Below are 144179 nucleotides of genomic sequence, written 5' to 3'. Positions count from 1 at the left end.
ATCGCAATCATACCATCACAATCATACAATCACAATCATACAATCTCAATCATACAATCGCAATCATACAATTACAATCTCCCAAATACAATCTCCCAAATACAATCATACAATCACAATCATACAATCACAATCATACAATCACAATCATACAATCACAATCATACTATCAGAATCATACAATCACAATCATACAATCACAATCATACAATCACAATCATACAATTACAATCATACAATCACAGACATACAATCACAATCATACATTCCCAATCATACTATCACAATCATAATATCACAATCATACAATCACAATCATACAATCACAATCATACAATCGCAATCATACAATCACAATCACGCAATCACAATCATACAATCACAATCATACTATCACAATCATACAATCACAATCATACAATCACAATCATACCATCACAATCATACAATCACAACCATACAATCATAATCATACAATCACAATCATACAATCACAATCATACAATCACAATCATACAATCGCAATCATACAATCACAATCATACAATCACAATCATACAATCATAATCATACAATCACAATCATACGATCGCAATTATACAATCGCAATCATACAATCACAATCATACAATCGCAATCATACAATTACAATCTCCAAAATACAATCTCCCAAATGCAATCATACAATCACAATCATACAATCACAATCATACAATCGCAATCATACAATCACAATCATACAATCACAATCATACTATCACAATCATACAATCCTAATCATACAATTACAATCATACAATCACAATCATACAATCACAGTCATACAACCACAATCTTACAATCACAATCATACTATCACAATCATACAATCACAATCATACAATCACAATCATACAATCACAATCATACAATCACAATCATACTTTCACAATCATACAATCACAATCATACATTCAAAGTCATGCAATCACAATCATACAATCGCAATCATACAATTACAATATCCCAAATACAATCTCCCAAATACAATCATACAATCACAATCACACATTCACAATCATACAATCATAATCATACAATTACAATCATACATCACAATCATACAATCACAATCGTACAATCACAATCGCACAATCACAATCATACAATCACAGTCATACAATCACGATCATGAAATCACAATCATACAATCATAATCATACAATTACAATCATACAATCACAATCATACAATCACAATCATAGAATCACAATCATACAATCACAATCATACAATCACAATCATACAATCGCAATCATACAATCACAATCATACAATCGCAATGATACAATTACAATCTCCAAAATACAATCTCCCAAACACAATCATACAATCACAATCATACAATCATAATCATACAATCACAATCATACAATCACAATCATACAATCACAGTCATACAATCACAATCTTACAATCACAATCATACAATCACAATCATACTATCACAATCATACAATCCTAATCATACAATCACAATCATACAATCACAGTCATACAACCACAATCTTACAATCACAATCATACTATCACAATCATACAATCATAATCATACAATCACAATCATACAATCACAATCGTACAATCACAATCGTACAATCACAATCGTACAATCACAATCGCACAATCACAATCACACAATCACAGTCATACAATCACAATCATACAATCACAATCATACAATCACAATCATACTATCACAATCATACAATCACGATCATACAATCACAATCATACAATCACAATCATACAATCACAATCACACAATCGCAATCATACAATTACAATCTCCAAATTACAATCTCCCAAATGCAATCATACAATCACAATCATACAATCACAATCATACAATCACAATCATACAATCACAATCATACAATCACAATCATACAATCACAATCATACAATCATACAATCACAATCATACGATCGCAATCATACAATCACAATCATACAATCACAATGATACAATCATAATCATACAATCACAATCATACAATCGCAATCATACAATCACAATCATACAATCGCAATCATACCATCACAATCATACAATCACAATCATACAATCTCAATCATACAATCGCAATCATACAATTACAATCTCCCAAATACAATCTCCCAAATACAATCATACAATCACAATCATACAATCACAATCATACAATCACAATCATACTATCAGAATCATACAATCACAATCATACAATCACAATCATACAATCACAATCATACAATTACAATCATACAATCACAGACATACAATCACAATCATACATTCGCAATCATACTATCACAATCATAATATCACAATCATACAATCACAATCATACAATCACAATCATACAATCGCAATCATACAATCACAATCACGCAATCACAATCATACAATCACAATCATACTATCACAATCATACAATCACAATCATACAATCACAATCATACCATCACAATCATACAATCACAATCATACAATCATAATCATACAATTACAATCATACAATCACAATCATACAATCACAATCATACAATCACAATCATACAATCACAATCATACAATCACAGTCATACAATCACAATCATACAATCACAATCACACAATCGCAATCATACAATTACAATCTCCAAAATACAATCTCCCAAATGCACTCATACAATCACAACCATAGAATCACAATCATACAATCACAATCATACAATCACAGACAGACAATCACAATCATACAATCACAATCATACAATTACAATCATACAATCACAGACATACAATCACAATCATACATTCGCAATCATACTATCACAATCATAATATCACAATCATACAATCACAATCATACAATCACAATCATACAATCGCAATCATACAATCACAATCATACAATCACAATCATACAATCACAATCATACTATCACAATCATACAATCACAATCATGCAATCACAATCATACAATCATAATCAGACAATGACAATCATAAAATCACAATCATACAATCACAATCATACTATCGCAATCATACAATCGCAATCATCCAATCACAATCATTCAATCACAACCATACAATCATAATCATACAAACACAATCATACAATCATAATCATACAATCACAATCATACAATCGCTATCATACAATCACAATCATACAATCACAATCATAATATCGCAATCATACAATCACAATCAAACCATCACAATCATACAATCACAATCATACAATCATAATCATACAATTACAATCATACAATCACAATCATACAATCACAATCATACAATCACAATCATACAATCACAATCATACAATCACAGTCATACAATCACAATCATACAATCACAATCACACAATCGCAATCATACAATTACAATCTCCAAAATACAATCTCCCAAATGCAATAATACAATCACAACCATAGAATCACAATCATACAATCACAATCATACAATCACAGACATACAATCACAATCTTACAATCACAATCATACTATCACAATCATACAATCACAATCATACAATCACAGACATACAATCACAATCATACAATCACAATCATACATACAAAATCATGCAATCTCAATCATACAATCACAATCGTGCAATCACAATCATACAATCATAATCATACAATGACAATCATACAATCACAATCATACAATCACAATCATACAATCACAGTCATACAATCACAGTCATACTATCACAATCATAATATCACAATCATACAATCACAATCATACAATCACAATCATACAATCACAGTCATACAATCACAATCATACAATCACAATCACACAATCGCAATCATACAATTACAATCTCCAAAATACAATCTCCCAAATGCAATCATACAATCACAATCATACAATCACAATCATACAATCACAATCATACAATCACAATCATACAATCACAATCATACAATCACAATCATACAATCACAATCATACAATCACAATCATACAATCACAATCATACATTCAAAATCATGCAATCACAATCATACAATCACAATCATGCAATCACAATCATTCCATCATAATCGTACAATCACAGTCATACAATCACAATCGTACAATCACAATCGTACAATCACAATCGCACAATCACAATCATACAATTACAGTCATACAATCACAATCATAGAATCACAATCATACATACAAAATCAAGCAATCTCAATCATACAATCACAATGATGCAATTACAATCATACAATCACAATCATACGATCACAATCATACAATCACAATCATACAATCACAATCATACAATCGCAATCATACAATTACAATCTCCAAAATACAATCTCCCAAATACAATCATACAATCACAATCATACAATCACAATCATACAATCACAATCATACTATCACAATCATACAATCCTAATCATACAATCACAATCATACAATCACAGTCATGCAATCACAATCTTACAATCACAATCATACTATCACAATCATACAATCATAATCATACAATCACAATCATACAATCACAGACATACAAACACAATCTTACAATCACAATCATACTATCACAATCATACAATCACAATCATACAATCAGAGACATACAATCACAATCATACATTCGCAATCATATTATCACAATCATACAATCACAATCATACAATCACAATCATACAATCACAATCATACATACAAAATCATGCAATCTCAATCATACAATCACAATCATGCAATCACAATCATACAATCATAATCATACAATGACAATCATACAATCACAATCATACAATCACAATCATACAATCACAGTCATACAATCACAGTCATACTATCACAATCATAATATCACAATCATACAATCACAATCATACAATCACAATCATACAATCGCAATCATACAATCACAATCACGCAATCACAATCATACAATCACAATCATACTATCACAATCATACAATCACAATCATACAATCACAATCATACTATCACAATCATACAATCACAATCATGCAATCACAATCATACAATCATAATCAGACAATGACAATCATAAAATCACAATCATACAATCACAATCATACTATCGCAATCATACAATCGCTATCATCCAATCACAATCATTCAATCACAACCATACAATCATAATCATACAAACACAATCATGCAATCATAATCATACAATCACAATCATACAATCGCTATCATACAATCACAATCATACAATCACAATCATAATATCGCAATCATACAATCACAATCAAACCATCACAATCATACAATCACAATCATACAATCATAATCATACAATTACAATCATACAATCACAATCATACAATCACAATCATACAATTACAGTCATACAATCACAATCATACATACAAAATCATGCAATCTCAATCATACAATCACAATGATGCAATTACAATCATACAATCATAATCATACAATGACAATCATACAATCACAATCATACAATCACAATCATACAACCACAATTAGACAATCACAATCATACAATCACAATCATACAATCACAGTCATACAATCACAGTCATACTATCACAATCATGCTATCACAATCATACAATCACAATCATACAATCACAATCATACAATCGCAATCATACAATCACAATCACGCAATCACAATCATACAATCACAATCATACAGTCACAATCATACAATCACAATCATAAAATCACAATCATACTATCGCAATCATACAATCACAATCTCCCAAATACAATCATACAATCACAATCATACAACCACAATCATACAATCACAATCACGCAATCACAATCATAATATCGGAATCATACAATCACAATCAAACCATCACAATCATACAATCACAATCATACTATCACAATCATACAATCCTAATCATACAATCACAATCATACAATCACAATCATACAATCACAGTCATGCAATCACAATCTTACAATCACAATCATACTATCACAATCATACAATCATAATCATACAATCACAATCATACAATCACAATCGTACAATCACAATCGTACAATCACAATCGCACAATCACAATCATACAATCACAGTCATACAATCACAATCATACAATCACAATCATACAATCATAATCATACAATTACAATCATACTATCACAATCATACAATCACAATCATACAATCACAATCATACAATCACAATCATACAATCACAATCATACAATCACAATCATACAATCGCAATCATACAATTACAATCTCCAAAATACAATCTCCCAAATACAATCATACAATCACAATCATACAATCACAATCATACAATCACAATCATACAATCACAATCATACAATCACAATCATACAATCACAATCATACAATCACAATCATACTATCACAATCACACAATCCTAATCATACAATCACAATCATACAATCACAATCATACAATCACAGTCATACAATCACAATCATACAATCACAATCATACAATCACAATCATACAATCGCAATCATACAATCGCAATCACACAATCACAATCATACAATCACAATCATACAGTCACAATCATACAATCACAATCATACAATCACAATCATACAATCACAATCATACAATCGCAATCATACAATCACAATCATACAATCACAATCATACAATCACAATCATACAATCACAATCATACAATCACAATCATACAATCACAATCATACTATCACAATCACACAATCCTAATCATACAATCACAATCATACAATCACAATCATACAATCACAATCATACAATCACAATCATACAATCGCAATCATACAATTACAATCTCCAAAATACAATCTCCCAAATACAATCATACAATCACAATCATACAATCACAATCATACAATCACAATCATACAATCACAATCATACAATCACAATCATACAATCACAATCATACTATCACAATCACACAATCCTAATCATACAATCACAATCATACAATCACAATCATACAATCACAGTCATACAATCACAATCATACAATGACAATCATACAGTCACAATCATACAATCGCAATCATACAATCGCAATCATACAATCACAATCATACAATCGCAATCATACAATCACAATCATACAATCACAATCATACAGTCATAATCATACAATCACAATCATACGATCGCAATCATACAATCGCAATCATACCATCACAATCATACAGTCACAACCATACAATCATAATCATACAATCACAATCATACAATCACAATGATACAATCATAATCATACAATCACAATCATACAATCGCAATCATACAATCACAATCATACAATCGCAATCATACCATCACAATCATACAATCACAATCATACAATCTCAATCATACAATCGCAATCATACAATTACAATCTCCCAAATACAATCTCCCAAATACAATCATACAATCACAATCATACAATCACAATCATACAATCACAATCATACAATCACAATCATACTATCAGAATCATACAATCACAATCATACAATCACAATCATACAATCACAATCATACAATTACAATCATACAATCACAGACATACAATCACAATCATACATTCCCAATCATACTATCACAATCATAATATCACAATCATACAATCACAATCATACAATCACAATCATACAATCGCAATCATACAATCACAATCACGCAATCACAATCATACAATCACAATCATACTATCACAATCATACAATCACAATCATACAATCACAATCATACCATCACAATCATACAATCACAACCATACAATCATAATCATACAATCACAATCATACAATCACAATCATACAATCACAATCATACAATCGCAATCATACAATCACAATCATACAATCACAATCATACAATCATAATCATACAATCACAATCATACGATCGCAATTATACAATCGCAATCATACAATCACAATCATACAATCGCAATCATACAATTACAATCTCCAAAATACAATCTCCCAAATGCAATCATACAATCACAATCATACAATCACAATCATACAATCGCAATCATACAATCACAATCATACAATCACAATCATACTATCACAATCATACAATCCTAATCATACAATTACAATCATACAATCACAATCATACAATCACAGTCATACAACCACAATCTTACAATCACAATCATACTATCACAATCATACAATCACAATCATACAATCACAATCATACAATCACAATCATACAATCACAATCATACTTTCACAATCATACAATCACAATCATACATTCAAAGTCATGCAATCACAATCATACAATCACAATCATACAATCGCAATCATACAATCGCAATCATACAATTGCAATCATACAATCACAATCATACAATCTCAATCATACAATCACAATCATACAACCACAATCAGACAATCACAATCATACAATCGCAGTCATACAATCGCAATCATACAATTACAATATCCCAAATACAGTCTCCCAAATACAATCATACAATCACAATCATACAATCACAATCATACAATCACAATCATACAATCGCAATCATACAATTACAATATCCCAAATACAATCTCCCAAATACAATCATACAATCACAATCACACAATCACAATCATACAATCATAACCATACAATTACAATCATACATCACAATCATACAATCACAATCATACAATCACAATCATACAATCACAATCATACAAGCACAATCATACTTTCACAATCATACAATCACAATCATACAATCACAATCATACAATCACAATCATACAATCACAATCATACAATCACAGTCATACAATCACGATCATGAAATCACAATCATACAATCATAATCATACAATTACAATCATACAATCACAATCATACAATCACAATCATAGAATCACAATCATACTATCACAATCATACAATCCTAATCATACAATTACAATCATACAATCACAATCATACAATCACAATCATACAATCACAATCATACTTTCACAATCATACAATCACAATCATGCATTCAAAGTCATGCAATCACAATCATACAATCACAATCATCCAATCATAATCATACAATTACAATCATACAATCGCAATCATACAATTACAATATCCCAAATACAGTCTCCGAAATGCAATCATACAATCACAATCATACAATCACAATCATACAATCACAATCATACAATCACAATCATACAATCGCAATCATACAATTACAATATCCCAAATACAATCTCCCAAATACAATCATACAATCACAATCACACAATCACAATCATACAATCATAATCATACAATTACAATCATACATCACAATCATACAATCACAATCGTACAATCACAATCGCACAATCACAATCATACAATCACAGTCATACAATCACGATCATGAAATCACAATCATACAATCATAATCATACAATTACAATCATACAATCACAATCATACAATCACAATCATAGAATCACAATCATACAATCACAATCATACAATCACAATCATACAATCGCAATCATACAATCACAATCATACAATCGCAATGATACAATTACAATCTCCAAAATACAATCTCCCAAACACAATCATACAATCACAATCATACAATCATAATCATACAATCACAATCATACAATCACAATCATACAATCACAGTCATACAATCACAATCTTACAATCACAATCATACAATCACAATCATACTATCACAATCATACAATCCTAATCATACAATCACAATCATACAATCACAGTCATACAACCACAATCTTACAATCACAATCATACTATCACAATCATACAATCATAATCATACAATCACAATCATACAATCACAATCGTACAATCACAATCGTACAATCACAATCATACAATCACAATCATACTATCACAATCATACAATCCTAATCAAACAATCACAATCATACAATCACCATCATACAATCACAGTCATGCAATCACAATCTTACAATCACAATCATACTATCACAATCATACAATCATAATCATACAATCACAATCATACAATCACAGACATACAATCACAATCTTACAATCACAATCATACTATCACAATCATACAATCACAATCATACAATCACAGACATACAATCACAATCATAATATCGCAATCATACAATCACAATCAAACCATCACAATCATACAATCACAATCATACTATCACAATCATACAATCCTAATCATACAATCACAATCATACAATCACAATCATACAATCACAATCATACAATCACAGTCATGCAATCACAATCTTACAATCACAATCATACTATCACAATCATACAATCATAATCATACAATCACAATCATACAATCACAATCGTACAATCACAATCGTACAATCACAATCGCACAATCACAATCATACAATCACAGTCATACAATCACAATCATACAATCACAATCATACAATCATAATCATACAATTACAATCATACTATCACAATCATACAATCACAATCATACAATCACAATCATACAATCACAATCATACAATCACAATCATACAATCGCAATCATACAATCGCAATCATACAATCGCAATCATACAATTACAATCTCCAAAATACAATCTCCCAAATACAATCATACAATCACAATCATACAATCACAATCATACAATCACAATCATACAATCACAATCATACAATCACAATCATACTATCACAATCACACAATCCTAATCATACAATCACAATCATACAATCACAATCATACAATCACAGTCATACAATCACAATCATACAATCACAATCATACAATCACAATCATACAATCCTAATCATACAATCACAATCATACAATCACAATCATACAATCACAGTCATGCAATCACAATCTTACCATCACAATCATACTATCGCAATCATACAATCATAATCATACAATCACAATCATACAATCACAATCGTACAATCACAATCGTACAATCACAATCGCACAATCACAATCATACAATCACAGTCATACAATCACAATCATACAATCACAATCATACAATCAGAATCATACAATTACAATCATACAATCACAATCATACAATCACAATCATACAATCACAATCATACAAGCACAATCATACAATCACAATCATACAATCACAATCATACAATCACAATCATACAATCACAATCATACAATCAGAATCATACAATTACAATCATACAATCACAATCATACAATCACAATCATACAATCACAATCATACAATCACAATCATACAATCACAATCATACAATCACAATCATACAATCACAATCATACAACCGCAATCATACAATTACAATCTCCAAAATACAATCTCCCAAATACAATCATACAATCACAATCATACAATCACAATCATACAATCACAATCATACAATCACAATCATACAATCACAATCATACTATCACAATCACACAATCCTAATCATACAATCACAATCATACAATCACAATCATACAATCACAGTCATACAATCACAATCATACAATCACAATCATACAATCACAATCATACAATCGCAATCATACAATCGCAATCACACAATCACAATCATACAATCACAATCATACAGTCACAATCATACAATCACAATCATACAATCACAATCATACTATCAGAATCATACAATCACAATCATACAATCACAATCATACAATCACAATCATACAATTACAATCATACAATCACAGACATACAATCACAATCATACATTCCCAATCATACTATCACAATCATAATATCACAATCATACAATCACAATCATACAATCACAATCATACAATCGCAATCATACAATCACAATCACGCAATCACAATCATACAATCACAATCATACTATCACAATCATACAATCACAATCATACAATCACAATCATACCATCACAATCATACAATCACAACCATACAATCATAATCATACAATCACAATCATACAATCACAATCATACAATCACAATCATACAATCGCAATCATACAATCACAATCATCCAATCACAATCATACAATCATAATCATACAATCACAATCATACGATCGCAATTATACAATCGCAATCATACAATCACAATCATACAATCGCAATCATACAATTACAATCTCCAAAATACAATCTTCCAAATGCAATCATACAATCACAATCATACAATCACAATCATACAATCGCAATCATACAATCACAATCATACAATCACAATCATACTATCACAATCATACAATCCTAATCATACAATTACAATCATACAATCACAATCATACAATCACAGTCATACAACCACAATCTTACAATCACAATCATACTATCACAATCATACAATCATAATCATATAATCACAATCATACAATCACAATCGTACAATCACAATCGTACAATCACAATCGCACAATCACAATCATACAATCACAGTCATACAATCACGATCATACAATCACAATCATACAATCATAATCATACAATTACAATCATACAATCACAATCATACAATCACAATCATAGAATCACAATCATACAATCACAATCATACAATCACAATCATACAATCGCAATCATACAATCACAATCATACAATCGCAATGATACAATTACAATCTCCAAAATACAATCTCCCAAACACAATCATACAATCACAATCATACAATCATAATCATACAATCACAATCATACAATCACAATCATACAATCACAGTCATACAATCACAATCTTACAATCACAATCATACAATCACAATCATACTATCACAATCATACAATCCTAATCATACAATCACAATCATACAATCACAGTCATACAACCACAATCTTACAATCACAATCATACTATCACAATCATACAATCATAATCATACAATCACAATCATACAATCACAATCGTACAATCACAATCGTACAATCACAATCGTACAATCACAATCGCACAATCACAATCACACAATCACAGTCATACAATCACAATCATACAATCACAATCATACAATCACAATCATACTATCACAATCATACAATCACGATCATACAATCACAATCATACAATCACAATCATACAATCACAATCACACAATCGCAATCATACAATTACAATCTCCAAAATACAATCTCCCAAATGCAATCATACAATCACAATCATACAATCACAATCATACAATCACAATCATACAATCACAATCATACAATCACAATCATACATTCAAAATCATACAATCACAATCATACAATCACAGACATACAATCACAATCTTACAATCACAATCATACTATCACAATCATACAATCACAATCATACAATCACAGACATACAATCACAGTCATACATTCGCAATCATATTATCACAATTATACAATCACAATCATACAATCACAATCATACATACAAACTCATGCTATCCCAATCATAAAATCACTATCATGCAATCACAATCATACAATCATAATCATACAATGACAATCATACAATCACAATCATACAATCACAATCATACAACCACAATCAGACAATCACAATCATACAATCACAATCATACAATCACAGTCATACAATCACAGTCATACTATCACAATCATAATATCACAATCATACAATCACAATCATACAATCACAATCATACAATCACAATCATACGATCAGAATCATACGATCACAATCATTCAATCACAATCATACAACCACAATCATACAATCGCAATCATACAATTACAATCTCCAAAATACAATCTCCCAAATACAATCATACAATCACAATCATACAATCACAATCATACAATCACAATCATACAATCACAATCATACTATCACAATCATACAATCCTAATCAAACAATCACAATCATACAATCACCATCATACAATCACAGTCATGCAATCACAATCTTACAATCACAATCATACTATCACAATCATACAATCATAATCATACAATCACAATCATACAATCACAGACATACAATCACAATCTTACAATCACAATCATACTATCACAATCATACAATCACAATCATACAATCACAGACATACAATCACAATCATACATTCGCAATCATATTATCACAATCATACAATCACAATCATACAATCACAATCATACATACAAAATCATGCAATCTCAATCATTAAATCACAATCATACAATCACAATCATACTATCGCAATCATACAATCGCAATCATCCAATCACAATCATACAATCAGAATCATACAATTACAATCATACAATCACAATCATACTATCACAATCACACAATCCTAATCATACAATCACAATCATACAATCACAATCATACAATCACAGACATACAATCACAATCATACATTCGCAATCATACAATCACAATCATACAATCACAATCATACAATCACAATCATACAATCACAGACATACAATCACAATCATACATTCGCAATCATATTATCACAATCATACAATCACAATCATACAATCACAATCATACAATCACAATCATACATACAAAATCATGCAATCTCAATCATACAATCACAATCATACAATCACAATCATACAATCACAGTCATACAATCACAATCTTACAATCACAATCATACAATCACAATCATACTATCACAATCATACAATCCTAATCATACAATCACAATCATACAATCACAGTCATACAACCACAATCTTACAATCACAATCATACTATCACAATCATACAATCATAATCATACAATCACAATCATACAATCACAATCGTACAATCACAATCGTACAATCACAATCGTACAATCACAATCGCACAATCACAATCACACAATCACAGTCATACAATCACAATCATACAATCACAATCATACAATCACAATCATACTATCACAATCATACAATCACGATCATACAATCACAATCATACAATCACAATCATACAATCACAATCACACAATCGCAATCATACAATTACAATCTCCAAAATACAATCTCCCAAATGCAATCATACAATCACAATCATACAATCACAATCATACAATCACAATCATACAATCACAATCATACAATCACAATCATACATTCAAAATCATACAATCACAATCATACAATCACAGACATACAATCACAATCTTACAATCACAATCATACTATCACAATCATACAATCACAATCATACAATCACAGACATACAATCACAGTCATACATTCGCAATCATATTATCACAATTATACAATCACAATCATACAATCACAATCATACATACAAACTCATGCTATCCCAATCATAAAATCACTATCATGCAATCACAATCATACAATCATAATCATACAATGACAATCATACAATCACAATCATACAATCACAATCATACAACCACAATCAGACAATCACAATCATACAATCACAATCATACAATCACAGTCATACAATCACAGTCATACTATCACAATCATAATATCACAATCATACAATCACAATCATACAATCACAATCATACAATCACAATCATACGATCAGAATCATACGATCACAATCATTCAATCACAATCATACAACCACAATCATACAATCGCAATCATACAATTACAATCTCCAAAATACAATCTCCCAAATACAATCATACAATCACAATCATACAATCACAATCATACAATCACAATCATACAATCACAATCATACTATCACAATCATACAATCCTAATCAAACAATCACAATCATACAATCACCATCATACAATCACAGTCATGCAATCACAATCTTACAATCACAATCATACTATCACAATCATACAATCATAATCATACAATCACAATCATACAATCACAGACATACAATCACAATCTTACAATCACAATCATACTATCACAATCATACAATCACAATCATACAATCACAGACATACAATCACAATCATACATTCGCAATCATATTATCACAATCATACAATCACAATCATACAATCACAATCATACATACAAAATCATGCAATCTCAATCATTAAATCACAATCATACAATCACAATCATACTATCGCAATCATACAATCGCAATCATCCAATCACAATCATACAATCAGAATCATACAATTACAATCATACAATCACAATCATACTATCACAATCACACAATCCTAATCATACAATCACAATCATACAATCACAATCATACAATCACAGACATACAATCACAATCATACATTCGCAATCATACAATCACAATCATACAATCACAATCATACAATCACAATCATACAATCACAGACATACAATCACAATCATACATTCGCAATCATATTATCACAATCATACAATCACAATCATACAATCACAATCATACAATCACAATCATACATACAAAATCATGCAATCTCAATCATACAATCACAATCATACAATCGCAATCATACAATCGCAATCATACAATTACAATCTCCAAAATACAATCTCCCAAATACAATCATACAATCACAATCATACAATCACAATCATACAATCGCAATCATACCATCACAATCATACAATCACAATCATACAATCTCAATCATACAATCGCAATCATAAAATTACAATCTCCCAAATACAATCTCCCAAATACAATCATACAATCACAATCATACAATCACAATCATACAATCACAATCATACTATCAGAATCATACAATCACAATCATACAATCACAATCATACAATCACAATCATACAATTACAATCATACAATCACAGACATACAATCACAATCATACATTCGCAATCATACTATCACAATCATAATATCACAATCATACAATCACAAACATACAATCACAATCATACAATCGCAATCATACAATCACAATCACGCAATCACAATCATACAATCACAATCATACTATCACAATCATACAATCACAATCATACAATCACAATCATACAATCACAATCATACCATCACAATCATACAATCATAATCATACAATCACAATCATACAATCACAATCATACAATCACAATCATACAATCGCAATCATACAATCACAATCATACAATCACAATCATACAATCATAATCATACAATCACAATCATACGATCGCAATTATACAATCGCAATCATACAATCACAATCATACAATCGCAATCATACAATTACAATCTCCAAAATACAATCTCCCAAATGCAATCATACAATCACAATCATACAATCACAATCATGCAATCGCAATCATACAATCACAATCATACAATCACAATCATACTATCACAATCATACAATCCTAATCATACAATCACAATCATACAATCACAATCATACAATCACAATCATACAATCACAGTCATACAACCACAATCTTACAATCACAATCATACTATCACAATCATACAATCATAATCATACAATCACAATCATACAATCACAATCGTACAATCACAATCGTACAATCACAATCGCACAATCACAATCATACAATCACAGTCATACAATCACGATCATACAATCACAATCATACAATCATAATCATACAATTACAATTATACAATCACAATCATACAATCACAATCATAGAATCACAATCATACAATCACAATCATACAATCACAATCATACAATCGCAATCATACAATCACAATCATACAATCGCAATGATACAATTACAATCTCCAAAATACAATCCCCCAACACAATCATACAATCACAATCACGCAATCACAATCATACAATCACAATCATACTATCACAATCATACAATCACAATCATACAATCACAATCATACTATCACAATCATACAATCACAATCATGCAATCACAATCATACAATCATAATCAGACAATGACAATCATTAAATCACAATCATACAATCACAATCATACTATCGCAATCATACAATCGCAATCATCCAATCACAATCATACAATCAGAATCATACAATTACAATCATACAATCACAATCATACTATCACAATCACACAATCCTAATCATACAATCACAATCATACAATCACAATCATACAATCACAGACATACAATCACAATCATACATTCGCAATCATACAATCACAATCATACAATCACAATCATACAATCACAATCATACAATCACAGACATACAATCACAATCATACATTCGCAATCATATTATCACAATCATACAATCACAATCATACAATCACAATCATACAATCACAATCATACATACAAAATCATGCAATCTCAATCATACAATCACAATCATACGATCGCAATCATACAATCGCAATCATACCATCACAATCATACAGTCACAACCATACAATCATAATCATACAATCACAATCATACAATCACAATGATACAATCATAATCATACAATCACAATCATACAATCGCAATCATACAATCACAATCATACAATCGCAATCATACAATCACAATCATACAATTACAATCATACAATCACAGACATACAATCACAATCATACATTCGCAATCATACTATCACAATCATAATATCACAATCATACAATCACAAACATACAATCACAATCATACAATCGCAATCATACAATCACAATCACGCAATCACAATCATACAATCACAATCATACTATCACAATCATACAATCACAATCATACAATCACAATCATACAATCACAATCATACCATCACAATCATACAATCATAATCATACAATCACAATCATACAATCACAATCATACAATCACAATCATACAATCGCAATCATACAATCACAATCATACAATCACAATCATACAATCATAATCATACAATCACAATCATACGATCGCAATTATACAATCGCAATCATACAATCACAATCATACAATCGCAATCATACAATTACAATCTCCAAAATACAATCTCCCAAATGCAATCATACAATCACAATCATACAATCACAATCATGCAATCGCAATCATACAATCACAATCATACAATCACAATCATACTATCACAATCATACAATCCTAATCATACAATCACAATCATACAATCACAATCATACAATCACAATCATACAATCACAGTCATACAACCACAATCTTACAATCACAATCATACTATCACAATCATACAATCATAATCATACAATCACAATCATACAATCACAATCGTACAATCACAATCGTACAATCACAATCGCACAATCACAATCATACAATCACAGTCATACAATCACGATCATACAATCACAATCATACAATCATAATCATACAATTACAATCATACAATCACAATCATACAATCACAATCATAGAATCACAATCATACAATCACAATCATACAATCACAATCATACAATCGCAATCATACAATCACAATCATACAATCGCAATGATACAATTACAATCTCCAAAATACAATCCCCCAACACAATCATACAATCACAATCACGCAATCACAATCATACAATCACAATCATACTATCACAATCATACAATCACAATCATACAATCACAATCATACTATCACAATCATACAATCACAATCATGCAATCACAATCATACAATCATAATCAGACAATGACAATCATTAAATCACAATCATACAATCACAATCATACTATCGCAATCATACAATCGCAATCATCCAATCACAATCATACAATCAGAATCATACAATTACAATCATACAATCACAATCATACTATCACAATCACACAATCCTAATCATACAATCACAATCATACAATCACAATCATACAATCACAGACATACAATCACAATCATACATTCGCAATCATACAATCACAATCATACAATCACAATCATACAATCACAATCATACAATCACAGACATACAATCACAATCATACATTCGCAATCATATTATCACAATCATACAATCACAATCATACAATCACAATCATACAATCACAATCATACAATCACAATCATACATACAAAATCATGCAATCTCAATCATACAATCACAATCATACGATCGCAATCATACAATCGCAATCATACCATCACAATCATACAGTCACAACCATACAATCATAATCATAAAATCACAATCATACAATCACAATGATACAATCATAATCATACAATCACAATCATACAATCGCAATCATACAATCACAATCATACAATCGCAATCATACCATCACAATCATACAATCACAATCATACAATCTCAATCATACAATCGCAATCATACAATTACAATCTCCCAAATACAATCTCCCAAATACAATCATACAATCACAATCATACAATCACAATCATACAATCACAATCATACAATTACAATCATACAATCACAGACATACAATCGCAATCATACATTCGCAATCATACTATCACAATCATAATATCACAATCATACAATCACAATCATACAATCACAATCATACAATCGCAATCATACAATCACAATCACGCAATCACAATCATACAATCACAATCATACTATCACAATCATACAATCACAATCATACAATCACAATCATACCATCACAATCATACAATCACAACCATACAATCATAATCATACAATCACAATCATACAATCACAATCATACAATCACAATCATACAATCGCAATCATACAATCACAATCATACAATCACAATCATACAATCATAATCATACAATCACAATCATACGATCGCAATTATACAATCGCAATCATACAATCACAATCATACAATCGCAATCATACAATTACAATCTCCAAAATACAATCTCCCAAATGCAATCATACAATCACAATCATACAATCACAATCATGCAATCGCAATCATACAATCACAATCATACAATCACAATCATACTATCACAATCATACAATCCTAATCATACAATCACAATCATATAATCACAATCATACAATCACAATCATACAATCACAGTCATACAACCACAATCTTACAATCACAATCATACTATCACAATCATACAATCATAATCATACAATCACAATCATACAATCACAATCGTACAATCACAATCGTACAATCACAATCGCACAATCACAATCATACAATCACAGTCATACAATCACGATCATACAATCACAATCATACAATCATAATCATACAATTACAATCATACAATCACAATCATACAATCACAATCATAGAATCACAATCATACAATCACAATCATACAATCACAATCATACAATCGCAATCATACAATCACAATCATACAATCGCAATGATACAATTACAATCTCCAAAATACAATCTCCCAAACACAATCATACAATCACAATCATACAATCATAATCATACAATCACAATCATACAATCACAATCATACAATCACAGTCATACAATCACAATCTTACAATCACAATCATACAATCACAATCATACTATCACAATCATACAATCCTAATCATACAATCACAATCATACAATCACAATCATACAATCACAGTCATACAACCACAATCTTACAATCACAATCATACTATCACAATCATACAATCACAATCATACAATCATAATCATACAATTACAATCATACAATCACAATCATACAATCACAATCATAGAATCACAATCATACAATCACAATCATACAATCACAATCATACAATCGCAATCATACAATCACAATCATACAATCGCAATGATACAATTACAATCTCCAAAATACAATCCCCCAACACAATCATACAATCACAATCACGCAATCACAATCATACAATCACAATCATACTATCACAATCATACAATCACAATCATACAATCACAATCATACTATCACAATCATACAATCACAATCATGCAATCACAATCATACAATCATAATCAGACAATGACAATCATTAAATCACAATCATACAATCACAATCATACTATCGCAATCATACAATCGCAATCATCCAATCACAATCATACAATCAGAATCATACAATTACAATCATACAATCACAATCATACTATCACAATCACACAATCCTAATCATACAATCACAATCATACAATCACAATCATACAATCACAGACATACAATCACAATCATACATTCGCAATCATACAATCACAATCATACAATCACAATCATACAATCACAATCATACAATCACAGACATACAATCACAATCATACATTCGCAATCATATTATCACAATCATACAATCACAATCATACAATCACAATCATACAATCACAATCATACAATCACAATCATACATACAAAATCATGCAATCTCAATCATACAATCACAATCATACGATCGCAATCATACAATCGCAATCATACCATCACAATCATACAGTCACAACCATACAATCATAATCATACAATCACAATCATACAATCACAATGATACAATCATAATCATACAATCACAATCATACAATCGCAATCATACAATCACAATCATACAATCGCAATCATACCATCACAATCATACAATCACAATCATACAATCTCAATCATACAATCGCAATCATACAATTACAATCTCCCAAATACAATCTCCCAAATACAATCATACAATCACAATCATACAATCACAATCATACAATCACAATCATACAATTACAATCATACAATCACAGACATACAATCGCAATCATACATTCGCAATCATACTATCACAATCATAATATCACAATCATACAATCACAATCATACAATCACAATCATACAATCGCAATCATACAATCACAATCACGCAATCACAATCATACAATCACAATCATACTATCACAATCATACAATCACAATCATACAATCACAATCATACCATCACAATCATACAATCACAACCATACAATCATAATCATACAATCACAATCATACAATCACAATCATACAATCACAATCATACAATCGCAATCATACAATCACAATCATACAATCACAATCATACAATCATAATCATACAATCACAATCATACGATCGCAATTATACAATCGCAATCATACAATCACAATCATACAATCGCAATCATACAATTACAATCTCCAAAATACAATCTCCCAAATGCAATCATACAATCACAATCATACAATCACAATCATGCAATCGCAATCATACAATCACAATCATACAATCACAATCATACTATCACAATCATACAATCCTAATCATACAATCACAATCATATAATCACAATCATACAATCACAATCATACAATCACAGTCATACAACCACAATCTTACAATCACAATCATACTATCACAATCATACAATCATAATCATACAATCACAATCATACAATCACAATCGTACAATCACAATCGTACAATCACAATCGCACAATCACAATCATACAATCACAGTCATACAATCACGATCATACAATCACAATCATACAATCATAATCATACAATTACAATCATACAATCACAATCATACAATCACAATCATAGAATCACAATCATACAATCACAATCATACAATCACAATCATACAATCGCAATCATACAATCACAATCATACAATCGCAATGATACAATTACAATCTCCAAAATACAATCTCCCAAACACAATCATACAATCACAATCATACAATCATAATCATACAATCACAATCATACAATCACAATCATACAATCACAGTCATACAATCACAATCTTACAATCACAATCATACAATCACAATCATACTATCACAATCATACAATCCTAATCATACAATCACAATCATACAATCACAATCATACAATCACAGTCATACAACCACAATCTTACAATCACAATCATACTATCACAATCATACAATCATAATCATACAATCACAATCATACAATCACAATCGTACAATCACAATCGTACAATCACAATCGTACAATCACAATCGCACAATCACAATCATACAATCACAGTCATACAATCACAATCATACAATCACAATCATACTATCACAATCATACAATCACGATCATACAATCACAATCATACAATCACAATCATACAATCACAATCACACAATCGCAATCATACAATTACAATCTCCAAAATACATTCTCCCAAATGCAATCATACAATCACAATCATACAATCACAATCATACAATCACAATCATACAATCACAATCATACAATCACAATCATACAATCACAATCATACATTCAAAATCATACAATCACAATCATACAATCACAGACATACAATCACAATCTTACAATCACAATCATACTATCACAATCATACAATCACAATCATACAATCACAGACATACAATCACAGTCATACATTCGCAATCATATTATCACAATTTTACAATCACAATCATACAATCACAATCATACATACAAACTCATGCTATCTCAATCATAAAATCACTATCATGCAATCACAATCACACAATCATAATCATACAATGACAATCATACAATCACAATCATACAATCACAATCATACAACCACAATCAGACAATCACAATCATACAATCACAATCATACAATCACAGTCATACAATCACAGTCATACTATCACAATCATAATATCACAATCATACAATCACAATCATACAATCACAATCATACAATCACAATCATACGATCAGAATCATACGATCACAATCATTCAATCACAATCATACAACCACAATCATACAATCGCAATCATACAATTACAATCTCCAAAATACAATCTCCCAAATACAATCATACAATCACAATCATACAATCACAATCATACAATCACAATCATACTATCACAATCATACAATCCTAATCATACAATCACAATCATACAATCACCATCATACAATCACAGTCATGCAATCACAATCTTACAATCACAATCGTACAATCACAATCGTACAATCACAATCGCACAATCACAATCATACAATCACAGTCATACAATCACAATCATACAATCACAATCATACTATCACAATCATACAATCACGATCATACAATCACAATCATACAATCACAATCATACAATCACAATCACACAATCGCAATCATACAATTACAATCTCCAAAATACAATCTCCCAAATGCAATCATACAATCACAATCATACAATCACAATCATACAATCACAATCATACAATCACAATCATACAATCACAATCATACAATCACAATCATACATTCAAAATCATACAATCACAATCATACAATCACAGACATACAATCACAATCTTACAATCACAATCATACTATCACAATCATACAATCACAATCATACAATCACAGACATACAATCACAGTCATACATTCGCAATCATATTATCACAATTATACAATCACAATCATACAATCACAATCATACATACAAACTCATGCTATCTCAATCATAAAATCACTATCATGCAATCACAATCACACAATCATAATCATACAATGACAATCATACAATCACAATCATACAATCACAATCATACAACCACAATCAGACAATCACAATCATACAATCACAATCATACAATCACAGTCATACAATCACAGTCATACTATCACAATCATAATATCACAATCATACAATCACAATCATACAATCACAATCATACAATCACAATCATACGATCAGAATCATACGATCACAATCATTCAATCACAATCATACAACCACAATCATACAATCGCAATCATACAATTACAATCTCCAAAATACAATCTCCCAAATACAATCATACAATCACAATCATACAATCACAATCATACAATCACTATCATACTATCACAATCATACAATCCTAATCATACAATCACAATCTTACAATCACCATCATACAATCACAGTCATGCAATCACAATCTTACAATCACAATCATACTATCACAATCATACAATCATAATCATACAATCACAATCGTACAATCACAGACATACAATCACAATCTTACAATCACAATCATACTATCACAATCATACAATCACAATCATACAAACACAGACATACAATCACAATCATACATTCGCAATCATATTATCACAATCATACAATCACAATCATACAATCACAATCATACAATCACAATCATACAATCACAGACATACAATCACAATCATACATTCGCAATCATATTATCACAATCATACAATCACAATCATACAATCACAATCATACAATCACAATCATACATACAAAATCATGCAATCTCAATCATACAATCACAATCATGCAATCACAATCATACAATCATAATCATACAATGACAATCATACAATCACAATCATACAATCACAATCATACAATCACAGTCATACAATCACAGTCATACTATCACAATCATAATATCACAATCATACAATCACAATCATACAATCACAATCATACAATCGCAATCATACAATCACAATCACGCAATCACAATCATACAATCACAATCATACTATCACAATCATACAATCACAATCATACAATCACAATCATACTATCACAATCATACAATCACAATCATGCAATCACAATCATACAATCATAATCAGACAATGACAATCATAAAATCACAATCATACAATCACAATCATACTATCGCAATCATACAATCGCAATCATCCAATCACAATCATTCAATCACAACCATACAATCATAATCATACAATCACAATCATACAATCATAATCATACAATCACAATCATACAATCGCTATCATACAATCACAATCATACAATCACAATCATAATATCGCAATCATACAATCACAATCAAACCATCACAATCATACAATCACAATCATACAATCATAATCATACAATGACAATCATACAATCACAATCATACAATCACAATCATACAATCACAATCATACCATCACAATCATACAATCACAATCATACAATCACAATCATACAATCGCAATCATACAATCGCAATCATACAATTACAATCTCCAAAATACAATCTCCCAAATACAATCATACAATCACAATCATACAATCATAATCATACAATCACAATCATACAATCACAATCATACAATCACAATCATACTATCACAATCATACAATCACGATCATACAATCACAATCATACAATCACAATCATACAATCACAATCACACAATCGCAATCATACAATTACAATCTCCAAAATACTATCTCCCAAATGCAATCATACAATCACAATCATACAATCACAATCATACAATCACAATCATACAATCACAATCATACAATCACAATCATACAATCACAATCATACATTCAAAATCATACAATCACAATCATACAATCACAGACATACAATCACAATCTTACAATCACAATCATACTATCACAATCATACAATCACAATCATACAATCACAGACATACAATCACAGTCATACATTCGCAATCATATTATCACAATTATACAATCACAATCATACAATCACAATCATACATACAAACTCATGCTATCTCAATCATAAAATCACTATCATGCAATCACAATCATACAATCATAATCATACAATGACAATCATACAATCACAATCATACAATCACAATCATACAACCACAATCAGACAATAACAATCATACAATCACAATCATACAATCACAGTCATACAATCACAGTCATACTATCACAATCATAATATCACAATCATACAATCACAATCATACAATCACAATCATACAATCACAATCATACGATCAGAATCATACGATCACAATCATTCAATCACAATCATACAACCACAATCATACAATCGCAATCATACAATTACAATCTCCAAAATACAATCTCCCAAATACAATCATACAATCACAATCATACAATCACAATCATACAATCACAATCATACAATCACAATCATACTATCACAATCATACAATCCTAATCAAACAATCACAATCATACAATCACCATCATACAATCACAGTCATGCAATCACAATCTTACAATCACAATCATACTATCACAATCATACAATCATAATCATACAATCACAATCATACAATCACAGACATACAATCACAATCTTACAATCACAATCATACTATCACAATCATACAATCACAATCATACAATCACAGACATACAATCACAATCATACATTCGCAATCATATTATCACAATCATACAATCACAATCATACAATCACAATCATACAATCACAGACATACAATTACAATCATACAATCACAATCATACTATCACAATCACACAATCCTAATCATACAATCACAATCATACAATCACAATCATACAATCACAGACATACAATCACAATCATACATTCGCAATCATACAATCACAATCATACAATCACAATCATACAATCACAATCATACAATCACAGACATACAATCACAATCATACATTCGCAATCATATTATCACAATCATACAATCACAATCATACAATCACAATCATACAATCACAATCATACATACAAAATCATGCAATCTCAATCATACAATCACAATCATACAATCGCAATCATACAATCGCAATCATACAATTACAATCTCCAAAATACAATCTCCCAAATACAATCATACAATCACAATCATACAATCACAATCATACAATCACAATCATACAATCACAATCATACAATCACAATCATACTATCACAATCACACAATCCTAATCATACAATCACAATCATACAATCACAATCATACAATCACAGTCATACAATCACAATCATACAATCATAATCATACAATCACAATCATACGATCGCAATCATACAATCGCAATCATACCATCACAATCATACAGTCACAACCATACAATCATAATCATACAATCACAATCATACAATCACAATCATACAATCAGAATCATACAATTACAATCATACAATCACAATCATACAATCACAATCATACAATCACAATCATACAATCGCAATCATACAATCACAATCATACAATCACAATCATACAATCATACAATCACAATCATACGATCGCAATCATACAATCGCAATCATACCATCACAATCATACAGTCACAACCATACAATCATAATCATACAATCACAATCATACAATCACAATGATACAATCATAATCATACAATCACAATCATACAATCGCAATCATACAATCACAATCATACAATCGCAATCATACCATCACAATCATACAATCACAATCATACAATCTCAATCATACAATCGCAATCATACAATTACAATCTCCCAAATACAATCTCCCAAATACAATCATACAATCACAATCATACAATCACAATCATACAATCACAATCATACTATCAGAATCATACAATCACAATCATACAATCACAATCATACAATCACAATCATACAATTACAATCATACAATCACAGACATACAATCACAATCATACATTCGCAATCATACTATCACAATCATAATATCACAATCATACAATCACAATCATACAATCAGAATCATACAATCGCAATCATACAATCACAATCACGCAATCACAATCATACAATCACAATCATACTATCACAATCATACAATCACAATCATACAATCACAATCATACCATCACAATCATACAATCACAACCATACAATCATAATCATACAATCACAATCATACAATCACAATCATACAATCACAATCATACAATCGCAATCATACAGTCACAATCATACAATCACAATCATACAATCATAATCATACAATCACAATCATACGATCGCAATTATACAATCGCAATCATACAATCACAATCATACAATCGCAATCATACAATTACAATCTCCAAAATACAATCTCCCAAATGCAATCATACAATCACAATCATACAATCACAATCATGCAATCGCAATCATACAATCACAATCATACAATCACAATCATACTATCACAATCATACAATCCTAATCATACAATCACAATCATACAATCACAATCATACAATCACAATCATACAATCACAGTCATACAACCACAATCTTACAATCACAATCATACTATCACAATCATACAATCATAATCATACAATCACAATCATACAATCACAATCGTACAATCACAATCGTACAATCACAATCGCACAATCACAATCATACAATCACAGTCATACAATCACGATCATACAATCACAATCATACAATCATAATCATACAATTACAATCATACAATCACAATCATACAATCACAATCATAGAATCACAATCATACAATCACAATCATACAATCACAATCATACAATCGCAATCATACAATCACAATCATACAATCGCAATGATACAATTACAATCTCCAAAATACAATCTCCCAAACACAATCATACAATCACAATCACGCAATCACAATCATACAATCACAATCATACTATCACAATCATACAATCACAATCATACAATCACAATCATACTATCACAATCATACAATCACAATCATGCAATCACAATCATACAATCATAATCAGACAATGACAATCATTAAATCACAATCATACAATCACAATCATACTATCGCAATCATACAATCGCAATCATCCAATCACAATCATACAATCGCAATCATACAATCGCAATCATACAATCGCAATCATACAATTACAATCTCCAAAATACAATCTCCCAAATACAATCATACAATCACAATCATACAATCACAATCATACAATCACAATCATACAATCACAATCATACAATCACAATCATACTATCACAATCACACAATCCTAATCATACAATCACAATCATACAATCACAATCATACAATCACAGTCATACAATCACAATCATACAATCATAATCATACAATCACAATCATACGATCGCAATCATACAATCGCAATCATACCATCACAATCATACAGTCACAACCATACAATCATAATCATACAATCACAATCATACAATCACAATCATACAATCAGAATCATACAATTACAATCATACAATCACAATCATACAATCACAATCATACAATCACAATCATACAATCGCAATCATACAATCACAATCATACAATCACAATCATACAATCATACAATCACAATCATACGATCGCAATCATACAATCGCAATCATACCATCACAATCATACAGTCACAACCATACAATCATAATCATACAATCACAATCATACAATCACAATGATACAATCATAATCATACAATCACAATCATACAATCGCAATCATACAATCACAATCATACAATCGCAATCATACCATCACAATCATACAATCACAATCATACAATCTCAATCATACAATCGCAATCATACAATTACAATCTCCCAAATACAATCTCCCAAATACAATCATACAATCACAATCATACAATCACAATCATACAATCACAATCATACTATCAGAATCATACAATCACAATCATACAATCACAATCATACAATCACAATCATACAATCACAATCATACAATTACAATCATACAATCACAGACATACAATCACAATCATACATTCGCAATCATACTATCACAATCATAATATCACAATCATACAATCACAATCATACAATCACAATCATACAATCGCAATCATACAATCACAATCACGCAATCACAATCATACAATCACAATCATACTATCACAATCATACAATCACAATCATACAATCACAATCATACCATCACAATCATACAATCACAACCATACAATCATAATCATACAATCACAATCATACAATCACAATCATACAATCACAATCATACAATCGCAATCATACAATCACAATCATACAATCACAATCATACAATCATAATCATACAATCACAATCATACGATCGCAATTATACAATCGCAATCATACAATCACAATCATACAATCGCAATCATACAATTACAATCTCCAAAATACAATCTCCCAAATGCAATCATACAATCACAATCATACAATCACAATCATGCAATCGCAATCATACAATCACAATCATACAATCACAATCATACTATCACAATCATACAATCCTAATCATACAATCACAATCATACAATCACAATCATACAATCACAATCATACAATCACAGTCATACAACCACAATCTTACAATCACAATCATACTATCACAATCATACAATCATAATCATACAATCACAATCATACAATCACAATCGTACAATCACAATCGTACAATCACAATCGCACAATCACAATCATACAATCACAGTCATACAATCACGATCATACAATCACAATCATACAATCATAATCATACAATTACAATCATACAATCACAATCATACAATCACAATCATAGAATCACAATCATACAATCACAATCATACAATCACAATCATACAATCGCAATCATACAATCACAAACATACAATCGCAATGATACAATTACAATCTCCAAAATACAATCTCCCAAACACAATCATACAATCACAATCATACAATCATAATCATACAATCACAATCATACAATCACAATCATACAATCACAGTCATACAATCACAATCTTACAATCACAATCATACAATCACAATCATACTATCACAATCATACAATCCTAATCATACAATCACAATCATACAATCACAATCATACAATCACAGTCATACAACCACAATCTTACAATCACAATCATACTATCACAATCATACAATCATAATCATACAATCACAATCATACAATCACAATCGTACAATCACAATCGTACAATCACAATCGTACAATCACAATCGCACAATCACAATCATACAATCACAGTCATACAATCACAATCATACAATCACAATCATACTATCACAATCATACAATCACGATCATACAATCACAATCATACAATCACAATCATACAATCACAATCACACAATCGCAATCATACAATTACAATCTCCAAAATACAATCTCCCAAATGCAATCATACAATCACAATCATACAATCACAATCATACAATCACAATCATACAATCACAATCATACAATCACAATCATACATTCAAAATCATACAATCACAATCATACAATCACAGACATACAATCACAATCTTACAATCACAATCATACCATCACAATCATACAATCACAATCATACAATCACAGACATACAATCACAGTCATACATTCGCAATCATATTATCACAATTATACAATCACAATCATACAATCACAATCATACATACAAACTCATGCTATCTCAATCATAAAATCACTATCATGCAATCACAATCACACAATCATAATCATACAATGACAATCATACAATCACAATCATACAATCACAATCATACAACCACAATCAGACAATCACAATCATACAATCACAATCATACAATCACAGTCATACAATCACAGTCATACTATCACAATCATAATATCACAATCATACAATCACAATCATACAATCACAATCATACAATCACAATCATACGATCAGAATCATACGATCACAATCATTCAATCACAATCATACAACCACAATCATACAATCGCAATCATACAATTACAATCTCCAAAATACAATCTCCCAAATACAATCATACAATCACAATCATACAATCACAATCATACAATCACAATCATACTATCACAATCATACAATCCTAATCATACAATCACAATCATACAATCACCATCATACAATCACAGTCATGCAATCACAATCTTACAATCACAATCGTACAATCACAATCGTACAATCACAATCGCACAATCACAATCATACAATCACAGTCATACAATCACAATCATACAATCACAATCATACTATCACAATCATACAATCACGATCATACAATCACAATCATACAATCACAATCATACAATCACAATCACACAATCGCAATCATACAATTACAATCTCCAAAATACAATCTCCCAAATGCAATCATACAATCACAATCATACAATCACAATCATACAATCACAATCATACAATCACAATCATACAATCACAATCATACATTCAAAATCATACAATCACAATCATACAATCACAGACATACAATCACAATCTTACAATCACAATCATACTATCACAATCATACAATCACAATCATACAATCACAGACATACAATCACAGTCATACATTCGCAATCATATTATCACAATTATACAATCACAATCATACAATCACAATCATACATACAAACTCATGCTATCTCAATCATAAAATCACTATCATGCAATCACAATCACACAATCATAATCATACAATGACAATCATACAATCACAATCATACAATCACAATCATACAACCACAATCAGACAATCACAATCATACAATCACAATCATACAATCACAGTCATACAATCACAGTCATACTATCACAATCATAATATCACAATCATACAATCACAATCATACAATCACAATCATACAATCACAATCATACGATCAGAATCATACGATCACAATCATTCAATCACAATCATACAACCACAATCATACAATCGCAATCATACAATTACAATCTCCAAAATACAATCTCCCAAATACAATCATACAATCACAATCATACAATCACAATCATACAATCACTATCATACTATCACAATCATACAATCCTAATCATACAATCACAATCTTACAATCACCATCATACAATCACAGTCATGCAATCACAATCTTACAATCACAATCATACTATCACAATCATACAATCATAATCATACAATCACAATCGTACAATCACAGACATACAATCACAATCTTACAATCACAATCATACTATCACAATCATACAATCACAATCATACAAACACAGACATACAATCACAATCATACATTCGCAATCATATTATCACAATCATACAATCACAATCATACAATCACAATCATACAATCACAATCATACAATCACAGACATACAATCACAATCATACATTCGCAATCATATTATCACAATCATACAATCACAATCATACAATCACAATCATACAATCACAATCATACATACAAAATCATGCAATCTCAATCATACAATCACAATCATGCAATCACAATCATACAATCATAATCATACAATGACAATCATACAATCACAATCATACAATCACAATCATACAATCACAGTCATACAATCACAGTCATACTATCACAATCATAATATCACAATCATACAATCACAATCATACAATCACAATCATACAATCGCAATCATACAATCACAATCACGCAATCACAATCATACAATCACAATCATACTATCACAATCATACAATCACAATCATACAATCACAATCATACTATCACAATCATACAATCACAATCATGCAATCACAATCATACAATCATAATCAGACAATGACAATCATAAAATCACAATCATACAATCACAATCATACTATCGCAATCATACAATCGCAATCATCCAATCACAATCATTCAATCACAACCATACAATCATAATCATACAATCACAATCATACAATCATAATCATACAATCACAATCATACAATCGCTATCATACAATCACAATCATACAATCACAATCATAATATCGCAATCATACAATCACAATCAAACCATCACAATCATACAATCACAATCATACAATCATAATCATACAATGACAATCATACAATGACAATCATACAATCACAATCATACAATCACAATCATACAATCACAATCATACCATCACAATCATACAATCGCAATCATACAATCACAATCATACAATCACAATCATACAATCACAATCACACAATCGCAATCATACAATTACAATCTCCAAAATACAATCTCCCAAATGCAATCATACAATCACAATCATACAATCACAATCATACAATCACAATCATACAATCACAATCATACAATCACAATCATACAATCACAATCATACAATCACAATCATACAATCACAATCATACTATCACAATCATACAATCATAATCATACAATCACAATCATACAATCACAGTCATACAATCACAATCATACAACCACAATCATACAATCATAATCATACAATTACAATCATACAATCACAATCATACAATCACAATCATACAATCACAATCATACAATCACAATCATACAATCACAATCATACAATCACAATCATACAATCGCAATCATACAATCGCAATCATACAATTACAATCTCCAAAATACAATCTCCCAAATACAATCATACAATCACAATCATACAATCATAATCATACAATCACAATCATACAATCACAATCATACAATCACAATCATACTATCACAATCATACAATCACGATCATACAATCACAATCATACAATCACAATCATACAATCACAATCACACAATCGCAATCATACAATTACAATCTCCAAAATACTATCTCCCAAATGCAATCATACAATCACAATCATACAATCACAATCATACAATCACAATCATACAATCACAATCATACATTCAAAATCATACAATCACAATCATACAATCACAGACATACAATCACAATCTTACAATCACAATCATACTATCACAATCATACAATCACAATCATACAATCACAGACATACAATCACAGTCATACATTCGCAATCATATTATCACAATTATACAATCACAATCATACAATCACAATCATACATACAAACTCATGCTATCTCAATCATAAAATCACTATCATGCAATCACAATCATACAATCATAATCATACAATGACAATCATACAATCACAATCATACAATCACAATCATACAACCACAATCAGACAATCACAATCATACAATCACAATCATACAATCACAGTCATACAATCACAGTCATACTATCACAATCATAATATCACAATCATACAATCACAATCATACAATCACAATCATACAATCACAATCATACGATCAGAATCATACGATCACAATCATTCAATCACAATCATACAACCACAATCATACAATCGCAATCATACAATTACAATCTCCAAAATACAATCTCCCAAATACAATCATACAATCACAATCACACAATCACAATCATACAATCACAATCATACAATCACAATCATACTATCACAATCATACAATCCTAATCAAACAATCACAATCATACAATCACCATCATACAATCACAGTCATGCAATCACAATCTTACAATCACAATCATACTATCACAATCATACAATCATAATCATACAATCACAATCATACAATCACAGACATACAATCACAATCTTACAATCACAATCATACTATCACAATCATACAATCACAATCATACAATCACAGACATACAATCACAATCATACATTCGCAATCATATTATCACAATCATACAATCACAATCATACAATCACAATCATACAATCACAATCATACAATCACAGTCATACAATCACAGTCATACTATCACAATCATACTATCACAATCATACAATCACAATCATGCAATCACAATCATACAATCATAATCAGACAATGACAATCATAAAATCACAATCATACAATCACAACCATACTATCGCAATCATACAATCGCAATCATCCAATCACAATCATACAATCAGAATCATACAATTACAATCATACAATCACAATCATACTATCACAATCACACAATCCTAATCATACAATCACAATCATACAATCACAATCATACAATCACAGACATACAATCACAATCATACATTCGCAATCCTACAATCACAATCATACAATCACAATCATACAATCACAATCATACAATCACAGACATACAATCACAATCATACATTCGCAATCATATTATCACAATCATACAATCACAATCATACAATCACAATCATACATACAAAATCATGCAATCTCAATCATACAATCACAATCATACAATCATAATCATACAATCACAATCATACGATCGCAATCATACAATCGCAATCATACCATCACAATCATACAGTCACAACCATACAATCATAATCATACAATCACAATCATACAATCACAATCATACAATCAGAATCATACAATTACAATCATACAATCACAATCATACAATCACAATCATACAATCACAATCATAAAATCGCAATCATACAATCACAATCATACAATCACAATCATACAATCATAATCATACAATCACAATCATACATTCGCAATCATATTATCACAATCATACAATCACAATCATACAATCACAATCATACAATCACAATCATACAATCACAATCATACAATCACAGACATACAATCACAATCATACATTCGCAATCATATTATCACAATCATACAATCGCAATCATAAAATCACAATCATACAATCGCAATCATACCATCACAATCATACAATCACAATCATACAATCTCGATCATACAATCGCAATCATACAATTACAATCTCCCAAATACAATCTCCCAAATACAATCATACAATCACAATCATACAATCACAATCATACAATCACAATCATACTATCAGAATCATACAATCACAATCATACAATCACAATCATACAATCACAATCATACAATTACAATCATACAATCACAGACATACAATCACAATCATACATTCGCAATCATACTATCACAATCATAATATCACAATCATACAATCACAATCATACAATCACAATCATACAATCGCAATCATACAATCACAATCACGCAATCACAATCATACAATCACAATCATACTATCACAATCATACAATCACAATCATACAATCACAATCATACCATCACAATCATACAATCACAACCATACAATCATAATCATACAATCACAATCATACAATCACAATCATACAATCACAATCATACAATCGCAATCATACAATCACAATCATACAATCACAATCATACAATCATAATCATACAATCACAATCATACGATCGCAATTATACAATCGCAATCATACAATCACAATCATACAATCGCAATCATACAATTACAATCTCCAAAATACAATCTCCCAAATGCAATCATACAATCACAATCATACAATCACAATCATACATTCGCAATCATACTATCACAATCATAATATCACAATCGTACAATCACAATCGTACAATCACAATCGTACAATCACAATCGCACAATCACAATCATACAATCACAGTCATACAATCACAATCATACAATCACAATCATACATTCAAAATCATACAATCACAATCATACAATCACAGACATACAATCACAATCTTACAATCACAATCATACTATCACAATCATACAATCACAATCATACAATCACAGACATACAATCACAGTCATACATTCGCAATCATATTATCACAATTATACAATCACAGTCATACAATCACAATCATACATACAAACTCATGCTATCTCAATCATAAAATCACTATCATGCAATCACAATCACACAATCATAATCATACAATGACAATCATACAATCACAATCATACAATCACAATCATACAACCACAATCAGACAATCACAATCATACAATCACAATCATTCAATCACAGTCATACAATCACAGTCATACTATCACAATCATAATATCACAATCATACAATCACAATCATACAATCACAATCATACAATCACAATCATACGATCAGAATCATACGATCACAATCATTCAATCACAATCATACAACCACAATCATACAATCGCAATCATACAATTACAATCTCCAAAATACAATCTCCCAAATACAATCATACAATCACAATCATACAATCACAATCATACAATCACAATCATACTATCAAAATCATACAATCCTAATCATACAATCACCATCATACAATCACAGTCATGCAATCACAATCTTACAATCACAATCATACTATCACAATCATACAATCATAATCATACAATCACAATCGTACAATCACAGACATACAATCACAATCTTACAATCACAATCATACTATCACGATCATACAATCACAATCATACAATCACAGACATACAATCGCAATCATACAATCACAATCACGCAATCACAATCATACAATCACAATCATACAATCACAATCATACAATCACAGACATACAATCACAATCATACATTCGCAATCATATTATCACAATCATACAATCACAATCATACAATCACAATCATACAATCACAATCATACAATCACAATCATACATACAAAATCATGCAATCTCAATCATACAATCACAATCATACCATCACAATCATACAATCGCAATCATACAATCACAATCATACAATCACAATCATACAATCACAATCACACAATCGCAATCATACAATTACAATCTCCAAAATACAATCCCCCAAATGCAATCATACAATCACAATCATACAATCACAATCATACAATCACAATCATACAATCACAATCATACAATCACAATCATACAATCACAATCATACAATCACAATCATACAATCACAATCATACAATCACAATCATACTATCACAATCATACAATCATAATCATACAATCACAATCATACAATCACAGTCATACAATCACAATCATACAACCACAATCATACAATCATAATCATACAATTACAATCATACAATCACAATCATACAATCACAATCATACAATCACAATCATACAACCACAATCAGACAATCACAATCATACAATCACAATCATACAATCACAGTCATACAATCACAGTCATACTATCACAATCATAATATCACAATCATACAATCACAATCATACAATCACAATCATACAATCACAATCATACGATCAGAATCATACGATCACAATCATTCAATCACAATCATACAACCACAATCATACAATCGCAATCATACAATTACAATCTCCAAAATACAATCTCCCAAATACAATCATACAATCACAATCATACAATCACAATCATACAATCACAATCATAGAATCACTATCATACTATCACAATCATACAATCCTAATCATACAATCACAATCTTACAATCACCATCATACAATCACAGTCATGCAATCACAATCTTACAATCACAATCATACTATCACAATCATACAATCATAATCATACAATCACAATCGTACAATCACAGACATACAATCACAATCTTACAATCACAGTCATACAATCACAGTCATACTATCACAATCATAATATCACAATCATACAATCACAATCATACAATCACAATCATACAATCGCAATCATACAATCACAATCACGCAATCACAATCATACAATCACAATCATACTATCACAATCATACAATCACAATCATACAATCACAATCATACTATCACAATCATACAATCACAATCATGCAATCACAATCATACAATCATAATCAGACAATGACAATCATAAAATCACAATCATACAATCACAATCATACTATCGCAATCATACAATCGCAATCATCCAATCACAATCATTCAATCACAACCATACAATCATAATCATACAATCACAATCATACAATCATAATCATACAATCACAATCATACAATCGCTATCATACAATCACAATCATACAATCACAATCATAATATCGCAATCATACAATCACAATCAAACCATCACAATCATACAATCACAATCATACAATCATAATCATACAATGACAATCATACAATCACAATCATACAATCACAATCATACAATCACAATCATACCATCACAATCATACAATCGCAATCATACAATCACAATCATACAATCACAATCATACAATCACAATCACACAATCGCAATCATACAATTACAATCTCCAAAATACAATCTCCCAAATGCAATCATACAATCACAATCATACAATCACAATCATACAATCACAATCATACAATCACAATCATACAATCACAATCATACAATCACAATCATACAATCACAATCATACAATCACAATCATACTATCACAATCATACAATCATAATCATACAATCACAATCATACAATCACAGTCATACAATCACAATCATACAACCACAATCATACAATCATAATCATACAATTACAATCATACAATCACAATCATACAATCACAATCATACAATCACAATCATACAATCACAATCATACAATCACAATCATACAATCACAATCATACAATCGCAATCATACAATCGCAATCATACAATTACAATCTCCAAAATACAATCTCCCAAATACAATCATACAATCACAATCATACAATCATAATCATACAATCACAATCATACAATCACAATCATACAATCACAATCATACTATCACAATCATACAATCACGATCATACAATCACAATCATACAATCACAATCATACAATCACAATCACACAATCGCAATCATACAATTACAATCTCCAAAATACTATCTCCCAAATGCAATCATACAATCACAATCATACAATCACAATCATACAATCACAATCATACAATCACAATCATACATTCAAAATCATACAATCACAATCATACAATCACAGACATACAATCACAATCTTACAATCACAATCATACTATCACAATCATACAATCACAATCATACAATCACAGACATACAATCACAGTCATACATTCGCAATCATATTATCACAATTATACAATCACAATCATACAATCACAATCATACATACAAACTCATGCTATCTCAATCATAAAATCACTATCATGCAATCACAATCATACAATCATAATCATACAATGACAATCATACAATCACAATCATACAATCACAATCATACAACCACAATCAGACAATCACAATCATACAATCACAATCATACAATCACAGTCATACAATCACAGTCATACTATCACAATCATAATATCACAATCATACAATCACAATCATACAATCACAATCATACAATCACAATCATACGATCAGAATCATACGATCACAATCATTCAATCACAATCATACAACCACAATCATACAATCGCAATCATACAATTACAATCTCCAAAATACAATCTCCCAAATACAATCATACAATCACAATCATACAATCACAATCATACAATCACAATCATACAATCACAATCATACTATCACAATCATACAATCCTAATCAAACAATCACAATCATACAATCACCATCATACAATCACAGTCATGCAATCACAATCTTACAATCACAATCATACTATCACAATCATACAATCATAATCATACAATCACAATCATACAATCACAGACATACAATCACAATCTTACAATCACAATCATACTATCACAATCATACAATCACAATCATACAATCACAGACATACAATCACAATCATACATTCGCAATCATATTATCACAATCATACAATCACAATCATACAATCACAATCATACAATCACAGACATACAATCACAATCATACATTCGCAATCATATTATCACAATCATACAATCACAATCATACAATCACAATCATACATACAAAATCATGCAATCTCAATCATACAATCACAATCATGCAATCACAATCATACAATCATAATCATACAATGCCAATCATACAATCACAATCATACAATCACAATCATACAATCACAGTCATACAATCACAGTCATACTATCACAATCATAATATCACAATCATACAATCACAATCATACAATCACAATCATACAATCGCAATCATACAATCACAATCACGCAATCACAATCATACAATCACAATCATACTATCACAATCATACAATCACAATCATACAATCACAATCATACTATCACAATCATACAATCACAATCATGCAATCACAATCATACAATCATAATCAGACAATGACAATCATAAAATCACAATCATACAATCACAACCATACTATCGCAATCATACAATCGCAATCATCCAATCACAATCATACAATCAGAATCATACAATTACAATCATACAATCACAATCATACTATCACAATCACACAATCCTAATCATACAATCACAATCATACAATCACAATCATACAATCACAGACATACAATCACAATCATACATTCGCAATCCTACAATCACAATCATACAATCACAATCATACAATCACAATCATACAATCACAGACATACAATCACAATCATACATTCGCAATCATATTATCACAATCATACAATCACAATCATACAATCACAATCATACATACAAAATCATGCAATCTCAATCATACAATCACAATCATACAATCGCAATCATACAATCGCAATCATACAATTACAATCTCCAAAATACAATCTCCCAAATACAATCATACAATCACAATCATACAATCACAATCATACAATCACAATCATACAATCACAATCATACAATCACAATCATACTATCACAATCACACAATCCTAATCATACAATCACAATCATACAATCACAATCATACAATCACAGTCATACAATCACAATCATACAATCATAATCATACAATCACAATCATACGATCGCAATCATACAATCGCAATCATACCATCACAATCATACAGTCACAACCATACAATCATAATCATACAATCACAATCATACAATCACAATCATACAATCAGAATCATACAATTACAATCATACAATCACAATCATACAATCACAATCATACAATCACAATCATACAATCGCAATCATACAATCACAATCATACAATCACAATCATACAATCATAATCATACAATCACAATCATACGATCGCAATCATACAATCGCAATCATACCATCACAATCATACAGTCACAACCATACAATCATAATCATACAATCACAATCATACAATCACAATGATACAATCATAATCATACAATCACAATCATACAATCGCAAACATACAATCACAATCATACAATCGCAATCATACCATCACAATCATACAATCACAATCATACAATCTCAATCATACAATCGCAATCATACAATTACAATCTCCCAAATACAATCTCCCAAATACAATCATACAATCACAATCATACAATCACAATCATACAATCACAATCATACTATCAGAATCATACAATCACAATCATACAATCACAATCATACAATCACAATCATACAATTACAATCATACAATCACAGACATACAATCACAATCATACATTCGCAATCATACTATCACAATCATAATATCACAATCATACAATCACAATCATACAATCACAATCATACAATCGCAATCATACAATCACAATCACGCAATCACAATCATACAATCACAATCATACTATCACAATCATACAATCACAATCATACAATCACAATCATACCATCACAATCATACAATCACAACCATACAATCATAATCATACAATCACAATCATACAATCACAATCATACAATCACAATCATACAATCGCAATCATACAATCACAATCATACAATCACAATCATACAATCATAATCATACAATCACAATCATACGATCGCAATTATACAATCGCAATCATACAATCACAATCATACAATCGCAATCATACAATTACAATCTCCAAAATACAATCTCCCAAATGCAATCATACAATCACAATCATACAATCACAATCATGCAATCGCAATCATACAATCACAATCATACAATCACAATCATACTATCACAATCATACAATCCTAATCATACAATCACAATCATACAATCACAATCATACAATCACAATCATACAATCACAGTCATACAACCACAATCTTACAATCACAATCATACTATCACAATCATACAATCATAATCATACAATCACAATCATACAATCACAATCGTACAATCACAATCGTACAATCACAATCGCACAATCACAATCATACAATCACAGTCATACAATCACGATCATACAATCACAATCATACAATCATAATCATACAATTACAATCATACAATCACAATCATACAATCACAATCATAGAATCACAATCATACAATCACAATCATACAATCACAATCATACAATCGCAATCATACAATCACAATCATACAATCGCAATGATACAATTACAATCTCCAAAATACAATCTCCCAAACACAATCATACAATCACAATCATACAATCATAATCATACAATCACAATCAAAGAATCACAATCATACAATCACAGTCATACAATCACAATCTTACAATCACAATCATACAATCACAATCATGCTATCACAATCATACAATCCTAATCATACAATCACAATCATACAATCACAATCATACAATCACAGTCATACAACCACAATCTTACAATCACAATCATACTATCACAATCATACGATCATAATCATACAATCACAATCATACAATCACAATCGTACAATCACAATCGTACAATCACAATCGTACAATCACAATCGCACAATCACAATCATACAATCACAGTCATACAATCACAATCATACAATCACAATCATACTATCACAATCATACAATCACGATCATACAATCACAATCATACAATCACAATCATACAATCACAATCACACAATCGCAATCATACAATTACAATCTCCAAAATACAATCTCCCAAATGCAATCATACAATCACAATCATACAATCACAATCATACAATCACAATCATACAATCACAATCATACAATCACAATCATACAATCACAATCATACAATCACAATCATACATTCAGAATCATACAATCACAATCATACAATCACAGACATACAATCACAATCTTACAATCACAATCATACTATCACAATCATACAATCACAATCATACAATCACAGACATACAATCACAGTCATACATTCGCAATCATATTATCACAATTATACAATCACAGTCATACAATCACAATCATACATACAAACTCATGCTATCTCAATCATAAAATCACTATCATGCAATCACAATCACACAATCATAATCATACAATGACAATCATACAATCACAATCATACAATCACAATCATACAACCACAATCAGACAATCACAATCATACAATCACAATCATACAATCACAGTCATACAATCACAGTCATACTATCACAATCATAATATGACAATCATACAATCACAATCATACAATCGCAATCATACAATCACAATCATACAATCGCAATGATACAATTACAATCTCCAAAATACAATCTCCCAAACACAATCATACAATCACAATCATACAATCATAATCATACAATCACAATCAAAGAATCACAATCATACAATCACAGTCATACAATCACAATCTTACAATCACAATCATACAATCACAATCATGCTATCACAATCATACAATCCTAATCATACAATCACAATCATACAGTCACAATCATACAATCACAGTCATACAACCACAATCTTACAATCACAATCATACTATCACAATCATACAATCATAATCATACAATCACAATCATACAATCACAATCGTACAATCACAATCGTACAATCACAATCGTACAATCACAATCGCACAATCACAATCATACAATCACAGTCATACAATCACAATCATACAATCACAATCATACTATCACAATCATACAATCACGATCATACAATCACAATCATACAATCACAATCATACAATCACAATCACACAATCGCAATCATACAATTACAATCTCCAAAATACAATCTCCCAAATGCAATCATACAATCACAATCATACAATCACAATCATACAATCACAATCATACAATCACAATCATACAATCACAATCATACATTCAAAATCATACAATCACAATCATACAATCACAGACATACAATCACAATCTTACAATCACAATCATACTATCACAATCATACAATCACAATCATACAATCACAGACATACAATCACAGTCATACATTCGCAATCATATTATCACAATTATACAATCACAGTCATACAATCACAATCATACATACAAACTCATGCTATCTCAATCATAAAATCACTATCATGCAATCACAATCACACAATCATAATCATACAATGACAATCATACAATCACAATCATACAATCACAATCATACAACCACAATCAGACAATCACAATCATACAATCACAATCATACAATCACAGTCATACAATCACAGTCATACTATCACAATCATAATATCACAATCATACAATCACAATCATACAATCACAATCATACAATCACAATCATACGATCAGAATCATACGATCACAATCATTCAATCACAATCATACAACCACAATCATACAATCGCAATCATACAATTACAATCTCCAAAATACAATCTCCCAAATACAATCATACAATCACAATCATACAATCACAATCATACAATCACAATCATACTATCACAATCATACAATCCTAATCATACAATCACCATCATACAAGCACAGTCATGCAATCACAATCTTACAATCACAATCATACTATCACAATCATACAATCATAATCATACAATCACAATCGTACAATCACAGACATACAATCACAATCTTACAATCACAATCATACTATCACGATCATACAATCACAATCATACAATCACAGACATACAATCGCAATCATACAATCACAATCACGCAATCACAATCATACAATCACAATCATACAATCACAATCATACAATCACAGACATACAATCACAATCATACATTCGCAATCATATTATCACAATCATACAATCACAATCATACAATCACAATCATACAATCACAATCATACATACAAAATCATGCAATCTCAATCATACAATCACAATCATACCATCACAATCATACAATCGCAATCATACAATCACAATCATACAATCACAATCATACAATCACAATCACACAATCGCAATCATACAATTACAATCTCCAAAATACAATCTCCCAAATGCAATCATACAATCACAATCATACAATCACAATCATACAATCACAATCATACAATCACAATCATACAATCACAATCATACAATCACAATCATACAATCACAATCATACAATCACAATCATACAATCACAATCATACTATCACAATCATACAATCATAATCATACAATCACAATCATACAATCACAGTCATACAATCACAATCATACAACCACAATCATACAATCATAATCATACAATTACAATCATACAATCACAATCATACAATCACAATCATACAATCACAATCATACAATCACAATCATACAATCACAATCATACAATCGCAATCATACAATCGCAATCATACAATCGCAATCATACAATTACAATCTCCAAAATACAATCTCCCAAATACAATCATACAATCACAATCATACAATCATAATCATACAATCACAATCATACAATCACAATCATACAATCACAATCATACTATCACAATCATACAATCCTAATCATACAATCACAATCATACAATCACCATCATACAATCACAGTCATGCAATCACAATCATACAATCACAATCATACAATCACAATCATACAATCACAATCATACAATCACAATCATACAATCACAATCATACAATCACAATCATACTATCACAATCATACAATCATAATCATACAATCACAATCATACAATCACAGTCATACAATCACAATCATACAACCACAATCATACAATCATAATCATACAATTACAATCATACAATCACAATCATACAATCACAATCATACAATCACAATCATACAATCACAATCATACAATCACAATCATACAATCGCAATCATACAATCGCAATCATACAATCGCAATCATACAATCGCAATCATACAATTACAATCTCCAAAATACAATCTCCCAAATACAATCATACAATCACAATCATACAATCATAATCATACAATCACAATCATACAATCACAATCATACAATCACAATCATACTATCACAATCATACAATCCTAATCATACAATCACAATCATACAATCACCATCATACAATCACAGTCATGCAATCACAATCTTACAATCACAATCATACTATCACAATCATACAATCATAATCATACAATCACAATCATACAATCACAGACATACAATCACAATCTTACAATCACAATCATACTATCACAATCATACAATCACAATCATAAAATCACAGACATACAATCACAATCATACAATCACAATCATACAATCAGAATCATACAATTACAATCATACAATCACAATCATACAATCACAATCATACAATCACAATCATACAATCACAATCATACAATCACAATCATACAATCACAATCATACAATCGCAATCATACAATTACAATCTCCAAAATACAATCTCCCAAATACAATCATACAATCACAATCATACAATCACAATCATACAATCACAATCATACAATCACAATCATACAATCACAATCATACAATCACAATCATACAATCACAATCATACAATCACAATCATACTATCACAATCACACAATCCTAATCATACAATCACAATCATACAATCACAATCATACAATCACAGTCATACAATCACAATCATACAATCACAATCATACAATCACAATCATACAATCGCAATCATACAATCGCAATCACACAATCACAATCATACAATCACAATCATACAGTCACAATCATACAATCACAATCATACAATCACAATCATACAATCACAATCATACAATCGCAATCATACAATCACAATCATACAATCACAATCATACAATCATAATCATACAATCACAATCATACAATTACAATCTCCCAAATACAATCTCCCAAATACAATCATACAATCACATTCATACAATCACAATCATACAATCACAATCATACTATCAGAATCATACAATCACAATCATACAATCACAATCATACAATCACAATCATACAATTACAATCATACAATCACAGACATACAATCACAATCATACATTCGCAATCATACTATCACAATCATAATATCACAATCATACAATCACAATCATACAATAACAATCATACAATCGCAATCATACAATCACAATCACGCAATCACAATCATACAATCACAATCATACTATCACAATCATACAATCACAATCATACAATCACAATCATACCATCACAATCATACAATCACAACCATACAATCATAATCATACAATCACAATCATACAATCACAATCATACAGTCACAATCATACAATCGCAATCATACAATCACAATCATACAATCACAATCATACAATCATAATCATAGAATCACAATCATACGATCGCAATTATACAATCGCAATCATACAATCACAATCATACAATCGCAATCATACAATCACAATCGCACAATCACAATCATACAATCACAGTCATACAATCACGATCATACAATCACAATCATACAATCATAATCATACAATTACAATCATACAATCACAATCATACAATCACAATCATAGAATCACAATCATACAATCACAATCATACAATCACAATCATACAATCGCAATCATACAATCACAATCATACAATCGCAATGATACAATTACAATCTCCAAAATACAATCTCCCAAACACAATCATACAATCACAATCATACAATCATAATCATACAATCACAATCATACAATCACAATCATACAATCACAGTCATACAATCACAATCTTACAATCACAATCATACAATCACAATCATACTATCACAATCATACAATCCTAATCATACAATCACAATCATACAATCACAATCATACAATCACAGTCATACAACCACAATCTTACAATCACAATCATACTATCACAATCATACAATCATAATCATACAATCACAATCATACAATCACAATCGTACAATCACAATCGTACAATCACAATCGTACAATCACAATCGCACAATCACAATCATACAATCACAGTCATACAATCACAATCATACAATCACAATCATACAATCACAATCATACTATCACAATCATACAATCACGATCATACAATCACAATCATACAATCACAGACATACAATCACAATCTTACAATCACAATCATACTATCACAATCATACAATCACAATCATACAATCACAGACATACAATCACAGTCATACATTCGCAATCATATTATCACAATTATACAATCACAATCATACAATCACAATCATACATACAAACTCATGCTATCTCAATCATAAAATCACTATCATGCAATCACAATCATACAATCATAATCATACAATGACAATCATACAATCACAATCATACAATCACAATCATACAACCACAATCAGACAATCACAATCATACAATCACAATCATACAATCACAGTCATACAATCACAGTCATACTATCACAATCATAATATCACAATCATACAATCACAATCATACAATCACAATCATACAATCACAATCATACGATCAGAATCATACGATCACAATCATTCAATCACAATCATACAACCACAATCATACAATCGCAATCATACAATTACAATCTCCAAAATACAATCTCCCAAATACAATCATACAATCACAATCATACAATCACCATCATACAATCACAGTCATGCAATCACAATCTTACAATCACAATCATACTATCACAATCATACAATCATAATCATACAATCACAACCATACAATCACAGACATACAATCACAATCTTACAATCACAATCATACTATCATAATCATACAATCCCAATCATACAATCACAGACATACAATCACAATCATACATTCGCAATCATATTATCACAATCATACAATCACAATCATACAATCACAATCATACAATCACAGACATACAATCACAATCATACATTCGCAATCATATTATCACAATCATACAATCACAATCATACAATCACAATCATACAATCACAATCATACATACAAAATCATGCAATCTCAATCATACAATCACAATCATGCAATCACAATCATACAATCATAATCATACAATGACAATCATACAATCACAATCATACAATCACAATCATACAATCACAGTCATACAATCACAGTCATACTATCACAATCATAATATCACAATCATACAATCACAATCATACAATCACAATCATACAATCGCAATCATACAATCACAATCACGCAATCACAATCATACAATCACAATCATACTATCACAATCATACAATCGCAATCATACAATCACAATCATACTATCACAATCATACAATCACAATCATGCAATCACAATCATACAATCATAATCAGACAATGACAATCATAAAATCACAATCATACAATCACAATCATACTATCGCAATCATACAATCGCAATCATCCAATCACAATCATTCAATCACAACCATACAATCATAATCATACAATCACAATCGTACAATCATAATCATACAATCACAATCATACAATCGCTATCATACAATCACAATCATACAATCACAATCATAATATCGCAATCATACAATCACAATCAAACCATCACAATCATACAATCACAATCTTACAATCATAATCATACAATGACAATCATACAATCACAATCATTCAATCACAATCATACAATCACAATCATACCAGCACAATCATACAATCGCAATCATACAATCACAATCATACAATCACAATCATACAATCACAATCACACAATCGCAATCATACAATTACAATCTCCAAAATACAATCTCCCAAATGCAATCATACAATCACAATCATACAATCACAATCATACAATCACAATCATACAATCACAATCATACAATCACAATCATACAATCACAATCATACAATCACAATCATACTATCACAATCATACAATCATAATCATACAATCACAATCATACAATCACAGTCATACGATCACAATCATACAACCACAATCATACAATCATAATCATACAATTACAATCATACAATCACAATCATACAATCACAATCATACAATCACAATCATACAATCACAATCATACAATCGCAATCATACAATCGCAATCATACAATTACAATCTCCAAAATACAATCTCCCAAATACAATCATACAATCACAATCATACAATCATAATCATACAATCACAATCATACAATCACAATCATACAATCACAATCATACAATCACAATCATACAATCACAATCATACATTCAAAATCATACAATCACAATCATACAATCACAGACATACAATCACAATCTTACAATCACAATCATACTATCACAATCATACAATCACAATCATACAATCACAGACATACAATCACAATCATACATTCGCAATCATATTATCACAATTATACAATCACAATCATACAATCACAATCATACATACAAACTCATGCAATCTCACTCATGCAATCACTATCATGCAATCACAATCATACAATCATAATCATACAATGACAATCATACAATCACAATCATACAATCACAATCATACAACCACAATCAGACAATTACAATCATACAATCACAATCATACAATCACAATCATACAATTACAGTCATACAATCACAATCATACAATCACAATCATACATACAAAATCATGCAATCTCAATCATACAATCACAATGATGCAATTACAATCATACAATCATAATCATACAATGACAATCATACAATCACAATCATACAATCACAATCATTCAACCACAATTAGACAATCACAATCATACAATCACAATCATACAATCACAGTCATACAATCACAGTCATACTATCACAATCATACTATCACAATCATACAATCACAATCATACAATCGCAATCATACAATCGCAATCATACAATCACAATCACGCAATCACAATCATACAATCACAATCATACAGTCACAATCATACAATCACAATCATACAATCACAATCATACTATCGCAATCATACAATCACAATCTCCCAAATACAATCATACAATCACAATCATACAACCACAATCATACAATCACAATCACGCAATCGCAATCATAATATCGGAATCATACAATCACAATCAAACCATCACAATCATATAATCACAATCATACAATCATAATCATACAATTACAATCATACAATCACAATCATACAATCACAATCATACTATCACAATCATACAATCCGAATCATACAATCACAATCATACAATCACAGTCATGCCATCACAATCTTACAATCACAATCATACTATCACAATCATACAATCATAATCATACAATCACAATCATACAATCACAATCGTACAATCACAATCGTACAATCACAATCGCACAATCACAATCATACAATCACAGTCATACAATCACAATCATACATTCACAATCATACAATCACAATCATACAATCATAATCATACAATTACAATCATACAATCACAATCATACAATCACAATCATACAATCACAATCATACAATCACAATCATACAATCGCAATCATACAATCGCAAACATACAATCGCAATCATACAATTACAATCTCCAAAATACAATCTCCCAAATGCAATCATACAATCACAATCATACAATCACAATCATACAATCACAATCATACAATCACAATCATACAATCACAATCATACAATCACAATCATACAATCGCAATCATTCAATCGCAATCATACAATTACAATCTCCAAAATACAATCTCCCAAATGCAATCATACAATCACAATCATACAACCACAATCAGACAATCACAATCATACAATCACAATCATACAATCACAGTCATACAATCACAGTCATACTATCACAATCATAATATCACAATCATACAATCACAATCATACAATCACAATCATACAATCACAATCATACATACAAAATCATGCAATCTCAATCATACAATCACAATCATGCAATCACAATCATACAATCATAATCATACAATGACAATCATACAATCACAATCATACAAACACAATCATACAATCACAGTCATACAATCACAGTCATACTATCACAATCATAATATCACAATCATACAATCACAATCATACAATCACAATCATACAATCGCAATCATACAATCACAATCACGCAATCACAATCATACAATCACAATCATACTATCACAATCATACAATCGCAATCATACAATCACAATCATACTATCACAATCATACAATCACAATCATGCAATCACAATCATACAATCATAATCAGACAATGACAATCATAAAATCACAATCATACAATCACAATCATACTATCGCAATCATACAATCGCAATCATCCAATCACAATCATTCAATCACAACCATACAATCATAATCATACAATCACAATCGTACAATCATAATCATACAATCACAATCATACAATCGCTATCATACAATCACAATCATACAATCACAATCATAATATCGCAATCATACAATCACAATCAAACCATCACAATCATACAATCACAATCTTACAATCATAATCATACAATGACAATCATACAATCACAATCATTCAATCACAATCATACAATCACAATCATACCAGCACAATCATACAATCGCAATCATACAATCACAATCATACAATCACAATCATACAATCACAATCACACAATCGCAATCATACAATTACAATCTCCAAAATACAATCTCCCAAATGCAATCATACAATCACAATCATACAATCACAATCATACAATCACAATCATACAATCACAATCATACAATCGCAATCATACAATCACAATCATACAATCACAATCATACTATCACAATCATACAATCATAATCATACAATCACAATCATACAATCACAGTCATACGATCACAATCATACAACCACAATCATACAATCATAATCATACAATTACAATCATACAATCACAATCATACAATCACAATCATACAATCACAATCATACAATCACAATCATACAATCACAATCATACAATCGCAATCATACAATCGCAATCATACAATTACAATCTCCAAAATACAATCTCCCAAATACAATCATACAATCACAATCATACAATCATAATCATACAATCACAATCATACAATCACAATCATACAATCACAATCATACAATCACAGTCATACAATCACAATCTTACAATCACAATCATACATTCAAAATCATGCAATCACAATCATACAATCACAATCATGCAATCACAATCATTCCATCATAATCATACAATCACAATCATACAATCACAATCGTACAATCACAATCGTACAATCACAATCGCACAATCACAATCATACAATCACAATCATACAATCACAATCATACAATCACAATCATACAATCACAATCATACAATCACAATCATACATTCAAAATCATACAATCACAATCATACAATCACAGACATACAATCACAATCTTACAATCACAATCATACTATCACAATCATACAATCACAATCATACAATCACAGACATACAATCACAATCATACATTCGCAATCATATTATCACAATTATACAATCACAATCATACAATCACAATCATACATACAAACTCATGCAATCTCACTCATGCAATCACTATCATGCAATCACAATCATACTATCATAATCATACAATGACAATCATACAATCACAATCATACAATCACAATCATACAACCACAATCAGACAATCACAATCATACAATCACAATCATACAATCACAATCATACAATTACAGTCATACAATCACAATCATACAATCACAATCATACATACAAAATCATGCAATCTCAATCATACAATCACAATGATGCAATTACAATCATACAATCATAATCATACAATGACAATCATACAATCACAATCATACAATCACAATCATTCAACCACAATTAGACAATCACAATCATACAATCACAATCATACAATCACAGTCATACAATCACAGTCATACTATCACAATCATACTATCACAATCATACAATCACAATCATACAATCGCAATCATACAATCGCAATCATACAATCACAATCACGCAATCACAATCATACAATCACAATCATACAGTCACAATCATACAATCACAATCATACAATCACAATCATACTATCGGAATCATACAATCACAATCAAACCATCACAATCATATAATCACAATCATACAATCATAATCATACAATTACAATCATACAATCACAATCATACAATCACAATCATACTATCACAATCATACAATCCTAATCATACAATCACAATCATACAATCACAATCATACAATCACAGTCATGCCATCACAATCTTACAATCACAATCATACTATCACAATCATACAATCATAATCATACAATCACAATCATACAATCACAATCGTACAATCACAATCGTACAATCACAATCGCACAATCACAATCATACAATCACAGTCATACAATCACAATCATACAATCACAATCATACAATCACAATCATACAATCATAATCATACAATTACAATCATACAATCACAATCATACAATCACAATCATACAATCACAATCATACAATCACAATCATACAATCGCAATCATACAATCGCAAACATACAATCGCAATCATACAATTACAATCTCCAAAATACAATCTCCCAAATGCAATCATACAATCACAATCATACAATCACAATCATACAATCACAATCATACAATCACAATCATACAATCACAATCATACAATCACAATCATACAATCACAATCATACAATCGCAATCATTCAATCGCAATCATACAATTACAATCTCCAAAATACAATCTCCCAAATGCAATCATACAATCACAATCATACAACCACAATCAGACAATCACAATCATACAATCACAATCATACAATCACAGTCATACAATCACAGTCATACTATCACAATCATAATATCACAATCATACAATCACAATCATACAATCACAACCATACAATCACAATCATACGATCACAATCATACGATCACAATCATTCAATCACAATCATACAACCACAATCATTCAATCGCAATCATACAATTACAATCTCCAAAATACAATCTCCCAAATACAATCATACAATCACAATCATACAATCACAATCATACAATCACAATCATACTATCACAATCATACAATCCTAATCATACAATCACAATCATACAATCACCATCATACAATCACAGTCATGCAATCACAATCTTACAATCACAATCATACTATCACAATCATACAATCATAATCATACAATCACAATCATACAATCACAGACATACAATCACAATCTTACAATCACAATCATACTATCACAATCATACAATCACAATCATACAATCACAGTCATACAATCACAGTCATACTATCACAATCATAATATCACAATCATACAATCACAATCATACGATCACAATCATACAATCACAATCATACAATCACAATCATGCAATCACAATCATACAATCATAATCATACCATGACAATCATACAATCACAATCATACAATCACAATCATACAATCACAGTCATACAATCACAGTCATACTATCACAATCATAATATCACAATCATACAATCACAATCATACAATCACAATCATACAATCGCAATCATACAATCACAATCACGCAATCACAATCATACAATCACAATCATACTATCACAATCATACAATCACAATCATACAATCACAATCATACTATCACAGTCATACAATCACAATCATGCAATCACAATCATACAATCATAATCAGACAATGACAATCATAAAATCACAATCATACAATCACAATCATACTATCGCAATCATACAATCGCAATCATCCAATCACAATCATTCAATCACAACCATACAATCATAATCATACAATCACAATCATACAATCACAATCATACAACCACAATCACACAATCGCGATCATACAATTACAATCTCCAAAATACAATCTCCCAAATGCAATCATACAATCACAATCATACAATCACAATCATACAATCACAATCATACAATCACAATCATACATTCAAAATCATGCAATCACAATCATACAATCACAATCATGCAATCACAATCATTCCATCATAATCATACAATCACAATCATACAATCACAATCGTACAATCACAATCGTACAATCACAATCGCACAATCACAATCATACAATTACAGTCATACAATCACAATCATACATACAAAATCATGCAATCTCAATCATACAATCACAATGATGCAATTACAATCATACAATCATAATCATACAATGACAATCATACAATCACAATCATACAATCACAATCATACAATCACAATCATACAACCACAATTAGACAATCACAATCATACAATCACAGTCATACAATCACAGTCATACTATCACAATCATACTATCACAATCATACAATCACAATCATACAATCGCAATCATACAATCGCAATCATACAATCACAATCACGCAATCACAATCATACCATCACAATCATACAATCACAATCATACAATCACAGACATACAAACACAATCTTACAATCACAATCATACTATCACAATCATACAATCACAATCATACAATCACAGACATACAATCACAATCATACATTCGCAATCATATTATCACAATCATACAATCACAATCATACATACAAAATCATGCAATCTCAATCATACAATCACAATCATGCAATCACAATCATACAATCATAATCATACAATGACAATCATACAATCACAATCATACAATCACAATCATACAATCACAGTCATACAATCACAGTCATACTATCACAATCATAATATCACAATCATACAATCACAATCATACAATCACAATCATACAATCGCAATCATACAATCACAATCACGCAATCACAATCATACAATCACAATCATACTATCACAATCATACAATCACAATCATACAATCACAATCATACTATCACAATCATACAATCACAACCATGCAATCACAATCATACAATCATAATCAGACAATGACAATTATAAAATCACAATCATACAATCACAATCATACTATCGCAATCATACAATCGCAATCATCCAATCACAATCATTCAATCACAACCATACAATCATAATCATACAAACACAATCATACAATCGTAATCATACAATCACAATCATACAATCGCTATCATACAATCACAATCATACAATCACAATCATAATATCGCAATCATACAATCACAATCAAACCATCACAATCATACAATCACAATCATACAATCATAATCATACAATTACAATCATACAATCACAATCGTACAATCACAATCATACAATTACAGTCATACAATCACAATCATACAATCACAATCATACATACAAAATCATGCAATCTCAATCATACAATCACAATGATGCAATTACAATCATACAATCATAATCATACAATGACAATCATACAATCACAATCATACAATCACAATCATACAACCACAATTAGACAATCACAATCATACAATCACAATCATACAATCACAGTCATACAATCACAGTCATACTATCACAATCATACTATCACAATCATACAATCACAATCATACAATCACAATCATACAATCGCAATCATGCAATCACAATCACGCAATCACAATCATACAATCACAATCATACAGTCACAATCATACAATCACAATCATAAAATCACAATCATACTATCGCAATCATACAATCACAATCTCCCAAATACAATCATACAATCACAATCATACAACCACAATCATACAATCACAATCACGCAATCACAATCATAATATCGGAATCATACAATCACAATCAAACCATCACAATCATACAATCACAATCATACTATCACAATCATACAATCCTAATCATACAATCACAATCATACAATCACAATCATACAATCACAGTCATGCAATCACAATCTTACAATCACAATCATACTATCACAATCATACAATCATAATCATACAATCACAATCATACAATCACAATCGTACAATCACAATCGTACAATCACAATCGCACAATCACAATCATACAATCACAGTCATACAATCACAATCATACAATCACAATCATACAATCATAATCATACAATTACAATCATACTATCACAATCATACAATCACAATCATACAATCACAATCATACAATCACAATCATACAATCACAATCATACAATCGCAATCATACAATCGCAATCATACAATCGCAATCATACAATTACAATCTCCAAAATACAATCTCCCAAATACAATCATACAATCACAATCATACAATCACAATCATACAATCACAATCATACAATCACAATCATACAATCACAATCATACAATCACAATCATACAATCCTAATCATACAATCACAATCATACAATCACAATCATACAATCACAGTCATGCAATCACAATCTTACCATCACAATCATACTATCGCAATCATACAATCATAATCATACAATCACAATCATACAATCACAATCGTACAATCACAATCGTACAATCACAATCGCACAATCACAATCATACAATCACAGCCATACAATCACAATCATACAATCACAATCATACAATCATAATCATACAATTACAATCATACTATCACAATCATACAATCACAATCATACAATCACAATCATACAATCACAATCATACAATCACAATCATACAATCACAATCATACAATCGCAATCATACAATCGGAATCATACAATTACAATCTCCAAAATACAATCTCCCAAATACAATCATACAATCACAATCATACAATCACAATCATACAATCACAATCACACAATCACAATCATACAATCACAATCATACAATCACAATCATACAATCGCAATCATACAATCACAATCATACAATCACAATCATAAAATCACAATCATACGATCACAATCATACAATCACAATCATACAATCACAATCATACAATCGCAATCATACAATTACAATCTCCAAAATACAATCTCCCAAATACAATCATACAATCACAATCATACAATCACAATCATACAATCACAATCATACAATCACAATCATACAATCACAATCATACAATCACAATCATACAATCACAATCATACAATCACAATCATACAATCACAATCATACAATCACAATCATACTATCACAATCACACAATCCTAATCATACAATCACAATCATACAATCACAATCATACAATCACAGTCATACAATCACAATCATACAATCACAATCATACAATCGCAATCATACAATCGCAATCACACAATCACAATCATACAATCACAATCATACAGTCACAATCATACAATCACAATCATACAATCACAATCATACAATCACAATCATACAATCGCAATCATACAATCACAATCATACAATCACAATCATACAATCACAATCATACAATCATAATCATACAATCACAATCATACGATCGCAATCATACAATCGCAATCATACCATCACAATCATACAGTCACAACCATACAATCATAATCATACAATCACAATCATACAATCACAATGATACAATCATAATCATACAATCACAATCATACAATCGCAATCATACAATCACAATCATACAATCGCAATCATACCATCACAATCATACAATCACAATCATACTATCACAATCATACAATCACAATCATACAATCACAATCATACCATCACAATCATACAATCACAACCATACAATCATAATCATACAATCACAATCATACAATCACAATCATACAATCACAATCATACAATCGCAATCATACAATCACAATCATACAATCACAATCATACAATCATAATCATACAATCACAATCATACGATCGCAATTATACAATCGCAATCATACAATCACAATCATACAATCGCAATCATACAATTACAATCTCCAAAATACAATCTCCCAAATGCAATCATACAATCACAATCATACAATCACAATCATACAATCGCAATCATACAATCACAATCATACAATCACAATCATACTATCACAATCATACAATCCTAATCATACAATCACAATCATACAATCACAATCATACAATCACAGTCATACAACCACAATCTTACAATCACAATCATACTATCACAATCATACAATCATAATCATACAATCACAATCATACAATCACAATCGTACAATCACAATCGTACAATCACAATCGCACAATCACAATCATACAATCACAGTCATACAATCACGATCATACAATCACAATCATACAATCATAATCATACAATTACAATCATACAATCACAATCATACAATCACAATCATAGAATCACAATCATACAATCACAATCATACAATCACAATCATACAATCGCAATCATACAATCACAATCATACAATCGCAATGATACAATTACAATCTCCAAAATACAATCTCCCAAACACAATCATACAATCACAATCATACAATCATAATCATACAATCACAATCATACAATCACAATCATACAATCACAGTCATACAATCACAATCTTACAATCACAATCATACAATCACAATCATACTATCACAATCACACAATCCTAATTATACAATCACAATCATACAATCACAATCATACAATCACAGTCATACAACCACAATCTTACAATCACAATCATACTATCACAATCGCACAATCACAATCATACAATCACAGTCATACAATCACAATCATACAATCACAATCATACAATCACAATCATACTATCACAATCATACAATCACGATCATACAATCACAATCATACAATCACAATCATACAATCACAATCACACAATCGCAATCATACAATTACAATCTCCAAAATACAATCTCCCAAATGCAATCATACAATCACAATCATACAATCATAATCATACAATCACAATCATACAATCACAATCATACAATCACAATCATACATTCAAAATCATACAATCACAATCATACAATCACAGACATACAATCACAATCTTACAATCACAATCATACTATCACAATCATACAATCACAATCATACAATCACAGACATACAATCACAGTCATACATTCGCAATCATATTACCACAATTATACAATCACAATCATACAATCACAATCATACATACAAACTCATGCTATCTCAATCATAAAATCACTATCATGCAATCACAATCATACAATCATAATCATACAATCACAATCATACAATCACGGACATACAATCACAATCTTACAATCACAATCATACTATCACAATCATACAATCACAATCATACAACCACAATCAGACAATCACAATCATACAATCACAATCATACAATCACAGTCATACAATCACAGTCATACTATCACAATCATACAATCATAATCATACAATCACAATCATACAATCACAATCGTACAATCACAATCGTACAATCACAATCGTACAATCACAATCGCACAATCACAATCATACAATCACAGTCATACAATCACAATCATACAATCACAATCATACAATCACAATCATACAATCACAATCATACAACCACAGTCATACAATCATAATCATACAATCACAATCATACAATCATAATCATACAATCACAATCATACAATCACAATCATACAATCACAGTCATACAATCACAATCTTACAATCACAATCATACAATCACAATCATACTATCACAATCATACAATCCTAATCATACAATCACAATCATACAATCACAATCATACAATCACAGTCATACAACCACAATCTTACAATCACAATCATACTATCACAATCATACAATCATAATCATACAATCACAATCATACAATCACAATCGTACAATCACAATCGTACAATCACAATCGTACAATCACAATCGCACAATCACAATCATACAATCACAGTCATACAATCACAATCATACAATCACAATCATACTATCACAATCATACAATCACGATCATACAATCACAATCATACAATCACAATCATACAATCACAATCACACAATCGCAATCATACAATTACAATCTCCAAAATACAATCTCCCAAATGCAATCATACAATCACAATCATACAATCACAATCATACAATCACAATCATACAATCACAATCATACAATCACAATCATACATTCAAAATCATACAATCACAATCATACAATCACAGACATACAATCACAATCTTACAATCACAATCATACTATCACAATCATACAATCACAATCATACAATCACAAACATACAATCACAGTCATACATTCGCAATCATATTATCACAATTATACAATCACAATCATACAATCACAATCATACATACAAACTCATGCTATCTCAATCATAAAATCACTATCATGCAATCACAATCACACAATCATAATCATACAATGACAATCATACAATCACAATCATACAATCACAATCATACAACCACAATCAGACAATCACAATCATACAATCACAATCATACAATCACAGTCATACAATCACAGTCATACTATCACAATCATAATATCACAATCATACAATCACAATCATACAATCACAATCATACAATCACAATCATACGATCAGAATCATACGATCACAATCATTCAATCACAATCATACAACCACAATCATACAATCGCAATCATACAATTACAATCTCCAAAATACAATCTCCCAAATACAATCATACAATCACAATCATACAATCACAATCATACAATCACAATCATACTATCACAATCATACAATCCTAATCGTACAATCACAATCATACAATCACCATCATACAATCACAGTCATGCAATCACAATCTTACAATCACAATCATACTATCACAATCATACTATCACAATCATACAATCATAATCATACAATCACAATCATACAATCACAGACATACAATCACAATCTTACAATCACAATCATACTATCACAATCATACAATCACAATCATACAATCACAGACATACAATCACAATCATACATTCGCAATCATATTATCACAATCATATAATCACAATCATACAATCACAATCATACAATCACAATCATACAATCACAATCATACAATCACAATCATACAATCGCAATCATACAATCACAATCACGCAATCACAATCATACAATCACAATCATACTATCACAATCATACAATCACAATCATACAATCACAATCATACTATCACAATCATACAATCACAATCATGCAATCACAATCATACAATCATAATCAGACAATGACAATCATAAAATCACTATCATACAATCACAATCATACTATCGCAATCATACAATCGCCATCATCCAATCACAATCATTCAATCACAACCATACAATCATAATCATACAATCACAATCATACAATCATAATCATACAATCACAATCATACAATCGCTATCATACAATCACAATCACACAATCACAATCATAATATCGCAATCATACAATCACAATCAAACCATCACAATCATACAATCACAATCATACAATCATAATCATACAATGACAATCATACAATCACAATCATACAATCATAATCATACAATCACAATCGCACAATCACAATCATACAATCACAGTCATACAATCACAATCATACAATCACAATCATACAATCACAATCATACTATCACAATCATACAATCACGATCATACAATCACAATCATACAATCACAATCATACAATCACAATCACACAATCGCAATCATACAATTACAATCTCCAAAATACAATCTCCCAAATGCAATCATACAATTACAATCATACAATCACAATCATACAATCACAATCATACAATCCCAATCATACAATCACAATCATACAATCACAATCATACATTCAAAATCATACAATCACAATCATACAATCACAGACATACAATCACAATCTTACAATCACAATCATACTATCACAATCATACAATCACAATCATACAATCACAGACATACAATCACAATCATACATTCGCAATCATATTATCACAATTATACAATCACAATCATACAATCACAATCATACATACAAACTCATGCAATCTCAATCATGCAATCACTATCATGCAATCACAATCATACAATCATAATCATACAATGACAATCATACAATCACAATCATACAATCGCTATCATATAATCACAATCATACAATCACAATCATAATATCGCAATCATACAGTCACAATCAAACCATCACAATCATACAATCACAATCATACAATCATAATCATACAATTACAATCATACAATCACAATCATACAATCACAATCATACAATCACAATCATACAATCACAATCATACAATCACAATCATACAATCACAATCATACAATCACAATCATACAATCACAATCACACAATCGCAATCATACAATTACATTCTCCAAAATACAATCTCCCAATTGCAATCATACAATCACAATCATACAATCACAATCATACAATCACAATCATACAATCACAGTCATACAATCACAATCATACAATCACAATCATACAATCACAATCATACATTCAAAATCATGCCATCACAATCATACAATCACAATCATGCAATCACAATCATTCCATCATAACCATACAATCACAATCATACAATCACAATCGTACAATCACAATCGTACAATCACAATCGCACAATCACAATCATACAATTACAGTCATACAATCACAATCATACAATCACAATCATACATACAAAATCATGCAATCTCAATCATACAATCACAATGATGCAATTACAATCATACAATCATAATCATACAATGACAATCATACAATCACAATCATACAATCACAATCATACAACCACAATTAGACAATCACAATCATACAATCACAATCATACAATCACAGTCATACAATCACAGTCATACTATCACAATCATACTATCACAATCATACAATCACAATCATACAATCGCAATCATACAATCGCAATCATACAATCACAATCACGCAATCACAATCATACAATCACAATCATACAGTCACAATCATACAATCACAATCATACAATCACAATCATACTATCGCAATCATACAATCACAATCTCCCAAATACAATCATACAATCACAATCATACAACCACAATCATACAATCACAATCACGCAATCACAATCATAATATCGGAATCATACAATCACAATCAAACCATCACAATCATATAATCACAATCATACAATCATAATCATACAATTACAATCATACAATCACAATCATACAATCACAATCATACTATCACAATCATACAATCCTAATCATACAATCACAATCATACAATCACAATCATACAATCACAATCATACAATCACAATCATACAATCACAATCATACAATCACAATCATACTATCACAATCACACAATCCTAATCATACAATCACAATCATACAATCACAATCATACAATCACAGTCATACAATCACAATCATACAATCACAATCATACAATCACAATCATACAATCCTAATCATACAATCACAATCATACAATCACAATCATACAATCACAGTCATGCAATCACAATCTTACCATCACAATCATACTATCGCAATCATACAATCATAATCATACAATCACAATCATACAATCACAATCGTACAATCACAATCGTACAATCACAATCGCACAATCACAATCATACAATCACAGTCATACAATCACAATCATACAATCACAATCATACAATCAGAATCATACAATTACAATCATACAATCACAATCATACAATCACAATCATACAATCACAATCATACAATCACAATCATACAATCACAATCATACAATCACAATCATACAATCACAATCATACAATCACAATCATACAATCACAATCATACTATCACAATCACACAATCCTAATCATACAATCACAATCATACAATCACAATCATACAATCACAGTCATACAATCACAATCATACAATCACAATCATACAATCACAATCATACAATCGCAATCATACAATCGCAATCACACAATCACAATCATACAATCACAATCATACAGTCACAATCATACAATCACAATCATACAATCACAATCATACAATCACAATCATACAATCGCAATCATACAATCACAATCATACAATCACAATCATACAATCATAATCATACAATCACAATCATACGATCGCAATCATACAATCGCAATCATACCATCACAATCATACAGTCACAACCATACAATCATAATCATACAATCACAATCATACAATCACAATGATACAATCATAATCATACAATCACAATCTTACAATCGCAATCATACAATCACAATCATACAATCGCAATCATACCATCACAATCATACAATCACAATCATACAATCTCAATCATACAATCGCAATCATACAATTACAATCTCCCGAATACAATCTCCCAAATACAATCATACAATCACAATCATACAATCACAATCATACAATCACAATCATACTATCAGAATCATACAATCACAATCATACAATCACAATCATACAACCACAATCATACAATCACAATCATACAATTACAATCATACAATCACAGACATACAATCACAATCATACATTCGCAATCATACTATCACAATCATAATATCACAATCATACAATCACAATCATACAATCACAATCATACAATCGCAATCATACAATCACAATCACGCAATCACAATCGTACAATCACAATCGCACAATCACAATCATACAATCACAGTCATACAATCACAATCATACAATCACAATCATACTATCACAATCATACAATCACAATCATACTATCACAATCATACAATCACAATCATACAATCACAATCATACTATCACAATCATACAATCACAATCATGCAATCACAATCATACAATCACAATCATACAATCACAATCATACAATCGCAATCATACAATCACAATCACGCAATCACAATCATACAATCACAATCATACTATCACAATCATACAATCACAATCATACAATCACAATCATACTATCACAATCATACAATCACAATCATGCAATCACAATCATACAATCATAATCAGACAATGACAATCATAAAATCACAATCATACAATCACAATCATACTATCGCAATCATACAATCGCAATCATCCAATCACAATCATTCAATCACAACCATACAATCATAATCATACAATCACAATCGTACAATCATAATCATACAATCACAATCATACAATCGCTATCATACAATCACAGTCATACAATCACAATCATAATATCGCAATCATACAATCACAATCAAACCATCACAATCATACAATCACAATCATACAATCATAATCATACAATGACAATCATACAATCACAATCATACAATCACAATCATACAATCACAATCATACCATCACAATCATACAATCGCAATCATACAATCACAATCATACAATCACAATCATACAATCACAATCACACAATCGCAATCATACAATTACAATCTCCAAAATACAATCTCCCAAATGCAATCATACAATCACAATCATACAATCACAATCATACAATCACAATCATACAATCACAATCATACAATCACAATCATACAATCACAATCATACTATCACAATCATACAATCATAATCATACAATCACAATCATACAATCACAGTCATACGATCACAATCATACAATCACAATCATACAATCACAATCATACAATCACAATCATACATTCAAAATCATACAATCACAATCATACAATCACAGACATACAATCACAATCTTACAATCACAATCATACTATCACAATCATACAATCACAATCATACAATCACAGACATACAATCACAATCATACATTCGCAATCATATTATCACAATTATACAATCACAATCATACATACAAACTCATGCAATCTCACTCATGCAATCACTATCATGCAATCACAATCATACAATCATAATCATACAATGACAATCATACAATCACAATCATACAATCACAATCATACAACCACAATCAGACAATCACAATCATACAATCACAATCATACAATCACAATCATACAATCACAATCATACTATCACAATCATACAATCACAATCATGCAATCACAATCATTCCATCATAATCATACAATCACAATCATACAATCATAATCGTACAATCACAATCGTACAATCACAATCGCACAATCACAATCATACAATTACAGTCATACAATCACAATCATACAATCACAATCATACATACAAAATCATGCAATCTCAATCATACAATCACAATGATGCAATTACAATCATAAAATCATAATCATACAATGACAATCATACAATCACAATCATACAATCACAATCGTTCAACCACAATTAGACAATCACAATCATACAATCACAATCATACAATCACAGTCATACAATCACAGTCATACTATCACAATCATACTATCACAATCATACAATCACAATCATACAATCGCAATCATACAATCGCAATCATACAGTCACAATCACGCAATCACAATCATACAGTCACAATCATACAGGCACAATCATACAATCACAATCATACAGTCACAATCATACAATCACAATCATACAATCACAATCTCCCAAATACAATCATACAATCACAATCATACAACCACAATCAAACAATCACAATCACGCAATCACAATCATAATATCGGAATCATACAATCACAATCAAACCATCACAATCATATAATCACAATCATACAATCATAATCATACAATTACAATCATACAATCACAATCATACAATCACAATCATACTATCACAATCATACAATCCTAATCATACAATCACAATCATACAATCACAATCATACAATCACAGTCATGCCATCACAATCTTACAATCACAATCATACTATCACAATCATACAATCATAATCATACAATCACAATCATACAATCACAATCGTACAATCACAATCGTACAATCACAATCGCACAATCACAATCATACAATCACAGTCATACAATCACAATCATACAATCACAATCATACAATCACAATCATACAATCATAATCATACAATTACAATCATACAATCACAATCATACAATCACAATCATACAATCACAATCATACAATCACAATCATACAATCGCAATCATACAATCGCAAACATACAATCGCAATCATACAATTACAATCTCCAAAATACAATCTCCCAAATGCAATCATACAATCACAATCATACAATCACAATCATACAATCACAATCATACAATCACAATCATACAATCACAATCATACAATCACAATCATACAATCGCAATCATTCAATCGCAATCATACAATTACAATCTTACAATCACAATCATACTATCACAATCATACAATCATAATCATACAATCACAATCATACAATCACAGACATACAATCACAATCTTACAATCACAATCATACTATCACAATCATACAATCACAATCATACAATCACAGACATACAATCACAATCATACATACGCAATCATATTATCACAATCATACAATCACAATCATACAATCACAATCATACATACAAAATCATGCAATGTCAATCATACAATCACAATCATGCAATCACAATCATACAATCATAATCATACCATGACAATCATACAATCACAATCATACAATCACAATCATACAATCACAGTCATACAATCACAGTCATACTATCACAATCATAATATCACAATCATACAATCACAATCATACAATCACAATCATACAATCGCAATCATACAATCACAATCACGCAATCACAATCATACAATCACAATCATACTATCACAATCATACTATCACAATCATACAATCACAATCTTACAATCACAATCATACTATCACAGTCATACAATCACAATCATGCAATCACAATCATACAATCATAATCAGACAATGACAATCATAAAATCACAATCATACAATCACAATCATACTATCGCAATCATACAATCGCAATCATCCAATCACAATCATTCAATCACAACCATACAATCATAATCATACAATCACAATCATACAATTACAATCATACAATCACAATCACACAATCGCGATCATACAATTACAATCTCCAAAATACAATCTCCCAAATGCAATCATACAATCACAATCATACAATCACAATCATACAATCACAATCATACAATCACAATCATACAATCACAATCGTACATTCAAAATCATGCAATCACAATCATACAATCACAATCATGCAATCACAATCATTCCATCATAATCATACAATCACAATCATACAATCACAATCGTACAATCACAATCGTACAATCACAATCGCACAATCACAATCATACAATTACAGTCATACAATCACAATCATACAATCACAATCATACATACAAAATCATGCAATCTCAATCATACAATCACAATGATGCAATTACAATCATACAATCATAATCATACAATGACAATCATACAATCACAATCATACAATCACAATCATACAACCACAATTAGACAATCACAATCATACAATCACAATCATACAATCACAGTCATACAATCACAGTCATACTATCACAATCATACTATCACAATCATACAATCACAATCATACAATCGCAATCATACAATCGCAATCATACAATCGCAATCATACAATCACAATCACGCAATCACAATCATACCATCACAATCATACAGTCACAATCATACAATCACAATCATACAATCACAATCATACAATCGCAATCATACAATCACAATCTCCCAAATACAATCATACAATCACAATCATACAACCACAATCATACAATCACAATCACGCAATCACAATCATAATATCGGAATCATACAATCACAATCAAACCATCACAATCATATAATCACAATCATACAATCATAATCATACAATTACAATCATACAATCACAATCATACAATCACAATCATACAATCACAATCATGCTATCACAATCATACAATCCTAATCATACAATCACAATCATACAATCACAATCATACAATCACAGTCATGCAATCACAATCTTACAATCATAATCATACTATCACAATCATACAATCATAATCATACAATCACAATCATACAATCACAATCGTACAATCACAATCGTACAATCACAATCGCACAATCACAATCATACAATCACAGTCATACAATCACAATCATACAATCACAATCATACAATCATAATCATACAATCATAATCATACAATCACAATCATACAATCACAATCATACAATCACAATCATACAATCACAATCATACAATCGCAATCATACAATCACAATCATACAATCACAGTCATACAATCACAATCTTACAATCACAATCATACATTCAAAATCATGCAATCACAATCATACAATCACAATCATGCAATCACAATCATTCCATCATAATCATACAATCACAATCATACAATCACAATCGTACAATCACAATCGTACAATCACAATCGCACAATCACAATCATACAATCACAGTCATACAATCACAATCATACAATCACAATCATACAATCACAATCATACTATCACAATCATACAATCACGATCATACAATCACAATCATACAACCACAATCAGACAATCACAATCATACAATCACAATCATACAATCACAATCATACAATCACAATCATACTATCACAATCATACAATCACAATCATGCAATCACAATCATACAATCATAATCAGACAATGACAATCATAAAATCACAATCATACAATCACAATCATACTATCGCAATCATACAATCGCAATCATCCAATCACAATCATTCAATCACAACCATACAATCATAATCATACAATCACAATCATACAATCACAATCACACAATCGCAATCATACAATTACAATCTCCAAAATACAATCTCCCAAATGCAATCATACAATCACAATCATACAATCACAATCATACAATCACAATCATACAATCACAGTCATACAATCACAATCATACAATCACAATCATACAATCACAATCATACATTCAAAATCATGCAATCACAATCATACAATCACAATCATGCAATCACAATCATTCCATCATAATCATACCATCACAATCATACAATCACAATCGTACAATCACAATCGTACAATCACAATCGCACAATCACAATCATACAATTACAGTCATACAATCACAATCATACAATCACAATCATACATACAAAATCATGCAATCTCAATCATACAGTCACAATGATGCAATTACAATCATACAATCACAATCATACAATCACAATCATACAATCACAATCATACTATCACAATCATACAATCCTAATCATACAATCACAATCATACAATCACCATCATACAATCACAGTCATGCAATCACAATCTTACAATCACAATCATACTATCACAATCATACAATCATAATCATACAATCACAATCATACAATCACAGACATACAATCACAATCTTACAATCACAATCATACTATCACAATCATACAATCACAATCATACAATCACAGTCATACAATCACAGTCATACTATCACAATCATAATATCACAATCATACAATCACAATCATACAATCACAACCATACAATCACAATCATACGATCACAATCATACAATCACAATCATACAATCACAATCATGCAATCACAATCATACAATCATAATCATACCATGACAATCATACAATCACAATCATACAATCACAATCATACAATCACAGTCATACAATCACAGTCATACTATCACAATCATAATATCACAATCATACAATCACAATCATACAATCACAATCATACAATCGCAATCATACAATCACAATCACGCAATCACAATCATACAATCACAATCATACTATCACAATCATACAATCACAATCATACAATCACAATCATACTATCACAGTCATACAATCACAATCATGCAATCACAATCATACAATCATAATCAGACAATGACAATCATAAAATCACAATCATACAATCACAATCATACTATCGCAATCATACAATCGCAATCATCCAATCACAATCATTCAATCACAACCATACAATCATAATCATACAATCACAATCATACAATCACAATCATACAACCACAATCACACAATCGCGATCATACAATTACAATCTCCAAAATACAATCTCCCAAATGCAATCATACAATCACAATCATACAATCACAATCATACAATCACAATCATACAATCACAATCATACATTCAAAATCATGCAATCACAATCATACAATCACAATCATGCAATCACAATCATTCCATCATAATCATACAATCACAATCATACAATCACAATCGTACAATCACAATCGTACAATCACAATCGCACAATCACAATCATACAATTACAGTCATACAATCACAATCATACAATCACAATCATACATACAAAATCATGCAATCTCAATCATACAATCACAATGATGCAATTACAATCATACAATCATAATCATACAATGACAATCATACAATCACAATCATACAATCACAATCATACAACCACAATTAGACAATCACAATCATACAATCACAGTCATACAATCACAGTCATACTATCACAATCATACTATCACAATCATACAATCACAATCATACAATCACAATCATACAATCGCAATCATACAATCACAATCACGCAATCACAATCATACAATCACAATCATACTATCACAATCATACAATCACAATCATAAAATCACAATCATACTATCACAATCATACAATCACAACCATGCAATCACAATCATACAATCATAATCAGACAATGACAATTATAAAATCACAATCATACAATCACAATCATACTATCGCAATCATACAATCGCAATCATCCAATCACAATCATTCAATCACAACCATACAATCATAATCATACAAACACAATCATACAATCGTAATCATACAATCACAATCATACAATCGCTATCATACAATCACAATCATACAATCACAATCATAATATCGCAATCATACAATCACAATCAAACCATCACAATCATACAATCACAATCATACAATCATAATCATACAATTACAATCATACAATCACAATCATACAATCACAATCATACAATTACAGTCATACAATCACAATCATACAATCACAATCATACATACAAAATCATGCAATCTCAATCATACAATCACAATGATGCAATTACAATCATACAATCATAATCATACAATGACAATCAAACAATCACAATCATACAATCACAATCATACAACCACAATTATACAATCACAATCATACAATCACAATCATACAATCACAGTCATACAATCACAGTCATACTATCACAATCATACTATCACAATCATACAATCACAATCATACAATCACAATCATACAATCGCAATCATGCAATCACAATCACGCAATCACAATCATACAATCACAATCATACAGTCACAATCATACAATCACAATCATAAAATCACAATCATACTATCGCAATCATACAATCACAATCTCCCAAATACAATCATACAATCACAATCATACAACCACAATCATACAATCACAATCACGCAATCACAATCATAATATCGGAATCATACAATCACAATCAAACCATCACAATCATACAATCACAATCATACTATCACAATCATACAATCCTAATCATACAATCACAATCATACAATCACAATCATACAATCACAGTCATGCAATCACAATCTTACAATCACAATCATACTATCACAATCATACAATCATAATCATACAATCACAATCATACAATCACAATCGTACAATCACAATCGTACAATCACAATCGCACAATCACAATCATACAATCACAGTCATACAATCACAATCATACAATCACAATCATACAATCATAATCATACAATTACAATCATACTATCACAATCATACAATCACAATCATACAATCACAATCATACAATCACAATCATACAATCACAATCATACAATCGCAATCATACAATCGCAATCATACAATCGCAATCATACAATTACAATCTCCAAAATACAATCTCCCAAATACAATCATACAATCACAATCATACAATCACAATCATACAATCACAATCATACAATCACAATCATACAATCACAATCATACAATCACAATCATACAATCCTAATCATACAATCACAATCATACAATCACAATCATACAATCACAGTCATGCAATCACAATCTTACCATCACAATCATACTATCGCAATCATACAATCATAATCATACAATCACAATCATACAATCACAATCGTACAATCACAATCGTACAATCACAATCGCACAATCACAATCATACAATCACAGCCATACAATCACAATCATACAATCACAATCATACAATCATAATCATACAATTACAATCATACTATCACAATCATACAATCACAATCATACAATCACAATCATACAATCACAATCATACAATCACAATCATACAATCACAATCATACAATCGCAATCATACAATCGCAATCATACAATTACAATCTCCAAAATACAATCTCCCAAATACAATCATACAATCACAATCATACAATCACAATCATACAATCACAATCACACAATCACAATCATACAATCACAATCATACAATCACAATCATACAATCGCAATCATACAATCACAATCATACAATCACAATCATAAAATCACAATCATACGATCACAATCATACAATCACAATCATACAATCACAATCATACAATCGCAATCATACAATTACAATCTCCAAAATACAATCTCCCAAATACAATCATACAATCACAATCATACAATCACAATCATACAATCACAATCATACAATCACAATCATACAATCACAATCGTACAATCACAATCATACAATCACAATCATACAATCACAATCATACAATCACAATCATACTATCACAATCACACAATCCTAATCATACAATCACAATCATACAATCACAATCATACAATCACAGTCATACAATCACAATCATACAATCACAATCATACAATCACAATCATACAATCGCAATCATACAATCGCAATCACACAATCACAATCATACAATCACAATCATACAGTCACAATCATACAATCACAATCATACAATCACAATCATACAATCACAATCATACAATCGCAATCATACAATCACAATCATACAATCACAATCATACAATCATAATCATACAATCACAATCATACGATCGCAATCATACAATCGCAATCATACCATCACAATCATACAGTCACAACCATACAATCATAATCATACAATCACAATCATACAATCACAATGATACAATCATAATCATACAATCACAATCATACAATCGCAATCATACAATCACAATCATACAATCGCAATCATACCATCACAATCATACAATCACAATCATACTATCACAATCATACAATCACAATCATACAATCACAATCATACCATCACAATCATACAATCACAACCATACAATCATAATCATACAATCACAATCATACAATCACAATCATACAATCACAATCATACAATCGCAATCATACAATCACAATCATACAATCACAATCATACAATCATAATCATACAATCACAATCATACGATCGCAATTATACAATCGCAATCATACAATCACAATCATACAATCGCAATCATACAATTACAATCTCCAAAATACAATCTCCCAAATGCAATCATACAATCACAATCATACAATCACAATCATACAATCGCAATCATACAATCACAATCATACAATCACAATCATACTATCACAATCATACAATCCTAATCATACAATCACAATCATACAATCACAATCATACAATCACAGTCATACAACCACAATCTTACAATCACAATCATACTATCACAATCATACAATCATAATCATACAATCACAATCATACAATCACAATCGTACAATCACAATCGTACAATCACAATCGCACAATCACAATCATACAATCACAGTCATACAATCACGATCATACAATCACAATCATACAATCATAATCATACAATTACAATCATACAATCACAATCATACAATCACAATCATAGAATCACAATCATACAATCACAATCATACAATCACAATCATACAATCGCAATCATACAATCACAATCATACAATCGCAATGATACAATTACAATCTCCAAAATACAATCTCCCAAACACAATCATACAATCACAATCATACAATCATAATCATACAATCACAATCATACAATCACAATCATACAATCACAGTCATACAATCACAATCTTACAATCACAATCATACAATCACAATCATACTATCACAATCACACAATCCTAATTATACAATCACAATCATACAATCACAATCATACAATCACAGTCATACAACCACAATCTTACAATCACAATCATACTATCACAATCATACAATCATAATCATACAATCACAATCATACAATCACAATCGTACAATCACAATCGTACAATCACAATCGTACAATCACAATCGCACAATCACAATCATACAATCACAGTCATACAATCACAATCATACAATCACAATCATACAATCACAATCATACTATCACAATCATACAATCACGATCATACAATCACAATCATACAATCACAATCATACAATCACAATCACACAATCGCAATCATACAATTACAATCTCCAAAATACAATCTCCCAAATGCAATCATACAATCACAATCATACAATCATAATCATACAATCACAATCATACAATCACAATCATACAATCACAATCATACATTCAAAATCATACAATCACAATCATACAATCACAGACATACAATCACAATCTTACAATCACAATCATACTATCACAATCATACAATCACAATCATACAATCACAGACATACAATCACAGTCATACATTCGCAATCATATTACCACAATTATACAATCACAATCATACAATCACAATCATACATACAAACTCATGCTATCTCAATCATAAAATCACTATCATGCAATCACAATCATACAATCATAATCATACAATCACAATCATACAATCACAGACATACAATCACAATCTTACAATCACAATCATACTATCACAATCATACAATCACAATCATACAATCACAATCTTACAATCACAATCATACAATCACAATCATACTATCACAATCATACAATCCTAATCATACAATCACAATCATACAATCACAATCTTACAATCACAATCATACAATCACAATCATACTATCACAATCATACAATCCTAATCATACAATCACAATCATACAATCACAATCATACAATCACAGTCATACAACCACAATCTTACAATCACAATCATACTATCACAACCATACAATCATAATCATACAATCACAATCATACAATCACAATCGTACAATCACAATCGTACAATCACAATCGTACAATCACAATCGCACAATCACAATCATACAATCACAGTCATACAATCACAATCATACAATCACAATCATACTATCACAATCATACAATCACGATCATACAATCACAATCATACAATCACAATCATACAATCACAATCACACAATCGCAATCATACAATTACAATCTCCAAAATACAATCTCCCAAATGCAATCATACAATCACAATCATACAATCACAATCATACAATCACAATCATACAATCACAATCATACAATCACAATCATACATTCAAAATCATACAATCACAATTATACAATCACAATCATACAATCACAATCATACAACCACAATCAGACAATCACAATCATACAATCACAATCATACAATCACAGTCATACAATCACAGTCATACTATCACAATCATAATATCACAATCATACAATCACAATCATACAATCACAATCATACAATCACAATCATACGATCAGAATCATACGATCACAATCATTCAATCACAATCATACAACCACAATCATACAATCGCAATCATACAATTACAATCTCCAAAATACAATCTCCCAAATACAATCATACAATCACAATCATACAATCACAATCATACAATCACAATCATACTATCACAATCATACAATCCTAATCATACAATCACAATCATACAATCACCATCATACAATCACAGTCATGCAATCACAATCTTACAATCACAATCATACTATCACAATCATACTATCACAATCATACAATCATAATCATACAATCACAATCATACAATCACAGACATACAATCACAATCTTACAATCACAATCATACTATCACAATCATACAATCACAATCATACAATCACAGACATACAATCACAATCATACATTCGCAATCATATTATCACAATCATATAATCACAATCATACAATCACAATCATACAATCACAATCATACTATCGCAATCATACAATCGCCATCATCCAATCACAATCATTCAATCACAACCATACAATCATAATCATACAATCACAATCATACAATCATAATCATACAATCACAATCATACAATCGCTATCATACAATCACAATCACACAATCACAATCATAATATCGCAATCATACAATCACAATCAAACCATCACAATCATACAATCACAATCATACAATCATAATCATACAATGACAATCATACAATCACAATCATACAATCATAATCATACAATCACAATCGCACAATCACAATCATACAATCACAGTCATACAATCACAATCATACAATCACAATCATACAATCACAATCATACTATCACAATCATACAATCACGATCATACAATCACAATCATACAATCACAATCATACAATCACAATCACACAATCGCAATCATACAATTACAATCTCCAAAATACAATCTCCCAAATGCAATCATACAATTACAATCATACAATCACAATCATACAATCACAATCATACAATCCCAATCATACAATCACAATCATACAATCACAATCATACATTCAAAATCATACAATCACAATCATACAATCACAGACATACAATCACAATCTTACAATCACAATCATACTATCACAATCATACAATCACAATCATACAATCACAGACATACAATCACAATCATACATTCGCAATCATATTATCACAATTATACAATCACAATCATACAATCACAATCATACATACAAACTCATGCAATCTCAATCATGCAATCACTATCATGCAATCACAATCATACAATCATAATCATACAATGACAATCATACAATCACAATCATACAATCGCTATCATATAATCACAATCATACAATCACAGTCATAATATCGCAATCATACAGTCACAATCAAACCATCACAATCATACAATCACAATCATACAATCATAATCATACAATTACAATCATACAATCACAATCATACAATCACAATCATACAATCACAATCATACAATCACAATCATACAATCACAATCATACAATCACAATCATACAATCACAATCACACAATCGCAATCATACAATTACATTCTCCAAAATACAATCTCCCAAATGCAATCATACAATCACAATCATACAATCACAATCATACAATCACAATCATACAATCACAGTCATACAATCACAATCATACAATCACAATCATACAATCACAATCATACATTCAAAATCATGCCATCACAATCATACAATCACAATCATGCAATCACAATCATTCCATCATAACCATACAATCACAATCATACAATCACAATCGTACAATCACAATCGTACAATCACAATCGCACAATCACAATCATACAATTACAGTCATACAATCACAATCATACAATCACAATCATACATACAAAATCATGCAATCTCAATCATACAATCACAATGATGCAATTACAATCATACAATCATAATCATACAATGACAATCATACAATCACAATCATACAATCACAATCATACAACCACAATTAGACAATCACAATCATACAATCACAATCATACAATCACAGTCATACAATCACAGTCATACTATCACAATCATACTATCACAATCATACAATCACAATCATACAATCGCAATCATACAATCGCAATCATACAATCACAATCACGCAATCACAATCATACAATCACAATCATACAGTCACAATCATACAATCACAATCATACAATCACAATCATACTATCGCAATCATACAATCACAATCTCCCAAATACAATCATACAATCACAATCATACAACCACAATCATACAATCACAATCACGCAATCACAATCATAATATCGGAATCATACAATCACAATCAAACCATCACAATCATATAATCACAATCATACAATCATAATCATACAATTACAATCATACAATCACAATCATACAATCACAATCATACTATCACAATCATACAATCCTAATCATACAATCACAATCATACAATCACAATCATACAATCACAATCATACAATCACAATCATACAATCACAATCATACTATCACAATCACACAATCCTAATCATACAATCACAATCATACAATCACAATCATACAATCACAGTCATACAATCACAATCATACAATCACAATCATACAATCACAATCATACAATCCTAATCATACAATCACAATCATACAATCACAATCATACAATCACAGTCATGCAATCACAATCTTACCATCACAATCATACTATCGCAATCATACAATCATAATCATACAATCACAATCATACAATCACAATCGTACAATCACAATCGTACAATCACAATCGCACAATCACAATCATACAATCACAGTCATACAATCACAATCATACAATCACAATCATACAATCAGAATCATACAATTACAATCATACAATCACAATCATACAATCACAATCATACAATCACAATCATACAATCACAATCATACAATCACAATCATACAATCACAATCATACAATCACAATCATACAATCACAATCATACAATCACAATCATACAATCACAATCATACAATCACAATCATACAATCAGAATCATACAATTACAATCATACAATCACAATCATACAATCACAATCATACAATCACAATCATACAATCACAATCATACAATCACAATCATACAATCACAATCATACAATCGCAATCATACAATTACAATCTCCAAAATACAATCTCCCAAATACAATCATACAATCACAATCATACAATCACAATCATACAATCACAATCATACAATCACAATCATACAATCACAATCATACTATCACAATCACACAATCCTAATCATACAATCACAATCATACAATCACAATCATACAATCACAGTCATACAATCACAATCATACAATCACAATCATACAATCACAATCATACAATCGCAATCATACAATCGCAATCACACAATCACAATCATACAATCACAATCATACAGTCACAATCATACAATCACAATCATACAATCACAATCATACAATCACAATCATACAATCGCAATCATACAATCACAATCATACAATCACAATCATACAATCATAATCATACAATCACAATCATACGATCGCAATCATACAATCGCAATCATACCATCACAATCATACAGTCACAACCATACAATCATAATCATACAATCACAATCATACAATCACAATGATACAATCATAATCATACAATCACAATCTTACAATCGCAATCATACAATCACAATCATACAATCGCAATCATACCATCACAATCATACAATCACAGTCATACAATCTCAATCATACAATCGCAATCATACAATTACAATCTCCCGAATACAATCTCCCAAATACAATCATACAATCACAATCATACAATCACAATCATACAATCACAATCATACTATCAGAATCATACAATCACAATCATACAATCACAATCATACAATCACAATCATACAATCACAATCATACAATTACAATCATACAATCACAGACATACAATCACAATCATACATTCGCAATCATACTATCACAATCATAATATCACAATCATACAATCACAATCATACAATCACAATCATACTATCACAATCATACAATCACAATCATGCAATCACAATCATACAATCATAATCAGACAATGACAATCATAAAATCACAATCATACAATCACAATCATACTATCGCAATCATACAATCGCAATCATCCAATCACAATCATTCAATCACAACCATACAATCATAATCATACAATCACAATCGTACAATCATAATCATACAATCACAATCATACAATCGCTATCATACAATCACAGTCATACAATCACAATCATAATATCGCAATCATACAATCACAATCAAACCATCACAATCATACAATCACAATCATACAATCATAATCATACAATGACAATCATACAATCACAATCATACAATCACAATCATACAATCACAATCATACCATCACAATCATACAATCGCAATCATACAATCACAATCATACAATCACAATCATACAATCACAATCACACAATCGCAATCATACAATTACAATCTCCAAAATACAATCTCCCAAATGCAATCATACAATCACAATCATACAATCACAATCATACAATCACAATCATACAATCACAATCATACAATCACAATCATACAATCACAATCATACTATCACAATCATACAATCATAATCATACAATCACAATCATACAATCACAGTCATACGATCACAATCATACAATCACAATCATACAATCACAATCATACAATCACAATCATACATTCAAAATCATACAATCACAATCATACAATCACAGACATACAATCACAATCTTACAATCACAATCATACTATCACAATCATACAATCACAATCATACAATCACAGACATACAATCACAATCATACATTCGCAATCATATTATCACAATTATACAATCACAATCATACATACAAACTCATGCAATCTCACTCATGCAATCACTATCATGCAATCACAATCATACAATCATAATCATACCATGACAATCATACAATCACAATCATACAATCACAATCATACAACCACAATCAGACAATCACAATCATACAATCACAATCATACAATCACAATCATACAATCACAATCATACTATCACAATTATACAATCACAATCATGCAATCACAATCATTCCATCATAATCATACAATCACAATCATACAATCATAATCGTACAATCACAATCGTACAATCACAATCGCACAATCACAATCATACAATTACAGTCATACAATCACAATCATACAATCACAATCATACATACAAAATCATGCAATCTCAATCATACAATCACAATGATGCAATTACAATCATAAAATCATAATCATACAATGACAATCATACAATCACAATCATACAATCACAATCGTTCAACCACAATTAGACAATCACAATCATACAATCACAATCATACAATCACAGTCATACAATCACAGTCATACTATCACAATCATACTATCACAATCATACAATCACAATCATACAATCGCAATCATACAATCGCAATCATACAGTCACAATCACGCAATCACAATCATACAATCACAATCATACAGTCACAATCATACAATCACAATCATACAATCACAATCATACTATCGCAATCATACAATCACAATCTCCCAAATACAATCATACAATCACAATCATACAACCACAATCATACAATCACAATCACGCAATCACAATCATAATATCGGAATCATACAATCACAATCAAACCATCACAATCATATAATCACAATCATACAATCATAATCATACAATTACAATCATACAATCACAATCATACAATCACAATCATACTATCACAATCATACAATCCTAATCATGCAATCACAATCATACAATCACAATCATACAATCACAGTCATGCCATCACAATCTTACAATCACAATCATACTATCACAATCATACAATCATAATCATACAATCACAATCATACAATCACAATCGTACAATCACAATCGTACAATCACAATCGCACAATCACAATCATACAATCACAGTCATACAATCACAATCATACAATCACAATCATACAATCACATTCATACAATCATAATCATACAATTACAATCATACAATCACAATCATACAATCACAATCATACAATCACAATCATACAATCACAATCATACAATCGCAATCATACAATCGCAAACATACAATCGCAATCATACAATTACAATCTCCAAAATACAATCTCCCAAATGCAATCATACAATCACAATCATACAATCACAATCATACAATCACAATCATACAATCACAATCATACAATCACAATCATACAATCACAATCATACAATCGCAATCATTCAATCGCAATCATACAATTACAATCTTACAATCACAATCATACTATCACAATCATACAATCATAATCATACAATCACAATCATACAATCACTGACATACAATCACAATCTTACAATCACAATCATACTATCACAATCATACAATCACAATCATACAATCACAGACATACAATCACAATCATACATTCGCAATCATATTATCACAATCATACAATCACAATCATACAATCACAATCATACATACAAAATCATGCAATGTCAATCATACAATCACAATCATGCAATCACAATCATACAATCATAATCATACCATGACAATCATACAATCACAATCATACAATCACAATCATACAATCACAGTCATACAATCACAGTCATACTATCACAATCATAATATCACAATCATACAATCACAATCATACAATCACAATCATACAATCGCAATCATACAATCACAATCACGCAATCACAATCATACAATCACAATCATACTATCACAATCATACTATCACAATCATACAATCACAATCTTACAATCACAATCATACTATCACAGTCATACAATCACAATCATGCAATCACAATCATACAATCATAATCAGACAATGACAATCATAAAATCACAATCATACAATCACAATCATACTATCGCAATCATACAATCGCAATCATCCAATCACAATCATTCAATCACAACCATACAATCATAATCATACAATCACAATCATACAATTACAATCATACAATCACAATCACACAATCGCGATCATACAATTACAATCTCCAAAATACAATCTCCCAAATGCAATCATACAATCACAATCATACAATCACAATCATACAATCACAATCATACAATCACAATCATACAATCACAATCATACAATCACAATCATACAATCACAATCGTACATTCAAAATCATGCAATCACAATCATACAATCACAATCATGCAATCACAATCATTCCATCATAATCATACAATCACAATCATACAATCACAATCGTACAATCACAATCGTACAATCACAATCGCACAATCACAATCATACAATTACAGTCATACAATCACAATCATACAATCACAATCATACATACAAAATCATGCAATCTCAATCATACAATCACAATGATGCAATTACAATCATACAATCATAATCATACAATGACAATCATACAATCACAATCATACAATCACAATCATACAACCACAATTAGACAATCACAATCATACAATCACAATCATACAATCACAGTCATACAATCACAGTCATACTATCACAATCATACTATCACAATCATACAATCACAATCATACAATCGCAATCATACAATCGCAATCATACAATCGCAATCATACAATCACAATCACGCAATCACAATCATACCATCACAATCATACAGTCACAATCATACAATCACAATCATACAATCACAATCATACTATCGCAATCATACAATCACAATCTCCCAAATACAATCATACAATCACAATCATACAACCACAATCATACAATCACAATCACGCAATCACAATCATAATATCGGAATCATACAATCACAATCAAACCATCACAATCATATAATCACAATCATACAATCATAATCATACAATTACAATCATACAATCACAATCATACAATCACAATCATACAATCACAATCATACTATCACAATCATACAATCCTAATCATACAATCACAATCATACAATCACAATCATACAATCACAGTCATGCAATCACAATCTTACAATCATAATCATACTATCACAATCATACAATCATAATCATACAATCACAATCATACAATCACAATCGTACAATCACAATCGTACAATCACAATCGCACAATCACAATCATACAATCACAGTCATACAATCACAATCATACAATCACAATCATACAATCATAATCATACAATCATAATCATACAATCACAATCATACAATCACAATCATACAATCACAATCATACAATCACAATCATACAATCGCAATCATACAATCACAATCATACAATCACAGTCATACAATCACAATCTTACAATCACAATCATACATTCAAAATCATGCAATCACAATCATACAATCACAATCATGCAATCACAATCATTCCATCATAATCATACAATCACAATCATACAATCACAATCGTACAATCACAATCGTACAATCACAATCGCACAATCACAATCATACAATCACAGTCATACAATCACAATCATACAATCATAATCATACAATTACAATCATACAATCACAATCATACAATCACAATCATACTATCACAATCATACAATCCTAATCATGCAATCACAATCATACAATCACAATCATACTATCACAATCATACAATCCTAATCATACAATCACAATCATACAATCACAATCATACAATCACAGTCATGCAATCACAATCTTACAATCATAATCATACTATCACAATCATACAATCATAATCATACAATCACAATCATACAATCACAATCGTACAATCACAATCGTACAATCACAATCGCACAATCACAATCATACAATCACAGTCATACAATCACAATCATACAATCACAATCATACAATCATAATCATACAATCATAATCATACAATCACAATCATACAATCACAATCATACAATCACAATCATACAATCACAATCATACAATCGCAATCATACAATCACAATCATACAATCACAGTCATACAATCACAATCTTACAATCACAATCATACATTCAAAATCATGCAATCACAATCATACAATCACAATCATGCAATCACAATCATTCCATCATAATCATACAATCACAATCATACAATCACAATCGTACAATCACAATCGTACAATCACAATCGCACAATCACAATCATACAATCACAGTCATACAATCACAATCATACAATCACAATCATACAATCACAATCATACTATCACAATCATACAATCACGATCATACAATCACAATCATACAATCACAATCATACAATCACAATCACACAATCGCAATCATACAATTACAATCTCCAAAATACAATCTCCCAAATGCAATCATACAATTACAATTATACAATCACAATCATACAATCACAATCATACAATCACAATCATACAATCACAATCATACAATCACAATCATACAATCACAATCATACATTCAAAATCATACAATCACAATCATACAATCACAGACATACAATCACAATCTTACAATCACAATCATACTATCACAATCATACAATCACAATCATACAATCACAGACATACAATCACAATCATACATTCGCAATCATATTATCACAATTATACAATCACAATCATACAATCACAATCATACATACAAACTCATGCAATCTCAATCATACAATCACTATCATGCAATCACAATCATACAATCATAATCATACAATGACAATCATACAATCACAATCATACAATCACAATCATACAACCACAATCAGACAATCACAATCATACAATCACAATCATACAATCACAATCATACAATCACAATCATACTATCACAATCATACAATCACAATCATGCAATCACAATCATACAATCATAATCAGACAATGACAATCATAAAATCACAATCATACAATCACAATCATACTATCGCAATCATACAATCGCAATCATCCAATCACAATCATTCAATCACAACCATACAATCATAATCATACAATCACAATCATACAATCATAATCATACAATCACAATCATACAATCGCTATCATAAAATCACAATCATACAATCACAATCATAATATCGCAATCATACAAACACAATCAAACCATCACAATCATATAATCACAATCATACAATCATAATCATACAATTACAATCATACAATCACAATCATACAATCACAATCTTACAATCACAATCATACTATCACAATCATACAATCACAATCATACAATCACAGACATACAATCACAATCATACATTCGCAATCATATTATCACAATTATACAATCACAATCATACAATCACAATCATACATACAAACTCATGCAATCTCAATCATACAATCACTATCATGCAATCACAATCATACAATCATAATCATACAATGACAATCATACAATCACAATCATACAATCACAATCATACAACCACAATCAGACAATCACAATCATACAATCACAATCATACAATCACAATCATACAATCACAAACATACAATCACAATCATACAATCACAATCACACAATCGCAATCATACAATTACAATCTCCAAAATACAATCTCCCAAATGCAATCATACAATCACAATCATACAATCACAATCATACAATCACAATCATACAATCACAGTCATACAATCACAATCATACAATCACAATCATACAATCACAATCATACATTCAAAATCATGCAATCACAATCATACAATCACAATCATGCAATCACAATCATTCCATCATAATCATACCATCACAATCATACAATCACAATCGTACAATCACAATCGTACAATCACAATCGCACAATCACAATCATACAATTACAGTCATACAATCACAATCATACAATCACAATCATACATACAAAATCATGCAATCTCAATCATACAGTCACAATGATGCAATTACAATCATACAATCATAATCATACAATGACAATCATACAATCACAATCATACAATCACAATCATACAACCACAATTAGACAATCACAATCATACAATCACAATCATACAATCACAGTCATACAATCGCAGTCATACTATCACAATCATACTATCACAATCATACAATCACAATCATACAATCGCAATCATACAATCGCAATCATACAATCACAATCACGCAATCACAATCATACAATCACAATCATACAGTCACAATCATACAATCACAATCATACAATCACAATCATACTATCGCAATCATACAATCACAATCTCCCAAATACAATCATACAATCACAATCATACAACCACAATCATACAATCACAATCACGCAATCACAATCATAATATCGGAATCATACAATCACAATCAAACCATCACAATCATATAATCACAATCATACAATCATAATCATACAATTACAATCATACAATCACAATCATACAATCACAATCATACTATCACAATCATACAATCACGATCATACAATCACAATCATACAATCACAATCATACAATCACAATCACACAATCGCAATCATACAATTACAATCTCCAAAATACAATCTCCCAAATGCAATCATACAACTACAATCTCCAAAATACAATCTCCCAAATGCAATCATACAATTACAATCATACAATCACAATCATACAATCACAATCATACAATCAGAATCATACAATCACAATCATACATTCAAAATCATACAATCACAATCATACAATCACAGACATACAATCACAATCTTGCAATCACAATCATACTATCACAATCATACAATCACAATCATACAATCACAGGCATACAATCACAATCATACATTCGCAATCATATTATCACAATTATACAATCACAATCATACAATCACAATCATACATACAAACTCATGCAATCTCAATCATACAATCACTATCATGCAATCACAATCATACAATCATAATCATACAATGACAATCATACAATCACAATCATACAATCACAATCATACAACCACAATCAGACAATCACAATCATACAATCACAAGCATACAATCACAATCATACAATCACAATCATACTATCACAATCATACAATCACAATCATGCAATCACAATCATACAATCATAATCAGACAATGACAATCATAAAATCACAATCATACAATCACAATCATACTATCGCAATCATACAATCGCAATCATCCAATCACAATCATTCAATCACAACCATACAATCATAATCATACAATCACAATCATACAATCATAATCATACAATCACAATCATACAATCGCTATCATATAATCACAATCATACAATCACAATCATAATATCGCAATCATACAATCACAATCAAACCATCACAATCAAACCATCACAATCATACAATCACAATCATACAATCATAATCATACAATTACAATCATACAATCACAATCATACAATCACACTCATACAATCACAATCATACAATCACAATCATACATACAAAATCATGCAATCTCAATCATACAATCACAATGATGCAATTACAATCATACAATCATAATCATACAATGACAATCATACAATCACAATCATACAATCACAATCATACAACCACAATTAGACAATCACAATCATACAATCACAATCATACAATCACAGTCATACAATCACAGTCATACTATCACAATCATACTATCACAATCATACAATCACAATCATACAATCGCAATCATACAATCGCAATCATACAATCGCAATCATACAATCACAATCACGCAATCACAATCATACCATCACAATCATACAGTCACAATCATACAATCACAATCATACAATCACAATCATACTATCGCAATCATACAATCACAATCTCCCAAATACAATCATACAATCACAATCATACAACCACAATCATACAATCACAATCACGCAATCACAATCATAATATCGGAATCATACAATCACAATCAAACCATCACAATCATATAATCACAATCATACAATCATAATCATACAATTACAATCATACAATCACAATCATACAATCACAATCATACAATCACAATCATACTATCACAATCATACAATCCTAATCATACAATCACAATCATACAATCACAATCATACAATCACAGTCATGCAATCACAATCTTACAATCATAATCATACTATCACAATCATACAATCATAATCATACAATCACAATCATACAATCACAATCGTACAATCACAATCGTACAATCACAATCGCACAATCACAATCATACAATCACAGTCATACAATCACAATCATACAATCACAATCATACAATCATAATCATACAATCATAATCATACAATCACAATCATACAATCACAATCATACAATCACAATCATACAATCACAATCATACAATCGCAATCATACAATCACAATCATACAATCACAGTCATACAATCACAATCTTACAATCACAATCATACATTCAAAATCATGCAATCACAATCATACAATCACAATCATGCAATCACAATCATTCCATCATAATCATACAATCACAATCATACAATCACAATCGTACAATCACAATCGTACAATCACAATCGCACAATCACAATCATACAATCACAGTCATACAATCACAATCATACAATCACAATCATACAATCACAATCATACTATCACAATCATACAATCACGATCATACAATCACAATCATACAATCACAATCATACAATCACAATCACACAATCGCAATCATACAATTACAATCTCCAAAATACAATCTCCCAAATGCAATCATACAATTACAATTATACAATCACAATCATACAATCACAATCATACAATCACAATCATACAATCACAATCATACAATCACAATCATACAATCACAATCATACATTCAAAATCATACAATCACAATCATACAATCACAGACATACAATCACAATCTTACAATCACAATCATACTATCACAATCATACAATCACAATCATACAATCACAGACATACAATCACAATCATACATTCGCAATCATATTATCACAATTATACAATCACAATCATACAATCACAATCATACATACAAACTCATGCAATCTCAATCATACAATCACTATCATGCAATCACAATCATACAATCATAATCATACAATGACAATCATACAATCACAATCATACAATCACAATCATACAACCACAATCAGACAATCACAATCATACAATCACAATCATACAATCACAATCATACAATCACAATCATACTATCACAATCATACAATCACAATCATGCAATCACAATCATACAATCATAATCAGACAATGACAATCATAAAATCACAATCATACAATCACAATCATACTATCGCAATCATACAATCGCAATCATCCAATCACAATCATTCAATCACAACCATACAATCATAATCATACAATCACAATCATACAATCATAATCATACAATCACAATCATACAATCGCTATCATAAAATCACAATCATACAATCACAATCATAATATCGCAATCATACAAACACAATCAAACCATCACAATCATATAATCACAATCATACAATCATAATCATACAATTACAATCATACAATCACAATCATACAATCACAATCATACAATCACAATCATACAATCACAATCATACAATCACAATCATACAATCACAATCATACAATCACAATCATACAATCACAATCACACAATCGCAATCATACAATTACAATCTCCAAAATACAATCTCCCAAATGCAATCATACAATCACAATCATACAATCACAATCATACAATCACAATCATACAATCACAGTCATACAATCACAATCATACAATCACAATCATACAATCACAATCATACATTCAAAATCATGCAATCACAATCATACAATCACAATCATGCAATCACAATCATTCCATCATAATCATACCATCACAATCATACAATCACAATCGTACAATCACAATCGTACAATCACAATCGCACAATCACAATCATACAATTACAGTCATACAATCACAATCATACAATCACAATCATACATACAAAATCATGCAATCTCAATCATACATACAAAATCATGCAATCTCAATCATACAGTCACAATGATGCAATTACAATCATACAATCATAATCATACAATGACAATCATACAATCACAATCATACAATCACAATCATACAACCACAATTAGACAATCACAATCATACAATCACAATCATACAATCACAGTCATACAATCGCAGTCATACTATCACAATCATACTATCACAATCATACAATCACAATCATACAATCGCAATCATACAATCGCAATCATACAATCACAATCACGCAATCACAATCATACAATCACAATCATACAGTCACAATCATACAATCACAATCATACAATCACAATCATACTATCGCAATCATACAATCACAATCTCCCAAATACAATCATACAATCACAATCATACAACCACAATCATACAATCACAATCACGCAATCACAATCATAATATCGGAATCATACAATCACAATCAAACCATCACAATCATATAATCACAATCATACAATCATAATCATACAATTACAATCATACAATCACAATCATACAATCACAATCATACTATCACAATCATACAATCACGATCATACAATCACAATCATACAATCACAATCATACAATCACAATCACACAATCGCAATCATACAATTACAATCTCCAAAATACAATCTCCCAAATGCAATCATACAACTACAATCTCCAAAATACAATCTCCCAAATGCAATCATACAATTACAATCATACAATCACAATCATACAATCACAATCATACAATCACAATCATACAATCACAATCATACATTCAAAATCATACAATCACAATCATACAATCACAGACATACAATCACAATCTTGCAATCACAATCATACTATCACAATCATACAATCACAATCATACAATCACAGGCATACAATCACAATCATACATTCGCAATCATATTATCACAATTATACAATCACAATCATACAATCACAATCATACATACAAACTCATGCAATCTCAATCATACAATCACTATCATGCAATCACAATCATACAATCATAATCATACAATGACAATCATACAATCACAATCATACAATCACAATCATACAACCACAATCAGACAATCACAATCATACAATCACAATCATACAATCACAATCATACAATCACAATCATACAATCGCAATCATACAATCACAATCATACAATCACAGTCATACAATCACAATCTTACAATCACAATCATACATTCAAAATCATGCAATCACAATCATACAATCACAATCATGCAATCACAATCATTCCATCATAATCATACAATCACAATCATACAATCACAATCGTACAATCACAATCGTACAATCACAATCGCACAATCACAATCATACAATCACAGTCATACAATCACAATCATACAATCACAATCATACAATCACAATCATACTATCACAATCATACAATCACGATCATACAATCACAATCATACAATCACAATCATACAATCACAATCACACAATCGCAATCATACAATTACAATCTCCAAAATACAATCTCCCAAATGCAATCATACAATTACAATTATACAATCACAATCATACAATCACAATCATACAATCACAATCATACAATCACAATCATACAATCACAATCATACAATCACAATCATACATTCAAAATCATACAATCACAATCATACAATCACAGACATACAATCACAATCTTACAATCACAATCATACTATCACAATCATACAATCACAATCATACAATCACAGACATACAATCACAATCATACATTCGCAATCATATTATCACAATTATACAATCACAATCATACAATCACAATCATACATACAAACTCATGCAATCTCAATCATACAATCACTATCATGCAATCACAATCATACAATCATAATCATACAATGACAATCATACAATCACAATCATACAATCACAATCATACAACCACAATCAGACAATCACAATCATACAATCACAATCATACAATCACAATCATACAATCACAATCATACTATCACAATCATACAATCACAATCATGCAATCACAATCATACAATCATAATCAGACAATGACAATCATAAAATCACAATCATACAATCACAATCATACTATCGCAATCATACAATCGCAATCATCCAATCACAATCATTCAATCACAACCATACAATCATAATCATACAATCACAATCATACAATCATAATCATACAATCACAATCATACAATCGCTATCATAAAATCACAATCATACAATCACAATCATAATATCGCAATCATACAAACACAATCAAACCATCACAATCATATAATCACAATCATACAATCATAATCATACAATTACAATCATACAATCACAATCATACAATCACAATCATACAATCACAATCATACAATCACAATCATACAATCACAATCATACAATCACAATCATACAATCACAATCACACAATCGCAATCATACAATTACAATCTCCAAAATACAATCTCCCAAATGCAATCATACAATCACAATCATACAATCACAATCATACAATCACAATCATACAATCACAGTCATACAATCACAATCATACAATCACAATCATACAATCACAATCATACATTCAAAATCATGCAATCACAATCATACAATCACAATCATGCAATCACAATCATTCCATCATAATCATACCATCACAATCATACAATCACAATCGTACAATCACAATCGTACAATCACAATCGCACAATCACAATCATACAATTACAGTCATACAATCACAATCATACAATCACAATCATACATACAAAATCATGCAATCTCAATCATACAGTCACAATGATGCAATTACAATCATACAATCATAATCATACAATGACAATCATACAATCACAATCATACAATCACAATCATACAACCACAATTAGACAATCACAATCACACAATCACAATCATACAATCACAGTCATACAATCGCAGTCATACTATCACAATCATACTATCACAATCATACAATCACAATCATACAATCGCAATCATACAATCGCAATCATACAATCACAATCACGCAATCACAATCATACAATCACAATCATACAGTCACAATCATACAATCACAATCATACAATCACAATCATACTATCGCAATCATACAATCACAATCTCCCAAATACAATCATACAATCACAATCATACAACCACAATCATACAATCACAATCACGCAATCACAATCATAATATCGGAATCATACAATCACAATCAAACCATCACAATCATATAATCACAATCATACAATCATAATCATACAATTACAATCATACAATCACAATCATACAATCACAATCATACTATCACAATCATACAATCACGATCATACAATCACAATCATACAATCACAATCATACAATCACAATCACACAATCGCAATCATACAATTACAATCTCCAAAATACAATCTCCCAAATGCAATCATACAACTACAATCTCCAAAATACAATCTCCCAAATGCAATCATACAATTACAATCATACAATCACAATCATACAATCACAATCATACAATCACAATCATACAATCACAATCATACATTCAAAATCATACAATCACAATCATACAATCACAGACATACAATCACAATCTTGCAATCACAATCATACTATCACAATCATACAATCACAATCATACAATCACAGGCATACAATCACAATCATACATTCGCAATCATATTATCACAATTATACAATCACAATCATACAATCACAATCATACATACAAACTCATGCAATCTCAATCATACAATCACTATCATGCAATCACAATCATACAATCATAATCATACAATGACAATCATACAATCACAATCATACAATCACAATCATACAACCACAATCAGACAATCACAATCATACAATCACAAGCATACAATCACAATCATACAATCACAATCATACTATCACAATCATACAATCACAATCATGCAATCACAATCATACAATCATAATCAGACAATGACAATCATAAAATCACAATCATACAATCACAATCATACTATCGCAATCATACAATCGCAATCATCCAATCACAATCATTCAATCACAACCATACAATCATAATCATACAATCACAATCATACAATCATAATCATACAATCACAATCATACAATCGCTATCATATAATCACAATCATACAATCACAATCATAATATCGCAATCATACAATCACAATCAAACCATCACAATCAAACCATCACAATCATACAATCACAATCATACAATCATAATCATACAATTACAATCATACAATCACAATCATACAATCACACTCATACAATCACAATCATACAATCACAATCATACATACAAAATCATGCAATCTCAATCATACAATCACAATGATGCAATTACAATCATACAATCATAATCATACAATGACAATCATACAATCACAATCATACAATCACAATCATACAACCACAATTAGACAATCACAATCATACAATCACAATCATACAATCACAGTCATACAATCACAGTCATACTATCACAATCATACTATCACAATCATACAATCACAATCATACAATCGCAATCATACAATCGCAATCATACAATCGCAATCATACAATCACAATCACGCAATCACAATCATACCATCACAATCATACAGTCACAATCATACAATCACAATCATACAATCACAATCATACTATCGCAATCATACAATCACAATCTCCCAAATACAATCATACAATCACAATCATACAACCACAATCATACAATCACAATCACGCAATCACAGTCATAATATCGGAATCATACAATCACAATCAAACCATCACAATCATATAATCACAATCATACAATCATAATCATACAATTACAATCATACAATCACAATCATACAATCACAATCATACAATCACAATCATACTATCACAATCATACAATCCTAATCATACAATCACAATCATACAATCACAATCATACAATCACAGTCATGCAATCACAATCTTACAATCATAATCATACTATCACAATCATACAATCATAATCATACAATCACAATCATACAATCACAATCGTACAATCACAATCGTACAATCACAATCGCACAATCACAATCATACAATCACAGTCATACAATCACAATCATACAATCACAATCATACAATCATAATCATACAATCATAATCATACAATCACAATCATACAATCACAATCATATAATCACAATCATACAATCACAATCATACAATCGCAATCATACAATCACAATCATACAATCACAGTCATACAATCACAATCTTACAATCACAATCATACATTCAAAATCATGCAATCACAATCATACAATCACAATCATGCAATCACAATCATTCCATCATAATCATACAATCACAATCATACAATCACAATCGTACAATCACAATCGTACAATCACAATCGCACAATCACAATCATACAATCACAGTCATACAATCACAATCATACAATCACAATCATACAATCACAATCATACTATCACAATCATACAATCACGATCATACAATCACAATCATACAATCACAATCATACAATCACAATCACACAATCGCAATCATACAATTACAATCTCCAAAATACAATCTCCCAAATGCAATCATACAATTACAATTATACAATCACAATCATACAATCACAATCATACAATCACAATCATACAATCACAATCATACAATCACAATCATACAATCACAATCATACATTCAAAATCATACAATCACAATCATACAATCACAGACATACAATCACAATCTTACAATCACAATCATACTATCACAATCATACAATCACAATCATACAATCACAGACATACAATCACAATCATACATTCGCAATCATATTATCACAATTATACAATCACAATCATACAATCACAATCATACATACAAACTCATGCAATCTCAATCATACAATCACTATCATGCAATCACAATCATACAATCATAATCATACAATGACAATCATACAATCACAATCATACAATCACAATCATACAACCACAATCAGACAATCACAATCATACAATCACAATCATACAATCACAATCATACAATCACAATCATACTATCACAATCATACAATCACAATCATGCAATCACAATCATACAATCATAATCAGACAATGACAATCATAAAATCACAATCATACAATCACAATCATACTATCGCAATCATACAATCGCAATCATCCAATCACAATCATTCAATCACAACCATACAATCATAATCATACAATCACCATCATACAATCATAATCATACAATCACAATCATACAATCGCTATCATAAAATCACAATCATACAATCACAATCATAATATCGCAATCATACAAACACAATCAAACCATCACAATCATATAATCACAATCATACAATCATAATCATACAATTACAATCATACAATCACAATCATACAATCACAATCATACAATCACAATCATACAATCACAATCATACAATCACAATCATACAATCACAATCATACAATCACAATCACACAATCGCAATCATACAATTACAATCTCCAAAATACAATCTCCCAAATGCAATCATACAATCACAATCATACAATCACAATCATACAATCACAATCATACAATCACAGTCATACAATCACAATCATACAATCACAATCATACAATCACAATCATACATTCAAAATCATGCAATCACAATCATACAATCACAATCATGCAATCACAATCATTCCATCATAATCATACCATCACAATCATACAATCACAATCGTACAATCACAATCGTACAATCACAATCGCACAATCACAATCATACAATTACAGTCATACAATCACAATCATACAATCACAATCATACATACAAAATCATGCAATCTCAATCATACAGTCACAATGATGCAATTACAATCATACAATCATAATCATACAATGACAATCATACAATCACAATCATACAATCACAATCATACAACCACAATTAGACAATCACAATCATACAATCACAATCATACAATCACAGTCATACAATCGCAGTCATACTATCACAATCATACTATCACAATCATACAATCACAATCATACAATCGCAATCATACAATCGCAATCATACAATCACAATCACGCAATCACAATCATACAATCACAATCATACAGTCACAATCATACAATCACAATCATACAATCACAATCATACTATCGCAATCATACAATCACAATCTCCCAAATACAATCATACAATCACAATCATACAACCACAATCATACAATCACAATCACGCAATCACAATCATAATATCGGAATCATACAATCACAATCAAACCATCACAATCATATAATCACAATCATACAATCATAATCATACAATTACAATCATACAATCACAATCATACAATCACAATCATACTATCACAATCATACAATCACGATCATACAATCACAATCATACAATCACAATCATACAATCACAATCACACAATCGCAATCATACAATTACAATCTCCAAAATACAATCTCCCAAATGCAATCATACAACTACAGTCTCCAAAATACAATCTCCCAAATGCAATCATACAATTACAATCATACAATCACAATCATACAATCACAATCATACAATCACAATCATACAATCACAATCATACATTCAAAATCATACAATCACAATCATACAATCACAGACATACAATCACAATCTTGCAATCACAATCATACTATCACAATCATACAATCACAATCATACAATCACAGGCATACAATCACAATCATACATTCGCAATCATATTATCACAATTATACAATCACAATCATACAATCACAATCATACATACAAACTCATGCAATCTCAATCATACAATCACTATCATGCAATCACAATCATACAATCATAATCATACAATGACAATCATACAATCACAATCATACAATCACAATCATACAACCACAATCAGACAATCACAATCATACAATCACAAGCATACAATCACAATCATACAATCACAATCATACTATCACAATCATACAATCACAATCATGCAATCACAATCATACAATCATAATCAGACAATGACAATCATAAAATCACAATCATACAATCACAATCATACTATCGCAATCATACAATCGCAATCATCCAATCACAATCATTCAATCACAACCATACAATCATAATCATACAATCACAATCATACAATCATAATCATACAATCACAATCATACAATCGCTATCATATAATCACAATCATACAATCACAATCATAATATCGCAATCATACAATCACAATCAAACCATCACAATCAAACCATCACAATCATACAATCACAATCATACAATCATAATCATACAATTACAATCATACAATCACAATCATACAATCACACTCATACAATCACAATCATACAATCACAATCATACAATCACAATCATACAATCACAATCATACAATCACAATCACACAATCGCAATCATACAATTACAATCTCCAAAATACAATCTCCCAAATGCAATCATACAATCACAATCATACAATCACAATCATACAATCACAATCATACAATCACAATCATACAATCACAATCATACAATCACAGACATACAATCACAATCATACATTCGCAATCATATTATCACAATCATACAATCACAATCATACAATCACATTCATACATACAAAATCATGCAATCTCAGTCATACAATCACAATCATGCAATCACAATCATACAATCATAATCATACAATGACAATCATACAATCACAATCATACAATCACAATCATACAATCACAGTCATACAATCACAGTCATACTATCACAATCATAATATCACAATCATACAATCACAATCATACAATCACAATCATACAATCGCAATCATACAATCACAATCACGCAATCACAATCATACAATCACAATCATACTATCACAATCATACAATCACAATCATACAATCACAATCATACTATCACAATCATACAATCACAATCATGCAATCACAATCATACAATCATAATCAGACAATGACAATCATAAAATCACAATCATACAATCACAATCATACTATCGCAATCATACAATCGCAATCATCCAATCACAATCATTCAATCACAACCATACAATCATAATCATACAATCACAATCATACAATCATAATCATACAATCACAATCATACAATCGCTATCATACAATCACAATCATACAATCACAATCATAATATCGCAATCATACAATCACAATCAAACCATCACAATCATACAATCACAATCATACAATCATAATCATACAATGACAATCATACAATCACAATCATACAATCACAATCATACAATCACAATCATACCACCACAATCATACAATCGCAATCATACAATCACAATCATACAATCACAATCATACAATCACAATCACACAATCGCAATCATACAATTACAATCTCCAAAATACAATCTCCCAAATACAATCATACAATCACAATCATACAATCATAATCATACAATCACAATCATACAATCACAATCATACAATCACAATCATACAATCACAGTCATACAATCACAATCTTACAATCACAATCATACATTCAAAATCATGCAATCACAATCATACAATCACAATCATGCAGTCACAATCATTCCATCATAATCATACAATCACAATCATACAATCACAATCGTACAATCACAATCGTACAATCACAATCGCACAATCACAATCATACAATCACAGTCATACAATCACAATCATACAATCACAATCATACAATCACAATCATACAATCACAGTCATACAATCACAATCATACAATCACAATCATACAATCACAATCATACATTCAAAATCATGCAATCACAATCATACAATCACAATCATGCAATCACAATCATTCCATCATAATCATACCATCACAATCATACAATCACAATCGTACAATCACAATCGTACAATCACAATCGCACAATCACAATCATACAATTACAGTCATACAATCACAATCATACAATCACAATCATACATACAAAATCATGCAATCTCAATCATACATACAAAATCATGCAATCTCAATCATACAGTCACAATGATGCAATTACAATCATACAATCATAATCATACAATGACAATCATACAATCACAATCATACAATCACAATCATACAACCACAATTAGACAATCACAATCATACAATCACAATCATACAATCACAGTCATACAATCGCAGTCATACTATCACAATCATACTATCACAATCATACAATCACAATCATACAATCGCAATCATACAATCGCAATCATACAATCACAATCACGCAATCACAATCATACAATCACAATCATACAGTCACAATCATACAATCACAATCATACAATCACAATCATACTATCGCAATCATACAATCACAATCTCCCAAATACAATCATACAATCACAATCATACAACCACAATCATACAATCACAATCACGCAATCACAATCATAATATCGGAATCATACAATCACAATCAAACCATCACAATCATATAATCACAATCATACAATCATAATCATACAATTACAATCATACAATCACAATCATACAATCACAATCATACTATCACAATCATACAATCACGATCATACAATCACAATCATACAATCACAATCATACAATCACAATCACACAATCGCAATCATACAATTACAATCTCCAAAATACAATCTCCCAAATGCAATCATACAACTACAATCTCCAAAATACAATCTCCCAAATGCAATCATACAATTACAATCATACAATCACAATCATACAATCACAATCATACAATCACAATCATACAATCACAATCATACATTCAAAATCATACAATCACAATCATACAATCACAGACATACAATCACAATCTTGCAATCACAATCATACTATCACAATCATACAATCACAATCATACAATCACAGGCATACAATCACAATCATACATTCGCAATCATATTATCACAATTATACAATCACAATCATACAATCACAATCATACATACAAACTCATGCAATCTCAATCATACAATCACTATCATGCAATCACAATCATACAATCATAATCATACAATGACAATCATACAATCACAATCATACAATCACAATCATACAACCACAATCAGACAATCACAATCATACAATCACAATCATACAATCACAATCATACAATCACAATCATACAATCGCAATCATACAATCACAATCATACAATCACAGTCATACAATCACAATCTTACAATCACAATCATACATTCAAAATCATGCAATCACAATCATACAATCACAATCATGCAATCACAATCATTCCATCATAATCATACAATCACAATCATACAATCACAATCGTACAATCACAATCGTACAATCACAATCGCACAATCACAATCATACAATCACAGTCATACAATCACAATCATACAATCACAATCATACAATCACAATCATACTATCACAATCATACAATCACGATCATACAATCACAATCATACAATCACAATCATACAATCACAATCACACAATCGCAATCATACAATTACAATCTCCAAAATACAATCTCCCAAATGCAATCATACAATTACAATTATACAATCACAATCATACAATCACAATCATACAATCACAATCATACAATCACAATCATACAATCACAATCATACAATCACAATCATACATTCAAAATCATACAATCACAATCATACAATCACAGACATACAATCACAATCTTACAATCACAATCATACTATCACAATCATACAATCACAATCATACAATCACAGACATACAATCACAATCATACATTCGCAATCATATTATCACAATTATACAATCACAATCATACAATCACAATCATACATACAAACTCATGCAATCTCAATCATACAATCACTATCATGCAATCACAATCATACAATCATAATCATACAATGACAATCATACAATCACAATCATACAATCACAATCATACAACCACAATCAGACAATCACAATCATACAATCACAATCATACAATCACAATCATACAATCACAATCATACTATCACAATCATACAATCACAATCATGCAATCACAATCATACAATCATAATCAGACAATGACAATCATAAAATCACAATCATACAATCACAATCATACTATCGCAATCATACAATCGCAATCATCCAATCACAATCATTCAATCACAACCATACAATCATAATCATACAATCACAATCATACAATCATAATCATACAATCACAATCATACAATCGCTATCATAAAATCACAATCATACAATCACAATCATAATATCGCAATCATACAAACACAATCAAACCATCACAATCATATAATCACAATCATACAATCATAATCATACAATTACAATCATACAATCACAATCATACAATCACAATCATACAATCACAATCATACAATCACAATCATACAATCACAATCATACAATCACAATCATACAATCACAATCACACAATCGCAATCATACAATTACAATCTCCAAAATACAATCTCCCAAATGCAATCATACAATCACAATCATACAATCACAATCATACAATCACAATCATACAATCACAGTCATACAATCACAATCATACAATCACAATCATACAATCACAATCATACATTCAAAATCATGCAATCACAATCATACAATCACAATCATGCAATCACAATCATTCCATCATAATCATACCATCACAATCATACAATCACAATCGTACAATCACAATCGTACAATCACAATCGCACAATCACAATCATACAATTACAGTCATACAATCACAATCATACAATCACAATCATACATACAAAATCATGCAATCTCAATCATACAGTCACAATGATGCAATTACAATCATACAATCATAATCATACAATGACAATCATACAATCACAATCATACAATCACAATCATACAACCACAATTAGACAATCACAATCATACAATCACAATCATAAAATCACAGTCATACAATCGCAGTCATACTATCACAATCATACTATCACAATCATACAATCACAATCATACAATCGCAATCATACAATCGCAATCATACAATCACAATCACGCAATCACAATCATACAATCACAATCATACAGTCACAATCATACAATCACAATCATACAATCACAATCATACTATCGCAATCATACAATCACAATCTCCCAAATACAATCATACAATCACAATCATACAACCACAATCATACAATCACAATCACGCAATCACAATCATAATATCGGAATCATACAATCACAATCAAACCATCACAATCATATAATCACAATCATACAATCATAATCATACAATTACAATCATACAATCACAATCATACAATCACAATCATACTATCACAATCATACAATCACGATCATACAATCACAATCATACAATCACAATCATACAATCACAATCACACAATCGCAATCATACAATTACAATCTCCAAAATACAATCTCCCAAATGCAATCATACAACTACAATCTCCAAAATACAATCTCCCAAATGCAATCATACAATTACAATCATACAATCACAATCATACAATCACAATCATACAATCACAATCATACAATCACAATCATACATTCAAAATCATACAATCACAATCATACAATCACAGACATACAATCACAATCTTGCAATCACAATCATACTATCACAATCATACAATCACAATCATACAATCACAGGCATACAATCACAATCATACATTCGCAATCATATTATCACAATTATACAATCACAATCATACAATCACAATCATACATACAAACTCATGCAATCTCAATCATACAATCACTATCATGCAATCACAATCATACAATCATAATCATACAATGACAATCATACAATCACAATCATACAATCACAATCATACAACCACAATCAGACAATCACAATCATACAATCACAAGCATACAATCACAATCATACAATCACAATCATACTATCACAATCATACAATCACAATCATGCAATCACAATCATACAATCATAATCAGACAATGACAATCATAAAATCACAATCATACAATCACAATCATACTATCGCAATCATACAATCGCAATCATCCAATCACAATCATTCAATCACAACCATACAATCATAATCATACAATCACAATCATACAATCATAATCATACAATCACAATCATACAATCGCTATCATATAATCACAATCATACAATCACAATCATAATATCGCAATCATACAATCACAATCAAACCATCACAATCAAACCATCACAATCATACAATCACAATCATACAATCATAATCATACAATTACAATCATACAATCACAATCATACAATCACACTCATACAATCACAATCATACAATCACAATCATACATACAAAATCATGCAATCTCAATCATACAATCACAATGATGCAATTACAATCATACAATCATAATCATACAATGACAATCATACAATCACAATCATACAATCACAATCATACAACCACAATTAGACAATCACAATCATACAATCACAATCATACAATCACAGTCATACAATCACAGTCATACTATCACAATCATACTATCACAATCATACAATCACAATCATACAATCGCAATCATACAATCGCAATCATACAATCGCAATCATACAATCACAATCACGCAATCACAATCATACCATCACAATCATACAGTCACAATCATACAATCACAATCATACAATCACAATCATACTATCGCAATCATACAATCACAATCTCCCAAATACAATCATACAATCACAATCATACAACCACAATCATACAATCACAATCACGCAATCACAGTCATAATATCGGAATCATACAATCACAATCAAACCATCACAATCATATAATCACAATCATACAATCATAATCATACAATTACAATCATACAATCACAATCATACAATCACAATCATACAATCACAATCATACTATCACAATCATACAATCCTAATCATACAATCACAATCATACAATCACAATCATACAATCACAGTCATGCAATCACAATCTTACAATCATAATCATACTATCACAATCATACAATCATAATCATACAATCACAATCATACAATCACAATCGTACAATCACAATCGTACAATCACAATCGCACAATCACAATCATACAATCACAGTCATACAATCACAATCATACAATCACAATCATACAATCATAATCATACAATCATAATCATACAATCACAATCATACAATCACAATCATACAATCACAATCATACAATCACAATCATACAATCGCAATCATACAATCACAATCATACAATCACAGTCATACAATCACAATCTTACAATCACAATCATACATTCAAAATCATGCAATCACAATCATACAATCACAATCATGCAATCACAATCATTCCATCATAATCATACAATCACAATCATACAATCACAATCGTACAATCACAATCGTACAATCACAATCGCACAATCACAATCATACAATCACAGTCATACAATCACAATCATACAATCACAATCATACAATCACAATCATACTATCACAATCATACAATCACGATCATACAATCACAATCATACAATCACAATCATACAATCACAATCACACAATCGCAATCATACAATTACAATCTCCAAAATACAATCTCCCAAATGCAATCATACAATTACAATTATACAATCACAATCATACAATCACAATCATACAATCACAATCATACAATCACAATCATACAATCACAATCATACAATCACAATCATACATTCAAAATCATACAATCACAATCATACAATCACAGACATACAATCACAATCTTACAATCACAATCATACTATCACAATCATACAATCACAATCATACAATCACAGACATACAATCACAATCATACATTCGCAATCATATTATCACAATTATACAATCACAATCATACAATCACAATCATACATACAAACTCATGCAATCTCAATCATACAATCACTATCATGCAATCACAATCATACAATCATAATCATACAATGACAATCATACAATCACAATCATACAATCACAATCATACAACCACAATCAGACAATCACAATCATACAATCACAATCATACAATCACAATCATACAATCACAATCATACTATCACAATCATACAATCACAATCATGCAATCACAATCATACAATCATAATCAGACAATGACAATCATAAAATCACAATCATACAATCACAATCATACTATCGCAATCATACAATCGCAATCATCCAATCACAATCATTCAATCACAACCATACAATCATAATCATACAATCACAATCATACAATCATAATCATACAATCACAATCATACAATCGCTATCATAAAATCACAATCATACAATCACAATCATAATATCGCAATCATACAATCGCAATCATACAATCACAATCACGCAATCACAATCATACAATCACAATCATACAGTCACAATCATACAATCACAATCATACAATCACAATCATACTATCGCAATCATACAATCACAATCTCCCAAATACAATCATACAATCACAATCATACAACCACAATCATACAATCACAATCACGCAATCACAATCATAATATCGGAATCATACAATCACAATCAAACCATCACAATCATATAATCACAATCATACAATCATAATCATACAATTACAATCATACAATCACAATCATACAATCACAATCATACTATCACAATCATACAATCACGATCATACAATCACAATCATACAATCACAATCATACAATCACAATCACACAATCGCAATCATACAATTACAATCTCCAAAATACAATCTCCCAAATGCAATCATACAACTACAATCTCCAAAATACAATCTCCCAAATGCAATCATACAATTACAATCATACAATCACAATCATACAATCACAATCATACAATCACAATCATACAATCACAATCATACATTCAAAATCATACAATCACAATCATACAATCACAGACATACAATCACAATCTTGCAATCACAATCATACTATCACAATCATACAATCACAATCATACAATCACAGGCATACAATCACAATCATACATTCGCAATCATATTATCACAATTATACAATCACAATCATACAATCACAATCATACATACAAACTCATGCAATCTCAATCATACAATCACTATCATGCAATCACATTCATACAATCATAATCATACAATGACAATCATACAATCACAATCATACAATCACAATCATACAACCACAATCAGACAATCACAATCATACAATCACAAGCATACAATCACAATCATACAATCACAATCATACTATCACAATCATACAATCACAATCATGCAATCACAATCATACAATCATAATCAGACAATGACAATCATAAAATCACAATCATACAATCACAATCATACTATCGCAATCATACAATCGCAATCATCCAATCACAATCATTCAATCACAACCATACAATCATAATCATACAATCACAATCATACAATCATAATCATACAATCACAATCATACAATCGCTATCATATAATCACAATCATACAATCACAATCATAATATCGCAATCATACAATCACAATCAAACCATCACAATCAAACCATCACAATCATACAATCACAATCATACAATCATAATCATACAATTACAATCATACAATCACAATCATACAATCACACTCATACAATCACAATCATACAATCACAATCATACAATCACAATCATACAATCACAATCATACAATCACAATCACACAATCGCAATCATACAATTACAATCTCCAAAATACAATCTCCCAAATGCAATCATACAATCACAATCATACAATCACAATCATACAATCACAATCATACAATCACAATCATACAATCACAGACATACAATCACAATCATACATTCGCAATCATATTATCACAATCATACAATCACAATCATACTATCACAATCATACAATCACAATCATACAATCACAATCATACTATCACAATCATACAATCACAATCATGCAATCACAATCATACAATCATAATCAGACAATGACAATCATAAAATCACAATCATACAATCACAATCATACTATCGCAATCATACAATCGCAATCATCCAATCACAATCATTCAATCACAACCATACAATCATAATCATACAATCACAATCATACAATCATAATCATACAATCACAATCATACAATCGCTATCATACAATCACAATCATACAATCACAATCATAATATCGCAATCATACAATCACAATCAAACCATCACAATCATACAATCACAATCATACAATCATAATCATACAATGACAATCATACAATCACAATCATACAATCACAATCATACAATCACAATCATACCACCACAATCATACAATCGCAATCATACAATCACAATCATACAATCACAATCATACAATCACAATCACACAATCGCAATCATACAATTACAATCTCCAAAATACAATCTCCCAAATACAATCATACAATCACAATCATACAATCATAATCATACAATCACAATCATACAATCACAATCATACAATCACAATCATACAATCACAGTCATACAATCACAATCTTACAATCACAATCATACATTCAAAATCATGCAATCACAATCATACAATCACAATCATGCAGTCACAATCATTCCATCATAATCATACAATCACAATCATACAATCACAATCGTACAATCACAATCGTACAATCACAATCGCACAATCACAATCATACAATCACAGTCATACAATCACAATCATACAATCACAATCATACAATCACAATCATACTATCACAATCATACAATCACGATCATACAATCACAATCATACAATCACAATCATACAATCACAATCACACAATCGCAATCATACAATTACAATCTCCATAATACAATCTCCCAAATGCAATCATACAATTACAATCATACAATCACAATCATACAATCACAATCATACAATCACAATCATACAATCACAATCATACATTCAAAATCATACAATCACAATCATACAATCACAGACATACAATCACAATCTTACAATCACAATCATACTATCACAATCATACAATCACAATCATACAATCACAGACATACAATCACAATCATACATTCGCAATCATATTATCACAATTATACAATCACAATCATACAATCACAATCATACATACAAACTCATGCAACCTCAATCATGCAATCACTATCATGCAATCACAATCATACAATCATAATCATACAATGACAATCATACAATCACAATCATACAATCACAATCATACAACCACAATCAGACAATCACAATCATACAATCACAATCATACAATCACAATCATACAATCACAATCATACTATCACAATCATACAATCACAATCATGCAATCACAATCATACAATCATAATCAGGCAATGACAATCATAAAATCACAATCATACAATCACAATCATACTATCGCAATCATACAATCGCAATCATCCAATCACAATCATTCAATCACAACCATACAATCATAATCGTACAATCACAATCATACAATCATAATCATACAATCACAATCATACAATCACAATCATACAATCGCTATCATATAATCACAATCATACAATCACAATCATAATATCGCAATCATACAATCACAATCAAATCATCACAATCATACAATCACAATCATACAATCATAATCATACAATTACAATCATACAATCACAATCATACAATCACAATCATACAATCACAATCATACAATCACAATCATACAATCACAATCATACAATCACAATCATACAATCACAATCATACAATCACAATCATACATACAAAATCATGCAATCTCAATCATACAATCACAATGATGCAATTACAATCATACAATCATAATCATACAATGACAATCATACAATCACAATCATACAATCACAATCATACAATCATAATCAGACAATGACAATCATAAAATCACAATCATACAATCACAATCATACTATCGCAATCATACAACCGCAATCATCCAATCACAATCATTCAATCACAATCATACAATCACAATCATGCAATCACAATCATCCAATCATAATCAGACAATGACAATCATAAAATCACAATCATACAATCACAATCATACTATCGCAATCATACTATCGCAATCATACAATCACAATCTCCCAAATACAATCATACAATCACAATCATACAACCACAATCATACAATCACAATCACGCAATCACAATCATAATATCGGAATCATACAATCACAATCAAACCATCACAATCATATAATCACAATCATACAATCATAATCATACAATTACAATCATACAATCACAATCATACAATCACAATCATACTATCACAATCATACAATCCTAATCATACAATCACAATCATACAATCACAATCATACAATCACAGTCATGCCATCACAATCTTACAATCACAATCATACTATCACAATCATACAATCATAATCATACAATCACAATCATACAATCACAATCGTACAATCACAATCGTACAATCACAATCATACTATCACAATCATACAATCATAATCATACAATCACAATCATACAATCACAATCGTACAATCACAATCGTACAATCACAATCGCACAATCACAATCATACAATCACAGTCATACAATCACAATCATACAATCACAATCATACAATCGCAATCATTCAATCGCAATCATACAATTACAATCTCCAAAATACAATCTCCCAAATGCAATCATACAATCACAATCATACAACCACAATCAGACAATCACAATCATACAATCACAATCATACAATCACAGTCATACAATCACAGTCATACTATCACAATCATAATATCACAATCATACAATCACAATCATACAATCACAACCATACAATCACAATCATACGATCACAATCATACGATCACAATCATTCAATCACAATCATACAACCACAATCACACAATCGCAATCATACAATTACAATCTCCAAAATACAATCTCCCAAATACAATCATACAATCACAATCATACAATCACAATCATACAATCACAATCATACTATCACAATCATACAATCCTAATCATACAATCACAATCATACAATCACCATCATACAATCACAGTCATGCAATCACAATCTTACAATCACAATCATACTATCACAATCATACAATCACAATCATACAATCACAGACATACAATCACAATCATACATTCGCAATCATATTGTCACAATCATACAATCACAATCATACAATCACAATCATACATACAAAATCATGCAATGTCAATCATACAATCACAATCATGCAATCACAATCATACAATCATAATCATACCATGACAATCATACAATCACAATCATACAATCACAATCATACAATCACAGTCATACAATCACAGTCATACTATCACAATCATAATATCACAACCATACAATCATAATCATACAATCACAATCATACAATCACAATCATACAATCACAATCACACAATCGCGATCATACAATTACAATCTCCAAAATACAATCTCCCAAATGCAATCATACAATCACAATCATACAATCACAATCATACAATCACAATCATACAATCACAATCATACAATCACAATCATACATTCAAAATCATGCAATCACAATCATACAATCACAATCATGCAATCACAATCATTCCATCATAATCATACAATCACAATCATACAATCACAATCGTGCAATCACAATCGTACAATCACAATCGCACAATCACAATCATACAATTACAGTCATACAATCACAATCATACAATAACAATCATACATACAAAATCATGCAATCTCAATCATACAATCACAATGATGCAATTACAATCATACAATCATAATCATACAATGACAATCATACAATCACAATCATACAATCACAATCATACAACCACAATTAGACAATCACAATCATACAATCACAATCATACAATCACAGTCATACAATCACAGTCATACTATCACAATCATACTATCACAATCATACAATCACAATCATACAATCGCAATCATACAATCGCAATCATACAATCACAATCACGCAATCACAATCATACCATCACAATCATACTATCACAATCATACAATCCTAATCATACAATCACAATCATACAATCACAGTCATGCAATCACAATCTTACAATCACAATCATACTATCACAACCATACAATCATAATCATACAATCACAATCATACAATCACAATCGTACAATCACAATCGTACAATCACGATCGCACAATCACAATCATACAATCACAGTCATACAATCACAATCATACAATCACAATCATACAATCATAATCATACAATCATAATCATACAATCACAATCATACAATCACAATCATACAATCACAATCATACAATCACAATCATACAATCGCAATCATACAATCGCAATCATACAATCGCAATCATACAATTACAATCTCCAAAATACAATCTCCCAAATACAATCATACAATCACAATCATACAATCATAATCATACAATCACAATCATACAATCACAATCATACAATCACAATCATACAATCACAATCATGCAATCACAATCATTCCATCATAATCATACAATCACAATCATACAATCACAATCGTACAATCACAATCGTACAATCACAATCGCACAATCACAATCATACAATCACAGTCATACAATCACAATCATACAATCACAATCATACAATCACAATCATACTATCACAATCATACAATAACGATCATACAATCACAATCATACAATCACAATCATACAATCACAATCACACAATTGCAATCATACAATTACAATCTCCAAAATACAATCTCCCAAATGCAATCATACAATTACAATCATACAATCACAATCATACAATCACAATCATACAATCACAATCATACAATCACAATCATACAATCACAATCATACATTCAAAATCATACAATCACAATCATACAATCACAGACATACAATCACAATCTTACAATCACAATCATACTATCACAATCATACAATCACAATCATACAATCACAGACATACAATCACAATCATACATTCGCAATCATATTATCACAATTATACAATCACAATCATACAATCACAATCATACATACAAACTCATGCAATCTCAATCATACAATCACTATCATGCAATCACAATCATACAATCATAATCATACAATGACAATCATACAATCACAATCATACAATCACAATCATACAACCACAATCAGACAATCACAATCATACAATCACAATCATACAATCACAATCATACAATCACAATCATACTATCACAATCATACAATCACAATCATGCAATCACAATCATACAATCATAATCAGACAATGACAATCATAAAATCACAATCATACAATCACAATCATACTATCGCAATCATACAATCACAATCATACAATCACAATCACACAATCGCAATCATACAATTACAATCTCCAAAATACAATCTCCCAAATGCAATCTTACAATCACAATCATACAATCACAATCATACAATCACAATCATACAATCACAGTCATACAATCACAATCATACAATCACAATCATACAATCACAATCATACATTCAAAATCATGCAATCACAATCATACAATCACAATCATGCAATCACAATCATTCCATCATAATCATACCATCACAACCATACAATCACAATCGTACAATCACAATCGTACAATCACAATCGCACAATCACAATCATACAATTACAGTCATACAATCACAATCATAAAATCACAATCATACATACAAAATCATGCAATCTCAATCATACAATCACAATGATGCAATTACAATCATACAATCATAATCATACAATGACAATCATACAATCACAATCATACAACCACAATTAGACAATCACAATCATACAATCACAATCATACAATCACAGTCATACAATCACAGTCATACTATCACAATCATACTATCACAATCATACAATCACAATCATACAATCGCAATCATACAATCGCAATCATACAATCACAATCACGCAATCACAATCATACAATCACAATCATACAGTCACAATCATACAATCACAATCATACAATCACAATCATACTATCGCAATCATACAATCACAATTTCCCAAATACAATCATACAATCACAATCATACAACCACAATCATACAATCACAATCACGCAATCACAATCATAATATCGGAATCATACAATCACAATCAAACCATCACAATCATATAATCACAATCATACAATCATAATCATACAATTACAATCATACAATCACAATCATACAATCACAATCATACTATCACAATCATACATTCCTAATCATACAATCACAATCATACAATCACAATCATACAATCACAGTCATGCAATCACAATCTTACAATCACAATCATACTATCACAATCATACAATCATAATCATACAATCACAATCATACAATCACAATCGTACAATCACAATCGTACAATCACAATCGCACAATCACAATCATACAATCACAGTCATACAATCACAATCATACAATCACAATCATACAATCATAATCATACAATTACAATCATACAATCACAATCATACAATCACAATCATACAATCACAATCATACAATCACAATCATACAATCACAATCATGCAATCGCAATCATACAATCGCAATCATACAATTACAATCTCCAAAATACAATCTCCCAAATACAATCATACAATCACAATCATACAATCATAATCATACAATCACAATCATACAATCACAATCATACAATCACAATCATACAATCACAGTCATACAATCACAATCTTACAATCACAATCATACATTCAAAATCATGCAATCACAATCATTCCATCATAATCATACAATCACAATCATACAATCACAATCGTACAATCACAATCGTACAATCACAATCGCACAATCACAATCATACAATCACAGTCATACAATCACAATCATACAATCACAATCATACAATCACAATCATACAATCACAATCATACATACAAACTCATGCAATCTCAATCATACAATCACTATCATGCAATCACAATCATACAATCATAATCATACAATGACAATCATACAATCACAATCATACAATCACACTCATACAATCACAATCATACAATCACAATCATACAATCACAATCATACAATCACAATCATACAATCACAATCACGCAATCGCAATCATACAATTACAATCTCCAAAATATAATCTCCCAAATGCAATCATACAATCACAATCATACAATCACAATCATACAATCACAATCATACAATCACAATCATACAATCGTAATCATACAATCACAATCATACAATCGCAATCATACATTCAAAATCATGCAATCACAATCATACAATCACAATCATACTATCACAATCATACAATCCTAATCATACAATCACAATCATACAATCACCATCATACAATCACAGTCATGCAATCACAATCTTACAATCACAATCATACTATCACAATCATACAATCATAATCATACAATCACAATCATACAATCACAGACATACAATCACAATCTTACAATAACAATCATACTATCACAATCATACAATCACAATCATACAATCACAGACATACAATCACAATCATACATTCGCAATCATATTATCACAATCATACAATCACAATCATACAATCACAATCATACAATCACAGACATACAATCACAATCATACATTCGCAATCATATTATCACAATCATACAATCACAATCATACAATCACAATCATACATACAAAATCATGCAATCTCAATCATACAATCACAATCATGCAATCACAATCATACAATCATAATCATACAATGACAATCATACAATCACAATCATACAATCACAATCATACAATCACAGTCATACAATCACAGTCATACTATCACAATCATAATATCACAATCATACAATCACAATCATACAATCACAATCATACAATCGCAATCATACAATCACAATCACGCAATCACAATCATACAATCACAATCATACTATCACAATCATACAATCACAATCATACAATCACAATCATACTATCACAATCATACAATCACAATCATGCAATCACAATCATACAATCATAATCAGGCAATGACAATCATAAAATCACAATCATACAATCACAATCATACTATCGCAATCATACAATCGTAATCATCCAATCACAATCATTCAATCACAACCATACAATCATAATCATACAATCACAATCATACAATCATAATCATACAATCACAATCATACAATCGCTATCATACAATCACAATCATACAATCACAATCATAATATCGCAATCATACAATCACAATCAAACCATCACAATCATACAATCACAATCATACAATCATAATCATACAATGACAATCATACAATCACAATCATACAATCACAATCATACAATCACAATCATACAATCACAATCATACAATCACAATCATACAATCACAATCATACAATCACAATCATACAATCACAATCATACAATCACAATCATACAATCACAATCACACAATCGCAATCATACAATTACAATCTCCAAAATACAATCTCCCAAATGCAATCATACAATCACAATCATACAATCACAATCATACAATCACAATCATACATTCAAAATCATGCAATCACAATCATACAATCACAATCATGCAATCACAATCATTCCATCATAATCATACCATCACAATCATACAATCACAATCGTACAATCACAATCGTACAATCACAATCGCACAATCACAATCATACAATTACAGTCATACAATCGCAATCATACAATCACAATCATACATACAAAATCATGCAATCTCAATCATACAATCACAATGATGCAATTACAATCATACAATCATAATCATACAATGACAATCATACAATCACAATCATACAATCACAATCATACAACGACAATTAGACAATCACAATCATACAATCACAATCATACAATCACAGTCATACAATCACAGTCATACTATCACAATCATACTATCACAATCATACAATCACAATCATACAATCGCAATCATACAATCGCAATCATACAATCACAATCACGCAATCACAATCATACAATCACAATCATACAGTCACAATCATACAATCACAATCATACAATCACAATCATACTATCGCAATCATACAATCACAATCTCCCAAATACAATCATACAATCACAATCATACAACCACAATCATACAATCACAATCACGCAATCACAATCATAATATCGGAATCATACAATCACAATCAAACCATCACAATCATATAATCACAATCATACAATCACAATCATACTATCACAATCATACAATCACAATCATACAATCACAATCATACTATCACAATCATACAATCACAGTCATGCAATCACAATCTTACAATCACAATCATACTATCACAATCATACAATCATAATCATACAATCACAATCATACAATCACAATCGTACAATCACAATCGTACAATCACAATCGCACAATCGCAATCATACAATTACAATCTCCAAAATACAATCTCCCAAATGCAATCATACAATTACAATCATACAATCACAATCATACAATCACAATCATACAATCACAATCATACAATCACAATCATACATTCAAAATCATACAATCACAATCATACAATCACAGACATACAATCACAATCTTGCAATCACAATCATACTATCACAATCATACAATCACAATCATACAATCACAGACATACAATCACAATCATACATTCGCAATCATATTATCACAATTATACAATCACAATCATACAATCACAATCATACATACAAACTCATGCAATCTCAATCATACAATCACTATCATGCAATCACAATCATACAATCATAATCATACAATGACAATCATACAATCACAATCATACAATCACAATCATACTATCGCAATCATACAATCGCAATCATCCAATCACAATCATTCAATCACAACCATACAATCATAATCATACAATCACAATCATACAATCATAATCATACAATCACAATCATACAATCGCTATCATATAATCACAATCATACAATCACAATCATATTATCGCAATCATACAATCACAATCAAACCATCACAATCAAACCATCACAATCATACAATCACAATCATACAATCATAATCATACAATTACAATCATACAATCACAATCATACAATCACACTCATACAATCACAATCATACAATCACAATCATACAATCACAATCATACAATCACAATCATACAATCACAATCATACAATCACAATCACACAATCGCAATCATACAATTACAATCTCCAAAATACAATCTCCCAAATGCAATCATACAATCACAATCATACAATCACAATCATACAATCACAATCATACAATCACAATCATACAATCGTAATCATACAATCACAATCATACAATCGCAATCATACATTCAAAATCATGCAATCACAATCATACAATCACAATCATACTATCACAATCATACAATCCTAATCATACAATCACAATCATACAATCACCATCATACAATCACAGTCATGCAATCACAATCTTACAATCACAATCATACTATCACAATCATACAATCATAATCATACAATCACAATCATACAATCACAGACATACAATCACAATCTTACAATCACAATCATACTATCACAATCATACAATCACAATCATACAATCACAGACATACAATCACAATCATACATTCGCAATCATATTATCACAATCATACAATCACAATCATACAATCACAATCATACAATCACAGACATACAATCACAATCATACATTCGCAATCATATTATCACAATCATACAATCACAATCATACAATCACAATCATACATACAAAATCATGCAATCTCAATCATACAATCACAATCATGCAATCACAATCATACAATCATAATCATACAATGACAATCATACAATCACAATCATACAATCACAATCATACAATCACAGTCATACAATCACAGTCATACTATCACAATCATAATATCACAATCATACAATCACAATCATACAATCACAATCATACAATCGCAATCATACAATCACAATCACGCAATCACAATCATACAATCACAATCATACTATCACAATCATACAATCACAATCATACAATCACAATCATACTATCACAATCATACAATCACAATCATGCAATCACAATCATACAATCATAATCAGACAATGACAATCATAAAATCACAATCATACAATCACAATCATACTATCGCAATCATACAATCGTAATCATCCAATCACAATCATTCAATCACAACCATACAATCATAATCATACAATCACAATCATACAATCATAATCATACAATCACAATCATACAATCGCTATCATACAATCACAATCATACAATCACAATCATAATATCGCAATCATACAATCACAATCAAACCATCACAATCATACAATCACAATCATACAATCATAATCATACAATGACAATCATACAATCACAATCATACAATCACAATCATACAATCACAATCATACAATCACAATCATACAATCACAATCATACAATCACAATCATACAATCACAATCATACAATCACAATCATACAATCACAATCATACAATCACAATCATACAATCACAATCACACAATCGCAATCATACAATTACAATCTCCAAAATACAATCTCCCAAATGCAATCATACAATCACAATCATACAATCACAATCATACAATCACAATCATACATTCAAAATCATGCAATCACAATCATACAATCACAATCATGCAATCACAATCATTCCATCATAATCATACAATCACAATCATACAATCACAATCGTACAATCACAATCGTACAATCACAATCGCACAATCACAATCAGACAATTACAGTCATACAATCACAATCATACAATTACAATCTCCAAAATACAATCTCCCAAATACAATCATACAATCACAATCATACAATCATAATCATACAATCACAATCATACAATCACAATCATACAATCACAATCATACAATCACAGTCATACAATCACAATCTTACAATCACAATCATACATTCAAAATCATGCAATCACAATCATTCCATCATAATCATACAATCACAATCATACAATCACAATCGTACAATCACAATCGTACAATCACAATCGCACAATCACAATCATACAATCACAGTCATACAATCACAATCATACAATCACAATCATACAATCACAATCATACTATCACAATCATACAATCACGATCATACAATCACAATCATACAATCACAATCATACAATCACAATCACACAATCGCAATCATACAATTACAATCTCCAAAATACAATCTCCCAAATGCAATCATACAATTACAATCATACAATCACAATCACACAATCACAATCATACAATCACAATCATACAATCACAATCATACATTCAAAATCATACAATCACAATCATACAATCACAGACATACAATCACAATCTTGCAATCACAATCATACTATCACAATCATACAATCACAATCATACAATCACAGACATACAATCACAATCATACATTCGCAATCATATTATCACAATTATACAATCACAATCATACAATCACAATCATACATACAAACTCATGCAATCTCAATCATACAATCACTATCATGCAATCACAATCATACAATCATAATCATACAATGACAATCATACAATCACAATCATACAATCACAATCATACTATCGCAATCATACAATCGCAATCATCCAATCACAATCATTCAATCACAACCATACAATCATAAACATACAATCACAATCATACAATCATAATCATACAATCACAATCATACAATCGCTATCATATAATCACAATCATACAATCACAATCATAATATCGCAATCATACAATCACAATCAAACCATCACAATCAAACCATCACAATCATACAATCACAATCATACAATCATAATCATACAATCACAATCATACAATCACAATCATACAATCACAGTCATGCCATCACAATCTTACAATCACAATCATACTATCACAATCATACAATCATAATCATACAATCACAATCATACAATCACAATCGTACAATCACAATCGTACAATCACAATCGCACAATCACAATCATACAATCACAGTCATACAATCACAATCATACAATCACAATCATACAATCACAATCATACAATCATAATCATACAATTACAATCATACAATCACAATCATACAATCACAATCATACAATCACAATCATACAATCACAATCATACAATCGCAATCATACAATCGCAAACATACAATCGCAATCATACAATTACAATCTCCAAAATACAATCTCCCAAATGCAATCATACAATCACAATCATACAATCACAATCATACAATCACAATCATACAATCACAATCATACAATCACAATCATACAATCGCAATCATTCAATCGCAATCATACAATTACAATCTCCCAAAAGCAATCATACAATCACAATCATACAACCACAATCAGACAATCACAATCATACAATCACAATCATACAATCACAGTCATACAATCACAGTCATACTATCACAATCATAATATCACAATCATACAATCACAATCATACAAGCACAATCATACAATCGCAATCATACAATCACAATCACGCAATCACAATCATACAATCACAATCATACTATCACAATCATACAATCACAATCATACAATCACAATCATACTATCACAGTCATACAATCACAATCATGCAATCACAATCATACAATCATAATCAGACAATGACAATCATAAAATCACAATCATACAATCACAATCATACTATCGCAATCATACAATCGCAATCATCCAATCACAATCATTCAATCACAACCATACAATCATAATCATACAATCACAATCATACAATCACAATCATACAATCACAATCACACAATCGCGATCATACAATTACAATCTCCAAAATACAATCTCCCAAATGCAATCATACAATCACAATCATACAATCACAATCATACAATCACAATCATACAATCACAATCATACAATCACAATCATACATTCAAAATCATGCAATCACAATCATACAATCACAATCATACTATCACAATCATACAATCATAATCATACAATCACAATCATACAATCACAATCGTACAATCACAATCGTACAATCACAATCGCACAATCACAATCATACAATCACAGTCATACAATCACAATCATACAATCACAATCATACAATCATAATCATACAATTACAATCATACAATCACAATCATACAATCACAATCATACAATCACAATCATACAATCACAATCATACAATCACAATCATGCAATCGCAATCATACAATCGCAATCATACAATTACAATCTCCAAAATACAATCTCCCAAATACAATCATACAATCACAATCATACAATCATAATCATACAATCACAATCATACAATCACAATCATACAATCACAATCATACAATCACAGTCATACAATCACAATCTTACAATCACAATCATACATTCAAAATCATGCAATCACAATCATTCCATCATTATCATACAATCACAATCATACAATCACAATCGTACAATCACAATCGTACAATCACAATCATACAATCACAATCATACAATCGTAATCATACAATCACAATCATACAATCGCAATCATACATTCAAAATCATGCAATCACAATCATACAATCACAATCATACTATCACAATCATACAATCCTAATCATACAATCACAATCATACAATCACCATCATACAATCACAGTCATGCAATCACAATCTTACAATCACAATCATACAATCACAATCATACAATCACAATCATACAATCACAATCATACAATCACAATCACACAATCGCAATCATACAATTACAATCTCCAAAATACAATCTCCCAAATGCAATCATACAATCACAATCATACAATCACAATCATACAATCACAATCATACATTCAAAATCATGCAATCACAATCATACAATCACAATCATGCAATCACAATCATTCCATCATAATCATACAATCACAATCATACAATCACAATCGTACAATCACAATCGTACAATCACAATCGCACAATCACAATCATACAATCACAGTCATACAATCACAATCATACAATCACAATCATACAATCATAATCATACAATTACAATCATACAATCACAATCATACAATCACAATCATACAATCACAGTCATACAATCACAATCATACAATCACAATCATACAATCACAATCATACTATCACAATCATACAATCACGATCATACAATCACAATCATACAATCACAATCATACAATCACAATCACACAATCGCAATCATACAATTACAATCTCCAAAATACAATCTCCCAAATGCAATCATACAATTACAATCATACAATCACAATCATACAATCACAATCATACAATCACAATCATACAATCACAATCATACATTCAAAATCATACAATCACAATCATACAATCACAGACATACAATCACAATCTTGCAATCACAATCATACTATCACAATCATACAATCACAATCATACAATCACAGACATACAATCACAATCATACATTCGCAATCATATTATCACAATTATACAATCACAATCATACAATCACAATCATACAATCACAATCATACAATCACAATCATACATACAAACTCATGCAATCTCAATCATACAATCACTATCATGCAATCACAATCATACAATCATAATCATACAATGACAATCATACAATCACAATCATACAATCACAATCATACTATCGCAATCATACAATCGCAATGATCCAATCACAATCATTCAATCACAACCATACAATCATAATCATACAATCACAATCATACAATCATAATCATACAATCACAATCATACAATCGCTATCATATAATCACAATCATACAATCACAATCATAATATCGCAATCATACAATCACAATCAAACCATCACAATCAAACCATCACAATCATACAATCACAATCATACAATCATAATCATACAATTACAATCATACAATCACAATCATACAATCACACTCATACAATCACAATCATACAATCACAATCATACAATCACAATCATACAATCACAATCATACAATCACAATCACACAATCGCAATCATACAATTACAATCTCCAAAATACAATCTCCCAAATGCAATCATACAATCACAATCATACAATCACAATCATACAATCACAATCATACAATCACAATCATACAATCACAATCATACAATCACAATCATACAATCGTAATCATACAATCACAATCATACAATCGCAATCATACATTCAAAAACATGCAATCACAATCATACAATCACAATCATACTATCACAATCATACAATCCTAATCATACAATCACAATCATACAATCACCATCATACAATCACAGTCATGCAATCACAATCTTACAATCACAATCATACTATCACAATCATACAATCACAATCATACGATCAGAATCATACGATCACAATCATTCAATCACAATCATACAACCACAATCATACAATCGCAATCATACAATTACAATCTCCAAAATACAATCTCCCAAATACAATCATACAATCACAATCATACAATCACCATCATACAATCACAGTCATGCAATCACAATCTTACAATCACAATCATACTATCATAATCATACAATCACAATCATACAATCACAGACATACAATCACAATCATACATTCGCAATCATATTATCACAATCATACAATCACAATCATACAATCACAATCATACAATCACAGACATACAATCACAATCATACATTCGCAATCATATTATCACAATCATACAATCACAATCATACAATCACAATCATACATACAAAATCATGCAATCTCAATCATACAATCACAATCATGCAATCACAATCATACAATCATAATCATACAATGACAATCATACAATCACAATCATACAATCACAATCATACAATCACAGTCATACAATCACAGTCATACTATCACAATCATAATATCACAATCATACAATCACAATCATACAATCACAATCATACAATCGCAATCATACAATCACAATCACGCAATCACAATCATACAATCACAATCATACTATCACAATCATACAATCACAATCATACAATCACAATCATACTATCACAATCATACAATCACAATCATGCAATCACAATCATACAATCATAATCAGACAATGACAATCATAAAATCACAATCATACAATCACAATCATACTATCGCAATCATACAATCGCAATCATCCAATCACAATCATTCAATCACAACCATACAATCATAATCATACAATCACAATCGTACAATCATAATCATACAATCACAATCATACAATCGCTATCATACAATCACAGTCATACAATCACAATCATGATATCGCAATCATACAATCACAATCAAACCATCACAATCATACAATCACAATCATACAATCATAATCATACAATGACAATCATACAATCACAATCATACAATCACAATCATACAATCACAATCATACCATCACAATCATACAATCGCAATCATACAATCACAATCATACAATCACAATCATACAATCACAATCACACAATCGCAATCATACAATTACAATCTCCAAAATACAATCTCCCAAATGCAATCTACAATCACAATCATACAATCACAATCATACAATCACAATCATACAATCACAATCATACAATCCCAATCATACAATCACAATCATACTATCACAATCATACAATCATAATCATACAATCACAATCATACAATCACAGTCATACGATCACAATCATACAATCACAATCATACAATCACAATCATACAATCACAATCATACAATCACAATCATACATTCAAAATCATACAATCACAATCATACAATCACAGACATACAATCACAATCTTACAATCACAATCATACTATCACAATCATACAATCACAATCATACAATCACAGACATACAATCACAATCATACATTCGCAATCATATTATCACAATTATACAATCACAATCATACATACAAACTCATGCAATCTCACTCATGCAATCACTATCATGCAATCACAATCATACAATCATAATCATACAATGACAATCATACAATCACAATCATACAATCACAATCATACAACCACAATCAGAAAATCACAATCATACAATCACAATCATACAATCACAATCATACAATCACAATCATACTATCACAATCATACAATCACAATCATGCAATCACAATCATACAATCATAATCAGGCAATGACAATCATAAAATCACAATCATACAATCACAATCATACTATCGCAATCATACAATCGCAATCATCCAATCACAATCATTCAATCACAACCATACAATCATAATCGTACAATCACAACCATACAATCATAATCATACAATCACAATCATACAATCGCTATCATATAATCACAATCATACAATCACAATCATAATATCGCAATCATACAATCACAATCAAACCATCACAATCATACAATCACAATCATACAATCATAATCATACAATTACAATCATACAATCACAATCATACAATCACCATCATACAATCACAATCATACAGTCACAATCATACAATCACAATCATACAATCACAATCATACTATCGCAATCATACAATCACAATCTCCCAAATACAATCATACAATCACAATCATACAACCACAATCATACAATCACAATCACGCAATCACAATCATAATATCGGAATCATACAATCACAATCAAACCATCACAATCATATAATCACAATCATACAATCATAATCATACAATTACAATCATACAATCACAATCATACAATCACAATCATACTATCACAATCATACAATCCTAATCATACAATCACAATCATACATACAAAATCATGCAATGTCAATCATACAATCACAATCATGCAATCACAATCATACAATCATAATCATACCATGACAATCATACAATCACAATCATACAATCACAATCATACAATCACAGTCATACAATCACAGTCATACTATCACAATCATAATATCACAATCATACAATCACAATCATACAATCACAATCATACAATCGCAATCATACAATCACAATCACGCAATCACAATCATACAATCACAATCATACTATCACAATCATACAATCACAATCATACAATCACAATCATACTATCACAGTCATACAATCACAATCATGCAATCACAATCATACAATCATAATCAGACAATGACAATCATAAAATCACAATCATACAATCACAATCATACTATCGCAATCATACAATCGCAATCATCCAATCACAATCATTCAATCACAACCATACAATCATAATCATACAATCACAATCATACAATTACAATCATACAATCACAATCACACAATCGCGATCATACAATTACAATCTCCAAAATACAATCTCCCAAATGCAATCATACAATCACAATCATACAATCACAATCATACAATCACAATCATACAATCACAATCATACATTCAAAATCATGCAATCACAATCATACAATCACAATCATGCAATCACAATCATTCCATCATAATCATACAATCACAATCATACAATCACAATCGTACAATCACAATCGTACAATCACAATCGCACAATCACAATCATACAATTACAGTCATACAATCACAATCATACAATCACAATCATACATACAAAATCATGCAATCTCAATCATACAATCACAATGATGCAATTACAATCATACAATCATAATCATACAATGACAATCATACAATCACAATCATACAATCACAATCATACAACCACAATTAGACAATCACAATCATACAATCACAATCATACAATCACAGTCATACAATCACAGTCATACTATCACAATCATACTATCACAATCATACAATCACAATCATACAATCGCAATCATACAATCGCAATCATACAATCGCAATCATACAATCACAATCACGCAACCACAATCATACCATCACAATCATTCAATCACAATCATACAATCACAATCATACAATCACAATCATACATTCAAAATCATGCAATCACAATCATACAATCACAATCATACTATCACAATCATACAATCATAATCATACAATCACAATCATACAATCACAATCGTACAATCACAATCGTACAATCACAATCGCACAATCACAATCATACAATCACAGTCATACAATCACAATCATACAATCACAATCATACAATCATAATCATACAATTACAATCATACAATCACAATCATACAATCACAATCATACAATCACAATCATACAATCACAATCATACAATCACAATCATGCAATCGCAATCATACAATCGCAATCATACAATTACAATCTCCAAAATACAATCTCCCAAATACAATCATACAATCACAATCATACAATCATAATCATACAATCACAATCATACAATCACAATCATACAATCACAATCATACAATCACAGTCATACAATCACAATCTTACAATCACAATCATACATTCAAAATCATGCAATCACAATCATTCCATCATTATCATACAATCACAATCATACAATCACAATCGTACAATCACAATCGTACAATCACAATCATACAATCACAATCATACAATCGTAATCATACAATCACAATCATACAATCGCAATCATACATTCAAAATCATGCAATCACAATCATACAATCACAATCATACTATCACAATCATACAATCCTAATCATACAATCACAATCATACAATCACCATCATACAATCACAGTCATGCAATCACAATCTTACAATCACAATCATACAATCACAATCATACAATCACAATCATACAATCACAATCATACAATCACAATCACACAATCGCAATCATACAATTACAATCTCCAAAATACAATCTCCCAAATGCAATCATACAATCACAATCATACAATCACAATCATACAATCACAATCATACAATCACAATCATACATTCAAAATCATGCAATCACAATCATACAATCACAATCATGCAATCACAATCATTCCATCATAATCATACAATCACAATCATACAATCACAATCGTACAATCACAATCGTACAATCACAATCGCACAATCACAATCATACAATCACAGTCATGCAATCACAATCTTACAATCACAATCATACTATCACAATCATACAATCATAATCATACAATCACAATCATACAATCACAGACATACAATCACAATCTTACAATCACAATCATACTATCACAATCATACAATCACAATCATACAATCACAGACATACAATCACAATCATACATTCGCAATCATATTATCACAATCATACAATCACAATCATACAATCACAATCATACAATCACAGACATACAATCACAATCATACATTCGCAATCATATTATCACAATCATACAATCACAATCATACAATCACAATCATACATACAAAATCATGCAATCACAATCATACAATCACAATCATGCAATCACAATCATACAATCATAATCATACAATGACAATCATACAATCACAATCATACAATCACAATCATACAATCACAGTCATACAATCACAGTCATACTATCACAATCATAATATCACAATCATACAATCACAATCATACAATCACAATCATACAATCGCAATCATACAATCACAATCACGCAATCACAATCATACAATCACAATCATACTATCACTATCATACAATCACAATCATACAATCACAATCATACTATCACAATCATACAATCACAATCATGCAATCACAATCATACAATCATAATCAGACAATGACAATCATAAAATCACAATCATACAATCACAATCATACTATCGCAATCATACAATCGCAATCATCCAATCACAATCATTCAATCACAACCATACAATCATAATCATACAATCACAATCATACAATCATAATCATACAATCACAATCATACAATCGCTATCATACAATCACAATCATACAATCACAATCATAATATCGCAATCATACAATCACAATCAAACCATCACAATCATACAATCACAATCATACACTCATAATCATACAATGACAATCATACAATCACAATCATACAATCACAATCATACAATCACAATCATACAATCACAATCATATAATCACAATCATACAATCACAATCATACAATCACAATCATACAATCACAATCATACAATCACAATCATACAATCACAATCACACAATCGCAATCATACAATTACAATCTCCAAAATACAATCTCCCAAATGCAATCATACAATCACAATCATACATACAAAATCATGCAATCACAATCATACAATCACAATCATGCAATCACAATCATACAATCATAATCATACAATGACAATCATACAATCACAATCATACAATCACAATCATACAATCACAGTCATACAATCACAGTCATACTATCACAATCATAATATCACAATCATACAATCACAATCATACAATCACAATCATACAATCGCAATCATACAATCACAATCACGCAATCACAATCATACAATCACAATCATACTATCACAATCATACAATCACAATCATACAATCACAATCATACTATCACAATCATACAATCACAATCATGCAATCACAATCATACAATCATAATCAGACAATGACAATCATAAAATCACAATCATACAATCACAATCATACTATCGCAATCATACAATCGCAATCATCCAATCACAATCATTCAATCACAACCATACAATCATAATCATACAATCACAATCATACAATCATAATCATACAATCACAATCATACAATCGCTATCATACAATCACAATCATACAATCACAATCATAATATCGCAATCATACAATCACAATCAAACCATCACAATCATGCAATCACAATCATACACTCATAATCATACAATGACAATCATACAATCACAATCATACAATCACAATCATACAATCACAATCATACAATCACAATCATATAATCACAATCATACAATCACAATCATACAATCACAATCATACAATCACAATCATACAATCACAATCATACAATCACAATCACACAATCGCAATCATACAATTACAATCTCCAAAATACAATCTCCCAAATGCAATCATACAATCACAATCATACAATCACAATCATACAATCACAATCATACATTCAAAATCATGCAATCACAATCATACAATCACAATCATGCAATCACAATCATTCCATCATAATCATACAATCACAATCATACAATCACAATCGTACAATCACAATCGTACAATCACAATCGCGCAATCACAATCAGACAATTACAATCATACATACAAACTCATGCAATCTCAATCATACAATCACTATCATGCAATCACAATCATACAATCATAATCATACAATGACAATCATACAATCACAATCATACAATCACAATCATACTATCGCAATCATACAATCGCAATCATCCAATCACAATCATTCAATCACAACCATACAATCATAATCATACAATCACAATCATACAATCATAATCATACAATCACAATCATACAATCGCTATCATATAATCACAATCATACAATCACAATCATAATATCGCAATCATACAATCACAATCGAACCATCACAATCAAACCATCACAATCATACAATCACAATCATACAATCATAATCATACAATTACAATCATACAATCACAATCATACAATCACACTCATACAATCACAATCATACAATCACAATCATACAATCACAATCATACAATCACAATCATACAATCACAATCACACAATCGCAATCATACAATTACAATCTTCAAAATACAATCTCCCAAATGCAATCATACAATCACAATCATACAATCACAATCATACAATCACAATCATACAATCACAATCATACAATCACAATCATACAATCGTAATCATACAATCACAATCATACAATCGCAATCATACATTCAAAATCATGCAATCACAATCATACAATCACAATCATACTATCACAATCATACAATCCTAATCATACAATCACAATCATACAATCACCATCATACAATCACAGTCATGCAATCACAATCTTACAATCACAATCATACTATCACAATCATACAATCATAATCATACAACCACAATCATACAATCACAGACATACAATCACAATCTTACAATCACAATCATACTATCACAATCATACAATCACAATCATACAATCACAGACATACAATCGCAATCATACATTCGCAATCATATTATCACAATCATACAATCACAATCATACAATCACAATCATACAATCACAGACATACAATCACAATCATACATTCGCAATCATATTATCACAATCATACAATCACAATCATACAATCACAATCATACATACAAAATCATGCAATCTCAATCATACAATCACAATCATGCAATCACAATCATACAATCATAATCATACAATGACAATCATACAATCACAATCATACAATCACAATCATACAATCACAGTCATACAATCACAGTCATACTATCACAATCATAATATCACAATCATACAATCACAATCATACAATCACAATCATACAATCGCAATCATACAATCACAATCACGCAATCACAATCATACAATCACAATCATACTATCACAATCATACAATCACAATCATACAATCACAATCATACTATCACAATCATACAATCACAATCATGCAATCACAATCATACAATCATAATCAGACAATGACAATCATAAAATCACAATCATACAATCACAATCATACTATCGCAATCATACAATCGCAATCATCCAATCACAATCATTCAATCACAACCATACAATCATAATCATACAATCACAATCATACAATCATAATCATACAATCACAATCATACAATCGCTATCATACAATCACAATCATACAATCACAATCATAATATCGCAATCATACAATCACAATCAAACCATCACAATCATACAATCACAATCATACAATCATAATCATACAATGACAATCATACAATCACAATCATACAATCACAATCATACAATCACAATCATACAATCACAATCATACAATCACAATCATACAATCACAATCATACAATCACAATCATACAATCACAATCATACAATCACAATCACACAATCGCAATCATACAATTACAATCTCCAAAATACAATCTCCCAAATGCAATCATACAATCACAATCATACAATCACAATCATACAATCACAATCATACATTCAAAATCATGCAATCACAATCATACAATCACAATCATGCAATCACAATCATTCCATCATAATCATACAATCACAATCATACAATCACAATCGTACAATCACAATCATACAACCACAATCAGACAATCACAATCATACAATCACATCCATACAATCACAATCATACAATCACAATCATACTATCACAATCATACAATCACAATCATGCAATGACAATCATACAATCATAATCAGACAATGACAATCATAAAATCACAATCATACAATCACAATCATACTATCGCAATCATACAATCGCAATCATCCAATCACAATCATTCAATCACAACCATACAATCATAATCATACAATCACAATCATACAATCATAATCATACAATCACAATCATACAATCGCTATCATATAATCACAATCATACAATCACAATCATAATATCGCAATCATACAATCACAATCAAACCATCACAATCATACAATCACAATCATACAATCATAATCATACAATTACAATCATACAATCACAATCATACAATCACAATCATACAATCACAATCATACAATCACAATCATACAATCACAATCATACAATCACAATCATACAATCACAATCGCACAATCGCAATCATACAATTACAATCTCCAAAATACAATCTCCCAAATGCAATCATACAATCACAATCATACAATCACAATCATACAATCACAATCATACAATCACAGTCATACAATCACAATCATACAATCACAATCATACAATCACAATCATACATTCAAAATCATGCAATCACAATCATACAATCACAATCATGCAATCACAATCATTCCATCATAATCATACCATCACAATCATACAATCACAATCGTACAATCACAATCGTACAATCACAATCGCACAATCACAATCATACAATTACAGTCATGCAATCACAATCATACAATCACAATCATACATACAAAATCATGCAATCTCAATCATACAATCACAATGATGCAATTACAATCATACAATCATAATCATACAATGACAATCATACAATCACAATCATACAATCACAATCATACAACCACAATTAGACAATCACAATCATACAATCACAATCATACAATCACAGTCATACAATCACAGTCATACTATCACAATCATACAATCACAATCATACAATCACAATCATACAATCACAATCATACATTCAAAATCATACAATCACAATCATACAATCACAGACATACAATCACAATCTTGCAATCACAATCATACTATCACAATCATACAATCACAATCATACAATCGCAGACATACAATCACAATCATACATTCGCAATCATATTATCACAATTATACAATCACAATCATACAATCACAATCATCCATACAAACTCATGCAATCTCAATCATACAATCACTATCATGCAATCACAATCATACAATCATAATCAAACAATGACAATCATACAATCACAATCATACAATCACAATCATACAACCACAATCAGACAATCACAATCATACAATCACAAGCATACAATCACAATCATACAATCACAATCATACTATCACAATCATACAATCACAATCATGCAATCACAATCATACAATCATAATCAGACAATGACAATCATAAAATCACAATCATACAATCACAATCATACTATCGCAATCATACAATCGCAATCATCCAATCACAATCATTCAATCACAACCATACAATCATAATCATACAATCACAATCATACAATCATAATCATACAATCACAATCATACAATCGCTATCATATAATCACAATCATACAATCACAATCATAATATCGCAATCATACAATCACAATCAAACCATCACAATCAAACCATCACAATCATACAATCATAATCATACAATTACAATCATACAATCACAATCATACAATCACACTCATACAATCACAATCATACAATCACAATCATACAATCACAATCACACAATCGCAATCATACAATTACAATCTCCAAAATACAATCCCCCAAATGCAATCATACAATCACAATCATACAATCACAATCATACAATCACAATCATACAATCACAATCATACAATCACAATCATACAATCACAATCATACAATCGGAATCATACAATCACAATCAAACCATCACAATCATACAATCACAATCATACAATCATAATCATACAATTACAATCATACAATCACAATCATACAATCACAACCATACAATCACAATCATACAATCACAATCATACGATCACAATCATACGATCACAATCATACAATCACAATCATACAATCACAATCATACAATCGCAATCATACAATTACAATCGCCAAAATACAATCTCCCAAATACAATCATACAATCACAATCATACAATCACAATCGCACAATCACAATCATACAATCACAGTCATACAATCACAATCATACAATCACAATCATACAATCATAATCATACAATTACAATCATACAATCACAATCATACAATCACAATCATACAATCACAATCATACAATCACAATCATACAATCACAATCATACAATCACAATCATACAATCGCAATCATACAATCGCAATCATACAATTACAATCTCCAAAATACAATCTCCCAAATACAATCATACAATCACAATCATACAATCACAATCATACAATCACAATCATACAATCACAATCATACTATCACAATCACACAATCCTAATCATACAATCACAATCATACAATCACAGTCATACAATCACAGTCATACAATCACAATCATACAATCACAATCATACAATCACAATCATACAACTACAATCAGACAATCACAATCATACAATCACAGTCATACTATCACAATCATACTATCACAATCATACAATCACAATCATACAATCACAATCATACAATCGCAATCATACAATCACAATCACGCAATCACAATCATACAATCACAATCATAGAGTCACAATCATACAATCACAATCATACAATCACAATCATACAATCACAATCATACAATCACAGACATACAATCACAATCATACATTCGCAATCATATTATCACAATCATACAATCACAATCATACAATCACAATCATACAATCACAGACATACAATCACAATCATACATTCGCAATCATACTATCACAATCATAATATCACAATCATACAATCACAATCATACAATCACAATCATACAATCGCAATCATACAATCACAATCACGCAATCACAATCATACAATCACAATCATACTATCGCAATCATACAATCACAATCATACAATATCAATCATACCATCACAATCATACAATCACAACCATACAATCATAATCATACAATCACAATCATACAATCACAATCATACAATCACAATCATACAATCGCAATCATACAATCACAATCATACAATCACAATCATACAATCATAATCATAGAATCACAATCATACGATCGCAATTATACAATCGCAATCATACAATCACAATCATACAATCGCAATCATACAATTACAATCTCCAAAATACAATCTCCCAAATGCAATCATACTATCACAATCATACAATCACAATCATACAATCGCAATCATACAATCACAATCATACAATCACAATCATACTATCACAATCATACAATCCTAATCATACAATCACAATCATACAATCACAATCATACAATCACAGTCATACAACCACAATCTTACAATCACAATCATACTATCACAATCATACAATCATAATCATACAATCACAATCATACAATCACAATCGTACAATCACAATCGTACAATCACAATCGCACAATCACAATCATACAATCACAGTCATACAATCACGATCATACAATCACAATCATACAATCATAATCATACAATTACAATCATACAATCACAATCATACAATCACAATCATAGAATCACAATCATACAATCACAATCATACAATCACAATCATACAATCGCAATCATACAATCACAATCATACAATCGCAATGATACAATTACAATCTCCAAAATACAATCTCCCAAACACAATCATACAGTCACAATCATACAATCATAATCATACAATCACAATCATACAATCACAATCATACAATCACAGTCATATAATCACAATCTTACAATCACAATCATACAATCACAATCATACTATCACAATCATACAATCCTAATCATACAATCACAATCATACAATCACAATCATACAATCACAATCATACAATCACAGTCATACAACCA

This window comes from Megachile rotundata, unplaced genomic scaffold (assembly GCF_050947335.1).
Source record: "Megachile rotundata isolate GNS110a unplaced genomic scaffold, iyMegRotu1 scaffold0030, whole genome shotgun sequence".
NCBI classification, from domain to species: domain Eukaryota; kingdom Metazoa; phylum Arthropoda; class Insecta; order Hymenoptera; family Megachilidae; genus Megachile; species Megachile rotundata.
The sequence above is the reverse complement of the archived record's forward strand: the minus strand, read 5'-3'. Positions refer to the sequence as shown.